The 141,134-nt window shown below is 33.2% G+C and overlaps 16 protein-coding genes and 2 pseudogenes across 25 annotated transcripts; 7 read left to right on the top strand and 11 right to left on the bottom strand.

The window, feature by feature from the left end:
• The first annotated feature begins 3,577 nt into the window (after positions 1–3,577).
• LOC102626593 (transcription factor MYB120) lies at positions 3,578–6,933 on the top strand. Its single transcript, XM_006475072.4, has 3 exons — positions 3,578–4,578; positions 4,769–5,864; positions 6,392–6,933. The coding sequence occupies exons 1-3, from the start codon at positions 4,234–4,236 to the stop codon at positions 6,643–6,645; spliced, it is 1,695 nt and encodes a 564-aa protein (XP_006475135.1). The 5' UTR covers positions 3,578–4,233; the 3' UTR covers positions 6,646–6,933.
• A 3,304-nt stretch (positions 6,934–10,237) lies between these two features.
• Positions 10,238–12,352, bottom strand: LOC102625155 (autophagy-related protein 8C-like). 4 transcript variants are annotated; one of them, XM_006474990.4, is made up of 6 exons: positions 12,319–12,352; positions 12,051–12,114; positions 11,157–11,212; positions 11,003–11,055; positions 10,613–10,731; positions 10,238–10,526 (listed from the first exon to the last, which is right to left on the bottom strand). In XM_006474990.4, the coding sequence occupies exons 2-6, from the start codon at positions 12,085–12,087 to the stop codon at positions 10,429–10,431; spliced, it is 363 nt and encodes a 120-aa protein (XP_006475053.1). In that variant the 5' UTR covers positions 12,088–12,114; positions 12,319–12,352; the 3' UTR covers positions 10,238–10,428. The 4 variants fall into 4 exon arrangements, with proteins under 4 accessions (XP_006475053.1, XP_006475054.1, XP_006475051.1 ...); XM_006474991.4 differs by having other exon boundaries at positions 12,051–12,117; positions 12,319–12,334; XM_006474988.4 differs by lacking the exon at positions 12,319–12,352 and adding an exon at positions 12,258–12,317.
• A 1,582-nt stretch (positions 12,353–13,934) lies between these two features.
• Positions 13,935–15,199, bottom strand: LOC102626191 (CASP-like protein 2D1). The gene is made up of 3 exons (XM_006474992.4): positions 14,653–15,199; positions 14,447–14,558; positions 13,935–14,346 (listed from the first exon to the last, which is right to left on the bottom strand). The coding sequence occupies exons 1-3, from the start codon at positions 14,844–14,846 to the stop codon at positions 14,080–14,082; spliced, it is 573 nt and encodes a 190-aa protein (XP_006475055.1). The 5' UTR covers positions 14,847–15,199; the 3' UTR covers positions 13,935–14,079.
• A 144-nt stretch (positions 15,200–15,343) lies between these two features.
• On the bottom strand, positions 15,344–20,975 carry LOC102626490 (probable beta-1,3-galactosyltransferase 2). 2 transcript variants are annotated; one of them, XM_006474994.4, is made up of 11 exons: positions 20,192–20,975; positions 19,133–19,229; positions 18,961–19,022; positions 18,667–18,878; positions 18,490–18,553; positions 17,837–17,909; positions 17,549–17,669; positions 17,124–17,211; positions 16,900–17,025; positions 16,694–16,803; positions 15,344–15,856 (listed from the first exon to the last, which is right to left on the bottom strand). In XM_006474994.4, the coding sequence occupies exons 1-11, from the start codon at positions 20,308–20,310 to the stop codon at positions 15,708–15,710; spliced, it is 1,221 nt and encodes a 406-aa protein (XP_006475057.1). In that variant the 5' UTR covers positions 20,311–20,975; the 3' UTR covers positions 15,344–15,707. The 2 variants fall into 2 exon arrangements, with proteins under 2 accessions (XP_006475057.1, XP_006475056.1); XM_006474993.4 differs by having other exon boundaries at positions 18,961–19,025; positions 20,192–20,971.
• A 17,694-nt stretch (positions 20,976–38,669) lies between these two features.
• On the top strand, positions 38,670–39,632 carry LOC102627355 (heterodimeric geranylgeranyl pyrophosphate synthase small subunit, chloroplastic). The gene has a single exon (XM_006474997.3). It carries the CDS (start codon positions 38,670–38,672, stop codon positions 39,630–39,632), a length of 963 nt encoding a protein of 320 aa, XP_006475060.1.
• Positions 39,633–48,428: 8,796 nt separating this feature from the next.
• LOC102627649 (zinc-regulated protein 8) lies at positions 48,429–49,787 on the bottom strand. Of its 2 annotated transcripts, none has more exons than XM_006474999.4 (2): positions 49,620–49,787; positions 48,429–49,269 (listed from the first exon to the last, which is right to left on the bottom strand). In XM_006474999.4, the coding sequence occupies exon 2, from the start codon at positions 49,254–49,256 to the stop codon at positions 48,651–48,653; it is 606 nt and encodes a 201-aa protein (XP_006475062.1). In that variant the 5' UTR covers positions 49,257–49,269; positions 49,620–49,787; the 3' UTR covers positions 48,429–48,650. The 2 variants fall into 2 exon arrangements, with proteins under 2 accessions (XP_006475062.1, XP_006475061.1); XM_006474998.4 differs by having other exon boundaries at positions 49,487–49,785.
• A 5,181-nt stretch (positions 49,788–54,968) lies between these two features.
• On the bottom strand, positions 54,969–56,729 carry LOC102628129 (ATP synthase gamma chain 1, chloroplastic). The gene is made up of 2 exons (XM_006475000.4): positions 56,466–56,729; positions 54,969–56,345 (listed from the first exon to the last, which is right to left on the bottom strand). The coding sequence occupies exon 2, from the start codon at positions 56,301–56,303 to the stop codon at positions 55,173–55,175; it is 1,131 nt and encodes a 376-aa protein (XP_006475063.1). The 5' UTR covers positions 56,304–56,345; positions 56,466–56,729; the 3' UTR covers positions 54,969–55,172.
• A 1,300-nt stretch (positions 56,730–58,029) lies between these two features.
• Positions 58,030–61,490, top strand: LOC102628422 (hypothetical protein). Of its 2 annotated transcripts, none has more exons than XM_015529122.3 (9): positions 58,030–58,345; positions 58,804–58,855; positions 59,013–59,065; positions 59,304–59,355; positions 59,826–59,891; positions 59,975–60,034; positions 60,593–60,635; positions 60,856–60,897; positions 61,047–61,490. In XM_015529122.3, exons 1-9 carry the CDS (start codon positions 58,337–58,339, stop codon positions 61,108–61,110), a joined length of 441 nt encoding a protein of 146 aa, XP_015384608.1. In that variant the 5' UTR covers positions 58,030–58,336; the 3' UTR covers positions 61,111–61,490. The 2 variants fall into 2 exon arrangements, with proteins under 2 accessions (XP_015384608.1, XP_006475064.1); XM_006475001.4 differs by having other exon boundaries at positions 58,031–58,345; positions 58,799–58,855.
• Positions 61,491–63,006: 1,516 nt separating this feature from the next.
• LOC102628904 (aconitate hydratase, cytoplasmic) lies at positions 63,007–69,538 on the top strand. The gene is made up of 20 exons (XM_006475002.4): positions 63,007–63,479; positions 63,968–64,072; positions 64,227–64,387; positions 64,477–64,569; positions 64,708–64,893; positions 65,159–65,320; positions 65,565–65,709; positions 65,812–65,954; positions 66,069–66,125; positions 66,217–66,296; positions 66,419–66,494; positions 66,827–67,012; positions 67,194–67,261; positions 67,347–67,465; positions 67,657–67,778; positions 67,985–68,083; positions 68,164–68,643; positions 68,716–68,814; positions 68,908–69,150; positions 69,232–69,538. The coding sequence occupies exons 1-20, from the start codon at positions 63,164–63,166 to the stop codon at positions 69,298–69,300; spliced, it is 3,009 nt and encodes a 1,002-aa protein (XP_006475065.1). The 5' UTR covers positions 63,007–63,163; the 3' UTR covers positions 69,301–69,538.
• Positions 69,539–69,817: 279 nt separating this feature from the next.
• On the bottom strand, positions 69,818–73,045 carry LOC102629170 (hypothetical protein). Its single transcript, XM_006475003.3, has 7 exons — positions 72,884–73,045; positions 72,704–72,778; positions 72,115–72,242; positions 71,700–71,869; positions 71,394–71,471; positions 70,612–70,756; positions 69,818–70,395 (listed from the first exon to the last, which is right to left on the bottom strand). Exons 1-7 carry the CDS (start codon positions 72,948–72,950, stop codon positions 69,982–69,984), a joined length of 1,077 nt encoding a protein of 358 aa, XP_006475066.1. The 5' UTR covers positions 72,951–73,045; the 3' UTR covers positions 69,818–69,981.
• A 1,039-nt stretch (positions 73,046–74,084) lies between these two features.
• LOC102629463 (hypothetical protein) lies at positions 74,085–77,725 on the top strand. Its single transcript, XM_006475004.3, has 13 exons — positions 74,085–74,339; positions 74,480–74,527; positions 74,661–74,786; positions 75,029–75,370; positions 75,551–75,647; positions 75,802–75,847; positions 75,949–76,042; positions 76,184–76,255; positions 76,377–76,435; positions 76,638–76,706; positions 76,793–76,844; positions 77,257–77,334; positions 77,409–77,725. The coding sequence occupies exons 1-13, from the start codon at positions 74,205–74,207 to the stop codon at positions 77,484–77,486; spliced, it is 1,296 nt and encodes a 431-aa protein (XP_006475067.1). The 5' UTR covers positions 74,085–74,204; the 3' UTR covers positions 77,487–77,725.
• A 378-nt stretch (positions 77,726–78,103) lies between these two features.
• LOC102629754 (protein translation factor SUI1 homolog 1) lies at positions 78,104–79,402 on the top strand. Of its 2 annotated transcripts, none has more exons than XM_006475005.4 (2): positions 78,104–78,270; positions 78,821–79,402. In XM_006475005.4, exon 2 carries the CDS (start codon positions 78,886–78,888, stop codon positions 79,222–79,224), a length of 339 nt encoding a protein of 112 aa, XP_006475068.1. In that variant the 5' UTR covers positions 78,104–78,270; positions 78,821–78,885; the 3' UTR covers positions 79,225–79,402. The 2 variants fall into 2 exon arrangements, with proteins under 2 accessions (XP_006475068.1, XP_006475069.1); XM_006475006.4 differs by having other exon boundaries at positions 78,110–78,270; positions 78,834–79,402.
• Positions 79,403–79,680: 278 nt separating this feature from the next.
• Positions 79,681–84,992, bottom strand: LOC107176513 (calcium-dependent protein kinase 2-like). The gene is made up of 8 exons (XM_052433188.1): positions 83,871–84,992; positions 82,074–82,217; positions 81,779–81,931; positions 81,330–81,445; positions 80,986–81,153; positions 80,776–80,903; positions 80,143–80,242; positions 79,681–80,065 (listed from the first exon to the last, which is right to left on the bottom strand). Exons 1-8 carry the CDS (start codon positions 84,574–84,576, stop codon positions 79,991–79,993), a joined length of 1,590 nt encoding a protein of 529 aa, XP_052289148.1. The 5' UTR covers positions 84,577–84,992; the 3' UTR covers positions 79,681–79,990.
• Positions 84,993–87,559: 2,567 nt separating this feature from the next.
• On the bottom strand, positions 87,560–92,073 carry LOC102626879 (calcium-dependent protein kinase 2-like; annotated as a pseudogene).
• Positions 92,074–98,791: 6,718 nt separating this feature from the next.
• LOC102630842 (protein ACCELERATED CELL DEATH 6) lies at positions 98,792–102,848 on the bottom strand. 3 transcript variants are annotated; one of them, XM_006475008.4, is made up of 4 exons: positions 101,664–102,848; positions 100,550–101,180; positions 99,906–100,444; positions 98,792–99,463 (listed from the first exon to the last, which is right to left on the bottom strand). In XM_006475008.4, exons 2-4 carry the CDS (start codon positions 101,160–101,162, stop codon positions 98,873–98,875), a joined length of 1,743 nt encoding a protein of 580 aa, XP_006475071.1. In that variant the 5' UTR covers positions 101,163–101,180; positions 101,664–102,848; the 3' UTR covers positions 98,792–98,872. The 3 variants fall into 3 exon arrangements, with proteins under 3 accessions (XP_006475071.1, XP_024953455.1, XP_006475072.1); XM_025097687.2 differs by having other exon boundaries at positions 100,550–101,172; positions 102,028–102,848; XM_006475009.4 differs by having other exon boundaries at positions 100,550–101,172; positions 101,664–102,847.
• Positions 102,849–104,877: 2,029 nt separating this feature from the next.
• LOC102630231 (calcium-dependent protein kinase 2-like) lies at positions 104,878–110,354 on the bottom strand (annotated as a pseudogene).
• Positions 110,355–120,720: 10,366 nt separating this feature from the next.
• Positions 120,721–122,322, top strand: LOC127899961 (zinc finger BED domain-containing protein RICESLEEPER 1-like). Its single transcript, XM_052434132.1, has 4 exons — positions 120,721–120,890; positions 121,002–121,066; positions 121,247–121,295; positions 121,395–122,322. The coding sequence occupies exons 1-4, from the start codon at positions 120,721–120,723 to the stop codon at positions 122,320–122,322; spliced, it is 1,212 nt and encodes a 403-aa protein (XP_052290092.1).
• Positions 122,323–135,632: 13,310 nt separating this feature from the next.
• Positions 135,633–138,634, bottom strand: LOC102627446 (protein ACCELERATED CELL DEATH 6-like). The gene is made up of 4 exons (XM_006475074.4): positions 138,493–138,634; positions 137,381–138,003; positions 136,737–137,275; positions 135,633–136,297 (listed from the first exon to the last, which is right to left on the bottom strand). The coding sequence occupies exons 2-4, from the start codon at positions 137,991–137,993 to the stop codon at positions 135,707–135,709; spliced, it is 1,743 nt and encodes a 580-aa protein (XP_006475137.2). The 5' UTR covers positions 137,994–138,003; positions 138,493–138,634; the 3' UTR covers positions 135,633–135,706.
• Between the last annotated feature and the right edge of the window lie 2,500 nt (positions 138,635–141,134).

The following is a 141,134-nucleotide window of genomic DNA, read 5'->3' as shown; positions in this document are numbered from 1 at the left end:
GTATGGGGTGGCACACTCCCGTTTTGTGTCCCTCTAGCTCTTTTCTTTTAGAGCCCTCTTTTTATCACAAAAAAAAGGTTTAAGCTTAAACAATTTTCTGGGCTTCATGGATTAAATTGGTTCAATCTCCAACTATAAATGTAAGTCCAATGTTAGCTAACCTAATTAATTTGTCTTTTTTTCTCTCCCCCCCCCCCCCCCCCCCAACAACAATTCATCTATTGGCTTTGTTATGTGGTTTATGTTCTGATGTTATACACATACATACATACATACATACATACATACATACATACATACATACATACATACATACATACATACATACATATATATATGTATATATACACATACATACATACATATATATATATACATAATTAACTTAAATAATTAATAATGGAGCGCGGCGTAGCGGAAGCAGAATTGATAGGGTAAGAAACATTATATGTCGTTCTAGTACTGGATCAAACCAATACGATTAGGTTACGCTCTAATCGAAGCGTGATTAGATTTCATTCTAACCCAAACGACTCAATGAGATTTTTCATAACGCATAAAGCGAGATTAGATGACGCTTTAATCCAAATGACTTTACAAGAGAGATTTTGATAAATAATCCCAAATAAAATTGTAAAAGAGGAGTTTTATTGAATATTTGAATTCGAAGTTATGAAAATAATTACAATACCTCCCTATTTATAATAGAGGAAACTCACTTTCCTAAATTAACTTAAAAATAGAAAACTAAATTACAATTATTATGGAAATAAAAGATTAGGACACATACCATAATTGACTCAAATTAAAATAGAAAGGCACAAAATAATAAAATTCTAAAATCTTAAAATTCTTAAAATAACTTCCTACATCAATTAAAACTAACTTGAGAGCAAATTTTAGGTGCGGTCCCCTCTTAGTTATACGTACAGTTTCACATATCGTTTCCTTTTGGTACTTTGCTTATAGGTTTTTCTAGGTCATGCAATAGAAGGGAGGCTTAGCTCCGGATCCCCTGCCTGCAGAAATGAATGTATCAGAAGGGGTTGGGTTCTATTTTCGAGCCGGGCGGGAGGTGAAGGCTATATATGTGTATATATTTGTTTCAAAATTATGTAAACAATAATATAGTATCCTCTCATAATAAGACCTGCTACAGAGAGCCAAAAGAGAAAAAATGGCTCTTGTGATCATTATACATATTCTCACTGTAATTTGTTTTCTTTTTAAATAATGCACGCATGTTTCCATATCTCTCCCCCTCCCACAAGCGGCTTTGCAGCTCACTTCTTTAGATAAATGTAACTTGAGGTTTTAATGCAGTCCAATGGTGGCAAAGCCGTGGGTGCTATGCTTAGTTGCTTACTCACCCACTGCCCTACCACACGGTAGAGCACCCATCAGCTGAGGTGATGAAACAGCCCTGCACAAATGTTTTACAGAAAACGATAGGACTTTTTCCCTTGTTGGAGTATCATGATGGTGGATTGAATTGATTGTGTGAATTAGGAGGAAAACTTACATAGGTAACTAGTCCCATCACCTTAGCAACCTCATCAGTTTCTCTTGTTGATTAGATGTACTATTTTAGGACATCTTGACGTCTCCCCCCCCCCCCCCCCCTTTTTTTTTTCTTTTTGGTATAATATAATATGTAGTACGAATTCTATTTTATTAGAGAGTTAATTAATTTAATAAAAAATGTAGAACAGAATAATCAAATTATTAACTTATTGAAAGAATTAATTTAATTTAAAATGTTGAAAAGATCAAATCAATTAATTCAGACTGCCATAATAATTAAATTTCTAACTTTTATATATTGAAACTTGGGGCTTCCGGCCATGGTGGACAAGAGTTTTGAGTTGTAAATTAAAGTCCGATTTGGTAATGCGGTTGGCTAATTATATGACAATAAGGTATTACCTAAAACTGTGGTTTGAAAATTAAATAATTAGGTTGATTTAATTTAACACTTATATACTGAAAAATATATAATATTTTTATTAATTTATTAAAATTTTATTTAAAACTTATATTTACGGCACTAGCTTTTAAACCATAACACCTCACAGAGTCGAAGAAATTTAATAGTATGGGAGAGAGTGCATGCTTATAGGTACCTGTTTACAGAGCGAACTGCAGACGACTGTCTCTGTATCTCGTCTCGACGGCTGCAAAGCGAGCGGCCAACTGAATTAATAGATGTGAATATGATAAATATAGTACAGATTCAGGAAAAAGAAGCTGAAAAAAATGGAGGATAAAAAATTTTAAGAACCGCTGTGCTAGTTGATACAAATCTAGCTAACATGATCCTAATATTAAATACAACAAGCAAAACATTCAATTTATGCATCCCTTCTGAATTTAAAAAAAGCAAAACAACTAGTATCAATAAATTAAAATTAACAAAAATGAAGAAATGCTGATTTTGACATCCACCAAAACAATCGAAATAAAAAGGAAATCATGAAGGTGGGAGAATGAATAACAATCGCAAATCCAGCCAACGGTTCTGGAACAAATCTAACAAATTTCTGTTTTTTTTTTTTTAATCAATTTTGTTTTCTCTTCTGTTCTTGTAAGTTGTAAATTTTATCACCTGTAAATAACAGTTGTGTTGCCTGACGAGGAGGCTTGAAATTCTGGCACAAAACAATAGTCTGTTTTTTTTTTTTCTTTTCTGATAAAAGATTTTTTGATCTATTTGAAAATTGTTAACGTCCGAATTTTATTGTTGTATGATGAATATTGTTACATGCCACGGGAACCAGAAACTTTACTGTGGGTTTATTTTGTCGTAAATAATAATTATTAGGGATCAAAGTATAAAATAGGCTAATTTGAAGGGTAGCTACATTTGTGAATGTCTGAATGATAACTAATTGGAGCCAAAATATAAAATAATAAAACTCAAAGGTTAAATTTCTAACAAAATGTATATTCATGTGACTTAAATTTTTAACAAAATGTATATACATGTGACTATGTACCTATTTTAAATGTGCCTTCTACACCTTTTTTTTTTCTTTTTTCATTTCTCCTTTTTTTAACTTAATGGTCAAAATGTTAAAAAATAACTCAAAATTTTAGATAGAATAGTCGTGGGAGTATTTTATATACAATAAAATAATACACTTAGACTTGACTATCTTATTTCGTAATTTTATAATACACTTAGACTTGACTTTCTTATTTCGCAATTTTATATTATCTTTTTAATTTATCTCCACGGTGTTTTTCTTCCCTTTTCCTTAACTTTTACCCCGCAGTCAAAGTGTTAAGAGAATAACCCAAAACTTTAGGGTGATGGCATATTGAATTTTTCATTTAAAGAAATAAACATAGTGGTACAACGAATGCATCAAGACTTTTTTCTATCCAAGTTTAACATTTTCTCTTTTCCGAATTTGGCTTCATCTTCACATCTTTCTACTTTCAACTTTTCACGCCCCACAGTCAAAATGTTAAAAATAAACCCAAGACTTTTGCTTTGAAAAGATTTAATTGTAAAAACACGTAGCAAAATAAAATCTAATAGAATACAGAAAAGCTAGCAGACGGAGACAGGGACAGGCCGCATAGTTTCAAATTTAATCTTGATTTCTGAAGTGGCAGTCAAGTCAAAGATTATTGAGTTGAAACGGCAAAGACTTTGCTAGCAAATGAGAGCAAAGCAAACAGCCCAAAAATTGCTGTAAAAGACAACGACTGGAGCCGGCTTCAAAGCTCCTCCATTCAAAGCTCTCTCCCTTCACAACAACTCCCTCTCTTCTAATTTGCACTCACTCCTCTCTTTCTTCTTTGTGGGTTCTTTCACAAACCCTCCGCGCCCCCCTAAACCCCATCTCCCTCTCTCTCTCTCTCTCTCTCCAAAACCAAAAAACAGAAAAACAGAAGAAACGAAAAAATTGCAAGGATTGAGGTGAAGAAATATCAGAAAAAAAAGATTCATGGCTTTGATGGTTTATGGTTACAAGAGTTCAGGACAAGACACAAGTGCTGAACAACACCTCAGTTTTAATCTCTTTCTTTGTCCTTTTGAACCAAGTTACTGGGCCCCCTCAATGCCTACTAAGTAATTTTATTAAAGCATGGATAGGGTCCCACCATAAATAATAAAATTAAGCTGCTTTGTTTTTTCAATAACATTAATTATCATATTGTACATACAAAATATATACGCGCGTACATTCGTAAAAGAACAATAAGGAGGAGCAAGGAGGAGGGATGCTGTTGGGGAACAGCAACGGAGAGCAACTGGAAAGCGGGGTTGGAGGGCTGAACGTCAGCGACGGAAGCGGAGGTGAAGGTGGGGTCCAGTTGAAGAAGGGGCCATGGACGGCGGCGGAGGATGCTATATTAACGGAGTACGTGAGGAAGCACGGAGAAGGAAACTGGAACGCCGTGCAGAGGAACACGGGGCTCGCTCGTTGCGGCAAAAGCTGTAGGCTCCGTTGGGCCAATCATTTGAGGCCTAACTTGAAGAAAGGCACCTTCTCGCCTGAGGAAGAGCGCCTCATCGTCGAGCTTCACGCTCAGCTTGGCAACAAATGGGCTCGCATGGCGGCTCAGGTACACAACACAAATATATCTTCATAATCACGCATCTCATACTATCTCATGTTTTGTTTTTACAAAGCAGATATGTTTTTTTTTTTTATCATTTTCGTTTTCTGACTTCCTTATTTTCAATTTGTACGGAAACAAACTTTTGTTGCCATTGTGCTCCTTTTCCTGTGTTTCTGGTTTCATATTCTGATAGTTACCGGGAAGAACAGACAATGAAATCAAGAATTACTGGAACACAAGAGTGAAGCGCCGTCACCGGCAGGGGCTGCCGCTGTATCCACCGGAGATTCAACCCCAACACCAACACCAACACCAACACCAAAACCATCAACAATCTTCACATTCTCATCATTCTTACCACTCTCAGCCATCAACTCCCACAACTCCAACTTCTTCATTCTCTTTCCCAATCGCCGCCACCACGCCCACTACCCCTACTGGAGGCCACCACCAACATCACTCCCTTCATCACCACTTTCCTCCGCCGTGCTACAGCCGGAGCCCCACCCCATCTTCTCTCCCGCCAACTCCGCCGCCTCTCTCCCCTGGCCTTCGGTCTCCTCACCAGCCAGCTTTCCCTACTCTCACTCTCTTTGACACCAACACCAACACCAACGCCAACAACAACAGCAATGCAGCAAATTCCAGTGTGATGAGTTCTAATAACATTTCCAACACGTTCAATATGCCTAGGACTCCTCCTCTGCTTCAAAACCCGCCCCGCTTCAAGCGTTTCCACTCTGATACTAGCATCAATACATTTGCGGCAAATCAGAATGACATTAATAATAACAATAATATCAACTCTAGTAGTAGTTTTCAAGGAAGCAACAACTTCTCAATGCCATTTTTGCCTTTCTTTCGAAGTCCGTCATCGCCTTCTCTGTTAACTTCTCCTACAAGTAATTGCAACACAAGTGCTTTCCCAAGTGCAACAACTAAGTTGTTGTCACATCCTTCTTTTTCATTCGGTAATCAAAACTCATCAGCTATTTATCGGAACCCTGATGAGAAAGAATGTATTTTGACAAGCACTGGTTCGGTTTTTAACTTGAAACCGGAGCTCCCTTCAAGCCAATCATTATCCCAAAATGTAAATGCAGAGATCCTAAGTTTTGAGAATGAGAAGTTGAGTGTGTCTACGAGTGGAAGTGGGTTGTTGGAGGACCTTTTAGAACAGACTCAGGCCGGTAACTATGGTGAGAGTTCAAGGAGGGTTAGTGAAGACAAGAGTGACTTATCAGGATTTAACCAATGGATTGATTCAAATTCTATGAATTTGTCTTCAGGTAATTAGCTCTTACTTTTTCTTTTTTTGCACGTGTTTTTAGTGTTATCAGATTTATTGATTTGCAGACACATCAATTTCCATTGATTTGCTTGCTTGCTTGAATTATAGGGCAGTCTAGCTAGCTTCAGTTTTCAGTGAATCACATCACATAAACAAATTGTGCTTGCAGTCCAGGTTCTGAAACATAAATTAATGTTTATTTGTGTTATAAGTTTAACTCTCTTATTTATGATCAAAATGTGGCTTTAATTTAATCATTAGAGATCCAATGCATTAACTCTCTCTTTACACTCCCTTATGTGATTCCAAGAAAATGACATGATTGTTTATTTGATTTCTAAAAGTATCATCAGACAAAACAAAAATGTTTTCTGAAACGGAGTCAACAACATTTTGCTTTCAGATTCAAGTACTTTCACACCTCAATATGTCATCATCAACACCATTATTAGATTAAATCTTAATGCACTTCCAGAGTTCCATTTTCGTATCATCACAATAGCCTATGTTTGATATCCATAATAGGATCGAAGCCAAAAGAAGAAACAGGAGGCCAAATCAATATGCACGAAGACATTTCAAAGCTGCTGAATGTTATTCCTTCAATGCAAGTCCCCGAATGGTATAACGACAGCGGAGAAGCCTCAAATTGCCAATCTTCAGTTGTAACGGATGATAATCTTGGCCTTGAACTGCAGCAATTAGCTTCAATTTTGCATGTCGATTCCACAACTGCTCCCGGTTCTTGTTCTTATGATAACTTGCCAGGAATTTGCTGATTATGCATGGTTTACACTAACCATTAACCAAGTATGAAGCCATTAATGGGGTTTACATATTTGGAATCTCTGTTAATTATGGGTCTGATGGGATTTGTCCTGCCCACCAATAATATATAATATGCAAATAATTGGTATTTTTTATTCAAGTTTGAGACCTTTATGGTATTATTTTCTCGTACCGAGAAAGAAGACTTGTCACCTAATGATATTGACTGAGTATGTTGTTTGTACATTTGAGTTTAATTCTTTACCGATTCTTTATTGCTGTTGTTGATCGAACTTTAATTATCTGCCTATATTTAGCAGTAGAACTTTAGTCATTAACATTATCAAAATGGCTATTATATCTTTTAATTACTCAAAAGTCCCCTATGTGGATCTTTGCTAATTTAGGATGCAGAATTGATCACTCCTCAAAGAAGAAAAAACCGCAATTTGCTGTTAAATCTTATTGTGCATGGCAACTGGGTTTAAAAATTTCTATTGACTTGGGTGTGGATATGCAAGCACAGGCTGGAATCAATCAAAAATTCCAAATAAAGCCCAGATATTTCTTTACATAACCATTTACTGTGAATATGACACATTAATATATCTATTTGGGCACTTCTTGAAGATTAATTTTCAGTAATTTTATGTTTATGGCACATTGGTTGCTTGTAGCACCATCTTTTATCAACTAAAAAGAGTATTTTTAGTCTCTTAAAATTCTTAACCTTAACTTCCCATGACTTGGCATTGAATTATCATGTGCTTAAGCTGCTTAATAAAAGCAGAGATGTGACAGAAGATAATCAATTTGGTGAACATACAAGTTGGAGAAAACCATTTCAATCCTAGTACAAGCTGAAGAAGACGAGAGATATGGCAATGATGGCTGACCTTTTCCAACTTTATTGACCAGAGACCAGCACATGAACTCTTGCTTTGCTTTGCTAGGACAGTGCAGATGAACTGCAGCCCATGTGAATTTAATCAAGGACAATGCCAGGACCACATGGCCGTTGATCTCAGACTTCTGATGCCATTGATTCCTTTATATTATCTCTTTGAATAATATCTCAAGGACTGTTTGCATGCCTGGTTTTGGCAGATACTTAAAATCTCCATGGAAATTTATTAACGGGTGCTTAGTTTACTACCTGTTGGCTTTTCTTATAGAAATTTTAGAAAGCTTGACTACAACGTTAGGCTTTTCATGCGCAAAATATTATACGAGTTGCGAAAAAATAAAAAAAGTGCACGAGTAAAGAAGCTTAAGCGTGTATCCATGCATAATGAATGCACTGGTTTCCTGCCCCTAAAATGTCTGCATTTGCACGTCCATCTTGAATTTCCTTGTTTGCTGTACAATTTATATTTGTTGAGTCTCCCTTTTCTATTTCTCAGATTAAGGGAAAGTAACGGCTTGTAGAAATGCTTTGCCTCTGAATGGCAAAAATGTTGTTCATATACCTTACATATTTGTTTAATTTCGGCAGATATTTGAACAAATTCTTCTATTTTCCCTCTCACGTCATCACCATCTTATTCACTCTCCACTTAGGTTTTTGGGAATCACCATTAATGCCATTGTTAATCTCTTAATCAACCAACAAAAATGAAAATTAAGCACAGGTGTGATAGCAATTTAGGGATAGCAATAGGCACTGCCCACAGCGGGTTTGCCAGTACCAAATTCATACCCACACAAAATTTAAATTACTAAATACATCCTCAACCTGCCGCGGATTTTAATTTTTTTAAGAAAACCCACCCACTGTAGGTTTTGACAATTATCAAACCCATAATGTTATCTTGCAGATTTTTTTGTAAGTTTCCACATTTAAAATTACAAATGTTCAATATATAAATTTATAATAATAACTTATAATTTCACATAACATACTTAATTCTGAATTTAACCAATGTAAATGAAAAATTAAAATTTCAACATCAATCCAACACAAATTCTCAATTTTAAGTATAAAATACGCAAATCCATAAAAGAAAAACCACAAACTAATATCTAAACATAACAATTATTATTTCATATTATCATTCAACACATGCTTTAAGATAAAATTTTCATTTCATTCACCACCATTAGCACCCATCCAGCACGATTCTTACAATAATTATTAAGATTAATATTGTCTAAAAAATAATATATTTTAGATACTAATATGAAGAATAAATTTATAATAATGAAATAATTTATACATTAAGTTAAAGAAAATTCAAACTGAATTACAATAAGTTTATTTTTAGATTTAAATATTTTTCTATTAAAATTAAATTAAAAAAACTGCAGGTTAGCATATATTAATGTAGGTATCCATCGAATATTTAACTAATATCAAACCCGCAACCTAGTGTGGGTTTCAATTTATAATATTAAATCCGTTCACAACCCACAAAATTACTCACAGCGAACGAATTCAGGCGGATTTGTGAGTTTACGGGTATCATTGCCATCTCTAGATAGCACACTGGAAATTTTGGCATATCCCCAAGTACAACGGCGGTTGTACAGTAGTCATTCTCAAATTTTAGAGACAATCTTAACGCCATCATCACTATTTAACTCTTTAATTTGTGTTAATAGAGTTATCTCTATTTTGAGGAAAACATAAATAAATAAAAAGTACCATTCTAGTTCCGTTGACAGTCTCTGTATTTATGTAGTGTTTACTTTCTGGAGTGGGAGTGTGAAGTGTGGATTTCTCCCACTCCAGTATTTACTTACCTTAAAAAAGAGGGGAGTGAGAGTGGGAATCCGTAGGTTCCACCCAATTTTGGAGTGGGAATCCACTCCCCCCTCTTCCCATTTTATTTTTATAAAAATAAATAAATAAATAAAATTTAATAAAATAAATAATATCATATTTATTAAAAATAATAATTATATCATATTTATTTTATTAAATTTAATAAAATAAAAATAAATAAATATTATATTTAAATTAATAATATTAAACATTAATTTTAATAAATATTAATTATTTATTCAATTAATAATAATAAATATTTTATTCCAAAAAAATATTAATTTTATACTATATTATCAATAATAATATTTCATTTGTGTTGTTATTATTAATAATTTTTATTCACATAATTTAAATTAAACTTAATAAAAAATTATGATTTACATAATTAAGAATATTAGTAATTATTATTAATTTATAAATATAATAAAATATTTATTTTATTTTCCAAATATATTTTTTATTAATTTTTTAATTACAAATTATAATTCTGTACATAAGCATAAAATTATAATTTAAAATAATTTACTCCCAACCCAAGACAAAGTAAACAAATAATTAAAATTCTGATTGACAATCCATACTTTCATTTAGTCTAAGTAAACACCCTACTCCCACTCCCACTCCACACTCCTAATTCAAGGATTCTCACTCCTCAGGATTCCTATTCCAATCAAAAAAGTAAACGCAGTGGTCATTTTACCACACGAGAGAATTTGTTTAAACATTATTTATATAAAATGAATCTCATTTGGGTTGCAATGAGCAGTTGTAAAGGGAACTTGTCTCCGGCATTTTAGTTAATCCAACAGTACCTGTATTAACTTGCTCATCCAATATGAAATCACGAATATTTACTGCAACAAATAAGATAAAGAGGAGTAACAATAGATCCAAACTTTAAGAAGGGGCTGAGTCCAGGAAGATCATGCTTTCCAAGTGCTCCCTCAGTTGAAAGCAAATAGCAAAGGATTTACATATTTCCATCAAGTCTTTTCAGAGTTAATCTACAGAAGTTCAGTTGATTCCCTTAGAAAGATGCCCCGAATGTGTTCTCCCCACTGTAAGTCATGTAAAGGAAGCCATCCTCATCTTTGTTTTCCTCATAAATTGCAGACATCATTGCAGCTGCAATAGCAGGAGTAAGTAAATAAAAGAGAGAAGCTAACACCGTGCAACTAGGATAGGAGATATTATTATGGATAAATCGTCACCAGTGGGTGGCAAAATGTTCTTGACAAATATGAATATGGCCTTCTCAGCACTGAGCTTTATCCTCTTCCGGACCACATAAACAAATTGTCCAACAGTCAGATCAGCAGGAACCAGGTATCTGCATTTATCATAACAAGAGAACTTGGAAGATTATTGCCCAATAGAATCAAGAGAAAAAGTACAAATACATACCCAATAAGCATCTCAGAGTGGCTAAATTCAAAATGAGCACACTACTATTCCAGCAATGACTTTTCCACTATCTTGTGCCCAAGGGCAGGAACAGTTTCATTCAAGATAGACTAGTAACAGCTATAGTATCACCTGTAAAACTTTTCAAGCAGAAAACCAATGATTTAATCAAAAGCTAAAATGGAGAAGCGACTAACTTTTTTTTGTCAATATCAGGTATGTCACTCCTTTCAGCCTTCTCCACAATCACCTACATAGCAAAAATCAAGCCACGAGATGTACTCAAAAACAAGCACTACAAGCAAGCCATCAAGAAAGAGATGAAAAATGAATTGAGTTACAAGTTCATACTGGTATTCTATCAGGATACTTCTCCCTGATACGGGCAGATTCAGCCTGCCTCCTTTCTGGCATGGCATAGAAGTACAATATTCAGAACAAGTTAAATAATAATAATAAGTATGCAGATCAAACTTTCCATATATTAACAACAACCACACAGTGTCAATGAAAGTTAAAACACTCAATAATGCATCCAAGAACAGCAGGAACGACATCCAAATATGCAGGAAAAAAGAACACTTCCAATCGTTAATCATTGTTTCTCATTTGGTACTAAAACAAAACTGCAAGAGAAGCCTCAGGAAATTGACTGAATTTGTCTTTGTTTATCATATTTTTAACACATAAGACAGTTCCAGGTTTCAGTCCAACACACATGAACCTATCGCACTCTCCAATTAACCAATTATTTTACAAGAAAATTTCACAAAGATGAGCAACTGACTAGGAAAGTAGTACATATCACTCCACAATCAATCTAAACAATTTACCCAATTCAGCAATAAGGAGATCCAAATAACAGAGTATCTGTATCAGAAATTCCTGAGTTCATTACCCCTTTCCCTAAAGTATATATATAGTTATATACTTGACATATCATGTTTCGAAATTTTCTTTTACCCAATAATTAAAACAAAAAACTTTTTTATTACATAAATAGAAACCAAATTGAAAACAGTTGCATAGAAAATTATCAAGCTTTCATGAAATGAAACATAGATGTTTAATCTCAAATTAGAACCCTAAGCTACAACAACCCAGATCACCAAATTTACAGATAACGATAAAAAGCCACAAATTTTGAAAAACTCTACATATCACACATCAAGCAAGATATCAGATCTCCAAAATTAAATAAAACATAAGAAATAAATTAACAAATCAGAGAAAAAGAGAGAGTACCGAGTGGGTGTTCAAGCTTGAAGGAGCTCTTGGCCATAGCTTCTCCTTGTTCTTTCTACTGCTTCTGCTGATCAAGAGTAGACAAATTATTGTTGTGGATTATTATTTTTCAAGAAACTTCCTTTTTATTTTGTTCTCTTGTACGCCATTAAAGAAATTGAAAAAAAAAAAATTATTCAAAGAGTGGGGTGAAAGAAAAAGATTTACCCAAGGGGAAAATGAATATGAATCGACGGATTAAAATAAATAAATAAATAAAAAGACTCACAGGAGGTAAGATCTTGATTGGATTATATATATTAATCAAATATGGGACGGTGTGAGAAATCAACCAGGATTCTGTTTTGCAAAATTTAACTTTTACATGGGAAAGGGAAACGATGTCGTTTATCAACGCTCGGATCAATAACGAAGGCCCAAACCTACCAATAAGGCCCAAATTTAATTTATGTGCATAAATAATTTCCATATTTGAATCAAATTATTTTTATAAATTAAACTTCCATTAGTTCATGTACTAGCTGTTTGTTGTTACAAAATAGTGTTTGAAAATACTTTTTGTAGTAAATGACTAAAATTAGCTAAGGCCGAGTGGTTAGAGCAGCTGCTCTCACACATGTGAGATTAGCTGCTCAACCCTTTAGGAAAGAATTAATGGGGATTTCAGTCTTTTCTAATTATTAAATAATTAAGTGGAGACAGTAATAGTCTCATTTGTAAAAATCAGTAGTAGTCTCATTTAATATAAGTGATAATGCTTAATAAGATTTATACTAATCTTAATAATAGTGTGTTTATAAATATCAGTAATAATTTCATTTAATATGAATTATCATCTAATTGTAATATCAGTGTAAAAAAAAAAGACTAAAATTATATATTTCTTTTGGATGTTTATTAATGCTTGATTGAATAAATAAGATTATTTTAGGAAAAGTTTTTTAAATTTTTAACTTAAAGACTACGTTTTCAAAAAAGATGTCAAATTAAAAGGATGCTGGCTGCAACACGAGAACTTCATAAAAGGTGCCTCATATTAATTCTAATAGAATTCATTGCATTACCATTAGTAAAATACATTTTGTTAAAGTTGATAATACTACCATTATAAAGTAAATGCATTTGGCCATTTGCTTCCTTTCTTATTCTTACTGTCATTATTATTACTATTATTTATCATTTTAATAATTTTTTAAAAAATGGGGGTAAAAGTGACAATTTCATGCTGATAAAAAAACGTGGTAAAAGTAAAAAGCAGTTGAGAAAGAAGTGCTTCTTTTGTGGTAGGTGAGATAGGTTCCACTTGGCTTCTCTAAGCAAAGCACTCTACCTCCACTTTCTTGACAAAGTGAATTTGTGTAGGTGCAAAGCATCTTCTTCTTCTTGTTGTTATTGTTGCTGCTGTTGTTATTATGATATATTATGAATTATTTTTGAATAAGATAAGAGCACTTTCTTCAATGAAGATGTTGAACTTTTCCAACAGGGGAAAAAAGAAAAGAAAAAAAAAAAGACCAAGGTGTTGAGAAATGTGAAAGGTCTGATAAAGCTACTCATGCTTGTATTCTACAGAGAGTTCAACCAATTTCCAAAAACCTTCATCCAATCCATTTTATTGTTTGCTTGCATAATTCATGTGATTGAAGTGATTTTGAATTTTTTTTTTTTGGATAAATGGTTTATTATAGCTTTATATGTCACTGAACCCATCTAATATTTTCAGATTTTAAGAAAAAAAAATATAGAAAGCTATTTCTCATGTTCACATGTTAAACTCTGTCTCTTGTGGTGACATGAGAATTCAGAACCATAGTGTTCGAAAGGGTGAAGAGGTGATTTCATTATAGAACTTTAATAATATTGTTCTGTTTGAATTAAGAAGAATTTTAGTAAATAATTCAATTATTTATATCTCTCTCTCTATATATATACATAACGTCAACAGAGGAAAAGCATACATGTATTTATTCTTTATTTGCAATCTCAACTATAAGAATTACTCAATCACTCAACTGTGAAGGAAAAGCCACTAGGTCCTTCCTTCTTCCTCCTCCTTGTTAGAAGAAACAGAAGGAGGATCAAACATGCTAAAGAACCTAAAAGCAGATATTACAGCTAAAATGATGAAGCAGCCAAGTGCCACGGCATGGAGAACAAAGGCAATCTTTATTCTACTGCAAAATTTCCCATAAGTGCTGCAGGTTTCACTCCATGTGACTTGTTGATCCCCATTGTAGGCTAAATACAGTATCTCCAACACTGCTGCCCCAGATGTCACCATTAAGTAAGCCACAATCTGCAGAAATAGAAAATTGTGAAGTCTCATGATTCAAAGTTGTGAGAGGACAGAGCAAGAAAAAGAAAATAGAAATGAAGAAATGGGAACTAATTAAAACCTGGTCAGATATAAAGAAAAGCCATGCTTTTGTGACCAGGAATCTGAGCCATGAGGAAACGGCAGCAATAAATGCATAACCCGCACATATACCACTGATGCAAACCATGTACCTGCAGAGGAAATACGGTTCTTACTTAAAATTCTTGCAACACAGGAAACGGAAACAAAGCTTGGCAGCAGAAAGATTGAAAGTATAGATCATACTTGAGTCCGGTGAGATTGCTGAACTTTAATTTCCCATAGTCACTATTATCTTCCTGGTTAGTCACAGTTAGCCATATGGCTGCAATACTGAGAGGAATGGCAGAAATTCTAAGGAAACAATCTACAAGCTTAAGCATCGGGAAGCGGTTAATGGAGCTGGATGAATTATCACTAACATTTCCTCTCATCTTCATACTTATTGCACTTCAAGAAGAGCTCAAATCTAACTAGAAGAGGAGGCAAATAAAGATGAAATGTTGTTGAGTTGGAGTGGGAATGCGGCGAAAAAGTTTATCTTCCTTTTTCAGGCTTTGAAAATGAATTTTTTTTTTTTTAAATTAGAGGAGCATGCTTAGTGGGATGGGTGAGAAGCAGTGGCTTTGCTTTGTTTCAATTATCTAATTGAAGTGGCATGATTGACTCCACATGGATCCAATGACTTCTCCTTTATCTTTTTCATGACCAGAGCCAGAGGCCAGAGACGATTCATTGGTCTCAATTCCTCTAGCTGTGAACTCAAACTCCCTACACTTGGCTTGAGAAATTTCGCTTTCGCCTTACCCCACGGTGATGAGACTTTGGAGCACATCTGAAAGATGGCCCACGACAAATCAAATGTATGCCTTCAGGACCAAGAAAATAAATGTTCATTACTATTCTATTTACAATCGCAAAAAGGGTACGTCTCTCATAAGCAATCTGAAAGCCACTGAATTTATATATGAACCATAAGGCAACAAAAGCTGCCCTAAATATCGGCACTTATTATGAAGTTACAAAAGGCACGGCACGGTTACAAAATGCCTCCACAGAGCATTTAAAGAATGGCTAAATTACACTCTTTCCTTTCTAAAAACTGCTTTCAGTCTCTCTCCTAATCTAAACTTGGGTAGAAAACCCAGCAAAACAGAATCAACCTCCTTTCGTGGAACATATTTGTCTCATTTTACGTTGACACTACATACAGTTCTCTACATCAAGATCGCAAAACAAACTTGAGCCATTTGCTTGCTTCCCTCCTGAGTTAGGAAGATTTCTTATTATCATCTTTTTATTCAGAAAGCTGCACTCCATAAAGCATTCTCACCTTCCCCACACCGCCGGTGAACCTCCTTCATCCTCTCAGCAGACCTGCAGATCCCACTGCAACTCCAATCAAATGAAGCAACACAGACATTGCCTGCCTGGGCTTTCCACTCACAATCTGTATGGTAAAGGAAACAGTCATGGTTAAGATTTTCAAATCAACATTCAGGCTTGCCGGTATTTACTCCTATCATCTAAATATTGTTATCTGTTTATGTAATGCTTAAAACAAACTCACATACATACAGATAGTTGTATGACTGAATGACAAACCACAACTAATACTGGAATATTTTTGGCAGAAAAAAGTTTCCATACTAGGATCCCATGAGCAAAATTAAAATTTTTGCTCAAAAGCTAAGGATTATTTTGGCCTAGGTAGACGAAAAAGCAGTCACTAATTCTCATTAGCAAAAACAGTAGGTGCAGCAAAGGAGTAGTTGAGAAATTTTTTTCCTTTTTTAATTTGTTTGTGGGTAGAGGGTTGCTTTATCCACCAACAACCACAATCTGACATAGGGTCCACTTAAGAGAGCAAGTAACCTTCCACCAGGTTGTCCATATTTGGAACTCTTGTCTTAATTTCTCTCCAAATGACAAAAAAGGCATTCTTTACAATGGTGGGTGGAGAGATTCTGGTGTTTCTATATATATTGCCTTTGCCTGGCAAATCAGAGGTTAATCAATCTTTGTCAGGCAAATGACGATTTTAATCAATTCTCAATGCAACAAAGCTAACAAGCCACTGCGAAACAAAAAGTTTGGTAACACCCCCTCTTCTAACCAAATATGGCAAGCTACCAATTGATTCACCTATTCAGCTTTTCCAACGTACACCCACTTAACTGACAAAAGTCCACTTCTTTCCCAAAATTAACGGAAATAAATGTCGTAGAAGCTCTTGGCAACTTCAGAAAAAAAGTTAAGACGAGTTCCATAAGCTTATAAAACTTACCAGGTGGGGTGCCACAACATAGTCTCCGGTCATCTATGTGTTCTGCATCCAATCCAATAAACCATGATCCCAACGAAACATCCTCGTTAGCAAACTTGTGCAGCACATGTCTATATAATAACCATTCCAAAAGAAAAACAAGTCAGGGCAAATGTACTGTAGACATATATGCAACCACCTATCCTATAGATGAACAGGGAACTTACTGGTTAATTGATATATACGAAGCCAAATCTTTAGATATAGCATATAGCTGGCCCGTGGCATGACGGAAATACTTATTTCCTTCTTCACCAAATTTCCAATATTCAGGTTCGTGGTACCTCACTCCCCTGTCCATGGAAAAAAGTAGAAAAAGCAGAGAGGTGAGGAACATAAAGATCAAATTTTACATTCTCCATATGTGAGTCAAACGAGTACTGGAACTTACTTTTGAGCCAGGACAGGACCAGATTTCATGCAGCCTATATACACCCTGGGTTTTGACCGATGCCTAGCCAATGTTGCTCCAAGTGTTGCTACAGTAACATTACAGAAGACCTCTGAGTAAGCAAACAAAGAAAAGAAAAGGAGGGGGGAAGGGGTTGGGGAATCCAGTTCCAATTATAGTAATTTGAAGAAACCATTTTGTGGTTATGTCTGTCCATAGGTCATGAAGGACCAGAATCATATCGCATAATACTCATGCTCAATTATGTTTTACTTCATAAGAGTCATGACCATGAAGGCCACATTTGCAAGCATAATAAAAGGAATGCAGAGTTCATAAAATTCTTCACTATTAAGGTTTTTCTTCTCCTAATGGAAGTACAGAAACAGAAAAAACGATTTTCTTGGACAACAATTGCTTCTTACCTATATTTACATGCACGTCATCATCAACTTTGACATAGAAATCTGCATCCCATAAAGCAACTGCAGTGGCAAAAAATATCTTTGTCTTCGCTGACAATTCAAGGTAGCCTTCAACATGCTCCTGCCAACAGGTTTATTTTTTTGTTAAATTTAACATGGTAGTTTAGTTTTTCCCTCATATACTAACTCACAATAACAATGTTTCAACTATCCATATCTGTGTATTTTGGTGACATATGAGATGATTATAAAAAGGAAAAGGGAAACAGGAAAAGACAGAAGTTCTACCAGCCTCAGAAAGTCACCATGTTTTTTGTCTTCTGCTTCAATGGCTCTATCAAGGATACCACCTGATGTAGCACTAATGATGAAACAACCAGTTGAAAAAATGAGTCAGATACTCAGATTCCATTCATCAAGATATTTGATTCACATATTGACAATGCTGATGAGTATTGTTATTAATTTAGACAAGTTACATCATTAAATAAATATGTCTACAAAAGCTTCAATACGTCATCTCTGATACTCTGTCCAGCGAAAATCAGCAATAATGAGCTTAATTATTAAAACCAGATTGGGGAAATAATCTCTCAGACGAACAATAGAGATAATTAACTATTACACAATATGGTTGATCTGAAAAATGTCCACACTGCAGGCTTGACAACAATTTGAAGTATTCATGGAAGGGTCAGAACTCAGAAAGGGAATGCGACCAGCAATTTCAAATCAAGCAAAAAGTTTCATGCAGATGCTCAGGACTTCTTTAATGTACAAGCTCATTTTGACTTTCAGAGGACTTACTTCAACATTCTAGGATGAAAAGAGGCTAGCACTTGCTTTCGCAACAATGATTTTCTTTATCATGCATGATGATATTCTCCTTTTTTGAAAATCACGCATTGATATAAATCAGTTCTAGTAAATGCCATACACACCTGTGACCTATTACAAAGCGCATGACAATGCCCTTCTCTTCCTCAAGCTTCTTTCTTTTATCACCTAATTTTCATACAAATAAATAAATATTAATTGATAAAAGCCAATATGATCAATCAAAAGCAATTACAAATTGATTAAAAAAATTTGAAAACTCAGGCAAATAATCTTCAAACCTTGAGGCATCCAAGTAGCACGAACAGAATCTCTTCGCTTTCGGCTGCTAAAAGCACTATTGATGCCCACAACCATTAAGTATTTTCTTTTTCCCTTTAGTTCGTTAATTTTTAAGTTGTCTGACAAGGGAGAACCATTAATAATAGACTCCTGTGTGGCTCTTGCAGCAGCCAATTCCATCTCCAAATTAGAGATTGTTTTATCCAGTGCTCTGCATTGTGCATAATTCAACAGATCAACCCACCACCACCTTCATTGCAAGCAAAATATATAAAACCCGCACAATAACTTACTGTATAGCATGATGAGTCTTTGAAACCTCTCCAAGAATTTCTGCTGGCTCACGCTTTACATTCTTCTAATGAAACAAATAACAGAAGGGGGAAAAAAACACCCAAGAGTCAACACTGTGACAACATTGAGGTGAAAGTGACAAACAGTTAAAGTGCTTCAGTGGATACTCACCATAACCGAATCACAACCCTCTGAAACTAGTTTCAGTTTTTCATCTTCAAACCCTGCTCCTCTTGATACATCTCTGACTTCGGGCACCGTCCACATTCTACATCCAACATATAGCAGTCAGTACAGCAGGGATATAGAGTAAAGGATATCGGCATTTGAGTCGATTTGCACTTCTAACAGTAGAAGTCAGCTCATATCAAATTCAACAATTGAACTAGGAAGCACACAAGAAGAAGTTGGAGCAAGTACAAGCAAGTTTAATTAGAACTGTAGAGGCAAATGCAGCCCATAATCCATGAATAAATTATTTGTTGATCATGACTAAAGATTCCAGTTAAATTTCATAAAACCTTAATATACAAGACTATGCTGCAATAGAAAGTGTTTCGAACCACCAAAACAAAGGGCTCAATCATCAGCAATGCTGGGGTCTTTACTGGGTTCATATCATAGCATCAAACAGATCCTGAATCCCAAGTCAAGGCGAAAATCTAATCAGCAGGTTAGTTGGATTAAAATTGAGCTGCGAAACCAGAAACAGAACATCCACAAAAGCACCTTCAAAAGCACCAGCAGATGAGCTTAGCATTGTGTTACCATCACTCTTAGACTCTTAAAAGCTTCACTCGACAAGTTCTATCATTTTTTTTGCTCACAAAAATAGAACTGTAGCAGCCGACTATGGAGTTAATATCTGTCAAAACTGGAATTGACTGTCATCTAAAACTTTGATATCTGAAATTAGGAACCAAAATTACAATTGAGAAATCAAATTCAAGTTCTGAGAAAATTTAAACCCACAACATAATTGCAGATCCCCTGTATTCAACATCCAAATTGGACAGCCAATCACGTACTTCGAAGAAAAATGAGTCATTTTCATAATATTTGCCACACTCATCATCGAAAATTTATCATGAAAAACAATCTTTTTCCAGAAAAAATAAAACCAAAATTTAAACAACATAACAAGCTAATGAAAACCAATCCAAAACAAATTGAATCAGAATTTACCAGAAAAGAAAGAACAAATAAGAGCAAAGAAACGAGAAAAATCACCTGTCAGAGAAGAGCATCCCTGCACAAAAACAACCAATACAAAGCAGAAGTGTCCACTTTTTGGACATAAAACTCTTATGAGAAGCTGACTCAATTCCTCCTCTACTCTTCCAAGTCATTTCGCTCAAAATTTTCTCTCTTCAAAAACCAATCAAACAGCTACAAACATCCAAACCAAACCAAAAGCTAAATCAAACAAATACCCATTTCAAATCTCAATTCAAACAACTCCGCAGACCCAATTTCAGATCCAAGGAAACCAAAAAAAAAAAAAAATCCTCAAAACTCTTAACAGAACTCAAAGCCTATACATTCATAAACAAACAAATGGTAAATTTGTTTGCTTTATTACTCTCTATCTCTCTTTCTACATTCACAAAAGACTTCAGAGGATAAAACAAAAAAGTCTATATCTTTGAGGTGGTTGTAACTTGTGTATCTGCAATGAAAATGTAGCTGTCTGTTAGTTTTTTGTTGCTGAAACTTGAAATGAAATGAAATGGAGAAGAAAGCTCAACCAATTCCGAAGACTGTTCAGTGTTTAATATAAATATACACCTATAAATTTTTTTGCTAAATTACCCAACCGACCTTTTATTCTTTTTATTTATTTTTTTATTAAATAACCTTTCTCAATCGAACTTAAAAATCTGTCCTAATTTTTTTTTAATTAGAAATTTTAGAAACAACCTTTCTTGTTGAACTTAAATTTGTCCTAGTTGTATTATATCCTAATTATCATTTCAGACTAGAACAAGCCATCTTTGCTTGGGTGTTTGTGACTTCACTTCAATAATTTGAATTATTTGATCACAGTCCGAAAGATGTTTTGTTGGTATCTTGGTATCAGTTGCGTGCACAAAATGATTATTCCATGTAATTTATGTAGAAACAATATATTAAACCCATTACTACGATCAAATTATTATGTATATATTATCCTTTTTTTTATTTTGCTGGCTATATAAGCTTATCTTTTCATTCACGTGTTACAAAATATGAACTTATATTTGGTTGTTCATAATTGCGTGACTAAATTATAAACTAGAAAATTATTTTAACTTCCAAAAATTAAAAATAGAGAATTAAAAAGATTTGTAAACGAACTCAAAGAGTTAATTTCATACAACAAACCTTTAAGCTTTAAGTTGTTTGACTTATGTGAGGTTTAAAATTTGGATTAAGGTCGAAACTACAGTGTTCTAAAATCAAAATCATTGTGCCTGGTGTTAATGAGGGCAATAATTACACATGAGCTAGCCTTTTAGAGCAAAAACTAGGAGGGTTTGTACTTACCAGTGAGAAAATAAATATAAAAAAATTTAGATTACAAAAGGGTTAATATATAATTAACTTAATTGAACTTTTTAAGAAATTTTTATGCTTATTGTCCCGTTTGGCCAAGACAAAATTCCAAACAAAAATACCCAAAGGAAGCTAAACTTAGAAACAAAAGACACGGCCACATGCCTAAGGCTGTCACCTCAACTAATGTTGGATTTTGAAAAGCTTTGTGGATCACCAAATTAGCTTTTGAATTTTTTGAATTTTCAATTTTGTGTGTGTGTGTACTTGAAAGGAGCTCAATCATTCTTCACCAAGTACCACCAAGTGAAACTGAGGTTCGCTGCTGATTGATAAAAAAGAATGTATGATACACATGGAGCACGTGCGGAGAACATGACTACTCTCAAATAATGGACTATAATGGAGTCTTCTACAGCTCGAAAAATTCAAAAGCTAGCTGAACAGATCATTATAATGTTCATGGGGCTGAAACATGCAATGCTCAATTTTGCAAAAAGTTGATTTATGCACCACATGCAACAGGGCCATGCAAAATTTTTTTGGTCAGGGAGGTGATGATGGCTGCAACCCCATTTATTTTTGTCACTCGATTATTTTTGAAGCTTCATCATGCATGTGAGTGAGGGAGACGTGGATATCATCATCATATTATTATCGTCAACATATGACTTGTGTCTATTTTTCTTCGTGAATGAATATTATTGCCGTGGTAGTTTTTTAATCTAAAATTTTAAAGTGCGAGAAAATTTTTTAAAAAATGTATAAATCGTATGTTTTTTTATGTTTTAAATCATAAATTTATTAAATCTCATTATTTTAAAAAAATTTCATATTTTTTTGTATTTAAAAATTTTACATTACAAAACTACTAATTATTCTAATAATAATGCTCAGTGCTTCTCAACTTAATTAATTGTTCGGTCATTCTCAACATTGATTCTTCTTTTATCAACTTAATTAATTGTTCGGTCAATCTCAACATTGATAAGTAGATAATTTATTAAATTCAACTAAAAAGTAAATTAATTACATTAATTGCATGTCGGCTTGCAATTTTTGTCCGTTATTATTAAAGCCTATATTATTAAATTGCTCTCCCATCTCCTTTTTTATTTTGCCAAATTGCCATCCACCGCTTTCAGAAACCAAAAGTGGCAACCGTCCCCATGATCTCACATTCTTTGCTTGATTTGTCAATCGATTGATCGTCACTTTGAGATCGAGTTGTTGTATCGGAACACTTGTAATAATAACATCATTTTTTAGTCAAAAAAAGGGGATAAATAGAGAGAGCCCGTTCTTATTTGGTGAAGTGCAAAAATTTTCATTGAAAAACTTTTAATGTATTTATATATATTCACAAGTTGTCTATTATGTGAACATGATTGCTTCTTTTTTTTTTTAATTTAGTGCTTAAGCTGTTATTAACCTAACTTCTTTCTCAGCATTTTAGGTAACATCATTAACTTTTTACTCCTTCAAATTAATTTTTACTTATTCTTTTTAAACTATATTTGATATATCTTTTCATATAAAATTTATTTAAATAGAGTATTTGTTAGTAAAGCTTTTACCTAAAAAAACTTTAGTTATTTAGTTATCAAGTTTTTATTAAAAATTATAAAATTACTTTAATAGATAATTTTTTAAAAGTTAAATTACAAAATAAATGAAATAAGATTGTTAGATAAGTAAAGGATAATCTAAACATTTTAACATTTAAAAAAAAATCAACCTCTACTCTTAAAAATCTAAAATTTGAGTTTTTACTAATAGAGTCAAACTAACTTATTTAATCTTCAAAATCTCTACTTAAAATTAAAAATAATAATAATAATTTATGCAATTAAATAAGCACTTATTACCATTAGATAAGTTATACCAAACATACATTTAATTAATATAGAAAATATAAATAAATTTCATTTTTTAAATATTAGTATTATTACTCTTTTTCAACCCATAATTGATCATGTTTGTTTCCTAATCCTCCTCCCTTTCAATGAATTTGAATCTTTCACACAACTAACACGGAGTGGGTAGTGGGGCTAGCATTAGCAAGATGCCAAGACAGCTGGTTTCACTTTCTTTGTTGTGGAAGTTATAGCAAATATGTACGTGTGGGGATCAAATTGATCATTGTATGATTACATATCGTTAATATATTATAGAAAATCGGTGGATGCGGGTGTGTGACACGAAATCAATGGTGTAATTAAAGTCTTCAGCATACTTTTTAAAAGGTAAACAAGTTCAGTTTATGGATTTTGGAACGAAAATATTATTATTTTATTTTATAGTATAATTACGAATTATTATATAAAATTCACAACACTTTAATTCTAAACTTCAATTCTAAATGAATCTCTAAACTTGTTTAACTTCAAATCTTGAATCCGTCGTTGAAATTAAATGATGTTTTCATAATAAGAAACGAGGCACTTCATTCTAAAAGGCTACGATGATACATTAATTAATATTTTTTTATGTGGAATAAATTATAGGAGTTGACATACACAAATAAATGAGAATATTAAAAGAACCAGAATATAGAGAAGAGAAGTCACACGGTGCACATGTAATCACCTTACATTTATATCAGTATGATCTTGTAACGTATAAGTGATTAATTAATTTGTTTACTTCTTCAATTCTATATTTTGACTTTTCCATATTCATATTTTGATCTTATCTTAGCTTGGGCCGGATGCCCGGATCCTATAATATTAAGGGTCATAGGAGTGACAAAACGAATAAACAAATATTCGGTTCGATTCATTTAATTGGTTTAATTACGATTCGTTTAATTGGTTTAGTAGAATTAATAAACAAATCGAATCCAAATTCGTTTATTATTCGTTTATCTTATTACGAATCCACAACGAATCGAGTCGAATTAAGATTCGTTTACAGTTCGTTTAGAAAAATATAATTAATAAACCAAATTAAGCAAAATAAAAAAATAAAAAAGCCACAAATTTAACATCTTACAACAAAATACAAATAACCCAAACCATATTCTAGGATTAAATATTCAGTCATCCAAATATTAAATTGTAATCCTTAATAATACAAATAACCTTCAAATTAAAAAATTTTCAAATAAATTTAAGGAAAAAAAGTAATTTAATTAAACGAATCGACTTATATTCGATTCGTTTATTACTCATTTATTAAACGAATCTTAAACGAATAAACGAATCAATATCTTCAAAACCGGATTCGATTCGTTTAATTACTTTTTTGTTTAATTAGCGAATCGAATCGAATTCATCTATTTATTGAATAAACAAATCTTGTCCCATATTGCCACCCCTATTAAGGGCCAATTTGATAATGTTATGGCTTTTAAACGAATCAATATTTTCAAACCCAAATCCAGTTAATTCACATCAAATCAAATTGAATAAACAAATATTGTCCCATATTGCCACCCCTATTAAGGGCCAATTTGATAATGTTATGGCTTTTAAAAGGATTATTGTTAGTTGTGCTGTAAAAATACATATGTGAAAAGAATATGTTTAACATTTAATAAACAGTCATTGTTTTTAGTAAATTTTATTGTTAAACTGTTGTAAGAATACAAACGACTGAATTAGACATAATGTTAAATAATTTATTTAAACATTTATAAACATGTAAATAAAAATATTTTTCATTATGTACATATAATAATTGATAACTAAAATAAATATTTTATATTGATAGTTATATTTTTTTATTTTTTTATTTTGTTATCTCAATATAATTGGTAATAACAATAGTCTCTCTAAATTTAATGATTTTATTTCCTAATCACTAAGGATAATTTTGGACGTTTATAATGTATATGAAGATATACATGGAATTGTATTATATGTAAAATTGATTATCAAAATTAGATTTTGAAAAGCTACTCTGTACTTGCTTTTCAAAATCTATTGTAGAATGGGTGATTTAACCAAGAGTAAGTTCTAATATTCATGTTGTATCGCAAAGAATTAATAACAGAATATGTGGAAACGTACTTGAATCCATAGTGCTTAATGTTAACATATATGTTTCCATAATATTGATTTTGATGATAACAAACAAGATTAAGAATGATTAATCTTTTAAGCTCAAATTATTTTTTATACATTTTAAATAAATCATTATTTTTACATTATAAAGGTTTTATATTTAATGGAAAAATGATTTTATGAAATTGATTGTTTTTATTCTTTTTAAATAAATCATTATTTTCACATTATAAATGTTTCATATTTAATGGAAAAATGATTTTATGAAATTGGTTGTTTTTCAAAGTTTATGGTGTAATTGAAAGAATTTTGAAAATTTTGAAATAAACAAGTATTGCTTGAATTTTTGGTCAAGGACTTATTTGAAAAGTGTCATAGCATTTTTGGCTATATTATAATTTCAAAAAGTTTTGGGATTAACAAAGCATTACTTAGAAATTCTGAAATTAGACCTATTTGTAAAGTTTTATAACGTTTTGGGCCATACTATAGTTTTATAAAGTTTTGGGGTCAAATTGAAAATTTAGGAAAATTTTCACTGTAGCAGGTTACTGTAGCATCCGGCTTACCGGATATAAAAACCGGAAAACCGAATATTGGGCATAATGTATCCAGAACGAAAACGGCATACCAGATTTCGTAACCGGCAAGCCAATTAGTCAAAATTCAAATTTTTACCTTAACGGTAACATAAATCCGGCTTACCGGATTCCATAAACGGCAAACCGGATTCGCCCAGAATGTGCATAATGGCTAGTAACGGCTAGTTTTTGAGTTCAAACTATATAAACTGAAAATCAATTCATTTTTGGAATCCAAGCAAGCAAGAACAAGTGCACACAACATATATTGAGTTTCAACTTCGTGAATCATCATTCATTAAATCATCTTTGTTCTTCAATTTGTATATCCACTCTTAAAGAGAGATTGATTGTTGTATTTTTCATTTCTCATCAAATTGTGAGAGTACAAGTGTGAGAAACACTTGGAGTGAAGAGATTGGAGAGATAATCTCTTGTTGTAAAGGTTTATTACCACCTTGAAGTCAATTGTAAACGTTTGAAGCCTTGGAAAGGCTTGGATAGTGAAATCCTCAAGCCCGGTGTGCTTGGAGGTGTGGACGTAGGCGGGGATTGCCGAACCACGTAAAAATCCTTGAGTTTACTTTCTCTTTCCTTACTCATTTATTATTGTGCTTTTATTGAATTTATTGTTTTCGAATTTATTAAGGCATTAGATTGGATTTGTGTGTGGTTTGCTTAGCTTAATTTTTAAAATCTCAATTCACCCCCTCTTGGATTGCCTAGTTAGTATTTCACTTAATTACTCTATAGAGTTGTGTGGTTGACTTCCAAATCAACGCGTTCTCTTAAAGAATCATTTAATTTTCTGTGTTCTCTCTATAATGATGAGATGTTAGAAATAATTAAAAGAGGCGCGTGATCTGAGAATCATGACTACTTATATAAACAATTTTTTTTGTTATTTGTAGGTATTCGTCTTTCAGTCTATCATAGAAATAAAAATTACCTTTAAATCTCTTGTTATTAAAGAAGTCATATAAAGAAGCAAACCACAAGCTTATGACAGAATGAAGAAAGCAAAAAGAAACTTGTTGAAGGTATTACGCCTTGCATCATATCATGATCTTATGCTCCTCCATCTATTTTCATTGTGAGTGTAGTAGTGACAATTGCCCACTGCTTCCTTAATTTAAATCTCTTTGCATCGAACACTATTCTTTTATCGACTTAAATATTCATTCGAAACATTATCGATAAAGAGAAATTTATTAAATTCAACCAAACAAAAGAAAAAAATTATTTACATTGCGTGTCGGTTCGCGATTTTCGTCCCTTATGTTAAAGCCTGCCAATTTCTCTTCCTTCTTCTTTTGACTTTGCCAATAGCAGAAACTGTCCCATGCATGATTTCACTTTCTTTGCTTACTTTTATCAAACAACTAATTGTCATTTTGAGATCGAATTGCTCGCCGAGACACATGTATACATCATTTCTGAGCCAAAAAAGGCATATACTATATACATTCACAAGTAGGCTACTATATATATCAACATTATTGCCTTAAATTTTTTGCTTATTCTTTTAACATATATTGAAATATAATTAATGAGATTAATTTCTTAGGTTAATTTCCTCTTCCTCCCTTTCAAATTTCAATTTGAACCTTTCTCACAACTCGCATGCAGTAAGGTTCGAAAGACAGCTGGTAAATGCATGTGATGATCAAATTGATCGATGTGAGTGTGCGACGTGAAATCAAGGGAGAAATTTATTATTATTATTATTATTATTATTATTATTATTATTTATCTATGTTATGATAACAACTAATAAATAGTTGGCTCGTTCCGACATCACACTTCATTGAATTGTATTTGATTTGATGTTTAATCTCACTTAGAGTCTATTTATTTATAATTATTGTGCTTCATCTTATTTTTAACATATAAACACTTTTAGTTTAATTATGGATTTTCGAACACCGATCCATTCTTTTTGTTTAATAAAATCAATCATTCCATTTTATAAAAATTATGAATTAAAAGCTACGGACACTTTAATTCTAAACGAATTTTTAACCTTGTTTAACGTGAAATCTTGAATCCGTGGTTGTGAATAATTTAGAAGAGTTGACATACACAGATATGTAGATGAGAATATAAGAAAGAACGAAGAAAGAAGGGAAATCACACGGTGCACGTGGATTCAATTTACCTACCATGATATTATGATCTTGTTACGTGCATGTGATTTGTTTACTTTCGCAATTTCGTGTTTTGACTTCTCCATGTTCAGATTTGATTTCATCTCTCTGCTGGGACTGTTTTTGAACAGTTGAAGTAATAATAACAATAATGGCAGCTTCACAATATATTTTTTTCTCCCCCCGGAAAAAGAAGGTTTCGATGGAATGAAAAATTTTAATAATTAAACACTAATTTTTGCCTTTTATTATTACTTAAATTCGAGTGATTGTATGTTGAAATCACATTAACGAGCGATTGAGTTGCTTCAGATAATTAGCGTGCTTTTAAAGATAACTACCGATATATAGAAGATTTTATGTTATTTAATTTACAATTTTATTTTTGGCCCAGAGTGACAATCAAATATTCATACTATATTATGAAAATGTCAGTATCTCACTTATAGTTCTAAGGAGTACTGAGAATGTATCGTTTTTTTGACTTTTTATAAATTATAGATTTTCCTAAATATTATTTTAGTTACCTGTTCAAAAATTCTTTTACTATAATATAATTTTTTTCCCCTTACTCTTTCATCGTCACTATAATTCCAGAAAAATAATCAAGCACATTTCTTTTTTTCTTTTTTTTTTATTTTCATAATACTGTTTTAAAAACAAATTATCAAACACATTTTCAAATCCGTCAAAAATTAATCATTTCTATATTATAAAGCAAATACAAAAATATAACTCGAAAACACTACCAAACGTAGATTTTTCGGTATTCAATTAGATATCGTATCTTTTGGGACAATAAATTTGTCAACCTTGTTAAAGCTAATGTCACGCTTCTCTAAATGGATTGGACAATCTAATTCTGCAAAGAGTTGTTCATGTATTTAAAAGCTCCACTAATAAAATTAATACGATTGATTTACGTAGGCGGCTGTTTGATTTGTAACAAAAGGACACTTCTTTCTTTATTCTTGAAAGCAAGACATACGAAAGTACAGGATATGAAACTTGTAGATAATACTTAAATGAATCTGATTGCAGCAAAAAGTGTAATGTATAGTAGGGAGAAGAGATGAAGCTTCATTACCTTTAACATCAATACGTCTTTCCAATCTATTATCAGACAATGATAAAATTATTAATGATAGAAATTAAAGCAATTGGAGATGATAAGATGCTGTCGTTGAAGAATGTTTCGGTTAATCAAAGAAGCTTCAAGTTGGTGAACCTTGAAAGCTTCTAACAATTAAAATAAATCAAGATTAAAGCTTCTAACAATAGTCCGTTGATGATAATTATCTCATCATCATTATCATTAATTACCCAGTCTACAAGTGTTTTGGAGAATTGAAGAAATTTTTAAGTTGTAAGAGAGCTGATCTCTCTTGCTCCAAACATCCCTCACAGCTCCAAAACCTTTCCAATATTAACATACATATACATATATTTGTATAACATCATTACCATTTTGGAATCACCCATTGTTAATACTTAATTGATCATTTCCACGCTAATTCTCTATAAAACTTACAGACCTAACTCAACCTAAAAACTAACACAAGAATTGAAGATTGTCCAAGTTTTATATTCTTAATATAAATTCAATACTCAATAGATATGAGATATTTTTCTTAACACTCACTCTCTAGCTACATCTACAACCAACAAGAGTATGGATATATAGTGTCCGTTTGGAATTGAGGTTGAATAATTATAATTTAAAAGTTATAACACTAAATTGTTCGGTAAACAATAACTGTTGTAACTGAAAGCTTGTCCATTCCTATATATTTTGTCATATTGCTATAATTTTCCACAATAAAATCTGTCGATGCCAAATGAAAAAAAGAACAAAATAAAAAAGGATAAAGGGTTCTGTTTCTTTCGTTTAACGGGGCAGATATTTTATTGGCTACTAATTAGGATGTCGTTTACATTACAAAAATAAGGAAGGGGTCATTAAATTTCTTGGAAGCAAATCAAAACTTCTATTCGAAAGCAGCGTATGGAATCATTTTAATTATCATAATAATAAAAATGGTTTAAGTTGGTTCTAGTTGGTGTCGACTATGACTAGGTTGAAAAGTCGAGTTTAAAAAATAGTACTATGGCATCAATTTTACGAAAGAAAATAACGCGGTTTGGTGACATTTTGGCCTACCCTAATCAATCATATTATTCTCAGTACAAAATTTTCAATTCCTCGGAAGTCACTGAGAAATTTCTTGATCGTTGGTGATCAAATTAATATATGCAGCAGCAAACCATAGGAAAAATTGCACGTCCACCATTGGTCCTTTTTTATTTTATTTTATTAACTTTATTAATATAATAAAATGAAAAAATAAAATATAAAAAAAAAAATGAGGAAGAAGAGAAATAAAGGTCAGCATGCATGTTGACTGAAAATGGAAGAAGTTGCTTCCAGAACAATAGAGCAACTTGGAAAGAGAGGTGGGTAAAGGTTTTTCTTTACCAATATTTTTTTGCGGATAAAGATTATACACAACAACTTAATTATTGTCTTCATGTCTTAGGTCCTATTTAGTATTAAGATATTATCACTTTTAAACAATAGTTGCCGCGAAAAAAGAAAATTATAAGTATGAAATGAAAGTTAATAATGTATAGTAAATATAATTTTTAAATAATAAATATATTAAAATTTTTCATCATAAAACCATTGAATCAAATGAAATCAGCTGAATTTTTAAACCCTTATAATTAAGGTTTAACAAATACTTTAGTAATGTAACTTTACCCAATCTCAATACTAAACATCACCTCAATAACCAAGGTAACTAAAACACTATTAGTTTTTGTTTTACAATTAGTTCTGTACGTACGCGTTCTCTCTCCTTAATTCCTTTACCTTTTCTTCATATATAGTTCCTTCCTTTGTCTTCTGAACATCGAAGCAATGGCAAAAGCCCTGGCCAACTTCAATCTACATTGCTTTCTACGCGAAATCACAACTGTCCATCACTGATCCATGATATTCATGACCATGTGCTATCGATTATTTTGGACGTCTATATATGAGGATGTTGAGGCCCATCTCAGACAGGCCTTCGTTTAAACAGAGCCAGTTGAATTTTACAAGCCCATGTGCCATTTGGTTTCGTCGCCCTCGTTAACAAGACCCGGGCTCTTTTCATCGCCGCCTTCGAGTTCGTCGGAGGCCTCCGGGAACAAGTCATAGCTGCTGCTGCTGCTTCTTTGCAAAGCATGCAGCTTCATTCATTCGTGAAGATCTTCCATTATCAGATAGGCCCAGTCTTATTCCCAAACCCAAGCCCATGATGGGTTCATGCTTTCAGCCCAAATGTATTAGATACTCATTGGGGACGGAATGATCGCATTTGGGCTCGAATTCCTAGCAAACTACGACAACCTGACCCAAAGATTACTTGGACCTGATTTTTCAAGAATAAACGAGGTGAGTTACACGTGCGGTGCCGCATGTGGAGTAATATTAGGAGAAAGATTTGTGCGAGACTATCTAACCATCTCAGCGCAATGAATTTCACCGTGTCCAAAGATTTTTCAAGAATAAACGACAACCTGACCCAAAGATTTTTAAAGTGCGTTTGTGATTGGGTTGGGCTGCTGTAACTTAAAATATACAATACTAAAGTATTTAATAAATACTAACTGCTGTAACTTAAAATGTATAGTACTAAAGTATTTAGTAAATACTAACTGCTGTAACTTAAGAGTTATGTTGATATAATTTTTCACTTGTATAATAAAAAATTTATTATATTTTTAATAATTTTATCAAAACTATTATTTAAAATTTATATTTACTATATATTATTAACTTTTATTTTATAGTTATAATTTTTTTTTTCTACAATAACTGTAACATTAAAGTTACAGCACCTAAATCCTAAATGCACTCTTAATATGCTGAGGTGGTGAGAGAGTCTCATACAAATATCTCTCAATATTAGAAGGTGGGAAGTAAGGTGGAGATAAGAGTTATCGAGAAGGCATGGGTTTTTGACTTTTAACGTGGGGTCGATGGAAGAAATGGCACTAAGAAGTGAAGACCGAAGAGCTTCGATGAAAAAGGATTCGAAGTAATTTCTAGTGTTTTTTTATATAATGATAATTTTCAGTAACGGGCGAGGGCTAGCTTTCAACGTGAATCATTAGGGAAGAAAAATAGAACACGCAGAGACCCACTGCGTGTTTCGCATGTGCGATTGGGTGTTGCGGATAATGAGTGGAAAATAATGTTTGCTGTGTTTGAGAAAAAGGGAATGATGAGACAACTGACTCAAGTCACTCATGACTGGGATCTTATTTCAAAAACGCATGCAGCATGTTCTTAATTAGGTTAGGTTGGGTCCACCTACAATACAACTATTGTTTCATACCCATTTTTTTTTTTAATCTTTTGGTGATCCACAGATCCAACCCAAAAGTTGCAAAGGCAGTTACAACGGCTTGGATGTTATCATTTGGTTATTAACAATGTGGTTCCTTATGTTTACTAAAAGAAGAAGAAAAAATTAAATTTCAAAATTTTGACACATTGGTCCGTTAAATATTTTATCATCAAAGGTAATTTAGTAAATGAACATATTTATGTATTAAAAATATGGATGGATTATTTTTAACTTGGTAAAATACTCTCCACTTCCATTTACTTAAAATACCAATTATATTTTAATAGTACTATTTTGTATTTAGTGTAACACAAAATTGGATAAGGTTTTATATAAATTTTGACAATATTAAAATGAAAAATAAATAAATATTAAATAAATGCTTGGATATGTCATTTAAATTCATTATAGAGTTTATAAATAATATTTTCAAAATAATAAATTTCTATATGTAAATTTGAGATTATGTGAAATTACTTATACTTTATCCCACGTATAAAGCCGATCAATTATTTATTTAATATGAAAACAAAAAAAATTATATAATATTTATTATATTACTTAAATTTAAAATTATAAAGAATGAAACTTAAATTTAAAATTGATTGAGAAGGAGACAGAGAGAATAAATTTTTTAGAATTTTAAAATTATTATATTTTAATTGAGTTTATTACCTAAAATTATTAAACTTATAGTTTTTATTATTTACAGAAAACAATAGGGATTGTTGAAGAAAGTGCCAAATAAATTTTTTAGAATTTTGAAATTATTATATTTTAATAGGGGCTTATTGTATAAAATTTTTAAAACTTATAGTTTTTATTATTTATAAAAAAACTATAAGGACTGCTGAAGAAAATATTAAAATGGTGTTTGGTGCAACAGGGGTTTAGATAGTTTTGCCCTCTTAATCATGATGTCGGCGCGGTGGCCGGTGAGTTAAAAAGACGGAGAATGAACATCAAACATGGACTTGAAGACTTCAAAATTTCCGAGAAGATTTATGATTTGAATGTGATATATAAACATTTTTTGTAATTAAAAGAAAGTTGTTGCAGTAGCACCGCCCATTTGCATAAAACAAAGCAACTGTATTTGAAATTTTCAAATGTGCAGTAAATTAATATGGTTGCGACTAAGGAAAATTATTATCTTGTCAACGTATATATTATTAAAAAAATGAATAATTTATTAATTTATTGGTACATAAAAATTTATTGATTTAAAAAAGGGTTTTATATTTTAATTACTTGTGTTGTCTTGATGTGTGCTATTCATTTGATCATACGTTAGTAGTTATTTTTTTAATTATAAAATAATAGATATTTATTTGATAAAATTATTTTACTTATATTTTTTAAGAAAATGTTGACATTTTAGTCATTGTACACAGACACTATATATCTGGGATCAGTTTTATCAAATATGTATATTAAATTTATTGAAAAATAATTATTTCGTAATCTAAATGTACCGAACATGTTATAAAATTATTTAGAAAACTGATTATTATGAAATCTAATTCAGAAGTGATTAATTGAGAATCTAGGCAATTCCAAACATACTGTTAACATTCTTGCAATAAGAATGCCTTTTTTTTTTGTGAAAAATATGATGGTGAAGTGGGAATTGAATATTTTTAGGTAAGTAAATATTAATTAGGGAAAATATCCACCGTCCACCTACTTTTTCTAACTTTTTCAAAAATACACAATTTTTTTTTTTTTGCTGGAATCCACCTAAAGTTACATTTTATTTCACTTTTCCACTTCCGTTTGGAATCCGTTAAGAAAACTAACGGAAACTTAAAAAATGACAATTTTACCCCCCAAAACGAAAATTATAATTTCACCCTAAAAAATGCCAAAAATGATCAAATTAAATCTACTTATTTTCCCCATCGGTCAATAAAGAAATTAATTCCATAACCATCAAATGCAAGATTTTTTTTTAAATATGTCTGTAATTAGAATGCTAAATTATAACAGTAGTATTAAAAATAGTCCAATCTCGCAAACCATCAATTGAATTTAAGATAAGTAGAGTTTTATTATTCATTGAGTTATAATCTCTAGTAGTTAAGATTTTTTTGTACTTCATTAACATACCAATAATGATATTCATCATTAAATCTGATTATTTTTGGTATTTTTTAGGGTGAAATTGTAATTTTTGTTTTGGGAATAAAATGGTTATTTTTTTTTTATCTAGATGAGTGTTAGATACGTACCTGCATGGCTGCTAGTCACGGGGGACGCATTTTAAAAACAGGGGTTGAGCTGTATAAAATGCCAAAGTATAAAATCAAAATCGGTAGTGATTAGGTATTTGATAATGCATGCATCCGTGTACGCGTATTTCTTTCATTTAATCATAAGTGATAGATTTACAGCTTCATCAATTATATATTGACACAAGTGCAAGCTTGAATGATCGAGCAGCCATTACTAATATTCAAAAGGAAATTAGTTTGATTTGGTTTAATTAAGCACGTTCGCCATGCATCAACCTTATCCATTAATTCGATGAAGAACATTTCTAACGTTACCTCTCATCTTCCTCGACAAAAAATAATGCAGCGACGTATGTTACTGTTTGATATGAACTTAATATTTTGTGAAATAAATTATTTGGATACATGTACTCCTTAAATGAGAGACATTTAATTTAGTCAAGTTCTTTCTTCCTCTTCACTCACTATGATAGTATGATTAATTCCTTCAATTCCAGCTCTTATAAGATAATGATCGGATAAGTAAAGATAATTTATTCTTATCCTACTCTCAATCACTCCATAATTACAATTCTTAGATATTTTCATTAATTTCTAATGATTATTTATAAGTAGGGTTCCTCTATGATGCTGTAATTTTTTTACAGCATTAATAATATTTTTAATTGTGCACCATTGGATTTAATCAATGGTACACAATATTTGTAGGCAAAAATAAAAATAAAAAATAATGGTAAACGGTTAACAAACGTGTAAGGGGTGGAGAAGTTTGTAAAATAACTATGACCACCCTTAGAGTTTGAAACAATTTCACTTAAATAGCATATTTTATTTAAAATTATTTTTCAATCCTCCTTTAAATTTGAAATGTGATAATCTTTTTTAAATAAATCTTCCAAAATCTATTTCTATTAAGTATAAAATATAATGGTAGATTATTTAACACAAATCAAATAAATAAGTTGCAATTACAAAATTTATATATGATATAACACTAATAAATAACACAACTAAGTACATATACTTAAGTAAATGTCATAGTTACATCAATAAACTCATTGTTGAGATTGCTTGCAACATAAAAATTACTTGATCACACATGTTTTAATAAAATTTAATATCGTATATTAAAATACTCATTATTTTATATAATACTGAGGGTCATTATATAATTGATCATGAAGTATGTATTATTTTTAATACCCATTTAACATACTTATTTTCTTAACTTTATATTTATCTTATAGTTAATATCCTTACATGGTAGGAGTTTTAAGTTTTATAAGCTTATATATTTTTATTTTATTTTCAAATATTACTTTGTTAATTTCATAAAAGTTAAATTGAATATATATTCCTAATGAGCTTTAGTTTATGAATCGTGAAAGATTATTTTATTGATATCCTTTTATTGTAATTATAAAATTTTATGTTATGACGAGTCATTACTTTTGTTATGATAGTTAATAGTGATAATAAATAAAATATTGCCTTCAATAATATTTACGTGGGAACAAAAGTGAAAGAAAATCATTTATATTTTTAGATTTTTATTGACATGGTAGGAAATTATCTCAGCCTTATAAAATTTAACTTTCACAAGCTTGTTTTCATTTTATTTTCAAATGTCACTTTGTTAATTTCATAAAAGTTAAATCTAACACATATTCCTAATTAACTTTAGTTTATAAATCATGAAAGATTATTTTATTGTTATTCTTTGATAGTAATTATAAAATTTATATGCTACGAAGAGTCATTACTTTTATTATGATAATTAATAGTGACAATAAATAAATATTACATCAAATAATATTTAATGGACAAAATGAGGAAAAAAATCATTGTATGTTTTTATATTTCCATTATAAAGATATGGTTTGTGATACTTTAACTTAAAATTTTGGTACAATATTTGAGCCACTAATATCTCATAGTCTAATGGTTGATATTGAAAGTCAAAGCACCATTTCATAATGTTATATCCTCCACCATTGAATTGCATGAAATAAATAGTTTAATTTTTTGATAAAAATTTAAATCAAAATATTTCTCACTCTATAGTTATATAGACATATATATTTTTCAATAATAATTGGTGAATAAAATATTTCTCATTTGTTGTGACTCATATAGTATTATTAATAAAACACATATAAAATCGTTTATTGCAATGCTTTCTATTATCATTATTGTTTACGTATTAGTGGTTTGTAATTAAATTCATACAATACAAATTATTACAAGACTTTGTGTTAAATAGCCTACTTGATATTATATTTTATACTTAATGGTAACTGATTTTGGAAGATTTATTTAAAAGAAATTATCATATTACAAATTTAAAGGAGGACTGAAAAGTAATTTTAAATAAAATATACTATTTAAGTGAAATTGTTTCAAACTCTAAGGGTGGTCACAATTATTTTATAAAAATTATCTATCCACTTGAACGGTTACCATTATTTTTAAATTATTTTTTTAGTACAAATATTGTATACCATTGATTAGATCTAATGGTTCAGAATTAATACATTATTGATGCTGTAAAAAAATTTACAGCATCGTAGAGGAACCCAAGTGTAACATGATTGATATACGCTGTTGTCTTCTTCCGTTAAAGACAAAATTTAACTAGTAAGATGATAGTTTCAATTCATCCCTCTTAGAATTTGTTTTCAATCGCTTGAACCTTTGATAAATTTTATTACTTTAGTACCTGTTATAATACAATTAAAAAATTTTATCAACTGAACTAATGAGTCTAATAATGAGATACAATTATTATCGTACCTTAAATATATATGATTAGTATGATATGTTATGTTACAATACTGCACGTCGATAATTGAGGTCGTCGAAATAACATAGATACTATGAGGAAAATACTACCACATAATCTTCCTCTATATATGTGTGTGTGTAATAAATAGATAAATAAATTTATAAATTAAATTTTTTTTTTCCTTGGCATGTGGGTTGATTCCGATTACTTACACCAAATAATTGGGAAGTGAAGTAATTTGTGCTCATCGAAGATTCCGTAAGAAAACCCCCAACAAGATGGGGCCCGGGCCTCCTTATCCCATCGAAATGCGCGTTAAATTATAAAATGGGAAACACGTGACGTGAAATGCAAATTGAGATGAAGATGCCAATTCTAATTTGGAAATTCACTAGATTCTCTATTAGCCATTAAAAATAAATAAAAAAGAGTAATAATATGCTTGTATATATATTTTTTAATGTAATTGATGCTACATACGATGTGAAATTATTAAAAATTATAACTTATCAAGTGATTACTTATATCTCATTATTTTATTGTTCAGTTAGTGATTTGTATGAAACATTTGATCACTTATCTTAATTAATTGTTATTCTATTATTTATAAACTTCCCATCAAAATTTTAATAATAACTTTCTATCAATTTTTTTTTTCCTTTTTTGGGGCAGGCAACATAACCATCACTTATACAGCTTAAAAGTTTAAATTAATGTGCGTTTAATTCAAGACTACGGAAATACATCTCGTGAACCACAAATCAAAGTGATTGGATATTAATGATGTTTGCATATTGACGAGGTTCGCACATGGTACTATAATGATGATCTAAAGCTTTATGCAACGTGAACCACGTGTTTCACATAGAAATATCTTTATTCTCTTATATATACAATCAAAATATACCCAGAAGCTTTAACACTCATAATTTTTCTCCACCCAATCCTTTCTCTCCTTCACTCACCTTTCTTCGTATATAGTTAATTTCTTCCTTTCTATTTGTCTTTTGAAGTCTGCACCAATGGCTAAAGCCCTCTCTGTTTTAAACCTACCGGCTCATGTTGCCCCTAGGCGAAATCACAGCCGTCCATCATTGTCCTACAGACCTATGATGGTCACCATGGCCATGTCCACACCCAACAAGAATAAATCATATTGGACGTCTGTACATGAGGATATTGGGGCCCACCTCCGGCAGGCCGTCGTCGTAAAGGAGCCGGTAGAAGTTTACGAGCCCATGCGCCATTTTGTCTTCGCCGCCCCAGTCAACATGGCGCCCGCGCTGTGTGTGGCAGCCTGTGAGCTCGTCGGGGGCCACCGCGAACAAGCCATTGTTGCTGCTGCTGCTTTGCACGTCATGCATGCAGCTTCTTTCATTCATGAAAATCTTCCACTATCAGATAGGACTAGTCTTATCCCCAAATCCAAGCCCACGATGTATCACGCTTTCAAACCAAATACGGAGCTTCTCGTGGCTGATGCAATGCTTCCGTTTGGGCTGGAGTTGTTGGCCAGCTCCGACAACCCGGCCGGAAACAACTCGGGTCGGATTTTACGTGTGATGGTTGAGATGACACGCGCCATGGGATCACAAGGTGTTGTGGAGGGGCAGTACAATGAGCTACAATGTAGTCAATGTGATGATGATGATCGGAAATTGAATGGTATTACAGATGTGGAAATGACCTATGAAACATACAAGAAAAAGGAAGGTCGGTTGCACGCGTGTGGTGCGGCGTGTGGAGCAATATTAGGAGGTGGGAGTGAGAAGGAGATCGAGTTATTGAGAAGGTATGGTTTTTACGTGGGGATGATACAAGGAATAGTGTCGCGGAGATTGGGACCAACGGAGGAAATAGAAGAGCTCAAAAAGTTGGCCTTCAAGCTCAGGGAAGTGAACAGCTTTAATGATGAAAATGCTGAAGTAATTTTTAGTCTTGTTGATGATAATATCACTCATGTGCTGGGATTTAATTTAGGTTAACTCACTCTAGTCGTGTTAGTATTACTTGTTTCAATCGTTTTTTCCCCCCCCTCCCTTTATCTACGTTATCAATTAAATTTATATTAAGGCACGTTTGTGGTACAACATTTTCTAAGAGTCTTGAATAAAACAGTTCTTTTATCTAACATAATTATATATTGGACTTATTTGGGATTGAGATTGAGCAGTTTTAACATAAAAGTTACAGCTTAAGTGTTTAGTAAACACTAACTGTTGTAATTTGAAAGATGTGTTGATATAATTTTTTACTTGGATGATGAAAAATTTATTATATATTTAATAATTTTTTTCAAAATTATTATTTAAAAATTATATTTACTACATATTATTAACTTTTTTTTATAATTATAGTTTTTTTTCCGCAGCAGCCGTAGATTAAAAGTTACATAGCCTCAATCCCAAGTGAAATCATTATGAATTAGGTGTTAGTTGGATAACTTTTAGATTAAGTTATGTTCACTCTAAATATTGGAAGAAACTCCTCATTTGCAAATATTAGAGATGCATAACCCTCACGTTCTCATGCTAGGGTAAGACAAAGAATAACACACTGCATGACGTGATTTATGTTGTTTTAAAGTTTACGAATAAAATCATGTCCAGAATATTATTTATGACAATGAATCTGTTTTCTTTTAAGAATTATAATAAGCGAATTCTGCCAGCCACCAAATAATCCATGAGAGCTGGGGCAATCTTAAGGTTAAATCACCAAAAAATATGGCATAAACATAAAGAACACAGCAGCAAGTATAGGCAAGATGATATACAACCACCACAAAATGAATGGGTGAATCGATCTCTCAACTCTCAGTGGCTTTCAATGTTAAATGAGAGATAAAAATTGAACACATATATAACACGGTGTCAACGCCTGTCACACTGAGTGTCATTGCCTTAACTTATGTAAAGAAGTTTGTAAATAAATAAATATATAAATGTATGTTACAACCATTTACATGAACAGTGAGTGGTGTGGGGTTTACTCACTGTTCATGTTAGTGAAGTAACATACATTTAATGTATGTTAAGAATTACCTCTATATTTATCCATATATATATGGAGCTCGTAATATACTGTTACTGTATGTGGATGTACGTTACGTTAATTGTAACATTGCAGTGGCCATATATATATATATATATATATATATATATAAAGCAAGGTGCAGAAGTGAAGCTGTCAATGATTTAACGACTTTGTTGTCTTTGAAAGCTACTACTACTTTCGCGTGTCAAGTCATATTTGTCTGTAACACGCATCTTCTTGGATCTTGTTCATATCATAATTGGTCCAATAAATTTTTCCTACGACTTGGAAAAGCATGGCTCATCGTCCGGTCAATGTGGCAATGGTACCCACTCATTTGCATAAAAAAAACAAAACAGTTATATTTAATCGTAGACTTATCTTTGAACATTAAAATAAGGATCCCCTTATTAAATAAGAAGGACTATATATATATATAATTATTTTTAAGTGCGGATATCTATATTTTTTTTAATAGGAATATACTAACTCTTTTAAACCTTACGGTTTTAAAATGTGTTCGCATAAAAAAAAAATGAGGGTGCCGCACTAGAGAATGACTTATATATATGTGTGTGTAAAAGAAATTATAGAAATATTAATATATATTTTTATTTAGTTATGTATTTTTAATATTAGGAAGAATAAATGAAAAGTGATGAATAACAAGAAGTCAAGGACCCCATTGTAGGGGTTTAGCAATTAACTAGAAGAAATTAAAAAAACACATTATTGCTGGTGAACGAGGCAAATTAATTGGTGATCCTTATTTTGTTATAGAAGAGTTTGTTGTTGCAGTTGTTGTACGTGGTTATTGTTATTATTATTAGAAGGGTTTTTAGTAGAAATAATATAAATTTATTTATTCCCTATATAATAATGAGGTATATTTAGAAGAGCGGCTTAGTAGAAGTTTAGTGAGTGGAGTGTAATTAGTATCGCTTTCTTTTTTGAAGGCTAGGCCAGGCCCAACTCGGCCCTCATTTAGTGTTTTAACTATATTTAAGTGCATTATTGTTAGAACTTCTTAAAATAGAGAAGAGAACGACTTAAATTGAATTATTAATAAAAATAATAACAGTAATGATACACATGGATTATTTTGAGGTCAAAGGCAAACACGTAAGTCGCTAGATATGAGAAAGACTAAAGGAAGCAAAAGGAAACTTGCTCTGTGGCATGTACGCCTTTTCAATTTTGACTTTGCCATGAAAATGGGATCCGAAGAAAAAAAAAAATCAGGTCGCGACGTCTTCCTCACTTCTCACATAATTACAAAGTGGTTTATTCTTTTTTTGATGGAACTGAGTTTTCGATACCCCCCCGGCCCAAGCCCGAAACACATTACCTAATAAGCCCAAATTTGACATATTACCATTTGTTTTTATGTGATAATTTAGCGCTTGTTCCTTGTATATGGTTTGTATTATAACAAGGTTTAGGGATCCAAAATCAAGAGTTTTTTTTTTTTTTTTGCCCCCCTAATTATTTACATGCACTCAGTTTAAACGGTGTATCTTGAACATTTTAATCCAAAAAATAATTGAGTCTTCTATCAAATATTTGAAAAAAAAAAAGAAATAAAAACGTTTATTACGCGTGGAGAGAAATAATTTTCTACTCTCATGGTGTGAATATGCATACAATTTTGAAAAGAAGTTTTCAGAATTTCCTATCAAAAGCAGTTTTCAAGCATTCTTATAATTGTTGTAGAGATGAAATTGACATTTATGCATTGAGAATAGTAGAGTAGGAAGTGTCCCACCCACATTGTCTTCAATATGGGCCTGTCATCATAATTCATAATTTCCCATGGAATGGTTTTTTTTTTTAATACTTTTTCGAATGTAATAATCACATATATATCCGATGTGAAATTGTTTATTCTTCCTTTAATTTTTATTGTTTGCGTTGTACTAATCCGGGCTTTCACCTTAGACATTATTCTAAATACTTTATTTAAACCTAGTGTAGTCTTATACTTGTATGTGAAGCCATATTATTAATCATTTTTTAACCCTTTTAAAGCACTTTACTAATTAAAAGAAAAAAGAAAAAAAGGGGCTATTGGTTAGGTATCTTTTCCCCTCCGCACATGGGGTGGAGAGTTCACAAATAAAATAATTGCTTTCAAAACAAAAATTAGGGAAGTCACTAGGCTAAAGTCTAGTAGTTAGAACCCAAGCCTCACAATTGTGAGATCTCGACTTCGAGCCCTATAACGTATTGTGGGGGTTAATTTCCTTTCTCAATTTGAGTGAAGGTAGTCTTCTCTCTTTCGAAATGTGAGTGGAGTGAACGTCTCTCGAATATTAGAAAGGGTTAAAATATGGGTTGTACTATATAAGATTTGTAAATTAATCTCAATAATTGTCTGATTGTAAATATTAATATACTAATCTCATTAAATATGAGTTGTAATCCGAGCATTAGTCTCGTGTAATTTAAAAAAAAATTAGGGATAAATTATTATATTATGTCCCCCACAAATATAATAGGGTAAAAATGCTCATAATATAAATTTGATCCGGCCCAATAATATTTTGATTAAAAAAAATAGTGTGTGTAACACATAGTATAAATATTCAATCAAAGCTTAACATATAACTAAAATTTACTAAAACCTAGGATAAGAAATAAAGAAAATACTCCCATAATCATTAGAGAGATTTGAAACATAGACAATAAAATTAAGGAAAGTAAATGTTGATTAATCAACCTCTGAACTATTGACAAAAAGATGTAGGGGTTGTTTTTTTTTTTTTTTTTGAAATCTGAATTTTAATTATTTTCAAGCATTTACAGTTTTAATTTATTTGTTTTCGGTCACTTATGATTATATGATGTTTAGATCTAAATAGAAAATATTAAATATCTAACTTTTATCTAAATAGTAAAACATCTTAATAGAACTTTAATATTCTCTCTCATTAATACCCTATTAAATAAATTTATTTCCTATTATATAAATATTCTTTTTATTATTTTTTTATTTATCCTTGTTTTTTTATTATATGCGTATATTCAACTATTAATTTTTCTTTTTTGTGAATGAGAATTTTAAACATAATAGAACTTTTGATGAGTGTGTTTTATAATAAGTTAATCTCTTTATATTTATATTTACTATTTTTATAATAAATTTTAAATTTTAATTAATACATTAATTTTAATTCAAATCATTAAACTACTCTTGATTGATTGATGTAATTAATAAGAAAAAAATCAATATAATAATCTAAAAATAGCATTATAAGTATCATATATTAATGTAAAAAAAATATGTGTTAGATATATATTTTATTTTTCATGCTTTGTTAAGCTAAACATTATCAAAAAATTTTATTTATAACTTGAGTATTGTTATATATTTATGAAGTTATACATGTGAACATATTATATTTCAGATATTTTCTTATTGAAAAACAAACAACTTAACATTTATATTCAAATATTGGATTCACCTACGGTACCACAGTGGTACTGTATCACTGCTTTTGTCGTTTGTCCCAGCAATGCTGTAAATTTTCATAGAACCCCTTTTACTCATTTTTATTCACAAATAGGGTAATTTTTAAAAACCTCCCATGAGGTTTGGGTTTGTTGCAAGTAGATGGCGAGAATTTGTTTATTTGTAAAAAACCCCCTACCGTCAGTTAACTTTAACATTGACCGTTAGTTAACTATGCAAAGATAATATTACCCTTAACAATAATTTGTAGATGGAAATAACTAAAAAAAAATTAAAATTATTGGCTATTTTATCCTCTTTAAATTATTAATATTTTCTTAAAGTTCCTACAAGAAATATAAAATTAAAAATTTTAAAAATCCTCTTTAAATTATTGATATTTTCTTAAAGTTTCTACAAAAAAGATAAAATTAAAAACTTGAAAATGAAATAGTTATCATCTTTACCTATGATATTGTAAATCTTTGGAATTGACAAGGATAAAATTGTCAAAAAATAGGGTTTGTGCTTTTCGCGCCAACAATTTTAATTTTTTTTTAGTTATTTCCGTCTACAAATTGTTGTTAAGGGTAATATTGTCTTTGTACAGTCAACTAACGGTCAATGTTAAAGGTAACTGACGGTAGGAGATTTTTTACAAATAAATAAATTCTCGCCATCTACTTGCAACAAGCCCAAACCTCAGGGGAGGTTTTTAAAAATTACCCTTCACAAATATTAAGTTAATACTTCAAAGGCCGATCAACGCCAAATCGGCTCCCCCGGTGGCTATGGTTGGTCTGAAAAGACAGAGGGAATTGTGGGGAACAAAACCCAAGTGGTGGCGTCACCGGAAATTGGTGAAATCACGGCAAATTGAAGCGGCGATTCTGCGACTTTTCACGGTTTCAATCGGCAGCTTTCCAAATGCTTTCCGGTGACAAGAATGGCATGGAGATGACCAGCGTCACACGAGCTTCCGATAGGGACCAACATTGGCCTGTGTAGTGGTCGGAAACGGAAACGGAATCCGAGTCGGGTTAGAGGGTTCGGGTCGACCTAGTTATTTTTGCGACAAGGACGACATGGAGATGACCGGCGTCGCACGATCTTCCGATCGATACCAACCTTGGACGGTGAAGTGGCCGGAAACAGAAATGAAATTCGGGTTGGGTTCGCGGGTGTTGTGACAGAGATGGGGTATTGTGATACATGTGCAATATACAATAAAAATATGTAAATAGGAAATAGTATAAGGTGCTAACTAAAATGTTCATTTGGTTGCAGTAGAAATTAATTTAATATTTGTAAAGCAAAGTTTAAATAAAAATAAGTGAAAGGGGTGATTTGAAAATGTACAACAGTGTTGGCACAAAAGACAAAAGCAGTGGTACCATAAGTGAATCCTTAAATATAAAAAAAAAAATCATTTAGATATATGTACTTATGCCTATTTAGATTTTAGTTAAGTTCGGATGCATTTAGAATTTTAGATTTAGGGGGAAAAAAAATACTATCACAATGAGTTGGTATTTAAAAAAAAAAAATTGCTATCATAATGATAAAAACTTAATTATCATGTTATTTCATCACTTTTTTCTAATGGGACGGCACATTATTTTTCAATCAAATCTACTCTTAACTATAGTGTACTAGTATCTCAAATGTTTTCGTCCAAAAGTAATTGAATCTTCCATCAAATATTTGAAAAAATAAAAACATTTATTATGCATGGAGAGAGACAATTTTCTGCTCATACAGTGTGTATGTGAATACAATTTTGAAAAGAACTTTTCAGAATTTCCTATCAAATATCAAAAGCACTTTTCAAGCATTCTTATCATTGTCGTAGAAATGAAATTGCCATTTATGTGTCCAGCATAGTAGAGTAGGAAAGGGAAATTTACAAAAATGACCATAAAATTTTTACGTTTTTCAACTTTAACCCCCCAAAGTTTTTTCTATTATAACTAGCCAAACACTCTATTTTTGAACTAGATTACCCTTATCACTTTCATTAAATTTACAAAGGCATGCGACTTTTTCAATTCCAGTACAACTAAATACGGATCTTTCTCAACAACTTAATAAACATTCATCATTCTCAACAAACTTCATCACTCTCAATAATCAATTGCATAATTGAAGATATAATCATCAATGGGAGAGCTTCTTAAAATTAGTTTATTCTCTTACACAATGTAAACCTTTAATCTATTGATTTTATCAACTAAGTTCAAAATTAAAGTGGATTTTGTTGTAAATATTGTTATTTTTCATTTATAAAACAATGTGATTTGTTAAAGTACTTAGTTTGAATTGAGAAACGAAGAAAAATCATTGAAAATACAAAAAAATCAGGTAAAAAATTAAGTTCAGAATAAGTGAGACAAACAAGTGGGACATGTGCATGTCTCACATAAATGCAGTAGGAAATGTCCCACCACTTTGTCTTCAATATGGACTTGTCATCATAATTCATAATTTCGCATGGAATGCATTTTTTTTTTGTTTATACTTTTTCGAGTGTAATAATCACAACATATCCAAGTTAGTAAATAGGTGTGCATCTTATTAGACCTTAGAGCGTGAAATTGTTTATTCTTCTTTTGGTTTTTTAGAAAATTCATAGTGAATGGAACCGTAGTTTTATTGTTTGCGTTGTAACTGCTAATCAAGAGCTACATCTCAGACATTACTCTAAATATTATATTTAAACCTGGAATAGCCTTATATTTGTACGCATCTGATGTGATGATATATTATTATTCATTTTTTAACCTTTCTAATGCACTTTACTATTTCTTTTTTAAAAAAAAAAAATGCTAGTGGCTAGGTGTCTTTCCCCCCTTACATGGGATGAAGAGTTGACAATTAAGATGCGTTTACATTTGGATTGGAGTGAGAATCATGAGGAGTGGGAATCTTGAGATTATGAGTGTGGAGTGAGAGTAGGAGTAAATTATTTACTTACACTGGAATGAGAGCATGAAATTGGGAGTAAATGATTTTAAATTATAATTTTATCCTTATTTAAAGAATTATAGTTTTTAATTACAAAATTAATAAAAAAATAGATTTGAAAAATAAAATATTTATTTTATTATATTTGTAAATTAATAATAATTATTAATATTCTTAATTATGTAAATAATTTTTTTATTAATTTTAATTTTAATTATATAAATAAAAAATTATTATTAAGAGCAACACAAATGAAACATTATTATTAATAATATAATACAAAATTAATATTTTCTTAGAATAAAATATTGATTATTATTAATTACTAATATTAAAAAAAATAATATTATTATTTTTAAATAAATATAATAATATTATATTTTCAAATAAAAAGAGTATATAGTAGTATTATTAATTCTCTATGAGTATAATAATATTATTTTTAAGTAATTTTAACTTAGAATCAATATAAATTATTATTTTTAATAAGTATAATTTATAAAATAATAAAATATTATTATTTAAATAATTATGATATTATTTTATTTTATTAAATGTAAGGATAAAAATAGAAGAGGAGGGGGGAGTGGATTCCCACTCACACCTCCCCCTATGGGAGTGGGAATCTCAGTTATCCTACTCCCCACTCCAAAAAATAATGGGTCCCACAGAGTGAGATTTTTACTCTTCCCTTAAAATGAGTAAGTAAACACTGGAGTAGAAGAAATTCAGACTTCTCACTCCCACTCCAGCAAATAAACACTACCTAAAATAATTGTCTTTCAATACAAAAATTAGATTAGAGATATATTATTATATTATGTGACCCGCAAATACAATAGGGTAAACAGGCGCATCATATAAATTTGATCCGGCCCTATACTATTTTGATTAAAAAAGGAGTGTGTGAGAGTGGCTAAAATCCAGGATAAGAAATAAAAGGAATTTGAGACCTCCTTAAATGAAGGAAAATAAATGCCGATCAATCAAATTTGTGAATTGTTGAACAGAAGATGTACTGAGCTGGGGTTTAAAAGTTAATTTCATCACATTTTTCTTGTGGGACGGCACGTTATTTTTCACTTGTGATAAAGACCATTCAGATGCTTTGAATTTGTTCAAGTAAAGCGAAGAAATTCTCTGGTTCGGTATGGGAAACATTTGGGTGATTTGTTAATTAGTAGGTCATGTGACGCATGTTAAACACTGTGATTATGATGGATGTGTGTACTGTGTACAACAACTAAAGGAGTGATGGAGAAATGGGACAAGATTTTAGCCTCAATTTAAATTTGATAAAACTTCATCAATTATTGAGCCAGTCACAGCGTAAAAATTAGGCTAACACAGAAACGCCCATTAACATACTAATTTTTTTTTACACAGGAATGGATGTGCCCCCAAATCTTATACACTAGGTAGCTAGGCAAATTTCAAAGGCTATGAAAGCAACCATAATCAAAACCCAATAATCTAATAATCTATCCACCAAATACGTAATTAATACCATAAATTATGAGAAAGCAATAGGTCCAATCAAATTAAGCACATATTATTCAAGAAATCCAGTCTTTGTTAACACAGCATTCCTCACTTTGCTCAAATCTCTCCCTTTGAGTGTTCTCCCAACTCCTTCGAAAACTGAGAATGAAGAAATCTGACTCTTTGCTAGCCTCTCAGCAATGAACTCATGTGGAGGAACCTTACAATCATACTCATCGTCATCGTCGTCGTCGTCGTCGTCATAACCATCATTATCACCATTATCAACAACCCCATGATCTTGATCATCATCAGAGTCATCATAATAGTTATTCTTGTGAGCTTTATTCTTTGACTTTTTGTGACTAATCTTTGACCAGTCAGGAATTTTGACTGGCGCTGATTGCTGCTGCTGCTGCTGCTTCAATCCATTGGTGGTGTTATTATTATTATTATTGCTGCTGCTGCTGCTGCTGCTTGTTCTTGTAATCATTCTTGCAGCTGAAGGCATATAGAGGTTTCTTTGAACTTGAGAAGGAGATTGGTCGGCTTTTGAATAAGTTGAATCTTTTCTTTCTTTGAGAACTGCCCAAACATCTGCTTCTTCAAAATCCCCATCTCTCAATGATCTCCACAGAGCACTGTTCTGCTTACGGTAACCATTTCTACTCTCCATTGATTATCAATTCCTACACATCCAACATTTAACAGCATCTCAAAACAAAAGCAAAATAATAAAAACAAATTCCTACACATCCAACATTCAACAGCATCTCAAAACAAAAGCAAAATAATAAAAAAAAATTCGAGTTCTCAAATGGGCACTCTTTAAATACTGCAAAAAGAACAGAGAGAAAGAAAGATTTTTGGTAATTTCTCAAGTGGGTAACCTGCTAAAGAATCTACCTTTGCTTGGATTGAAACAAGTCCAAAGTTTACAGAAACTTTTGATTAGATTCTAATTAAGAGGAATCTGCAGCATGTGAGAGGAAATTCAGTCAAAATCAAACAAAAAAGAATCATTGACAAACTTTCTTGCCTGAAACTGTTTGAGAGAAATGTAATGAGAAGGGGGTGCTTGCTGGAGCCCAGAGCTCATATGAATATTATACACGCTATGAGAGAAGAATAAAATGAGAGAAACATGACAGATTTCACTTTTGTCTTCAGAGGAAAATGTTCCTTTTAATTAATATAAAATGTTGGTCCCAGAAAGTCTGATACTCTGGTTTTTAAATACAGGAGGAAAAAAATTTAAAAAGTTAAAAGAAAAAAAAATTATTTTGTAAATTTTACAGTTGTTCCCTTGTAGACCTGTGTGTGTATATATATATACACATATTAGATCTGCTTTAAGATAGCGTACGCTTTTTATAATTATATGATTAAAATTATAACATATTTTTTAATTATTTATCACTTTACATATATAGTTGTGATTTGTATTCTATTTTAAAACTATTTTAAGAAAGCAATTGTTATATAATAATAATAATAATATGAGTTTCATAGAAACTTAGTTCATTGATCCACTTTAACAATACTTTATGATTTTTGTTTAATGGAAGGTTGATATAGCAGATAATATCAAACTAATTTCATAATAAATGGCAAAACATGTGGAATTTAATTGGAAAAAAAAATATTGGAATAATCTATCTAAGATTTGTATGTCCTTTTGTGTTGGCTCATTGGGCATGCTTTTATTACGTTGTCTGTAATTTACCTTTGTTTCGGCCAGCTTGTGGCAGCCATTCCATTCGCATGCACGTGCAGCTCAGATGCATTGTACATTGTATACTTAAGGTCATCGTTTCAACATCCTGTCGTAATAAAAATTAAGAGAGCACGACTGGCAGTATTAATTAGTCGTCCAAACAATTCTAAATAAAATATTATTTTGTTTATTTTCATATTCTTTCTCTAAATTAAGAAGAAAATTATTTTTAAGTGTGAAAAGTACTCGTAGTAGTTTTCTTTTACTCCAAAGAGGATCATCCTATGGATTATTTATTATATTTGTTCACTCATATTAAATCACCATTAGTCCATTATAGATGCGTAATACAACTGTCATGTCCAATAATTTTCATTTTTTTTAAAAAAAAAAATTAGAGTTTAAACTTCGTTCACAAGACTATGAAAAACTTTGTTTTTGTTTTTGAACATATAATTTAAAGTCTTAGATAAGATAATATATATTACAAAAACTTTCAACACTTTTGTTCTCCCTTTTTTTTTGTAATTTTGGTGCTTACTTTTAGTATATGATATTAGTGCCTTCAGACGTTAAAGATGGCTGCTGGTGTAAAGCACCTATAAAGCCAAAACATTAGTGAGTAATTTCAGAGAAATGGTTCATGGTTTGATAATGATTCTGATTCATGACCTTATAGTCTGCAAATTTGGACTTGCCGCCACTTGATTTTTTTGGAATTAATATGGGATTTTGAATTCAATATGATAGGGGGAAAAAAAAGATGCATTATTTCCCTTAGAATATTATCTCTAAGCCTATTAAAAAGGTACTAAAGTAATGATAATTACACATTTTGACTTAAAAAAATACTTGAGGTGACCTGTCTACCCATCTTCATGTTATCGTCACAGGCCACAGATGTCGAAATGTGAGGTGTAAAATGGACTGAGTGGGCATAGCACAAGAGCATGAATAGAGTCGTGCTGGGCTAACGTTTTGGGCAGTTAAGAATAAATTTATTAAAAGTGATTTTAAAAATAGAAAAATCCAGCAAACACTGTTAGTAGCAGTTTACGAATCTTCTAAATTGAATAATTTTTTTGGAAATTTTGTTAAATAAAAACATTTGTAGCATTGTAAAATAAAATTTTGAATGCATCTCGTTTTAGTCCAACATTCAATGATATTTGTAATAGGGGAAACTTGTGGTGCAACTGTGGTACCGTACCACAGTTGCATCCAGCCGTTAAATATCAGTAAACTCTATCAATCTAAGTGTATTTAACAACTGAATGTAACTATAATATAATATTATAATTACACCGTAGCCTGATCCTTGTAACGGACCATAAAAAAGGCGGAGATAAATAAAGATGAAAAGGGTTTCTAAAGTCAAATGAGGCAGACCAGTGCATGTAAAATATTCGAAGAGAAATCTTATAAAACTGTAACAAAAAAAAAAGGGTAAAAGATAAAAAAAGAAAAAGTAACTCAATGAGTTTATCAGTAAAGTCCAAAATAAAGTGGGGGTGAATGTTCCGCGAAATTGACCCCACTGAAAAGGAAAGATTTTAAATTCTGGAAGCTATCATCATTTTACATCAATTGGGATTTTGGTAGCCGTCATTCAACGTATTTGGCTATTATGTATACACCAAACGCCATTCTGATGTAAAAGACAAATTTTCTGGATTTTAATTATTTTAGATTTTATTAATTGGTTTTGGCTTTTTTTGCATTGAAATTCCCTTGCATTATTTATTCATTCATTTATTTTTCGCACGTGCGATTTGAAGTAAAGGGTATGAACACCGCCAGGATAATGTATGTGTCTTTGAATGATTGATGAAATATTGTGAAGAAACAAAAAAAAAAGAAGTGAAATTGACTAGTATATACTGAGACTGAAAGATGGTGTAACAAGAAATGTGAAAAGTCAAATAAGTGTGAGAATATGATAGCAGGAGATTGTGGGAGTATGATTATAGTATAACATAGCTACAAGAGAGGATAATAGCATGAGAGCTTAATAAGTTAAATAAATATAATTGCAAAAAATACAATTATATGAGAGCATGATAGCATAAAAGCATGTGAGCATGAGAATATGATAGCATGAGGGCATGATAGCACGAGACTAAACAAGTCAAATGAGCGTGAATGTAGAAGAGCACAACTGCAGGAGAGCATGATAATACGACAGCACAACTGTGGAAGATATGTTTAATTGAATAAGTCCGGCTGCTAATCCAGGAGCTAGGGTCCAATAGTTGGAAGCCTCATATAAGTTCAGTAGAAGTTTCATTCACGGTTATTAAAATGGAAGAATTCAAGAAGCTCCATAAGCCCATTGTGAGTTTAGAAAGGAGATAAATGTTGACATCAAATAAAATTAAAGAATGAAATAAATGTTGACATCATATCAAACTCTAATTAATTGATCAAAATTATCAAAATAAAGAGTGATCGAGGATTCAGATTATTTAAATTATATTATAAATAGAGAACTCTTAGTACATACGAAAGAGGGAGTAAATAGATAAAAAAAAAAAAAAAACTCCATTGTAATCCTTATTTAATAATAAAATTGTTCTTTCTATACATGCGGATGTAGGCTAGTGCTGAAATACTAAAATTAATTCTTTGTATATCAATTTTTATATTATCTCACTCATTTATTTCTCTAATTAACAAAAAATTTACGTCAACAAAAAGGTGTTGGTACATTTTGTATCAAAATATAACGAAATAATAATGAAAATTGTAAAAAAGATAATGCTCGCATATTCGTTGTAATGTCAATGGCTTTAAAACAAGAAAAAGAATCTTTAGTTAAATATTCATGGATATGATGGCTAGATTCATTTTACGGACGTGATTGAGCGGCGGCCGGAAAGTTTCGTGGGTCCTCTCACTGTACAGCCGGCAAAAGTGACCCATGATGTGATGGTGATATATCCACCATTTTCGTCTGTTAATTGCTTCAAGTCTGATGTATTTTTCCACAAACAACAATAATAATAATAATAATAAGTCTAATGTAATAAAAATGGTTTAAGTAGTTTAAGTACCGTGGTTAAAATAATAATAATAATAAAAGTCAATAGAATTTCGCCATCTATAATTGATGCTGGTAGCATAATCGAACCTAGTAAATAATGTACAAACTTGCTTGTTATTATGAATTAGTTTAACTTATAAAATCTCATGAAATAATACACTGTGTCTTGGCCTATGTCCACTGTATATGCTTTATAGAAGTGATGATGATGGTGATACACTGATATGCGTTCTCAGTAACTTATAGTTTGTTTAATTGGTAAAATCTCTAAAATTATACTAATGTCTCAACATATAACACTGGTTCTAGTTCAGAACAAAATGTGTAGCCCTATCTTGCTAGTCGAAGCCATTGAATTCTTGTGAGTCTTGTTCCCAAGTCTAGTACTTCAAAATTCAGAAACCCTATCCTGCTCAATTCAACTCATCTACTATTTTCACGTGGAGAAAAACTCACCTGTTGTGTAAGTAGATATGGCAACAATTTGGCACCCACAACCGCCAAGTGTACAATAATAATTACCATGCTTACCCAAATATGCATAATCATGATTATTAGGACATTTATAGGCCAACAACAGCCTGATCCCCTTTATGGCTGCCAAAATGAAAATTAGATGTACATGATTTTCAATCATTCAATGATGGAGGAAAGAGCCAATTATTGCAGCAACTGCATAGATAAATAAGCAATCCATGATAAAATTGTTATCACTACCACTATTGAAGGGAGAAGCTGAAAAGGTTTGTTCTATTTTCTCAGAACACTGTCAAGAAGGGAAATTTGCATTAGTATATGTTGTAGTATGTCTAATGCTAGGATCGGGTGCTTGCTAGTTGCTACTGGACCAGAAGCTTAAGTTGATGGTGACGTGCACAGAGTTTCCTTTCCAGACTCCAAATAGTCCACCCTACCAGCCGGTGGCCAATATTACCTGCTGCAAATGAGCCACCGAGACTTGAACTTGGAAGTTGAACCTAAGTTGACAGCCACGGTAAACCGTACTTCCTTTCAGCAACTGTAACATCTAATTATTGAAATGAAAGCCATGCTTGATGGCACCTACACGTTCTATGCATTTAGCTCCTGATTCTGGTATGACACGGACCTTGCTTCTTGTCCTAATACATATTTGAACACTTGATGCCAAGAAAATGGCATTTGGTGTCCGAGTCATTTGCTTAAGATTCCTTAGCAAAACAACGGCAGAATTCAATTTGGCTCTTGATGGAAATGGGACATCTGCTAGGAAACGTAAAGCATCTTCCTTCCTTCTCAGAAAACAGACAATGCAGGGTCCGCAACTTGACATATTTCATTTTCAGGCTTTGGTCTACTTCAAATCTTCTCTCCTTAGACTATTCATGCAATGTATTATCTATCAGGCTGTAGCTAGATGCAGTCTGTAACAAAATTAGCCGTTGTGTGTACCAGACAAAGTTCGAACTAAGGCGATTCATCCAATTGAAGAACATCCCACATAGTTCGGCAATTGACACAATCAAGGCAATGATTAAGCCATATAATGTGCAGGAAGGATACATGACCGTGAAAACTTGGAACTCTAAGCCTAATCCTGCCAATGGACGTGAACAAATTAGAATAAACTGTGATAAGTGACACCGTAATGCCAGAAAAAACAATGTTATTTCTTTTCGTTGGACATTCTAGTTTACCATATGAAATACTCAAGTCATCAATACAAATTATAAACCAGCGTTCAATGATGAATATACTAACTAGCATATGATGTGAACTGCAATATTCTCAACCCCCCCAAACAAAAAAAAGGGATATAGAAAAATCAAGTCAAGGAAAAACAAAGGGTCAAATTAATCAAACTGTGTAAGTGCCTCGGCTCCAGCAACAATCTCCAATAGTTCACCAGTGATTTTAGCCTGGCGTTCTTGGTTATAAGCAACTGAAAGATTTTTCTTCAACTCATCAGCATTATCCGTAGCAGTACTCATGGCACTCATCCTCGCTGCAACCTCACTAGCGAATGACTCCTGCAATGCCCTCAAAATCTGACTATTCATATAGAGTGGCATCATCGCATCAAGAATCTGAGCCGGATCTTGCTCAAACAGCATAAGAGGCGATAATTCCCCTTTATTGAATGTCACGCTATCTCTCTCGACAATCATCTTCCCTTCATTAGTTGTCAACCTAAACAACTCATCCTCCACAGCATCAACACACATCCCATTCTCATTACAAATCACACCTTTCATTGACAGGGGTAGCAAAGTATGAATTACAGGATCAGATTTCACCAATGAAACAAACTTGGTATACACTAACTCAACCTTATCAACTTCCTCACTAACAAAAAGCGAAAAGACATTATCAGCAATCGTTTGTGCTTCTTTTACCGTATAAAAGCCTTCTCCCTCAATACATCTAATAACTGAAACATTACTCCTATGCCTAAAATAAGCATTACCCTTTTTCCCTACACTAATAACAACACAATCAAGTCCCATATCTTTCAATTCCACCATCCGGTTCTCCGCCTTTTTAATCACAGCCTTGTTAAAACCACCACACAGTCCTCTATCACCAGTAATTATAACAATAGCAACTTTCTTCACGGGCCTGATATTTGTCAAAGGAACATCAATATCATCTAATTGAAGTTGTTCATTTATAACATAAAGAAACTCTACAAGCTTTTCAACAAAAGGCCTACTACTAATAACAGCTTCCTGAGCCTTCCTTACTCTAGCAGCAGCCACAAGCTTCATCGCTTCAGTAATCTTTTGAGTGTTTTTCACTGTGTTGAGTCGCTCTTTAAGTTCACGAAGACCACAGCGTATTGGTGTAAATACTGAAGATTTCGAAGGGTATTTTCGGGAAGAAAAATTGCACAAATAATCAACTGAGTTTTGGTTTAAGTGAAGTAAATGTGAAGAAAGATTAGATTTTGAAGATACCCATGTCGTTAGATATGAACAAGACATGATTCAGTTGCTCCCTTTTGCTTTCTATTACTGTGTTGGATTCTGCAGAGATTAGTGTTTTATTTTTTAATCGCTGCAAAAACCTTTTTGTTGAAGAGAGAAAACGCAGGTTTACGAGAGTTATTGGAGCTTTAAAGATTATGCATTAATATAAACTCTTACCTTAATAAGACTGTGGTAGGAAGATTGTAACTGCTGAGGAGTTGTGTTTGGTTACCGAGAAACTTGATGGGAAAGTGAAAGGAATTCAGCTAGAAGGAAGTTGACAGTTCAGACATGAGATGTTGAAGATGAAAGTGTTTTTGGTAATTCCGATAAAATCAAAGCATATGTTTGGATGATCGCCAACCCGTATTCTAGCGGTGGTGTAGTATTGTATTTCACTCTCCAACGAAAGTAGAGAAAGGATTTCATTTCACGCATAACTAATAGCTAATATCATGTACATGACAACATGTCTTGATTATAATTAATTGAAATTAAAAAAATAATCCAGTAAACGGTCATAAAATTTAATTATTGATATTATATAATTTTTAATAACAGTTTCGTTATAAGAATTCTTTTTATGAAATTCTCTACTTAAATAAATAATATTCACACCCTTCTTAACCACACTATTTAGAAGAATAAAACATCCTTTTCAAATACATTAAATTCTTAGTAATTTATACATCTTATTGGATAGAATGTGCTTGTAATATCAAGATGGTCATTTATATGTACACACAGAAACGAATGATGAATAAAGTAAATTGTGGACAATTGACATATAAACAATGACTCTTTTGATTACATTTATGTAACGTGGTCATACATTTGGTAAATTACTATTAAATCGACTAACAAATAATAGATAAAAGGACTATAACTGGCTAAAATTGACTAAAGTAAGAGTGCATATTCCTCATACTAGTAATAGTCGACAAAACTTTATCATAGATTTATTAATTAAGTTAGGACAAAATTTAGAAGCTAATTTTAGATGAAATTAGCAAATTAATTTAAGGAGTAGGACAAATCTTCAAAATTATTAATATTAGCACATTAAGAAAAAATCTAGATTATATGAAAGAGCTACTAATAATTATAGTCATAAATAAAAAAAAGTCTGCCTTTGTAACTACTCATCTAAAATATATTTAATATAGAATTAAAGTCCTTAAACCAAGTTCCTTGTTAATGACTATTAATAAGTCCTTTTTATTGATTAATCAATTTATAAGTCAAAGCATTCATATTTGTACATGTTAATAGGCAAGGGTGCTGGCTAATATTTTTAATGTAGGATCTTACCTTATATTGTAAATTTTTTAAAGAAAAACACTAATTTTTCAAAGTCCAACATTTATAAATGATGAATCCACCATCCTTATACAGTTTAATTGATACATTTCAATTGATTTTATTAATCATATTAATAAGTTATAAATAAATAATATAGGACTCTTACCTATATATTGTAAATTTTTTTAAAGAAAAACACTCACTTTTCAAAGACCGACATTTATAAATGATGAATCTACGATCCTTATGCAATTTAATTGATACATTTCAATTGATTTTATTAATTATGTTAATAAGTTATAAATAAATAATGAACCGCGTCATGCTATTTAATTGTTTCGAATTATTTAATAAATATGTTGAATAAATTGATTAAAGAAAAAAATTAGATAAATTGATAATATACTTGCCCATTCTATTGACGTCTAATTAGACCATTCTAGTTACATGCGGAATAGGCCGAACTGAACCGGAATTGAATTCCGTTCCGGTCCGCAGATGAATCCAAGCAAACCGATGCGCTCACAACCCGCAAACAACTGAAACGAGTGAAAGAACAAACCAAATTTTGATTCATTTCCATAAGTTTTTTTTTTAATTTTTAATACATTAATATTGTAATTTGTGGGTTAAAAAAAAAGAAATGTCAAGGCTGTTAGCTAGAATTGCTGGGTTCTTCAGCAGCCGTACTCAAGTTGGTGTGGACAAAGCGGGAAACCGATACTTCACCAGAACTGAAGAGCTTGATGGCAGAAGTAAGCGAGACCCCCGCCTTTTTTTTTTTAACATTTTCTTGTTGATTAATGATTTGGGGTTTTTTTTTTTCGTGTATCGTGTTTTTGTATTATTTCTGAAATTGAATTGTGATACTTGATTGTATTTGGCAACTGGGTTGTAGTTGTTCTTGTATTACTGATAAATTGTATGAAGCATAAGAAACAACTGTTATAGAGTTCTGAATTTTAAAGTCATATGGGACCAAAGAGAATTTACATGCAGCTATTTGCTTACATGAGCAAAATTTCTGCCTTTTCTTTAACCATTGAATGCCAAGTAAACGATTTGAAAGTGTAATTGTGATGGGATATATTCATTTATGGGGAAACATTACATGCGAAATGGTGTACTTTCGTTATATGATTATCATTGTCTTGATTACTTTATATCTTATATCAGTGATTTTGTTAATAGATTTCTTAATGTGCTAGTGAAGGAGAAAAGATGGGTAGTATTCAAAGGAGAGCAAGATCCAACCTCAGTTCCAGGTAAGTGTTTCCAATTCATTGAGTGACATAAATTAAAATGGTATCTTTTTGTTTTAATTTTAGTTGGTTGTTTCATCAAGCAGACTTCATTTTGATCTTTTGCTCTGTGTATATTTTGTTTCTTACACACATTGGTTTGAAATGTTGATTATTGTAGTTGAATGGATATGTTGGCTGAATGGTCAGAGAAAAATTGCTCCAACTCCAGAGGTGAACTAGCACTGAATTTTCTTATGTTTACCTGTCATCTTTCCTTTATATGATCCATTTAGAAGAAAAATAATGATTGCATAATAAGTTGTGTTAGTCTGGTTATCTAACACATGTTTTCTCAATGGCCATATTTTGTTTAAAGAGAGATCTTGGTTGCGATTACTGGTATTTTATTAAGCTATTCTAGTAGAATAACTTCTAATGTTCCTTGAAATTATTGTTTAAATCTCTTCAGGAAATTGCTGAGCTGGAAGCAAGGCGTGAACGTGTTAAACTCAATGTAGCTCGTATGTGTTATTTGTATAATCACTTTGACATTTTTGTTTTAATGCTTCTGCTATTGGCTGGCTAATGATGCTAAAAATCTTATGATTCATGATGCCTTCCAAATTCATAGAGCTTTCTCTGAACGAACTGATCCGGAACTGTTGACTTGCACAGGAAGAATATGAACTTATATTCTAGAAATATGTCTGATGCAAGCCCTTTTTTCCCCTGTAATTGTTTTTGTTATCCTTTTCCTACATTATTAACTGATATGTCTTTCCAGATGGTTTTAACTATACATATTAATGAAAGTTTTGGAATACCTTTCAATCATTCAAGATAGTATTTTTTCATAAAAGGAGCACATGGTTTATGAATATCCCATTTGTTTCTTTTCCTTCATTGTGAATTGGCCTTGCTTATCTGTGGGGTTTGTGTGGCTTGGCATATTTTAAGAATACATAACAAACATTCTTTCTGTTTTGCATAGTTCTTAAGAAAGAAGAAAAGGAAAAGAGAGCCAAAGAAGGCACTATTCCTAAACGCACAAGCTCCGGTAAGTTGCTTTACTGAAATTTATTCTTGTTAACTAAACTTCTCCGCTCTGCCATATTCATGATAATAGTTACTCTGTTACAGGCATAGTTGGAGGTCCAGACTTGAAGAGTTTCCTTCGGCAATTTCCATCTGGTTCAGAAGGTACTTTATTCTTTCATTTTTGTTGCTGTCCAGGATTCTGTGTTAAGGCTACTGAAATTCATCATTTGATTGAAAGGAGTTCCTGAACAATCAATCAGTTGTCAAGTGGCCTGTTATTATTCTTGGCGCTCCAAGAAAACATCAGAGCCGAATTCTAGTATATATTTTCCACCTTTAATATTTAGATAAAGGGTTCATGTAGCAAAACTTTCTGATATTGGTTCAAGCATAGTGGAGGTGTGACAGAGGTAAGTGGCAATTTAAGAAATTAAACTTAATAATACATACGATGTACCATGAACTATGCCCCTTTTCCCACAACGATAATTTTGATCAGTACAAAAGCTCAAAGTAAATCCTGAATATTTTGAAGTGCAATGAATGCTAGACTTTAGATGACCTTACTGGTCTATGTAATTTATTGGTTTTTGGCTCAAATCTCCATCTAATATGCAAGGCAGGAAACTAAACTGGGCACATGTTAATTCTTCTTTCTTGTTCTTGGTTTGGCCTTTGGTACTGAAACTGTTTTTATCTTCTCTTGGTTGTTTCTTATAGGTGACAAACGTCAAGAACCTACTGGTGCAAAAGATGGTGAAAGGTGGGTCAGTTAAAATATTTATTTATATTGTGCAAATTTACTTAGATAGATTTACCATAACTGAGGTTTGTAGCATTTGCGAGAGTGGTTTGTTTAAGGTGTTGTAAGAAATCTGGCATTTTGTTCTCTGTCGATATTTTCTTTCTGCTGTCTAGTAGGGGATGCCCTTTGCCCTCTCGACACCTCATATTAGCTCTAACATCATGTAATATATCTGCAGGACCAAGGAAACAGAGACAGAGGAAGCAAAACCAGTGCCAGAGTGAGTTTGATGACCTCTTGATTTTATCTTTTATTTTCTCACAGAACCAAAAAATATACCAAATGTTTTTAAGTCATTTCCACAATTTACCATGAATTCACTACACTAGCTTGGCAAAGCAATATCTTAAATTTAGACCTTACTTTCAGGTATTCGGAGCCAACAGGATCTGGCAAATCCTTCAGGCCAGGGACGTGGCAACCACCAACATGATAACTGTGACACCGCAACAGACTCCACTGATACCATCCTGTCGCCCTCACCATGAAGCTTCGGGCTCAATTAACACCTTAACCGGATTCAGCTTTTCTGATGAAATGCATCATTGTCCAATGAAGTTTAATAGTTTATGGTGCAACCCTCTTGAGAGTCACATTCTTTATCGCGCAAATGTTGTTTCTGTTCCGAAACTGTCTTCAGAAAATTTTTTAGGGGGCTGACATTTCTCTTGAATGTATAATTTGATGGAGATAACAACCTTAAGATTTTGCATGTTATGATGTTACTGGGGTTGCGAAAAGGAGGATGTTGAGATTTTGGCTTTTGGCTTTTGGCTTTCGTCATGATTAATAACTAATAAATTGTTGTCTAAAGTCTCTCTCCAAAGGGCCCTTGGCCTTTGCCTTTCCTTTTCCCTTTCTTTTAACTGCAATATTATTTGAAGGTTCCACACAATGGCTGAAGTGAAGAGACGGGATAAAAAGGTTGAGCTACACTCTTCATGTCAAGTTTCCTGTGAGTGTGATCGAAATGAAGCACTGCACGGTGTGCAGCACGCTCGATGTTTGAGAGTATGACTGGTCCCGCCCACATAGGAACTGGAGCATGCTAGAAAGAATCCAGATAAAAGCAGCCACCTGTCAAGAAGAACAATGCAGCCACTTGGCATAATTCGGCCAATTCCGAGTATTACATGAATCACATTTCTAGATGCCGCGTGCCGCGTGTAGTACCTTGTCACCTTCACAGCTTCACTCTCATTTTGATCTCACCTTGTCCTTTAATTAGATTTTGAAAGAATATAAATATTCCTTTATCCCTCAATGAACTTTTTTCTTTTTTTTTTTTTAAATGGAGTTACGCCCTCTCACAACAACAGTATCACTGGTGGGACCGAGTACTGTTGTTGTGAAAGACGCAAGTTACGTTAAACGTAACTTAACGCCAACTTTTTTTAAATATCAATCCACACATCCGCTCGAACTTAAGAGTCTAAGAGATTAATTTTAATAAAGAGTAGAGTTATACATCTCAAATTTTATATTATAAAAAATTATCTTATTTGATATATCATTCATCAATTAGTTGATGAAATATATAATTAATTCACTTAAATTTTGTAAAGAATTATTAATCACTCAATAAATAACACATCATTTAAAATGAAATTTGAGATAAAAAATTTAAAATATCTATTATTATTCTTCTATAAAGCCACTCTTATATTATTGCAATTTACCTTTACATAATTTGATAGTAATTTTTGTCGTTTCTAGTTCTATGGGCATTGATGGGCTTTCTTGTTCTAAGCCTAAGAATGGAGATGAAAATAAAAATTTTAAAGAATAGAAAAAGAATAGTGTTCTTGATACCCTTTTTCATTGTATTGGCATCCTCAATCCAAATTAAATAACAAATACAACCCCTTTTAGATGAATTTTATGAGTTTTAATTAGTATAACTGATAAAACCTCATAGGATTGTAAAAGAAATTTAAGTTTCTAAAACACTCATATAAATAAGAAGACAATAATAGAATTGTTAGAGTGTAATGAAAAAAAAATATTTCATGTCCAATTTCTTTTTATATCCCATAAAAAAAGATCATAATAATAAAAGGAATCCTTTAATATAGTTCATGATTCTTGTGACCACCACGCGCCTAAGGGAGATGTATGTATTATTATTATGATCACACACGCACACAAACGCATCAACCATCTCTGCATAAAAACTCAAAATTGATCATGCATTAAAAAACAGAAAAGTCAAAGGTCAAAACCAAATCATGCGTCATCCTTGCCGTCCATTTTTCATTTTGAAAATCCATCCAACGGGTCACGCAAATCCCCAGCCTCGCTGCACCATAAATATAAACCAATCTCGACTGCAACCGAAACTCTCTTAAGGCATCACTCACTTACAGAAGCTGCCACCCTCTCTTCCCATCTTTCTAGCAGCTTCGGCTCTCATTCTGTTAGGGTTTCAAATTCATTTTAATTTAGGTTAATTTGATTTAATCTAAATTTCCAGAAACGACGTCGTAATGTATATTCCGAGTTCTTCAGCGTCTCGCGCACGCTTCGCCTCCTCAACTCTTTCGAAATTCTCTTCGTCGTTTTCATTTTTGCCTGCTTTATCTAAAACGACGCCATCTGCTTACAGTTCCTCTCAGTCGTGCGTTTCCTTTGTTAACCAGAAGTACCGTTCTCTGAGTTTCTCGTCGGCGCTCCGAACTGTACGGTGCTCGGCGCCGCGGTGGAGCCACGGCGTCAACTGGCGTTCACCAGTCAGTCTCCGCGCTCAATCTAGGATTGCCGCTCCGGTTCTAGAGCGGTTCCAGCGAAAGATCGCCTCTATGGGTGCGTGTGTGTGATTGCAAGAATTTTTTTCCATTAGTTTCTGTGAACATGTGATCGATTTTGTGTAAGAATTTTTTTGCTTTAGTAATGACTGATGTGTTAGTTCGCCTTTCTGCTTTTTTTTTTCTTTTAAGAAATTGGGTTTTAACGATGGTTGGAGTGTTTCTGATTTAGCTGACAAGAAATGGCGGGAAATGGACTTGAATTCTTTTCCGATTTGGGGAGTTTGTGGGTGAACATGTGCAAGTTGGGCTTTTTTTCTTTTTTTAAATTTTGGCTAGTGATTTGAGCATTTTATTTGGTTGATGAAAAATGGTGGAAAAGGCAAATGCATCCATGAATTTTTCAATATTGTGGTTGAATTTGAATGAAGATGGAAATGGAACCTCGGATGGTGTGCTCTATTAAAATGTAAATAATCCATGAGACATGAATTTCATTATCAGTTTGATGTTGAGTAACTTGTTTATTCTTTTAATTGATTTCAGCTCCTGAAAATGCTTTCAAGGGAATTCTCACCAGTCTTCCCAAGCCTGGTGGTGGAGAGTTTGGAAAATTCTTCAGCTTACCAGCTTTGAATGATCCGAGAATTGGTACGACATTTAGATATTATATTCGCATTAGTGCTGCATGTTTAATGATTTTCATTATTTTATCAGATAAAGCATTTGTCAATTGCGTTTAAACTACTGTACACCCATTCACATTGTTTTGATTTGTGTTGTTTGCTGTTATTGTATTCTGCAGACAGACTGCCTTACTCTATAAGGATCCTTTTGGAATCTGCAATTCGTAATTGTGACAATTTCCAAGTTACGAAGGATGATGTAGAGAAGATTATTGATTGGGAAAATACTTCACCCAAGCAAGTTGAAATTCCCTTCAAGCCTGCTCGTGTTCTCTTACAGGTTCATAGAATGAGTGTAATGATTGTTTTCAATTTAATCCTGGAAAATCAATTCCAGTAAACAAGCTTTTTTTGTCCTCCGTGAACCAGGATTTTACTGGAGTGCCGGCTGTAGTTGACTTGGCTTGCATGAGAGATGCCATGAAGAATCTCAACAGTGATCCCAAGAAGATAAATCCATTGGTCTGTGATAAAATTAAGCATGAAATTTAGGGTTACTTTGGTCAACTATTCTTTGCATTAGACCATACCTGGCATGTGCTATATCTCTCTTTTACAAATGTTATATCATGTCTCCTAACTTAATGCATCTGTAATCAGGTTCCTGTTGACCTTGTCGTAGATCATTCAGTTCAGGTTGATGTGGCACGATCTGAAAATGCAGTACAGGCCAATATGGAATTTGAATTTCAGAGGAACCAAGAGAGGTTTGCTTTTCTTAAGTGGGGGTCATCTGCTTTTCATAACATGCTTGTTGTTCCTCCTGGTTCAGGAATTGTCCATCAGGTAAAGAAGTTTTATATGAATTAGATGTTTTTATGAAGAAATTTTAAAGGCTAATGTGCTTATCAAGAGCTGTATATCTTGTTGCATGTGCACTACTCATTTGAGGTGAGGGTCTTTGTCTTGTATGGTTGAGTTCATATAGCTTGTGAACTGCATACTAGAGTGTATATTTTGTTGCCAAACTTTTTCATATGTATTAATTTATATGTTGTTGGTTATAATTGATTGATTTGACATTTGAGTTTATCTCCCAATGAATTTGTAGGTTAACTTGGAATACCTTGGACGGGTTGTCTTTAATACTGATGGCATCCTCTACCCTGATAGTGTGGTGGGTACTGATTCTCACACAACCATGATTGATGGGTTAGGAGTAGCTGGTTGGGGAGTTGGAGGAATTGAGGCTGAGGCAGCAATGCTTGGTCAGGTATACTGATTTTTTTTCCCTCCCTCGGATAGAAGGTATTGTGATTATTGAAAGTTCATGATCTACTTTTTTCTTTTTAGTTTGGAAACTGATTTAGTGGTACTAATATTTGTAGTAAATGGTATTCAGTTCAAGAACACCCACGTGGATGCATCTTTATTTGTTTCTTTAGTTCACAGAGGCTTTCCCACTTCACTTAACATTGTGCTATATTTCTCTAATGGTGTACTTACAAAATATACAGCCCATGAGCATGGTTTTGCCTGGTGTTGTTGGGTTCAAGTTGACTGGCAAGTTGCGAGATGGGGTTACAGCTACTGATTTGGTTTTGACTGTCACGCAAATGTTGAGGAAGCATGGTGTTGTTGGCAAGTTTGTAGAGTTCTATGGTAAGTATATTAATTGAGTAACTGCAGAAATAGAATTTTCTCGAGTACTAGAAATCTATTTCAATTTTATGTACAACTCTTGACACATTTTTATGTGTACAGGGGAAGGCATGGGTCAACTACCATTGGCTGACAGAGCCACTATTGCAAATATGTCTCCTGAGTATGGAGCAACCATGGGCTTCTTTCCTGTGGACCATGTTACATTGCAGTATCTTAAGTTAACTGGAAGGAGTGACGAGACGGTGAGTTATTTCCTTTTTATTTCTTTTTATATCTTTCTGTGAGCAGGTGCTAAGGTTATCTATACTACTATTATTGTACGTGAAATAGCATAACTAGTAATTCTTATGCTTTAGGTCTCTATGATAGAAGAGTATTTGCGTGCAAACAAAATGTTTGTTGACTACAACGAGGTAAAGGCTTTTCCATTCTTGTCATTCATATAACTGCTAGTTGAAAATAGACATCTCGGATCTGATTCAAAGGTGTAACTTCATGATACAGCCTGAACAAGAAAGATCATACTCATCATATCTGCAGTTGGATCTAGCAGATGTTGAACCCTGTATTTCAGGACCAAAAAGGTATGTTTTATGTTTACAGTTCAGGAATCATAGTGACTAGTTTTGCAAACCTTGTCTGAATAATCAATAATATCTTTTTCTGTATCTTTAGTCAATCGCTCAATATTTGTGTTTCATTACAGGCCTCATGATCGAGTTCCTCTGAAAGACATGAAGGCTGACTGGCATGCATGTCTTGAAAATCAAGTTGGATTCAAGGTGAGTTACTAACAGCCTTTTGTAATGAACTGATTACCATTCTGTTTCTTAGTTTATATGCTTGTTTATTCTAAAAATTCATAGATGTACAAGTGTCATTTTAAGAAAACGATAAGTACAAAAAATAATAGAATCATTTGCTATGAATAGGCTTTCTACTCATTCATTATTCACAAGCCTACTTTTAGATCAGACATCTTAACAGTCACTAATATAATCAAGTTTTCCTGCGTAGATGTATCGATTTGTAGTTTGATTTTGATGTCAGCTTGTTAAACTGAGCAATAGTTTATTTGTTTCCAGTTGTATGACTATTCTTTCTTCTATTGCAGGGTTTTGCTGTACCCAAGCAAGAGCAGGATAAAGTGGCAAAATTTTCATTCCATGGACAGCCTGCTGAACTTAAACATGGTAGTGTTGTCATTGCAGCCATCACCAGCTGTACAAACACATCAAACCCTAGTGTCATGCTTGGGGCTGGTCTTGTGGCTAAAAAGGCTTGTGAACTAGGTTTGGAGGTTAGTTTCGCTGCTTCTGCAAATGGTCTTTTTCATTCAGCTTTGTTACTTCTGAGATGAGTATTGCGTACAATTGATATCTGACATGCAAATGGATTTAGAGCCCGTTTGATTGTCTTTGACCACTGTATCGTGTATGCATATGGATTTCTAATATGTTCTTGACATTATAATATGCCAGGTTAAGCCATGGGTCAAAACAAGCCTTGCACCAGGCTCTGGTGTTGTTACAAAGTATCTGCAACAGAGGTATGTCATCAATGATCAGTTTGCTTTTCCATGTGGTTGTATATTTACAAAATTAAGTTACATGGTCCTGTTTCAATGTCTGTAGTGGCCTGCAAAAGTACTTGAACCAACAAGGTTTTCACATTGTTGGCTATGGCTGCACTACTTGTATTGGAAACTCTGGAGATCTTGATGAATCAGTTGCTACTGCAATTACAGAAAATGGTAACTGTTAATTATCTTTGGTACCTTTTAGAATCAGTTTAGACTGCATTACAAACTTTAGCATAAGTTTTAATCTGGTTACACATTAACTCTCAAACCATTTACATCATAATTTTTGTGGCAGTTTGTGATCCATCATTCTCTGTTTTGAAGCTAATTCCCACTCAACATTTTACTGGTTTTCTCTGCAGACATTGTTGCAGCTGCTGTGCTTTCCGGTAATCGGAACTTTGAAGGTCGTGTACATCCTTTGACAAGAGCTAACTATCTTGCATCTCCTCCATTAGTTGTTGCTTATGCCCTTGCTGGCACAGTAAGTATATAACTTCTAGTCAAATATTCTTATAGAATTGTTGCTATCCTTATGATCTGAAGCTAATTTGCAGACATGGAACATTATTATAATTTACAACTAGGAGTTGAAACTTTCTTTCATAAGCCTTTATGCTAGTTACATGACATGCTTTTGAATCAACCAATGTCCATAATCCGTTAATTTTTTATTTTTAAAATTTTTAGGTTGACATAGACTTTGAAAAGGAGCCAATTGGAACTGGGAAAGATGGAAAGGGTGTTTACTTTAAGGATATATGGCCCAGTAATGAAGAAATTGCAGAGGTAAGTTATATTGTGCTTGGAGAAAGTATATTAGTTTTGTCTTTTATTATTTAGCCTCAACGTGGAGTGTCTCGCTGTAGGTTGTTCAATCTAGCGTCTTACCTGACATGTTCAAGAGTACTTATGAGGCTATCACAAAGGGCAACCCTATGTGGAATCAGCTGTCTGTTCCCACTTCCACGCTTTACTCTTGGGATCCAAACTCAACCTACATTCACGAGCCTCCATATTTCAAGAACATGACTATGGAGCCACCAGGTCCCCATGGAGTGAAGGATGCCTATTGCTTGCTCAATTTTGGTGACAGTATTACTACCGATCATATCTCTCCGGCAGGAAGTATCCACAAGGACAGCCCTGCTGCAAAATATCTGCTTGAGCGTGGGGTGGATCGCAAGGACTTCAATTCTTATGGTAGTCGTAGGGGTAATGATGAAGTGATGGCAAGGGGTACCTTTGCCAATATTCGCATTGTTAACAAGCTCTTGAATGGAGAAGTTGGCCCAAAAACAGTTCATATTCCAACAGGAGAGAAGCTTTATGTTTTTGATGCAGCAATGGTGAGCAACATGAAACTAATGCTGGAGTAGTAGCTGTTGACGATTTACTAATGAATTTCATGGTACTTGCAGAGGTACAAGGCTGCTGGCCATGAGACCATTGTCCTAGCTGGAGCAGAGTATGGAAGTGGCAGTTCTCGTGATTGGGCTGCTAAGGGTCCAATGCTTCTGGTGAGTTCGCTTACCCTTGCCATTGGCATTTTTCCGTTCTTGGAACCTGTTCTTTGTTGCTTATTTCCTTAAAAAATCTCCAAACATTGTCAGGGTGTGAAAGCGGTGATTGCCAAGAGCTTTGAGAGAATTCATCGTAGTAATCTTGTTGGTATGGGCATCATTCCTCTTTGCTTCAAGCCTGGGGAGGATGCAGACACACTGGGGTTAGCTGGTCATGAGCGCTACACAATCAACTTACCAAATAAAGTCAGTGAGATAAGGCCTGGCCAAGACATTACTGTCACAACCGACACTGGGAAATCCTTCACATGTACAGTACGCTTTGATACGGAGGTACTGTTGCAGTCTCCTTACCAGTCTCTTATTCATTTTGTTTCAATGTTTCAACCTAAAAATCTAAAATTCACTCTGCAGGTGGAACTGGCATATTTCGACCATGGGGGCATTCTTCCATATGTTATCCGGAATCTGATTAAACAGTAAATAACTGAGCTCTTGATTCAGGGCCATGGGGCATGAGGCATGAGGATTCATAAAAAGATCAGAAAGGAAATATATTTTTTGTTTCGTCAACTTCTTCCAATAGGATTAGCGTTTCATTCTTTCACTTTTCTGTAGTTTTCACTTCATTTTTCTTTTGGCCAAAGTTGTTTATTTAAATTAAAAAAAAAAAGAGGCTGGAGATATTTGCAACTTTAAATGGCAAGTTGAATTAATCATATCTCATCAGATGTGTGTGAATATGTTTCGTGGGTATATCCGTGTCGTTTATCTGCTTGCTAAGGAAACTTAAAATAACTGGAGTATGATGAGAAGCTACTAATTATTATTTGACCGTAAATGAACGAACCACAACCAACCCCAAATACCGATCTATAAATTTATTAAGGAAATCAATCCCAAATTCAGTATACAATTATCAAAATGTTGTTCTTATTTGATTTTCGATGCTGTGGCCACGTATTTTTTTTTTCTATAAACTATATAACACCAGGTGAAATTTCTTCAGAACAATCAGATGACAACCTTGTGCCATAGAACGCTAAAAAACTTCACAGATCTATTATTTACATTTAACACAAAAAAGGATTAAAGAACAAAATAAAACAATGAAAACTGGTTAATGATTACTAGGAGTACAACCATATTAAAGAAATCCGAACACTATTTCCGACTACTGAGAGATTTGGTTGCTTTCGAAGCCAGAGCTATTGCCTTCGCGCTTGTACTTGTCTCCATCCACTCCCTCTCTGCACGTCGCTGGTGTTGCCTTGCATTTTTTGCTCGTTTTGGTGCCAATCGTGTGTCCCTTTCCACAAAGGCAAGTCTAAATTTTTCAGCCATAGATAACTCGTTGGGACTCAAAAGGGATGTAGATATGCCCATTGATGCAAACCGAGGCACTGCCCATGCGCTGGGATCGATATCATTGACAAATGGATCGTCCAATGTAATATCTGGAAATGCTTCCCTTGGAACTTCAAACCCTCTAAATCCAAAAGGTGATGGCTTAGGATTTACTATGATACGCGGGCATTCAGTGGACATCATCTCTATCGAATCTTTGTCAATATTTGGCTGCAAACAGAGATATAAGTGGGTGCGCTTCAGGAAAGAAAACCTTATAAGCAGGAGCCAAACTCCTCTATTTGAACAAGAACATCAAGCAAGTTAATATAGCTCTTCTACACCATAAATGGTAGGAGACTAATATCAATATTACAAGCTACAGAAGCTTAGACCACAAAAATTTAATAATTGATAACATCTACAACTAAAGATAAAACCCCGTACCCACACAAACCAGCGCAAAGACTGTGCACCGTGACCAATATCGGTATTTACAAGTTCCTCCCAGGAATCTCCCTCCACATCATTCAGCTTTGGTTTCAAAATACCCAAGCATCTTCGTGCAGCATGATTGCTCCGTGGTGACCCTCTGCAACATTAAGTTTGGTTCATAGTCTGTTGTGATGTGTGTATCACTAGTCAAAACCCCCAAAACCCTGAGCTAACTAGATGACCCATGAAAGGATCAGCATGACAACACGTGGAGTAGACAGTTCTATGCTACAATAAATTAATTTGCAATTTCTTTGTAAAACAAACAGCCATTTTCATTAAGTATTGAACAATTTGACCAAGTTAGAAATCATATAATTGCATGCAAAACAAACTACAGCAACTGAGTCTGATAATCATATGCTTTAATATATCATACTTAGTTGACTTTCCTTATAAAGTTCTTATGCACCACTCTCTTTCCTGTATACAAAAGTACACCGGAATTTTCACAATACAAATACAAAGAGAGATTAACACTGAAAACCGCATACGTATATGTAAAGGATTAATATATATAATGGACCTCCATTATCACTCTTCCAGTTTCCTCACTAAAGAAGGGACAAGGAATGAAGCATAAGGGTCTTTTATCTTCTATTTTTTTATTGTTTCAAATTTGATAAAACATAGAATGGCTGCTTATCCAGAAGCTTGCAAGTAGACATAGTATTTGGGCATGAATTCATGATTGGAATACAAAATGCTAGTAATGTTTTGGGAAGAGAATGTACCCGCATCTCAATGTCTCTAATGAATGGCAGTGAAGAAGAAATTCAGAGACACCAGCAGCAGTAATTCTGTCGCAGCAACTGCATTGAAACAATATCAATATAAGTGAATTGTCCCAATACAAAAACAGAAGTTTGGCAGCACAATTATACAACTAGTTAACTTTTCATTGGTCAGAAACAATTATGAAATGGATTAAGAATACAACACCTAGAAAAAAAATAATTAAATAAATCATTCATTAGACCTTGTGAAACTAAAATGTACCAATGGAATAGACTACCAAGCTTATAACCAAAATTCAGTACCTTATATCCACTGCTTTTAGAGATTTGCACATTTGAGCCACTTTAACTAAACCAAAATCAGAAACATCTGAACCAGAAATGTCAAGAATTTCCCAGGAGCTATCAGCTAAAGACATGATAACATCATCAGCTAGTAACTTTCTTCTCCGGGCAATTGATGCTATTGCTATCTGTCACTCAATGATATTCAAACATTAGGCAATACAAATAAATTGTCTCAAATAAAAGTGTAGATGCAAAACTTCCAATGGAGCAACAATTAAAACACTCTAATAATATAACTGCCTCATACGTTGCATAAAACTCAGATTAGTCTATAGCACTTTATGTTGTACCAATCAAAGTCCTCAATCTCTCTTCAAGTTACTGGAAAACAAAGTAAAAGAGAAAAAGAAAAAGAAAATCATTAGACAACCTTAATATCCACAGGAAAGTTGATTGCAATCTCATCCAAATCACCAATGATGTCCTCCAAATGCTTCCCAACAATTCCAAGACACAAGCTGACTAAGCTTGGAGGCTTTGACTTCTCATGAGGTAGTCCTGTTATCAGAAAACCTTAATAAATAAGCTCACAAAGTTACAACTCCACCAACATCTTACAACTAACGGTATTTTTAACCACATCACCCAATTAAAGTATTGGTCCTTCCGAAGTTCTATACTTCTATCACAGAAGCTAAGAACTTCAATTAAGCTCAATGTCATTGTTTCTAACAACAATCAAAACGTCAAGAGATACATGCCATAATCTTCCTTCCTCAAAGTCATTTTTCACTACTTTTTCAACAACCAAACAGAAATTATCTGGCACTAACATGCCAAAATTAATATGTAAGCTATCTAAAATCAACTTGATACCCAAAATTAAATTCGCAGACCCATTATCGTATAAATAGTTAATAGATACATTTAATCGTAATTAATAGATAAATAAACAAATAAATTAAATCTGTAACCTTCAAAAAAGTTTCACATAGAAAGGGGGGGAGAGAGAGACTTACTTGAATTGAATTGGAGGTTCTTCAAAAAAGCTGTTACGTTCTTAGTAGCCTCGTTTCTTTCCGTCAAATTTTGAACTTCAACAACAGAAAAAGTATTCCCAAAAGAAATTATTTTGTGAATTTTGAGCCTGCAATTCGAAAGCTAAATGTGTAAATTCATTAATTTAGAGAGAGACTTACCAGGATATAAATCGAGTTTCTTCAACGAAGTAGTTTTGTTCTTTGTAGCAGCTTCGTTTCTTTCCATCAAATTACTTCACAGAGAGGTGATATTTTTTTCCCCCTACAGAATTTTCCGCTGCAAATGCAACTCGAAACCAGGAAACTGGCAATTTAATGAGTTCAAGGATTTATATGCGTTGAAAATTTTTATCGAATTTACTAAATACTCCTTCAGACAATTTCTTCCCTTCAGTTTAAATGCATTAACACATTTGTTCCACAATTTTATATTTCTCGCAAGTTAATCCCTCTCTTCGTCTTCAATTGGTTTGGGTTTTGGGTTGGATTGGATCGGGTTAATGAAAATGTAACCCAATCTAATCTACTATTAATTGGGTTGGGTTGTGTTGGATTGGATTGATTGGATTAATAAAAATTAAATATTAAAAAAATTTTCAAATATAAAAAAGATAAAATAAAATTATTTAGTACTTAAAAAATCATTTTAAATAGGAAAAAAACAAGTTAATTCTCCATTATGACACTAAATGTTGTTTATTATATCCAACATCTATTATCAAATAAAATAACAAAAATAAAAATTGTATAAAAAGTTATATGATGTTAAGTTTAAAAATTTATCAACTTACTTTTTTAGAAAATAAATTGGATTTAATTACTAAATAGTCTGAATTCTGAATTAAAAGAATTCAATCAATATTAGGTTCAATAAAAAAAATATCTTTTATGAAATAATAATAATTGAGTTGACAATTGTCATTAATTTTACTATGACTCTTTTTGTTTTTGGGTCATATGGGTTTATGTTAACAAACCTCCAACTCAATCATTAACTGGTTGAAAAATATTAACTCAATCAACCTCTTATTTAAGTTGTGTTATATTTGATTAAGCTAATTGAGTTGGATTAAGTTAGCCTAAATTAGATTGGGTTGATCGGGTTAGGTCCGCTTAGCCCGCCTCGAGGTCAGGCCATTCATATTCAATTTTCAAGTCATGAACCACAGACCTTGCTGTTCGTTGACGGTTGTAGGTGGACTAATTTGAGACGAATGATGAACCATCTATGGTTAGTATACAACTTTTTACAAACTATAGGGATTAAATAAGAATAAACCGTACCTCAAAAATATTGGGGTATTTTAGTAAAGTTACAACCACCCAACATTTTTCCTCCCAACTGGAGTTGTATTGAAATTCAAGTTTCAATTATCAAAGGCCGGCCATTTCTTTTCAGTTCACTTCACAAATTCCCTTCACATCACAGCAACACTATCATTCATCAACCACCCAACCACAAAAACGCCACCGCTTTTAGATGGTGAAGGGTCTACAGGGTGGAGATCAGAACCTGCCGGCAGACGTGAGCCAAGTGATTGATCTGCTGGAGCGCCACTGCTTGGCTCCCGATGGTTCTCTCGTTTCAAAATCAGCCCACTACGATCTCCAGCTCGTACATTCGCTCTCCCTTAACATTTCCATTAATTGTACTGCTGAATTTCACTTTTCATTTGCTGCAATTGCTGAATTTTAATTGGCTAACTTAAAATGTAGGTAAAATTGTAATTTTATTTTTATTTGTTTTTGTCTCAGGCAAGAGAGGAAATGTCAAGAGAGAGGCTGCGCTATTTGGAAGCCATGGTGATTTTTTTTTCATTTTGTCATGAATTAATGTTGCTTGATATTATGATTTGCTTAAAACTTTAACTGTATTCTTTCATTTATTTAATTACATAACACACTGTTATGTATATTTATAATGGATTTAATGTAGGCTATATACTGTGAAGCGATTGCTATGGTGGAAGGTTATCAGCAAGCTGTTTCGGTTGCTAATCTTGGAGGGATTCGTGATGTTCAAGGACTATCCTCGCAACTTGGTTTAAAGAGCTCTCCTCAGGTTCTAATTTCTAATATGATACGATGGATTTTGGATTAATTTTAGTGTAGGCTTTTGACATAATCTATATTTTATGTTATAAGATTTGTATTTTCAAAAGGGTGTGTTTATTGTTTGGTGATAATCGTATACCATGCTTGTTGATCACCAATGAGAGAAACTGATTTTTGCTTGGGAATGAAATGCAGATTTTGTTGATTTAGTTACTAAGCTAACTGAACTGTGAACTTACTTGCTATTAGGTATATGAGACTCTAGAGCACCGATTGGTTGTTGCAGAAGCAGCTCAAAGGTTGAGGCTTCCGCTTATATCAAAAGATGGTGAAATTCTTGAGGATGAAATTGAGAAATGGAGTACAATGTCACGTAGTTCACTTGATAGTACAAGTACCAGTGCTACAATCAGCTCCAGCTCTAACTCGATGAATTATACCAATACTTCCATGAACAGCATCTCTGGTGGGAACAATGCCCTTATTGCTGGTGATGCCGAAGCTGGAGTTGGTGGTGTTCCTAATCGCTTTCTTGGAATTACACCTGCTTATTTATGGCAAACCCAGCTCCAACAAACTCCATTATCCATGGTACGATAATCCCATGCTTTAACTGAATATAAGGCTTTCTTAATTTGTTCCCTTCGGTTTCTGTTTATCTAAGGTTCCTGTTGTTATACAAAGCTTTAGATTAAGTACGTCCTCTCTTATATTATGTGATCCATTTTAACTTCCATCTGAACCTTTGATGCCATGTCTTTGATGATGCAGGATACTGCAGAATACCAGATCTCTGTTTCTCGAGAGATTGAGGCTCGACTAAAAGCTAAATGTGATAAGCTAGCTGATGCCTTCATTGATGACATTGGTAGTCTCATGCACCCTATCCCCTACGATTTTTTTCAGTTCTATTTATGTGACTTATTGTTTCAATGATCTGTGGCAAAGTTTATGATCAAACCAGCTGCTATATACCCAATGACTCGTATATGTGATTAATATTAGCTTCCTTTCCATTTCAGATTCAGCTTCTGGTAATCACATGTCAACAGCTCGTCTTCCAGAAAGGTTTGAGTTACTCTCCTTAAATCATTCATATTTTTGTTTACCGGAAATTTACTATCTCATTAATGTGGGATATTCAATTTAGTTGCAATTCATTTTATCAGGGTCAAGATGATAATTGAAGAGATTGAAAGGGAAGAAGCGGCTTTGCGGGAGGACCTGTACGCTGCAGATAGAAAATTTGCAGAATATTACAATGTAGGTGAAGCGAAACTTATACATCTTATTTATGCTATTTATTTCATCAAAAGTGTGCCTCGTAGTATGTGAGATCATGCCTTGGAGTGGAGGCATGGGTTTCTGTGGTGGTTTTTAACATGCAAAATTTCATTTTGGAAGGTCTTAGAGCAAATACTGGGAGTGCTCATTAAACTTGTCAAAGATTTGAAGTTGCAACATCAACATAAATATGTAAGCATTCTACATAGCAAAATATGCATGCATTAACTCTTTGTTACTTTTTAGTACTTTTTTTCGTTCTGCTTCTTGCTTCCTCGAGTAACTCTAAATTTACTGTCTAAATGGTGAATAGGATGAACTTCAAAAAACTTGGCTGTGTAAAAGGTGTGAGACCATGAGTGCAAAACTGAGGTTAGTTGCACTGGTTACCGACTTTGGATTGTTTCTTATGGCATAGGAGCTGCATAGCCTTTCAAAATTATGATTTTTTGTTTTGTTGATTGGGATATACAATCAAAATTTGTCATATGCTGCTGAATGAAATGGGTTTGATTCAGCATTAGTTTGCTAATCTTTTTGTTAGTAGTTTGTAAATGTTCATTCACCTTCGTAGGGTCTTGGAGCATGTGTTGCTGCTTGGAACTTATACCCAGGAATCAATACCAGCCCTGCATAAGATAAGGTAATTAACAATAACATTGTTTCAATGTATCTTTGGATTTTGGTTTTGTTTTAGGATTTTTATCAGCTTTTTACTTTTGTTGTCAGGAAATATCTTGTCGAGGCCACAGAAGAAGCTTCAGTTGCATACAATAAAGCGGTTTGTTCTGCTTCTTGTTTTCAATGTGTTAATAAATTGCATTGTATTGTAGTTTGTTCATCTTCATGCTTACTCTCCTAAGACCGCGGAAAAACTTTTCCTGGACATGCAGTTACAAGATATATTTGAGAAATTGTCGCTAAATCCTGTCTGATAATTATATGTTATTTTGCAATTGTAATTGGTCTTCTGTTAAGAGAGGGTATATCCATTCTTTACCATTTGCCGATAAAATAGAGGATGCAGAAAAATAGTGTAAATTTTTTGTAATTACTCGTGCTCCAAAAAGCAAGTAATAGAGCATATGTTTGCAAAACCATTACTGGGTGAAGATATTTTTGTTATTCATTCTGTCTTTAGATTCTCTATCTCATGAATTTTGCTATCAATCTGCAATTCAACTTCATACCAGGTCACGCGCCTTCGTGAGTATCAAGGTGTCGATCCACGCTTCGATAACATTGCAAGGCAGTATCACGACATTGTAAAGGTAACATCAGCTTGCAAATGTTCACTTTTTATATTAGTTTCCTCTGTCAACTCACATTAAACATTTCCTTACAGAAACTGGAAAATATGCAATGGACAATCCACCAAGTCGAAATGGACCTCAAACGATTACCAGATCACCCAAGCTCATAAATTCTTCCTTTTTTTTTTTTTTTGGCTCGTATAATGTTGTTTTGTTGTTTTATTCCAATGTAATCACCAGCTTGATGCCTGGTTTTGTTCCCTAGTTTTCAGTGGTTGCTAGTTGTTACTTGTTACAGTCAGTTTTATTAAGCAACTTGGGTCAGGTGCATGAAAATTTGCCCAACTTGTCCACTTGCTCTGCCAAGTTGTATTTGCAGCAGATATAAAAGAATACAACATTTGCATGCTCTTTTGCTTAATTAAATTCTAAAATTACATTAAAATTTAAAAGGAAAAGAAATAATTTGCATACTCTTTTTCTTTTAATTAAATTCTAAAATTACACTAACAAAAGCCACACGCAGTTGATTATTTGATGCCGATAGTATTTGGACCAGTCATTTCCACTTCTAGATTCTTCGTCTATCATAATTACCGACGCGTAGCGTCTAGCGGGGCCCACGGACACATCCTTGGAACCGAATGGATTTTCTTGTGGCCCAAGAAACTCCAGGCTGGGAATGTTTTTGATGGCGCGCGCGGATGCGTTTGCAATACGCGTGAGATTACAACAAGCGTAATCCCGAATAAATAAACAAATAAATAAATCCACGTTGGACAAGTCATATCCATCCACATGGCGGAGGCTTCATCACCAACCGTCGCCGACCCTTCTCTTGAGCCTTGCTATTGTCCGTCTATATAAAGGCTTCAACTTCCTCTTCTAGTTTCTCATAATACAAACAAACAATTAGCTCTCGAAGTCTCTTTACTTCTCACACTTTCATTTCAGGTCTGTCTCTTAATCTGTTCTTTTTGTTTTTAATATGTATTTATTTTGCAAATACAATTAAATTAATCTGTTCAATGGATATCAATTTTATTTCTTTGATTGAATTGTTAATCCTTCGTCATTTGCTTAATGGGTTTTGAGAGCTTCTCGTTACTGTTTCTGGGTTTGATCACAAAGTGTAGCGATCTTTTCTTGAGGAAAAAATTTTCTTAGTGTTTAGCTATCAGTTTGCTTTTGGAAAATTGTAAGACATGGATTTGGTTATTGTAGTGTGTTTTAATTTCTTGAACATACTTCTCCTTATGATGTATGTGATAATCATGTTAATCGATGTGTATCAATATAGCGTGTTTGATAATATGCAATTTTATCATGCATGTGTTTTAATTGGTAAATGATTTTGATAATATGCAATTTTATTATGCATGTGTTTTAATTGCTAGATGATTTGTAACATTTGTTTTTTAAAATTCTAATGATTTTATTGTTTCTTATGATGGCTTTTGCGTGACTAATTATCTACCATGGTGGCTTTGATTTGATGTTGCAGTACTTTTGCACAGGAAACTTCTAAGCTGACCTTCGAAGGTTTTAGGTCTTCTATAAGCAAAGTACATGGTTGACATAGACAGCCAGATTCCAACTTCCTATGATCCCTTTGCTGATATAAAGGACTCCCTTGCCCCAGGTGACAAAGGGTACGTGCATCTCCGCGTACAGCAGAGGAATGGAAAGAAGTGCTTAACAACTGTTCAAGGACTTAAAGAGGATTTTGGCTACCAGAAGATCCTCAAGGACCTCAAAAAGGAGTTCTGTTGTAACGGGAATGTTGTCAATGACAAAGTTCTCGGGAAGGTGATTCAGCTTCAAGGTGATCATCGGAAGAATGTTATGATCTTTCTCGTTAAGAGTAAGATTGTGGACAAGGATCGTATCAAGATTCATGGTTTCTAAGCAAATGTGGTGATTAATACATATGGTTATGGTATAATATATGTGGTCTTATGTGATCTGCAGAGCATATCTGTAGTCTGTTCTTGTTGAGGTTTTCTGTATTTCTCTGGACTTGGATTTAAGATTTTCTGTTCTCAAGTTATGGATAATGATAATAAAAGTTATGGATATTTTTATACGGATGGTTCTGTTTCGTTTCTCTTCTATATGTTTGCGTTATTTTTGTGCTTGATGATGGTGGTGTGTAGCTTTGGTTGACGCCCAACACATGGCTGTTTGCTTACTGAATCTGAACCAAATTTTCGGTATGGCTGTTGATGGTTTGAAGAGTTTTTAGTGGTGATGCTATTGAACTCCTCATCGGATAAAGAAGCTTCGACCACGCGGATATCTACGTTTTTAAATGGATTGATAAAATACAACACTAACATTCTTTGCAAATTTAACCAAGATACGTAACGATAACTAAACTTTATTGCTCAGTCAGTAGTGCTCATAAACAGCATATTTCCATTAACTTTCTCTTCAAACATTGGGATGCTTCAAGAAAGTTCACTTAAAAAACAGTGGAAAAAGAGAAGAAAGAAGGATCGTTACTAGTCACTCATAAGCTTGCACTTGGTAAAAGGAAAATCTAAGGTCTAATACATCAAACTGGCAAATATCCATGGTATTCTGACAGCAAAAGGAACAGCTGTAAGTCTATACTCCTGTGATCTTTTTTACAAGGAGATTAGACCCCATAGCAAGAATACTGCATATAGATCTAAAAGAGCTTGGCTTGTGGTTGGGTTCCGCTTCTCATCATTGCACAGAATTCATCATAGTTGATTCTTCCATCCTGAGAACAAATGTAGGTGTGAGAACTGATGTAATAATACTGGAAACAAAATTTATGCTTCACAAGGTACGACTTACATTGTCTGTATCAACTTCAGATATTATTTCCTTGATGGTGTCGTCATCACCCATTCCGTAGTCTTTCATGGCTATTTCTAATTCATCTATTGTGATAAATCTGTACAAGCATTGAAGAGAAAATGAAAATAGTTCAGTAACTTTGAACCTTTGATCCCTGTCGAACTCCATTCAACTTCAACAAATCAAGGGCCACTCCATGGGATTCCATGTGCTGCAAATATGTCTCATCTCATAGCATATAATGTGGCAAGTATCCGTCCTACAGCTAATCTCATAGCATATGGTTGTATGTTTTATACTATTTCTCCCAAAAAAAAAAACCGTATATGCTGCTTCGCACATGCTTCTACAAGCTCGGGAAATGCTTATATCCTTCATAATGAAATGCATGCATGTCAACCTCTGGTAGTGGACCTCCAAATTTTGAAAGTTAGTGTTATGAACAGATTGCTTATTGATATATGCATCACTAACTTCAAGGAGTGAAGCATATAACATCAAAACAAAATATGGTCCTACATATTTTATAGGAATTAGCATATATCAATGATACTGATCCTGGTTCTATAGGAATTAGCATCCCATGAAAACTGTTAAAATTGTTTTCAGAGCTTAGAACCAAAAACTTACCCACTATTATCCTTATCAAAATGTTGAAAGGCTTTGTAAAGATGGTCATCTCTTTCTAGCTTGTGTCTGTGCATTGTAGCAGTGATAAATTCAATGTAGTCAATAGTCCCATTTCCATCCACATCAGCCTGAATTGTAGACCAAGGGGGTTAGTTGAGCATAATGCAAATAACAATGATCGAAAACATTCAGAGAACATTAAGTACTTACAGCTTCCATGAGCTGCTGAACTTCAGCTTCAGTAAGTTTTGATCCAAGTCGAGCTAATCCTGCCTTCAGTTCTTCGTAGGTTATCGTACCACTGTTGTCAGTATCTATGTTGGTAAACATTTGCTTAAGTCCTTGGATTTCTTCAGTTGAAAGATTTTCGGCAATGACCTACAGTTAAATTCGTCATTTACCCAGTTTATCATAATGCAATCACTTACACTGCCTATAGAATATAAGAAAATGCTAACTTATACACTGAGGAGAAGTACGAATGAAAGTATTCAATCCAATGCTGCCTTGCAGTTCACATGCTGATACATTAACATATATTTTATTAGACTTACCTTCAGTGCAAGTTTCTTTAGTTTGTTCATTGCCCTGAATTGTTTCATCCTAGAAAGGACTGCACTATCAATTGGCTTGTCTGATGCTTCTCCGCCTTCTTTAATCCATGGGTGCTCTACAAAAAGGCATTGGTTTTTCAACTTATTCAGAGAAGAGATAAATACCGAAGAGCAAAATGTCATCAAGGGCGTAAAATTAACATGGACCATGCCCAGCATGGCCGATTATCATATAGATGATCAGCGATTCAATTTGAACTTTAAATTATCACAGCTTAATTAGTCCAGCACTTGAAAGACTAGTAACATTAAAAACATGGACAGAACCATTAAGGAGAAAAACGATTTTTTATTGCCTCAACAGATTAGCGAAGATACTAAAAGAGTAAAAGGTCTCTCAAAAAAGGGCTAACAAAGTGGAATGAGTAACTAGATTGGTAGATACATACCAAGAACTTGAGCGGAAGTAATACGCTTTTTTGGGTCCTGTGTCAGCATCCTACGCACCAAGTCCTTGGCACTGCTTGATATAGTAGGCCATGGTGCACTTTCAAAGTCAATATCTCCTTGTAATATGGCGTCAAATATCCCCTTCTCCGTTTCTGCAACCCACATCTTACTTGTTCAGTAACTATCTCTGGACTAACTATACTTAATTTCAATAAAGAGGTAGAGGTAGAGCCATGCAACGCAACTGAATGAAAGTGAAAAGAAACTAATAGGTTTCCAAGAGAATTCTTTTACCTGCCCAGAACGGAGGTACACCACTAAGTAAAATATACAATATAACTCCAGCACTCCAAATGTCTATCTCTTTCCCATATCTTCGCCGTAACACTTCAGGGGCAACATAGTAAGCACTGCCAACTATATCCCGATATACCTTTCCTAGAAAATGGTCCGTGGAATAATCAGATAGGAATGTTAACAGCTAGATTAAATGCTGCAGAAAATGCTACAAGCATAAGCAACTGAGTGTATATGCAAATTTGAAGTTTTATAAACTGTTTGAAAATCCAGTTTCTTCATCAAGCAACGGACAATTATAACGAAGATATGCAAAATCAATAGATTGCATTCCTGACTGAGGTAACTTCAAGACAAAACGTTTTAACAATAATTCATAAAGCTGTTACCTCTGTTTCTTATCAGAAAACAAAAGAAAAATTCAGACTCATAGACTTGTTTATATTTTGATGTTTCATAGCATATTTGACTCATCCATGCTGTAAATCAACAAACTTACAACAATAGAACTTTCTAGTTTTGGAACCTGTCCAAGGTAGGTTGGAATCAATTTTTCAGCAATTCCACAAAAATGAACCAAGGATCAGCAAAACAAATGTTCAAATCAAAGAAAACCTGTATAATACTCCAAAATTTGACTTAGGGATGGCAAAAATCCCCATGGGGACGGGTACCCTCGAGGATTTTCCCCATTCGGGGAGGGTATGGGGATAATTTCATACCCAATTTCTTATTCGGGGAAGGGGACGGCGAAATTTTTTTACCCAATTTCTTATTCGGGAAGGGGACGGGGATGAGGTGGAATCCCCATCCCCTACCCATTTCCCCATTTTAATTTTTATTTTTTAAAATTACTAGTAAATAAATAATAAAATTTGAATTATAAAATTATAAGTATTGGTAAAAATAAAAAATATCAAAATATTTATATTATTAAACTTTTAGGCCTAATTAACTAATTAAAGTCCTAAATTTTTATTTATAACATTAAAAAGACTAGACAGATTCTATGAGCCCAAAACTTTTATTTTAATTTTAATATTCATTAAATATTTTAAACTTAAATTTAATTTTTATTTATCTTAAATCTAATTTTTATTTATCTTAAATCTATTTTTTATTTATTTTTAAATGTTATAATTGCCCACAGCAAATCACAATTTTAATATCTAATCTAATCTAATATTTGCTCTTGATTTGCTTCGACTTAACTATTGTGCTGTAAAGGGAATAGTCCACATTTATAAAGTGCCCACGCCACTATTGAAAAGTTAATTTTAAATCTAAATTTAATTTTATTTGTAACAATTTTGTATTAGGCTATTAATTTGTTCATGATAGTTTGTATTTCTTGCATGTTGCGTTACTTACTAATTTAATGTATGTGACTTTTGTAATGGATATTAATGTAAGATATATTTCGAATTTTACTTTTATTTAAATTTTTTATTTTAATATGATTAACTCAAAATCGAAAACAAAAAAATGTATTAATTATTCGAGGATCGGGGACCCTCGGGGATCCCCTGTTATTATTCGGGGCGGGAATGAAGATTCTCTTAAATAATTTTGACGGGGATGGGGAGAGGACGAGGACATACGCAAAATATAGGGGATGAGTACGGGGAGATTGGTCCCCTTCGCTCCCCTCCCCCATTGCCATCCCTAATTTGACTCAACAATGAAGGATCATCTGCTATATAACAATCTAAATTTTTCTTCAAGCAACAACTTTTTAAAACACATATTAAAAGTAACAATGCGAAAGAACCAATAAAGAGTTAAGAAACTTACCCTCTTCAATGAACACTGACAACCCAAAATCAGTTGCCTTCAAAAGAGCATTCTCATCCTTGCTAGACAACAAGAAATTCTCAGGCTTAAGATCCCTATGCATCACACCCATAAAATGGCAAATATGCACAACATTCACAATAGACCTGCAAATCGAAGCCGCGGCTCTCTCGCTATAATGTCCCTTAGCAATAATCCTATCAAAAAGCTCACCACCAGCACACAATTCCATAACCACATGCACAGATTGCTTATCCTCATAAGCACCCTTAAACTCAACAATGTTAGGCTGCCCACTCAAATGCTGCATTATCTGAATCTCTCTTTTGATATCATCTTTATCATTCTTTGTCACAAGTTTCCTCTTAGAAATTGACTTGCAAGCGAACTGCCTGCCGGTTGAATTCTCAGTACATAAATAAGTAACACCAAATTGACCCCTTCCCAATTCTTTACCAAAAGAGTAATGTAACTTAACATCTTCATAAGGTTTACCGAGAATTGTATTTGTATCTGGCCTGGGAACTGCTTGTTTTAGGCCAGAAACAGGAGCAGCTGCTGGTGTTGGCCCCGGTTTCTCAGGCCGGTGATGGGCTTGTTGCTGTGCTGGTGCTGGGGCTTTAGCAACTGTATTCGGTGATGATCTGTAGCCATGGGCATAATGCCGCGGCTTTGGGTCTTTACTTTTTGTTAAACAACCACCCATTCGAGCAAGACTTAACGAATTGGATCAAAAATACTGAATTGCCTAAAAGGTTAAATTTTTTAAAATGGAGAAGCAAAAGAAGGAACCCAGATGAGATAAAGGGAGCGTTAAGATAAGATGAGATATTGATTAAAAGGTAGTGACTTTTATGAAACCCACATAAGGATCTTGAGAGAATATGCAGGGGATGTGATGGGTAGAAAAGTAGATCAGAGTTAATGGCTTTTGAAGATCAGAGTTATTCAAGGACCGATGACAAAAGAAATAGGGTTAACAAGAAAAAGGAAGAAGCTTTGGTCAACTATTGAAACTTGAATAAAAGTTGAATATTTCTGAGAGAAAAAGCAGAGATAGCGAAACTGCAAAGAATCTTCTGACGCTAAGAGACAGCAGGCAGCAGCTTCACAAAAATGAAATGAATTCTCAATTACTCAATTAGATATATATATATATATATATTTTTTTTCCATTTAAGGTATTAATATTTTAGGGATAATTTTGTCCTGCACCCAACTGTTTCAACATTTTTCACCACACACCCATATGTTTCGAAAATATTCACTCCACACCCAATTCCGTTAATTTGACCGTTTATTCTAACGGTCAAAGGGCAAATTTGGAAATTCATATCCTAAATATTATTTGATGATGATAAATTAAATTTATTTGATAATTTAATTGATGAAATTATTATTAATTACCTTTAAATAAATTTTTTTAATGTAAACATTAATTATTAAATTAATATTTTATCTCATTTTATTTTTCTCTAATTCAAGATAAGGGGTATTTTGGACATTTACTTAAATTTCAAATAGCTCCGTTAAACATAACGGTCAAATTAACGGAATTGGGTGTGGAGTGAGTATTTTCGAAACATATGGGTGTGTGGCGAAAAATGTTGAAACAGTTGGGGGCAGGATAAAATTAACCCAATATTTTAAGATCTTTTCAATAGGAAATGTACAAGTTTGGTAAACGTGAAATACAATGACTTTTATCTTCAACTATATATATATATAAAAAAAAATAGTTTTATTTTATATTTACTTTGTTGAGCTTTTTTTTTGGAAATATAAAAAGTAATGGAAAGAATAAAATTTTATAACTTACTATTTTGTGACTGTGTCTATGGTACCTTAAAAAGTACATAGTCGAACACTGGGAAATAGCCATAATTTATTGATTTTTATTAATTTTATGATCACTTAATAGTATTCATATCTCTTATTTTGTAAATAATTTCGGAATTAAATGCACGTTCTTGAATTTAAACTTTTAATCTCCTGTTTGTAAGGTATCATTAAATGTTTAAAATTAAAATTATGTATAATGATAATCATCTATATGAAACTTCTAATTTTGTCCACGTTCAAAAAAGTATAGGTTTAAAAACTAAATCTAGACTTTATTCACCCTTTGCTCTTTAAAGTATATATTAGACCCTTTAGAATCAATAATTTCAATCTAGAACTCTCTTTATACAAAAATATTATTTTACCATTTTCCATTGCGTTATGTACAGCAGCACCCACATTTCCAATCAGGCAACCCTTTTCGACACGTGTACGCGTAATCCACCGAAACCAGTACAGAGAGTCGGGCATTCTGACTTCTGAGCCACACGATCGTCTAAGATACTCCAATAGTGGGTCGCTGGGACACGTGTCGACATGGCGTTTGAAGAGAGGTGGAGTCAGGCTTTATGGAACCGTGATGTGATAATAATGACTTTTGTCTGTCAAGCTGCATAAAATCAACACGTTTTTAATTGATTTTGGGCGACACAGAACAGAAGAAAGTGTGCAACACACGGTTTTGTTTCTGTTTTTGAAATGGAAAAGTTAATCGTTTAAGCAATAAGGAAAGCAAAAGCATACTTTGTGCAGATTGGCCGGCTGTTTGTTTTCCTTTTTTTCCAACTTCTTGCAGAAAGAAAACAAAAGCATATTTGTTAAAGCCATGTCATTTTCTGGAAGCAAAACTGAAACTAATTTTGCAAGCATTGGCAACCTTTCTGGCATCTGCCTTTATCCCAATTTAAAGTGGCAATGCCAGGATATGAGCCATTTTTGTGGTCTACTTTTTGTTATTGAGTTGAAGAATGTACTACTGAAAAAAAAAATAAAAAGGATCCCCTTAAAAAATGTTATATTTAATGTAACCCTGTGAAGTCATCTGATTCCAATGTTATGTTATTTATATTTTGCACTTAAAAATATTGGAAGTCAGAAGAACAGATAATTAGATATAACAAAACTTAAATTAAAAAAAAAAGTAAAAAGTAAAAGTTTGATTTGATTGCTTTGTTGTTTTGTAGAATTGACATTGGACTCTTATCTTAGCATATGTAATTTGCTTGTTAATATTGGTTTAATTAATGAGCAGTTAGGATTTGATGTCACTATTAGGCACCATTTAGTTCCTAAAGATGAAAGAGCTTATTTATTATTTTCTGACCAAATTTTTTATTGTGACTTAAAGTCATGATCATGTTCATGCGTATGAATGCAACTGCTGTAGACTTTATACTTATAAATGGGTTATAAAAATTAATATCGAGATAATAAATACAGTATTCATGTTCTATGATGATGGCCATATCAACTGTGACCCGCTAACAAATTGAAGTGACATCCATTAATTATCAGTTTGCAATATGAATTAAGGGAAAAAAAAATCACCCCAGGCTGCCTTGGAAGTTTGTGTAAGTGATCATTGTTCTATTATTTAATTTTGCTTGCCACTCACCAACAACCCACCACTCAATTGTTTAACAAGACAGAAATAATGAGCATCATTTGTTGTGTGCTATTGTGTGATTTTTTATTTGCTTTGTTTAACAAGATATGATTGTTTTGATTGTTTTGATTGTTCCTAATTCTAATCGATGATTATTTCTTCACTATATCTTTTTTTTTAAAAAAAAAAACAAAAACAAAAACTATATGATTTTGTAAGTCACAAAAACATGCAAATATATCTATTGCTGAGAAAATGTTTTGCCTTTTCCAATAAAAATATGACTCAAATTTCTGTAAGAAGTTCCTCGAAGATGGGTTCCTGTTTTCATCGTTGCACAAAATTCTTCATAGCTAATCCGACCATCCTGCAAACAAAAATTAAGAAGTGATCAGCTTATAATAATAATATTCGATGCCGATAAGGCAAATAAATTAATAATATTATTGTCAAAAGTTTGAAAAAAAAAAAAAACTTACTTTATCTCTATCAACTTCGAACATTATTTCTTTAATCGTGGCATCATCACCCATGTTATATTCTTTAAATGCTGCCTCCAGTTCGTCTGCTGTGATGTATCTGCACAGGCATTCGGAAAAACAACTTGTGTAAATTGAACTTGCCAAAGGGTTGTGCGTTTTTTTTTTTTTTTTTTTGCCCCAACTCTTATTTAATTTATATAGAACGAGAAATTAACATACTGATCATTATTCTTATCAAAATATTGGAAGGCTTTGTGAAGATGTTGAAATCTTTCAAGCTTGTGTCTTTGCATTGTACAAGTGATAAATTCAATGTAGTCCCATTTCCATCTATATCAGCCTGCAGACATGCAAACAGACCATATCAGCTCATGATGCAAATAGATAGTTAATTAATCAATTAATGGGATACAAGTTTCAGAGCTCCTGAATTGCTTACAGCTTGCATGTACTGCTTGACATCAACTTCAGTAAGCGTGGATCCAAGCTTAGATAAGCCTGCTTTAAATTCATCGTAGGTAAGTGTGCCACTGTCATTAGTGTCCATTTGTTTAAACGTTTCCTTGTGCTTCTGTATTTCTTCAGCAGGAAGATTTTCCACAATCACCTATATATATATATATTGTATATGATACATTCAGCAGTTTACCAGTAGGCACAGAGTCAAATGCTAATTCATTGTACCTACTTTTGATAAAGTGGTTTTCTAGTAGTCTTCTTTAGCTGGTCATGACTCACGAGTGCTTAAATTCTAGGGAGATAAGGAGTTAAAATTTGACTTGAACTTATAGTTTATAAAAAAAATAATATTTACGTTCCTAATATTTAATTTTAATGTTCTTAATGTTTGAAGTTTACTGTTGAAGGACAAAATGTGACTTTTTGTTATAATATTTTACGAAGTAATTAAAAATATTGTTGACGAGAGCTATAAATGAAAAAATTCAATCAGACGTGTGGTTCATGATCCACACCATCTTACAAATTTTGTATCATTTAAAACGTACCTTTAGGGCAAGTTTCTTTAGTTTGCTCATTGCTCTAAATTGCTTCACCCTCGAAATAATGGCAGTGTCAATTGGCCTGTCCCATGCTTCTCCATTTTCATAATTAAGCCAAGGGTGCTCTGCATATATATCATACCATATTTTTTTCAGTAGTATTAGTGTGTATATAGTCATTCTCTAGTGCATCCAAACTCCTTTTTTTTTTTTTTCATACGGACACACGTTTAAATCATGTGCTTTAAGAGGATTAGTTTTTAATACTGTTAAATTGCATAGCTTTATAGTTCATTAAAAAAGTGTGTCCACATTAAAAAAAATGACTATATATATATATATATATATATATATATATATAAGGGATAAACTAATAATAATATATAACTTGAGGATCAATATAATACTTAATTAATTTATACTTAGAATTTGAGCGACAGTAATCTGGTTGTTTGGATCCCGAATCAGCATCCTGCGAATCAAGTCCTTCGCACTGCTTGATATAGTTGGCCATGGATCACTTTTGAAGTCAATTTCTCTACTCATTATCGCCGTTAAAGTTCCATACAACGACTCTGTACAGAACATATATATAGCACTTGTGAGTGATACTATTCTGACACTTGCTAATTGCTGTACTTTTAATTAATCTATCTATATATATATATATAAAGCTGAGACTTGAAGATGTGATGTAACACCACCATTTCTCATATTTGTATATTCTCTATTATCTAATAAATAGAGAAATTTTCTTTTAAATTTGGCTTTTCATCTTCTCATAATTAATTTGATTGTTATTACACAATAACAATTATGTAAAAATTTTAATGAAGCATATTCTTTGTAATGAACATCCAATGGGGAGTGTTATGAATTTATTAAAATAAATGTAGATGTTCATAACATATATCTCTTAGTCTTCCCACTATCTCCCATTAGCAACCTTTAGTTTTCCTATAACTCCCACTATCTCACAAGGAATTATGATCCATAATTTTTAATTAATTTCATGGAGTGATTATATAACTATAAAATGAGAGCTCATCTTTTTATTTTATACACACACAATTGGAATGAATAAAATCACTCTATAATATATTCTCTTATTTTATTCTTTATCTTGCGTTGCTTCTTTATTTGTATTGCTGGCTAATAGTTTTTTTTTTGTTTTTTATAAGGCTGCCTCATCTTTAAAAAAAATTAATTCATATTTTTTATCAGTTTCATCAAGTGTAAAGTAAGAAAAAATGATAATACTAAATTCTTTTTTCAAAGCTGCATGAAACGCGGTTCTATTTTCTAGTTAATAATTAAGTTAAGGGTTGATTTTAGATTATTCTAGATAAATGAAAATCTTTAAAATGAGAAATTTTAGAATACATCAGAGGTACCATATGAGCCATATAACAAGCAAATGATGTTATGACATGTGTGCATTTATTTTGAAAACTCATCATGTAAGTGGTGGTTATATTAAATTTAATTACACATGTCATGCATGCATCAATTGATTATAATACATTAAAGATATTCTAAAATTTCTCCTTCAAAATATCCTAAATTATTATAAATTTCAACTTACCTCTATGTTTGTTAAGAAGACCAAAAAAAAAAAAGTTTCACAAACAGGCCCCTATTTTTTTCCCTTATTTTTGAACAAAAAGAAGAATATGTTTTTAAAAAAAAAGAATATGTTCAGGGTTTTTAATAATTTGAGAATATTCTAAAGATTGTTATTTCAGAGAGATAACATGAAATTAACTTTTACCTAAAAAAGTAGTAAGCATACAGGCAATTAATGGTTTCATCACCTGCCCAGAATGGTTGTGCACCAGACAATAAATTGTACAATATGAGTCCAGCGCTCCAGATGTCTATTTCCTTGCCATATTTGCATGGACCTAATAATTCAGGAGCCATATATAAAGGAGTCCCAACCACTTCCTCATATACCTTCCCTGCAAAAATGTTCCAGTTAACCTAAAAATATTTAAAATAATATAAGACGAGGATGTAAATGAAAAAAAAAACAGTAAAAATGGTAAAATTAATTACCTCCTAAATGGCTAGCTAATTATCTTTTTGATTGGCTAATTTTAATTTAAAAGTCAAAAGGACTAAAGTCACAATTCCAAAGGATGAGAAAGTTAAGGGCTGTTTGGTGTCGTTTTTGATTCAACATTTTGGTTGGAGAAACATAAAATAATTAAACGCGTTACGTGGGCCTTTATAGATTAATCAAACTGTACAATTTAAACCTTATTATGTGTTTTATCTTTTAATAAATTTTCAGAAAAGTTGCGTAATATATTCTCAATAATTTCTTTAACAAACACTATTGAGAAAATAAAAATAAGCTACAAAACACCTTTTTATATTCAACAAGAAACTAATAATAACTTGGAAATTATAAAATAAATACAAAAATACGACCATTTATAAACAATATACTCGAGCAAAGCAGCTTTACCTTCTTCAAAGAAAAATGCCAAGCCAAAATCAGTGGCCTTGAGAGTAGCGTTCTCGTCGTCGGTAGTGAAGATGAAATTCTCAGGTTTAAGATCCCTGTGCATAATGCCGTTGGAGTGGCAAGCATGCAGGGCATTCACAACGCTCCTGAATACGGAAGCTGCAGCCCTCTCAGTATAACGCTCCCTGTCCGAAATCCGGTCGACGAGTGTGCCGCCATCACAGTGCTCCATAACAATATGCATAAACCGTTCATCCTCATAAACACTCTTCAGTTGGACTATATTAGGCTGCCCGGCCCCTCAGACGTTGCATTATCTCTACCTCTCTTTTCAAGTAACCCTCATCCGATTTGCTGGTCTTAGAGATAGACTTGCAAGCAAATTGCAAACCGGTTGAATTCTCAGTACAAAGATAGATTCTACCAGATTCACCTCTACACAGTTCTTCGGCAATAGTGAAATGTAACTTAATATCCTCGTAGGCTTTACCAAGAATTGTATCATCATCATCATCATCATCATCATATACATGTACATGTAGTTGAGGGGTTTGCTGTTGCTGTTGGGCTGCTGAGTCTGAGTCTTGGCTTTTGCTTAAACAGCAACCCATCACAAGGATTTTTCAATTATAGGCAGTGAAAGATGAGACCCTCAGATTATAAGGATTTTCAAAGAATATGCACTAGCAAAATTTGGAATCAATAATTGTGAGAGCCCCCCAAAAAAAAAATATTGGTCAACGCTTGAATTATGTTGAGAACCTCGGAATATGAAATGGGGGAGGGGAGAGAGACTGAATAGAACCTTGTAAGTTGATGAAAATAATTTTTATATATATTTCATTTCTAATCCTTTGTTAAATTGAAGATTACGGAGTAATTTATTCAAAGGGGACCGAACTTAAAATGGATTGAAGATTATTGGATTTGTGGACTTAAGATAAATTCTGATTAAATTTATTAGCCCAATTTATCTATTTAAAGAATAAAAGCAGAATAAAATGGCTTGTTTTGAAGCCTCTGTGATGAGCAGAGCAAAGCAATTGAATTTTGCTCCTAATTCAATTTTATGTAATTAAATTTTTATATTAGGGCTAAGGATAATACTCTGTAAGTGAAATAAATTATCTTTTATTCAATTAGTTTTGTACACGTATGCTTTAATTTTTCTGGTTCTTATTCAACATGTTTAGTTGGATATTATTATATCTTTTTACTAACATTGTTATTTACTATTGATTGTTAAGATTAATATTTGACTAAATATATACTTGAGATTACAAAATTAGTATGTATTGTTGTTGATTCTCTATCTTTATAAAATTGCTTACCCAAAATGTTTAGGAATACTTTCTTAGATATCACACTATTAAGCAGACGAAAACCTACACAAGATTAATTTTAATGGGGCATAATCGTTATATCTATGAGTAGACGTATATAAATTGATTTTGAGCTGTCACTCTAAAATTAAAAATTGATTGGTAATAGATAATTGTTAAGCTGAATAATGGTGGATTCTGAAATCTTGATAACTCTGTTCTCTTAAATTTTTGTGTACTCATCTTTAATTTACTTTCGTCTTTAGTTTAAATTTCTTGAAATGAGATATTTTCTTTTCAACTAGAATAGAGTTATAAGTAGCATAGATTAGATTTAGCTATCCTAAAATTAGCAGTCCCTATAGGTTTGACTTTGTTATTCTTAATTTATACTTTAATATACTTGTGCGCTTGTTAATACAATAAAATTTGCACAACAAGTTTTTTACACAATTACTGGGGACTATTGAAAAGTTTGTTTAATTTGGGTTGATTTAATTTTTATTCTTATTATAGTCTAGGTTATAAAAAGAAAAAAAAATTTATCTTTTAAATTTTCTATTTGCATGCCTTACTTTGGTTTATTTATATATGAAGGGTTGGATACTATTTGGTTTGATTTGATTCTGATCCAAAAGTGAAACAGAACTGATTAGTTCTTAAAAACTAGAAACGAATGTGAACCTAATTTTCTAACCGTACCAAATTGTTTCATTTTAGTTTGGATCAGTTTATAGTATTTGATTTAAGAAATTTAGTTTTTCTGCTATAAGTTTTAGACTTTTCACCTAAGGATGATCTTTAAAAAAAAATAAAAATTCAATTAGAACCACTAACAATTCATGTTTATACTACTACAACAACAACAACAATAATAAATAATTTTGTAATAATTAAGTATTATTGTGTGTATGTGTATATATATTAATTTTTTTATTTTATGAAGTCATTGATTCCAAATTTTGATGTTTTTGTAGAAAATCAATTTTTGGAGATGTTTATGAACTCTAATTAATCTTATTAAATTTTTTATTGAATGCCAACATGTTCACAGTGGCTTTGTATAATATTTATGATTTTTTTGACATAGTTATAACTTGTTAAAAATCAGCCCTGCAAGATGTTCTAGTGTAGTTTAGTGAATTGATGTGCTTAAGTAAGAGTAAATGGTTTTAAGGTTTTTGGATTTCTTATCAAGGTCAAAATTGAATAAAATATTAATAAGAATCTTATCTTGATAATTATAAGTCAAAAGTGAGCTCGTGTGATTGGGGTTATTATTACTTGCTTCGAATCGAGATAAGTGAATTCATGCATAATGTTTATGATAAGTATATATATGTAAATATTTGTGAAAAGAATAATGGATTTCAGGTGGATTGGCATTTTATTATATTGAAGTAATTTTAACCTTATAGTTTATGATAAAAAGTTATATTTTGACTAAAAACTTACTTAAAATGTTTTCTTAAATTTGTTTTAAAAATTACTTTAAAAACTTGTCTTTTCATAAATTGTTCTCCTTAGAAATATTTGTAAAGCTTTGCTAATTCAACGTCTTATAAGAGTGTTTTATTGAAATATTACTGAATGATTGATATTGAAACACTAAAAACTATATTTAACGTTTTGACTCTTTATCCGTAGTTACCTATTGAGAATTATTGCGGGGTAACGTACCCTGATTGAACTACTGACTAGGTCACTAGGGTTAAAGTGACTTATTGAACTATTGACAGGGTCACCGCGGTTATGAACTACTGACAGGGTCACCGCGGTTAAAGTGACTTACTGAACTATTGGCCGGCTCATCGGGAATACATGTGACACTATATGGCCGGAGCAATTGAACAAATGAAAATGTTTTATTGATAAATGATTTCTTAGATGATTATTTATTGAAAATAATTATTTACGTTATGACTTAATTAATTATGGGTTTTACCTCTGCATATGTATTAGATTATAAAATGATTATTAGTTTTTATTTTATGGTACTTTAAATTGATTGTCATGTACATTATCGTTATTAATAACCTTATGCATGAGTTTGCTTACCAAGCTAATGGCTAACCCCTTGTCTCTAACATTTTACAGATTGATTTTAGAGATTTGAGTCTTTTGGTCTAAAGAAGAGGATTTATTAGCAAAAAAGCTTTGGCATTTTCTAGATGAATAAATTGTTGCTACTTTAGTTATTATTTAGACCTGAATTTTTAGTTTGGAGGATTACTATTATATTTATAATTTTAGAGATTATATTTCGACTATGGCTAGTATTAATGTTCTTTTGGGAATTGCAATAAGATTAATATTATGAGATTTTATTTCAAATTTCTCTTGCGATTCTTGAGTGAATTTGGGGTGTTACAATTGGTATTAGTTCTTCATCAACCTCATATGGCTCATAAACTTCTCGTCCTAATCATGCTGCTTTTAATTGCTACAATGGGATGAATGATGCTCCAAAATTCAATCCACATTCTACTTCTCAGATTGTTCCTTCTCTAGAAGTAGTAGAGGATACATATTGGTATATAGATACTAGAGCTTCAAGTCATATCACAAATGACTCAGGTAAGCTCTTTGATTTAAAACTTTATCTTGGATCATAATCACTGCTTGTTGGAAATGGAAATACATTGCAAATTAAACATGTTAGATTTGTATTGCTTGCTACAATGACACATAACTCATTACTTCTCAATCACGTCCTCTATGTTCTAGACATTACCAAAAAATTATTAAGTATCTCACAAATCTTAACTGATAATGATGTTGTTGTTGAATTTGTTGAAATTTTCTATTTTATTGAGGCCAGGAAAAGAGGAATCCTTTTGCATAGAGGGGTAGCTAAAGAGGGCTTGTATCAGATTCAAGAAATTTCTTCTTCTCTTCAAGTGTCAAGTGAATGCTCTTCAGTTTTGTGTTGTCGAGATCTTTACAATAAGCCTATATCCATCTTTGTTACTTTTTCTAATTCTAATGTGTTTAATTCATTTGCATTTACTGGTATTAATAAGCCATGTAATCAAACTGCTCTATTAGTGTATGTATTCCCTTTTGATATCAATCTACTTCATCAGAGATTTGGTCATCAAGCTCCACACACTTAAAACTGTTATAAAGACTTGTAATGTATTTGCCGGAATTAATAAAACTACGGATCTTAGCTTTTGTAATGACTTGTCAATATGGCAAGAATCATCTTAAACATTTTGATTATGTTATTACAAAAACAACAACACCATTACAATTATTTTATGTTAATCTTTGGGGGGCTTCCACACATTACCTCTACTCAAGGTTACAACTATAATTTGTCAATCTTAGATGATTATAGCAGGTTCATATGGATTTTTCCACCGACCACTAAATATATTATTTACAAGTCTTCACTACCTTTAAAACTTTAAGTAAAAAACATATTGGGGGTTGAATGCAGATCTTTTTCTTCCCTATTAGCTACTTCTGGTATTCATTTCAGGCATCCTTATCCTCATATCCATTATCAAAATAAAAAAAAATTAAGAGAAAATGTAGGCATATAGTTGACATTTGGCTGACCTTATTAGCTCAATTCAATTTGCCTCTTAGCTTTCTGGTGGAATGCATTTCCCACCGTTGTTTTTCTTATAAATAGATTGCCTATTCCTGTTTTGAAAAATATTTCATTTTATTTCATACTTTTTCTTTAAAAGCGAGACTACTCTATTCTTAAAGTCTTTGGTTGTGCCTGTTACCCTTATCTCAGGCCTTATAACAAACAAAAACTTGAATTCAGGACATGTAGATGTATTTTTATAGGTTACAACCCACATCATAAAATTTATCAATGTTTGCATTCTTCTGGGAGAGTCTATATTTCTAATCATGTCATTCTTGATGAAAAATCCTTTCCTTATAAGTTAGGTGTTGATTTCTCCTTTGTCTCTGATTTTCTTTTTGTCAAGTTCTGACAATAAAGTGTCAAGTTCTGCAATACAAGTCTTTCAAACAAACCCTGTAGAAACTGATTCCCAAGGTCCTTCTCAATAATCATCACTGTAAATATTCTCTTCTCCACCACCTTCTTATCCTCATATATCTGACTCATACTATAACTCATTAAATTCACTAATCACTAGTACATCTTCACATTATGATCCTCCTATATCTCACTCAAATTATAATTCACCACATTCACTAATCATTAGTATATTTTCACATTCATTTCCTGAACACCATTTACCTCATTTTCAGCCTCTTAGTCATCATATGATTACTAGGCTGACATTTTCAAACTTAAGACCTATCTTACCGCCCTCTTAGCTTAACTAACCAAACTAGCCTCAGTAACTCAAGTATTAGAAGATCCAAAATGGTTTAATACTATGTAAGAAGAGTTCAATGCTTTTCAGAACAATCATACTTGGATTCTAGTGCAACCAACAACATCAGTCAAGATAGTAGGCAACAAATGGGTTTTCATAATTAAATATAACTCAGATGGCTCAATTTCAAGGTACAAAGCTAGATTTGTTGCAAAAGGTTTTCATTAAGCTTATGGTGTAAATAACATTGAAACCTTAACCCTGTTATTAAGGCTTCTACAGTGAGCATAATTCTGAGTTCAATAGTGATGAGCAAATGGGTTATTAGACAAGTTGATATTAATAATGTTTTTCTCAATGGCATTATTGTTGAAGATGTGTACATGGCACAACCAAAGGGTTTTGTTGATCTTTCTAAACCTCATCATGAATATAAGCTACAAAAGGTATTGTATGGTCTCAAATTGGCACCTAGAGCCTAGTGTGATATGTTCAATGCAATGGCAACTCAATAGAACTTTAAGCATTCAAAGTCAGATTCTTCTTTGTTTTATAGATGGGATGGTGGTCATATTTTTCTGGTATTAGCCTATGTTGATGACATTATTATTACAAGATCTAATCCTCAAAGTGTCTTGAAAGTGGTATCTGTTATGCAAGACACATTCGCTTGTAAAGACTTAGGAGAGCTTTATTATTTCCTTGGCATATAAGTTAACAAAACCAAGGAAGGAGTTCACTTGTCACAAAGTAAATACTAGCCGACTTGCTGGTCAAACATGATATGAACACATGCAGTCCAGCACTAAATCCAATGGTTACATCTCATTCTTTTACTAGAGACTCAAGAATTGTTATCTCAAATGCCTCTCAGTATAGAAGTACTACAGGGGCATCGCAACGTGTAAAATTGACAAGACTTGAAACAACATTTTAGTGAACAAGTTAAGTCAATTTCTTTCAGCCCCAACAGATGAGCATTGGCAGGCATGCAAATGACTACTTAGGAACTTGAAAGGAACAATTCATTATGAGCTTTAGTTCTATTCTAATGGCAGTCAGCAAATTAATCACTTTAGTGATTTAGTTTGCGTATGTGATAGAGATGATAGGAAGTCTATAGTTGGATATGTTATTTATTTTGGATCAAATTTGCTCTTTGGTCTTCAAAGAAACAATATGTAGAGTACATAGTCAGAATATAGAGCCTTGGCATTGGCAACAGCTGAAGTTCTGTGGATTAAAGCTTTGCTCAGTGAATTAATGCTTAAGACTGATCATACACCAATTATGTGGTGATATAATCAAGGAGCAATTGCTTTGGCTACAAATCCAATGTATCATACCAAAACCAAACACATTGAACTAGATATACATTTAATTCATGAAAAAGTTCAAGTTAATCAAAACATAGTCTGTTTTGTTCCTAGTGCTGATCAAACTGCTGATATACATGCTAAAGCTTGACTTATGGACAGTTTTCATTATCTCAGAACCAAGCTGAACATTCGTCCTGGACAATTCATTCAGCTTGAGAGGGGATGTTAGCATGTGTGAAACAGAGAAAGCAGAGCACCACGAACTCACTGAGTAGACAAATAGTTGAATAAATCTTAGCTGCAGACATGTCAAAATTAGTTATACATGTCAGCTGCAATTGTGACAAACTATTTACCGTGTAGAATAGTCTAGTACCTTCTATGATCAATTTGTTAGATTCATTAGTGTTACTATATAAGCTAGGTTATAGTCATTCTCATTAGTTTCTGATCTATAACAGATTTGAGCATTGTTTCCATAACTTCTCTTCAAACTTTCCTTTAGTTTCTAGAACTTTCTTGCTTGCCCAACACTCATTTTACTTTCTCTAAAAGTGGACAAGTGATGGAAGCAGATGCGTTTATGAGGATTAACAAGATAATAATGAGCATCAAGTTTACACACTATTGCAACACGCACGCTTTTACAAAGCATCTCTTACGAAGCGTACAACGAGCGCAAAAGGATTGACTTCAGTTTGATCAAATACAATCATAAAGAAAGGAGCAGAGACATAAAAAATGAAGGGCAATAGGCAACCAATCACACAAACCGCAATGGTGATGGCCAAACTGTTAGACAACACGGCATACAAACCCGTCACAAATGCTAGTGTCATTGATACGAGTGCAATCCAAGTAAAGCCAATGGCCAAAGGAAGTGTGTCCATAAGTGATTCAGTTTTGCTTCTCCAAAACGACCAAAATATAATGGCGGCTGCAGCCATGGCTGAAGTCATGGCTATGGTATCTGTGATCACAAATGCCTGGAAACTTGCTCTATGAAGCAGAGTTGCCGTGCCCTCGTCGGGACCATCACTTTTGACGCCCCCTGGAATTGTGAAGGCTGCTGTGAATGTGAATGTGGCTATCAATGTTGCCATCACCGAGAGTGTTTGAGCCATTTCTTTGCCTTTTTCACCTTCTTCTTTAGAAACCTGCCTTTTCTGTTGGAGTTCTTCCGCAGACAGAGCTCGTTTTGCGTAGGCCGTCTTCAGCGCTTTTAATGTCAAGTGCTGAGTAGAGCAGAGCAAGTAAATATATATACAGTTGTTTAAAAGGAACACCAAGTAACCCCACAATTGAAAAATTTAGAGAAATTACGATATATCTTCTAAAACCAAAATAAAAATGCCCAAACTTGCCCAAAGAAGAATAGACGGTTAGGCTAAAAAGAAGGATCCCTTAGTAGGATGGACAATCTACAAGACATCAAAATCCTTGATATAAATCACTAAATAGTTGTACTAACTCTTATGTGTTTTGGGCTTTGTCCTCGGCTGAACTCAAATATGGAATTCTAATTAAATAATTAATTATTTGTCTATGTTTTTGTTTGGTTGGTAAATAATTCAATTTTAAAAGAAATGTTTTATCAAGGATTCTTCAAGAAATTATGCAAGCTTCTCGATTTGTACATGTTAGCCTTAACAAGAGTACGAAAGAAAGTGAATGTACCTTTTGGATCTCCTTTCCATTGGCTCTAGTTATCTCAGCAATTTCTAGAGCAGTATTGCTTCTGGCGCTGTGGTTTTTTGCCCTGATGTTCACACTCTTATGTCTGGAGAGAGTGAAAACCACATCGCTATGCAAGCCCATTGCAGCCAGATGCAACGGCGTATTTCCATTTCTATCAACTAAGTTAATCAAATTCTCCATTTCAGGGGACCTGAGAATGAATGACACGATATTCCAATTTCCATGTTTAGCAGCAACATGGAGGATGCTGCGATCACTGTTGTTGCGGATCTCAATAGCATCAGGGTATTTGTTGATAAGCAGTTTCAAAACCTTTAGTTTGCCATTCTCTGCGGCCAAGTGAAGAGGTGTCTCACCATTGCAGTCCCGTTTATATGCAAGCCGTTTGCTTTCTTCTAACAAGCGTTGTGCCATTTTAACATTACCCGAGGCAGCTGCATAATGAAGAGGATTCCTCTGGTGCCAGTCTAACCGATCGATGAGTTCTTTGTTTGTTCCCAGTATCTTGACCATGATATCTATAAATTGCAGGAATTGCATGCCTTCAGAAAAATCTCAAACGATATATACTGAAGACATTCGTTTAAAGAAATGAAAAATTAATTAATCACGGGCCGGCTCACCATAGTTTTGCCTCATGACAACAAAATGGATAAGTGTCAGTTCATCTGGCAATCTAGTGGTGTTAAGAGACTCTGGACTTTTATCGATGATGAAACAAGCAATATCATTTAACCTTGCATCAATGGCGATTGAGAGTGGGGTCTGGTAAGCTTTATTAATATAGCTACTTGGAACACTATCCTTTTCAACCAGAATCCGAATCACGCGCTTGTGTTGGTTTGTTACAGCATTATGCAGAGGTGTGTTACCTTCGATATCTGTCATCCGAAAAAGGCTTTCAAGTACCGGAGCCGGACCCACTTGATTTACCGCAGGCAAATATTTCATGATTTCACTGACGATAGCTCGGTCACCAATCCTGGCAGCAATATGCAGCGCAGTCTCATCCATCAAGTTTTTCTGACGGAGAAGTGAGTAATGGAGTCTCAAGGCAATAAAATCCTGTTGCCTCAGAATCTCCCGTATCACTTGTTGGTTTCTGAATCTGACAGCCATATGCAGGACTGCATTTCCTCCGGGACTTGAGGTACTGAAAATATCCTGACGAAGTGCGAGTTGCTTGATTTTATATTCATCCCCATGTCTCAGTACCTCGAGCAGTTCTTGATCCATTATCGATTATCTGTTCAGCTATGACAACGATTATTGATGCAGCGTTACATAGAGAAGCAACAAAGAATTAAGCAAGCTGCTGTCAGGAAAAATATGCTTCTAACAAAGCTGAATACACTGAATTTCTCAACCAACTTAATCATATTGAAAATAAGATTTAAATTGGGTGTGAAAAAATAGCTTACTAGACTTTAAAAGACTTTTTTTTTTTTTATGGTTATTTCAAAACATTACGTTTACATTGTTCTAGATCTTGAAAGATTCAAGCTGAAGTTTAACCCAAATTTAAATTAACTGAGTATGAAAATTATTAAAAGCTTCAAGGGGTTTGTGAAAAAGGGAGAGGAAAGAGTAAGTGAGAGAGACAAAAGGTTATGGACTATTGTTAATCTGAAGTTTAATTCAAATCGGTGTACGAAACTGTGAAGTTAAAAGATTAACAATAAAATAAAATTAAAGAAAAAAAATCGAAAATCGAAATTAAGTTAAATGAAAACATACCTTCCAGAGTCTTGAACCACACACACACAACAAAAGCAAGAATCTCAGGGCACAGTAGCAGTGCACAGCGCGTAGACCAGAGGAGAGGAGACTAGACTAAATCGGTTTGGCCGAAAGAGAGGGATTTAAAACCTTCATTTTACTGGATAAAAATTAATTCCAATGAAGGATGGAGAGATTTATTACTATATTATGGGAAATTTTACTCCCACAATCACATGGAGAGATACCAGCTATTTATTAATTTGACTGTTAATTTTCAATTAAACTAACAAAAAATCTCTGTGACATTAATTTTTTTTTTTGTTAACCTTTTTTAAGTGCAATTTGTTTACACAAATTATAGGATAAAATATCACCTCACCTTTTTTTTTTTAATCTTTAAATGATGGAAAATGAGATTCTTACTACCGCACCGTTTTGTGCTACCTATAAAAAAGGTTACTGTGGCTTGCACACGCGCACACAGCTCCCACAGCAAACGAGCAAAACCCACACGACAGTCACACCAAAACGCAGCCGTTTCTCAAGCATCCTCACTCTGCTCTGTGCTCTCTCCGTCAACTTTCTCCCTCTATCTCGCCGTGGGTGTCTCCACACCTGGTCGTTGGATCTGTCTCTCTGTCTCTACCCGTCGATTGCAGTTGCAGCTTCGCGTTCTCCCTCTCACTCACAGCGCCACCAATCTCACCTCACTCAGGCCACAACTCTCACCACCAATCGATTCACCCTCACCACGCTCCGTTCTTATCATCGGCTCTCTCTCTTCCCCGTGGATTGTGTCTTTCTCCTTCACGCTGCCGCACTCCCTTGGATGTCTCAAAATTTTGACTTGCCGCTTCACTCGCCATCGGCTGCCGTAATTGATTTCTGGAGGTAATTTGCTTCATTAATTTCAAATTTGGTTCTCTAGGATTATGAAAAATAATCGTTTGTTTCCCCTTTTTTTTTATATGACATGAAAGATAAACAAATAATTAACAACAGACAGAGGAAGAAGGAAAGAAAGGCAGTGGAGTGGAGAGATTAAAAATCATTGAAGGAAAGAAACATTATTAAAGACAGGAGAGAGAGGGAGATAAAAAATATTAAAAAAATTAACGATCCATCTCCTTTAATCGTCACCCTTCAATTTTTTAATCTCTTCAATGTTTTTTTTTTTTTTTATATAAAGACGTGGTTGTTCTAATATTCATATAACATCAATCAACACAGTATGAACAACTGAAAATGTTGTCATAATCTATATCTCAATGGCAACAAAATTTAAAAATTGATTTTTTTTTATTGATTTTAAAATAAATTATTTCGTTAAACTAAAAAGTGTTACATAAAAGATCAGATATTAAATCAATAAAGTGTTGGCTCCATTGCTAGTGGAGCCAATCTTAGTGGCTTGACTGAGTTTGCTCTTCAGTTTGAGTCGTAGAAAAGTCGCATTTGTTGGGAGAACTTATGTCTCCTGGTTCGAGCGGGGACTTTTAATCTGAATTGTGGTACGGGCTTAAAGATACCTCCCACAATTAGGACCTTCCCTAGGATAACTCGTGATTAAGACAAAAAAAAAAGATCATATTAAAACATTATGGGTGAAATTGTTGGATAAGTATCATCCCATAATCTAAGCATACCGAACTTTAAACAAAATATTTTGATACGTATCTATTTTTGTTAATGTATAGTCAGTCAAAATCAATTTATTTGTAATATTTTTATTTATTAACTATCAATTATAGAAGAAAATTCTGATCCAAAATTATCTTGATTTAATTAACCAATCAGAAGTAACTAGATTACTTCGTTTTAATAGGACTTTTTCATAACAAATCTATTATTTGTTATAGGTGGGATTAACTCACAATCCGCATTTTCAGTTGATGTCGTGGGTTATGTCATTTAGTCCCATAAGCATGTTATTTAATAACAACTTCGATATAAAAAAATTTAGAACCTAAATTAAAATTTCGTTGTTTAAGAAGATTTGTTATATTAGAAAAACTCTTCTCAAAAGAGAAACTTAAAAAAGAGAGAGAGAGAGAGAGAGAGAAAGCCACTTCTATCAAATTAAAATAATATCATTATGCTTATTTGTTTTTTTTTTTTTTTTTTTTGAGACTGATTAATCATCAGATTACTGCATTACACATATATTTATAATGAATTCTATGAAGTACATATATTTATAATGAATTCTATGAAGTACATGTCCAATACAAATAACCCCTCACAGGAGAGGATGTCCATACTCCACTTGCATTTCGCAAGGGAGAAGGATATAAAGAACATTTAGCCCCCACAATGCTTTTGTGGGGGCTAGAACCGCTGCCCTCACAATGCTTGTGAGGGCAGCAGCCCACCACTTCGGCCAAGGCCGAAGTGGCTATGCTTATTTGTTATGCTTATTTAATTGATAGATTTCGTGATCATGTATATGATATTAATTGATTTCATTATTAATTACTTACATTTGATTTTTATAATCCAATCAATAAATGATCCATATAAAATGTCACATCAGTAAGTATTCTAATTAAATATTTTATTTATGTAAACATAACATTACTAAAAAAATCATTGGTTAAGAAAGCTTACTCTATTATGTCTGATCATCTTGTACACAAATAAAATTAGCATTTAGCCATTTTAGCTCTGAAATTCAATTCAGCAATTTTATTCTGTTGAGCGAAGTAATAAAAAATACAAATCAAGCACCGGCCATAATGTATATATAAGAAGATAATCCAAGACTTGCTTGGCTGTAAAGAGCAAAAGGCCTAGGGCTAATTTACAATCTAACATGCTTCAAATCTGTTTGAAAGGGGAAAAAGCCTGTGGGGTTGAGGGTGCCAACCCAATCTATAATGATTTCGTTGTGCTGTGCTGATTATATAATGTACCCTTATTTTTTCTTAACTTTTGCAGTTATACCATTACAATAATCTTGGAGACATTTTGAAAAAATATATATATATATTGGTCAAACTAACCTCATAAGTAAAATAAAAATTAATCTAAATCTTTTGTTATTAATTTACTTTTCAATAATGTCTCAAAGATTGTTGCAAGAACATCATTATTATAAAGTCAACAAAAAGTAAGGATATAAGTACAACATATTTAATATCAGATTATCTGAAGATATTTTTTAAAATATAAAAATTAAATTAATACTTAAACTAAAATATAAGAATTAAATTATCATTTACTAAAAAAAAATTAAATATTTTATAGAATAAAACTCACTTATAAGATTTTTTATTTCAAAAAATTCACGTAACTTTCAATATTTACTCAGCGGGAAATTTTTGGCCCTTTCCCTTCAACATATAACTCAGATTTCCGAGAGTAGGTGCTCGCAGTTGGCTTCCGCCTTTCACGAAGGCACAAAATTGATCAAAGCTGATCCTTCCGTCCTTAAAACAAAAATTAAAGATGTGAGAATCGCGATCAAAACAATAATGCAGACAAATGAAATGCTATCCTTAATTAGTCTGTAACTGAATTTATGCAGCATCTTATGTGTCATTCATTGTTTGAGTTTATACAAATAAAATCAATTACTGACATACTGACATGCACATGCAAATAAATGATTGAGAATACATCGGTTATCATACAAATTGAGTATATCAACTGAGTAAACATAATATTATTGTCAAACATGTTGTCAAAAAATTAAAAATCAACTTACTTTATGATCTCTACCAACTTCAGAGATTATCTCCTTAATTGTAGCATCATCACCCATATTATTTTCTTTAAAAGCTGTTTCCAGTTCATTCACAGTGATAAATCTACACATCCCAAAAAGAACTTCAGTGTCCTTTCCATAATAATAATAATAATAATAATAATAATCATAACAACAATAAAAATGAAATAGAAAAAACTTCATTTGTTAAAAAGCGATTGTTATTATGGGAAAAAAAACACCGAAGGTATGAAATAATAAATAAATAAATTGATAGTATATAGTAAATATAACTTTTAAATAATAATTTTAATAAAAATAATAAAGATATTATAGATTTTTCATCATACAAGTGTGCGATTAAATCAACTTAACTTTCAAAACCCAAATAATTTCTTTTAGCCCTCTATCTTCTTAGGATTCAAACTCTGTAACCAACCAACTATAACTGCTTAAAAACCACTCGACAAACGATTGGAGGCGGCCATATATAGATTTTAAAAGTCCAAAGAATGATGCAGTAATTTATTGGAACAAGAAACTTACTGATCACTATTCTTATCAAGATATTGAAAGGCTTTCTCAAGAAGTTCAGGAGTTTCTAGCTTGTATATATCCGTCATGAGATTTACAAATTCAATGAAATCAATATTCCCATTTCCATCTATATCACCCTGGAGAAATGCAGTGCCAACAGTATATATCAGCCGAGTATATATAATATCCGAATAGACAGACACTAAAATAAATTCAGAGTTCATGAATTCCTTACAGCTTCCATATATTGGTTGACTTCAGATTCTTCAAGCGCTGATCCGAGTTTAGCTAATCCTGCCTTCAACTCACTGAGAGTAAGGGTGCCACTGTTGTCAGTGTCCATCTCTCTAAATTTTTCCATTAGCTTTTGCTTTTCTTCTGTTGGAAGATTTTCCACAATGACCTGAAAATCCACTCAGCTTTATCAGTAGAGGAAGCACAATTAAACGCATAAATTTATTGGCTTGCACATATATAGCTTACAGAATATAATAACAAGTACTTTGCAACAAAAACATTGTTGGTGAGGAAGTGCAGATGCAGAAATTCAATCAAGCATTTAACTAACGATTGTCACTGTTGTATCCAATTCTCATACTTGAGTCCTAATCTGAGCTAGCTCCTAAATGGGAAGAATCTTTTTAATTACATGCGTATGTATATAATTATTAGTTAGCTAGGTGTGGTCAATGTCATCTTTTTTTTTATCAATTGAATTTTGATCCGGTGTACGTGATATCGCGTGTGACAAACTATCATTAAAAGTTTTGTGGTTTGCATGTGCGGCATTGCTGAAGTTATTTTCTGAATGTGCTGAAGTTATAATTAATTACCTGTAGAACGAGTTTCTTTAGCATGTTCATTGCTCTAAATTGCTTGGTATTCCTGAAAAAAATTAACAGCGGTGTCAATTAGCTAGCTTTGTCTGCACAAATTGAACATATATATATATATATATATATACACACACACACACGCTGCTGCTACTACTACTACTGGTACCATCATAATTTGGACTAAATAAATTTTAGCTCATAATCAAAACAACATAGATGAGAAAAACTAATAACTATAGGAACCAGTCTTTGTGTTTTCTTACGAGAAATTGAGCTGAAGTAAATAATGTGCTTTTGTATAGCTGATATTTCTTCAAGACTATAAGAAAAATTATATATGCAGTATGTACATATTATTTTATAAAGTCAGAAAAGTATTTACCCTAATCCAAATTTTTTGGCCTTGTCAGTGTAAATGTGCGACACATTTCTTATAGTTTGGGGGCTTTCCACCATTGCACGAAATTCATCGTAGCTGATCATACCATCCTTAAAACACAAATTGAAGACGTGACCCGTGAGAGCTTCCACATATTAATATATAATTCAGAGAAATTAATACTGTAGTCTGAAAATCAAAATTAAAATCAACTTACTTTATTACTATCAATGTCAGACAACAATTCCTTAATTTTAGCATCATCGCCCATGTTATTTTCTTTAAAAGCTGTAACCAGTTCATCTAATGTGATATATCTGCACATTCAGAAAATAACTTCAGCATCCTTTTCCAATAATAATTAAAAGAAAAGCATAACAATATCTGGTCTTTCTGAGGCTATAGATATTAAAATTGCCAAATGGTCATCATTTTTTTTTTTAAATTTTTTGACATTAATTTAATTTAGAGTCAGAAACTTACCCACTATTATCCTTATCAAAATATTGAAAGGCTTTGCTAAGATACTCAGATCTTTCTAGCTTTTGCCTTTGAATCGTAGCAGCTGTAAACTCAGTGTAGTCAATAGCCCCATTTCCATCCATATCAGCCTGCAAAAAAGTGTATATATATATATATATATATATATGGCAAACAATATCACTTGAGTGTAATGATGCCAATCGATAGACGGTATATAGAATAAACTCAAGAGTTGATGAATTCTTTACAGCTTCCATTAACTGCTTGACATCAAATTCTGTAAGCATCGATCCAACTTTAGTTAATCCTGCCCTCAGTTCATCGTAACTAAGAGTGCCATTTTTGTCAGTGTCCATCTCTATGAACTTTTCCTTTAGCGCTTGTGTTTCTTCGCCAGGAAGATATTCCACAATGACCTAATAAAGAACCACTCAGTTCATCAGAAGGGATGCACAATCAAATTTACAATTAATTCATTGGACCTGCACATATAGTTTATGAGATACTATGATCAAAACTCAAGAATAAATTAATCATTGTTGATATCAATAACAAATAATAGATTTTCATACGTGAGTTCGAATCCGGTACTAATATGGGCTTACCTAAATTTTGAGGAGCTATATATATTGTTAGTTAGACTAATTAAATTAGATTACCTTTACTGTGAGTTTCTTTAGTTTGCTCATTCGCCTAAACTGCTTCATCCTTAAAATAACAGAAGTGTCGTCTGATGCTTCTCCACCTTCTATAAGCCAAGGATGCTCTGCATATCATGCATTTAATTCTCAGTGGTATCGATAATATTGGTGTGATTAATTGGACCCAGTAAATTTTGAACTTATATACAGACTATAAAACTAAACAGATAACAAGCCTCAGGATTCTCTGGTGCTGTCCACCTAGAATTTGAGCAGCAGTAATCCGCCTTTTTGGATCCTTTGTCAGCATCCTGCGTACCAAGCCCTTGGCAGTGCTGGAAATACTTGGCCATGGATCAGTTTCAAAGTCAATTTCTCCTTGCAATATAGCGTCGTAAGTGCCCTTCTTCGTTTCTGCAGGGTACATATATACATCATCGCAAATACTGAGTGACTATATTTACACTTGCTGTACTTAGTTATTTAAGGTAATGGAAATAAACATGTACAGGGTACGGTTGTTGAAGTGAAAAGAGATCATGCATGTAGCTAGGCTGCAAATCAAACGAATATTTTCACCTGCCCAAAATGGAGGTACACCAGATAGTAAAATATACAGGATAACGCCTGCGCTCCAAATGTCTATCTCCTTCCCGTATCTGCGCCGTAATACCTCAGGAGCAATATAAAAACCGCTCCCTACAATATCTCTATATAACTTTCCTGGAAGTGTACCATTAGATCATCAGTCAAGAATTAAAATTAATGTTATATCTTAGATAAGATCAGAATTTATCTATATAATTTAGTTTGATGCGAGGTAATACAATTCACTGCCAGCCCGAGACACTGCGGATGTAGCTTAGGATCTAGAATGGGTTGGCAATTAAGTTGATTAATTTGAAAACTTTTTCTTTTGATTTATTTATTTATAAATTGACAAGAATAATAACACTGCTTTTATGTCTGCTTTTTTTGGTGATTGATTTGGCTTATGGTTAAGGGTGGTGGAAATTGTTGGGTCAATTGTCGTAAGAAATTTTGTAATATCAACTTTAGATGCACTCATGGTTCCAGCCATAAGTTCCACCACCCTTTTCTATTTTAATATAATTTTCCTTGCTTCGTCAAGGCTTTTCACAAAATAAAATGATTTGATATTTAATCCATCTTAAAAAATAAAATGTATCTTAAGATTACGGTGTTAGTTGATTTTATTTTTTTATTATTAATATGATAATATTGCGTCAGATTTCATATTAATAAAACGATTTCTTTTTTTTAAAAAACAAATATTCTCACCATCTAAGCTTAACTCTTGAAAACAGTTAAAAAAAGGGGTTCAGGAAAGGAAACGATCAATTTGCATATTAGAAAAAATTGTAGCTAATTAATTAATCAAGGACGAGAAATTACCCTCTTCAAAGAGAAGTGCGGACCCAAAATCGGTGACCTTCAAAAGAGCATTGTCATCCCTGCTGATGAAGCAGAAATTCTCAGGTTTGAGATCCCTGTGCATAACGCCCATGGAGTGGCAGACATTCACAGCATTCACAATAGCCCTGAGTACAGGGGCTGCATCTCTCTCACTATAATAACCCTTGGCAATAATCCTATCAAACAGATCACCACCTTGACATAATTCCATAACCACATGCACAGCAGTCTCATCCTCATGAGCACTCTTTAACTCGACAATGTTAGGCTGCCCACTCAAGAGCCGCCTTATCTGAATCTCTCTTCTGATCATCATATCATTTTCTGCATATTTCATCTTTGGCTTCTTAGCCATAGACTTGCAAGCATATGGCATGTTGGTTGAATTCTCGGTACATAAATAAGTCACACCAAATCGACCCTACCCAACATTCTGCCAAAAGAGTAATGTAACATAACATCTTCATAAGGTTTACCAAGAATTGGATAACGTTGGCGTTGGCTTTTGCTTACACAACACCCCATTGATTCTGCTAGAGACTGCTCGAGTACTGATCTTTAGAAATTAAAACTAAACTAGAAACCCAGTAGAGGATTAAGGTAAGTGAAGGAATAAAACAGGGATAGTGATATTCTAAGAGTATAGTAGGACCTGAGATGACAATCCTACGCGGTTTTGGCTTTAAAATGTAGTTTACTAGAAAGAAATTAAAGTCACCAAAAATAAAGTCATCGGCAAAACGGGTAGTGTGAACTTACGACTTGTCGTGTCTATCAAGTAAACTTCTATATGATATATGTAATTATCTGAAATTAGTCAATGATAACGAAAGAAAAAAAAATCAAATTATCAAACTTTATCAAATGAACCCGTCCAAAGGAAGACGAAGAAGAAGAAGAAAGCTAGGTTACCATTTAGTATCATATATTAATTTTAAAAAAAATACATATGTTAGATATATATTTTATTTTATTTTATTTTTCATACTTTATTAAGGCATACATTATCAATTTTTTTTTACGAATCAAATAATTTTTTTATAACTTATTATTTATTTAATTAATAAAATATAAGTATTGTCAATGTTTATGAGATTATATATGTCAAAATATTATATTTTAAATTATTTATTTTTAAAAAACAAACAACTTAACGTATATATTAAAAAAAAATGTCATATATATATATACATATATATACATACAATTTCAGTCAAATGTAGACTTAGACAAAAAAAAATGTTATATTAGTTACAGGACAAAGAGAAAGTAACCAGAATCTTGTCCTGAACTCCTTTTCAATTGGATAAATAAACATCGGCCAATAATATTATTTTTGTAATATTGTATAGAATCAAATCAGTCCATTAATATATTCCAAAACTAAAACGTAAAGTATATAATTAAAGTCCGCCATGTTTAACATAAGAAATTGTTTCTAGAATCGCTAGGAAAATTCAAATCGTTCAATTTAAAGTGAGGAAAGGGGAGACGGACGAACCAAAGAGTTATTGTCAGTGCCCATAAACCCACATAAGACCCCAAAAAAAAATGAAAAAAAAACAAATTTATTGAAATGAAGCTGTCAAAAGATGTATATTTTATATATCTTTCACTGTTAAATATATATAATTCCAGTATGTATCTATGAATCATGATTGCGGGAATATGTACAAATTTAATGTGGTACAGCTGGGTCATTGGTGATATGGACCTGTACCATATATTTTTTTTAATCTTTTCAAATAATGTATTTAAAAATACAACTCTTCATTTATGGGTGAAAGTTGGTGGTATGTTCAGTAAAAATGTAAAATGATTATCAGGAGTTAAATTTAAAATTTTATGAGTTTATGAATTTATAGAGATTATTTTAATAAATTTAAAAAGAATTAAATTAAATATAGTAAAATTATTCATATAGGTTATTTATTGGTCATGAGCAGAATATCTCTCGAGACGGAAAGTCATATATAGTTAAGGGAAATTATCAGGTATATACTTTTAAATGACACCCGTATCAAACGTGTGTGAACACTTTTTAAGTGTATCACTAGTATACCCTAAGTTGACAAAACACTTTTGCCGTCCACCAATCCGTTAACTTCTGTTTGCAAGCGCTGACATCATAAAGGTAATCTAGTCTTTTAAGATTGACGAAATTTTGATTAAAAAAACGACATGTCATCCCATTTACCTAGTAAAAAATGACATGTCATATAATATAAATTGATAAAAATGACATGTCATATAATATAAATTGATAAAAATGACATGTCATCCTATTTATCGGATAATTATTAATAATTGCTAAAAAAAATTTTTACAACCGAATCTACTCCTAAAAAATTTAACCTAAATTTTTGAAAATCTACTCCTCCAAGCTCCAACTGAAAATTTTTATGGTATAATATGTATAATTGTAAATAATATGTTGTTAATAAATTTTTATGGTATAATATGAATATTTTTTATGGATAATTGTTAATAATATATACCATTAATAATTCATTTTTTTAATAAAAAATGTATTGTTAATAACAAAATATAAAAAAATTATGTATTGAAAATTTACGTTAATTTTTGGGGTAAATTTATCTTTTTACCTCATTTTGAGTTTCAAGGGTAAAATAGTCAATTTACCACAATTCTGTTAACTTTCTAATGGAAGTTAACGAATTGGTGTACGGAATAAGTGTTTTGTCAACTTAGAGTATACGAGTGATACACTTAAAAAGTATTCACACACGTTTAATACGGGTGTCATTTAAGGGTATATGACTGATAATTTTCTTATAATTAAAAAGGAGTTATAGAATTCATAGTCAACAATTTTCAAATATCATGTTCACATTCATTTTCTTTTCTTTTTTTTTTTGTGGGAAAAAATGTCATGTTAACCGTGGATGTAAATTTGTGTAAATTTTTGTTATGCAATTGATATCGTGCTAAATTATAAATTTATTATATATATTTGTATTAGAATTGTGTCTATAAATAACTAGAAAAACACACGTATTAAGTAACACGACAACCTTATTTTGAATAAAATATACATATTTAACAAAAGATAAGTCTCAAAATGCAATTAATTAAAATGTTATGTAGAATGTGTTAGCTTGGTAAACGCGTGTCCTTACAAGCATCGTGTTCACAACTTGGTAAACGTGTGTACTACAAGCATCGTGTTCACAACTAACATTTTTTGTCTCATTTTCTATTTCTTTACTGATTTTTTTTCATGTTTTGATTTTTTAAAAAATAAATCTAATTAAAAAAAAAACTTAATTCACGATGTTGAGTATGATTCAATATTCTGAAGCGGGGATGTATTTGACAAGTTAGTAAACTTTCGGGTCTCACTTCGTAAATTCTGATCAGGGTGCCATTTCCTTCTCCAATTTTAGCGGGGAAATGCTGCAAAAAGATGCTGACGTGGCTAACAGATTTGGTTGACTATGTTTGACCAAACTGGGTTTATAAGCTGTACAAGATCTCATTTGAATACTTGAGGACTAATTAAGTAGTGAATTTAGGCTTGTTTTGAAGCTTGTGACATTCTCTGTAAATTCGAGTTAAAAAATTTCACCAGCATCCGAACAACTTTCTCATGTTTGTTTCTTACAGCATCATGCATAGGAGTGTTGCCTTCATTGTCTGTCATCATTAAAAGGCTCTCGGTTTTGATTCTGTTCCATTTACAATGGCCGGCACATAATACAAGATTGTACTAACGATAGCAGGGTCACCAAACCTCGCAGTTATATGCAATGGAGTCTCACCCTTCTAGTTGCTATTATGGACAAGTGAATCATGTTGCCTGAGAATCTTCGGTCTCACTTTATGGTTTCGAAATCTGATAGCCATATGAAGCACTATGTTGGCTTGGGGACTCATTGTGCTGAAAATATTTTGCATTCAACCTGCAAGTAGCCTGATTTGATGCTCATCCCCACGTCTTAATACATTGAGTAATTCTTGGTTGATGGTTGGTAATTCTATATCCATGGTCAATCCTTAGTAATCTGTACCAAATTCAGCCGCCATAAAACTCCTCAGTATCATATTAAGTACTCAATCAAATAACTTAAATTAAAAAAGCACTTAAACTTCAACAAACCATAACCAGACATTATGTAATTAACATTAGAGTTTTATTTTGGTCAGATTGAGCCAACTCTATATTGACTTAAGTGAATGAGATCAAATTATATGATAGAAGTTTGTTATTACAAATTAAAACTAAAAACAGAACCATCAATGATCAATGATTATGAACTAAACCTCCCTCAATTTTGTAGCAAAAATATTGATATCTTATTTGTATTTTGGCCCCTGTTAAACGTCAGTAACCACAAAATGACCCCTCCACGTCATACAAAGTTATCCTCTAAAGTAGTCTTTATTATACTGTAACCTCTATTACTTATTAGTTATAGCAAAATAACCCTCAAATCAAAGATTTTGATTTGGTCACTGGTTGCAGACGGTCAAGAGACAATACATAGAAACATTGGAGAACTTTCCTCATGGATAACAACCATTTATTATTTCCAAACAACTGAGTTAACAAAGCTTATTAGAAGATTGAAGATGATACCAAGTTCAAACTTTTGCTTAAAAATGCAAACTAACTGAGGAAAAAAAAAAGGTAAAATGAAAACATACCTTTGAAAGAAAAATAGGGCGAAGAAGAAGAGCAGGCGGAGTCGGGTTGGCCTCTGCCCGGAGAATCTCAAATTTTTTCTTGAATATAAAGGAAATGAATTGATTGAGTTGACTCACATTGCCGCGTTCAAACTTCAACCCCACCCGCTCGATGAATGAGCCAGTTACATGCCCAGTTGTCTTGTCTTGGCCTCCGCCTCACTAAAGAAAAAAAAAGTCTAAAAATAATATTAATAATTTAAAATGGGGTAATGATATTTCTCCCATTGCTTTCTGTAAAACCACCCCATGAATTAGCCCATCCGATTAAAAATAAATAAATTAAAATGAATATATTTTGTAAATCTATCCTATAAATACCAAAAATGCCCTTATCTATTTAATATTTATAATATTTTCTTTTCTTTTCTTTTTTCTAGATTTTTGTTTGTTTTAACTTAAAAAAATAATTGTTGACAGCTCATAAGCCAACATGTTATCGAAGCCTTCACTTGGTAATTCCTTTGATATCACAAGCCCCTTGCATGTCAAGCATTTAACAATCCATGAAAATTCTAAGTTGACTTTTCATTTTGTATTTCCACTCCCAAACATACTCAAATTCAAGTCCAACTTACTAATTTAAAAATGAAAATCAAATCAAATCAACACCAAAGCAATGAAAAGAAATACTTTTGAATTATAACTCTAGCAAAATAATTACAAAATATTAAAAATATTTTCTAAGAAGTCTAAATATTCAAGAATCTATTTATTAAATATTGTAGTGTCATATGATAATTTATTGGCTACTCAAATCTATCGTATCTTGAGTGGCAACATTAGGCACTAACTCTCTAAAAGCCATTATATCAGTCGTATATAGAGTTGTCCAACCTACGGCACATTGATGATGATATTTAAACCATTTAGTTGCTATTGGTGGTATTGGTGAACCTGGTTGCATAAAAACTTGCATAAAGTTTAAATCATTGTTAACATAATTACATAATCAATCAATAGATTAAAATTATTATTGTACATTTCTTAAATATTTTGTTCATATCTCAATGAAACAGCAACCATAAATATATCCAATTGCTATAATTTTATGAGATGAGCGTGGCCCTGGAATAGATCTCGATGGAAGGAATGTAAGACATTGTTGTATAGATATCAGTAACACTATAACATTATATTTGGAACCAATAAAATACCTAGTGTTAGGCATGATCATCCAATGATCATATCTCGGGTTGGGCCCAAAAAATGAAAGTGAATGCAAGAGCTCTTGATATCTACCAGCATAGCCTAACAAAAGAGTGTACTCATTATAATGACATTGTAATTCATCTACTAAGTCTCTTCTTACCTGAGCCTAATTGTCCTCACTAATGCCCATCAAATTAGCCATAGCTCGAAAGCCACAATTACCATTGGTAGCAACATCTTTCTTAGCTCGTATATAAGGTATTATTCCATAAGGAAACAAATTAATGAAAGGAATAGGTTTCAATTGTTGTGATTGACAAACCTTTTCCTTTTGTGGTTTTTTCAATTACAATGAAAGTGTACTAGAAGACATAGCATGTATAGATTTTCCATTTTCATTAAATAAGACATACTCAAATTTAGATGGATTTCTATGAGTAGATGTATCTACTTTTAAAGAAGAGCAACCATGTGTTTTACCCTTAACCTCTGGCTTAAGAAAAAAAGTCGATGCTGGATTTGTGAGCTCCTTTAACTTTCTTAATAATTGAATCTTAGCTAGATCATCACTATCATTGAAAAGCCTTATAATCATCTCTATCATTGAAAAGCCTTATAATCATCTCTATCTTTGGTATGCAACACAATGTTTTTTATTCATCTTGATTAACTTGTAGTAGGTCTACTTTCTTCCAATGAGAATGAAAAGAAGACAAAGGAATAAGTCGACCTTCACGTTTGTACTATGAAATCTTGTATGCACATGGAAGTCCGTGAGTTTATTGTATTATACATCCACAAGCAAAAGCATCTGCACCGGCAGAATCAACTTGTTTAGACTCATCAAGTATCATAGTGAGTGCATTCATTCGACAAATCCTCTCAACTCTTTGAAAATTGATGGTTTAAAATCATGTTGTACCATAGTTAAACTCCTCTCCAGTGAAGTCTTAATCTTAAAGCATGGATTTTTGTCCATGATAACTGTTGATATATTTTACTTTAATTGCTATGGTGTTAATGTGCAAGTGTATACAACAAGTAATAAAATTATGAGTATTCAAGATCGTCTCCACAGGGATTGATGTTATCAGACTTGCTACAATCATTTCAACAGTGCAATCTCTGCTCTAAGGTCAATCAATGCAACCAACATAACTAAATACTTAAGGAAAATAAAATCATAATAATAAAAAATTTGCAATGAATAAAATTTGCACGTTAAACACAAAGGTTAAATAAATAGGAATGAAGTAGTTGAATGATTAAACTCTCTTAATAGTGTTGATTGTTTTATTCATATTAGGTTCAATTGCTACAGCACTGGGCAGAAACCATCTTTATCCTCAGCGGTAGCATGTTGGATGTCTTATATCTTTATGCAACCTAACAATGATCAGTTGTTATGTCAACATAAGATATAACATTACACGTTTATGTTCTCTTTACCCTTCAAGGTGAATCTCCATATCTAGTTAATCACTAATCTTAGATTAAGCACGACCCTTTTTGGATTCAAGTTAAACTCAATGCAGAAAACTCAATTTAAGACCAAGTATTGCTCTAATATATTCCACTGAGATATGCCCTTTTGCGGCTCTTTCTTAACTTGTATAATTAAATGGGTGGTCAACCGAAATAATGAATGTAAATAAATGTTATTAAAGCAAAATGTTATAGCAAACATGCAGTAACACCTATATTCAGTCAATCAACCATCAAGATAGTTTAACACTCAACCACAAATAAATTTAGTTCATAATTTGTGAAAGGAAAATAAACAACCAAGTTCTAGCCATCGAACACATCTTCATGATTAATGAGTAACAAGAAAACAAGAAAAGAATGAGAAAGTGAATTCCAATTGATTCTGCAAATTTCTTCTACTAGTGCAGCCTTGAATTCTGATTGGTAATTCTGCTTCTTTTTTGTTTCTTTTCTGTTTTTGATCTTGATTGACGGCCTCTTCTTTCTTTTCTTTTCATTTATGCCTCCTTTTATAATCACAAATTAGGGTAACTGGAAACTTTAGGGCGCGCATCTTCACATTAGGAAACTGCAGATCACAATATTCTGAATATCTTGTCTAGATTTTTCTCTGTCAATGCCCGAGGATTGCTACAGTAATGGTTGCTACAACAATGGCCACAACATCTTCACTATTCCCGACTTGCTCTAATTCTTCTATAGCCATGCTTCATTTGTCCTCTTTATAAGTCCATTGCAACAACATTTTTTCCATAAATTTCAAGTTTACATTGACCTTCAGTTAAAGATATGTTTTAGGTATACAATTATTCAAAAATCACATAAACTTTATTAAACTTAAACTAAAATGAATGTAATGCAAACTATTATTACAGTGCACTAAAACACATCAATTACTTTCTAAGCAGTCTTGATTTAAGCTTAAAAATGCCATGATAACTCTCATTTCATAGAATTATTAATGACTCAAAAGTGCTTTGGGATGTCCTTAACTACTTCTTCAATTAAGAATGTGACGACTTGACCCTTTAACAAGTTCAATAAAAAAAAATTATTTGAATAACAACTTTTTTTTTAGATTGCAAAAATAATAATAAAATATAAGACTGTTGTCTTCATTAAGTCTCATGCATAAAACTTTATAGTTTGTTAAACTACACATCTTTATCTTTCTATCTGTATGTTTATCATTAAAAAAACTCATTGTATATAAATTTTTTTGATTTTTCAAATGTACATTAGTGCTAGAAAATTCTGATTTTCGGCAGTAGTTCCCACTTCTATAATTTATTTTCTAACTCAACCGAATTTTGAAAATTTTGGGAATTTTATATTGTACGTATATATGTCTAGTTTCTGTATATTTAAATTCGTAATTTTTGACTTTATTTAAAAATCATAGAGTTAGGCTGTCGTAATCCTAAAAATTGCCTTCTAGAATTGCTAGGATTGACATTGAAGTAAGTTTGGGTTACTTTTTCATTAGTAACTGCCTTATAAATTTTAATTTTAATTATTTATTGTTTCCTCTAATCGTCAAAACTTGAATCACTATTTTTAAACATGTATAACGAAAGTTATTAAATTTTGAATCAACAATTCTCTGTTTTTTTTATCATCACTAGACAATTTTGGTGTTTTTGCGGAAAATCAATTTCAAATATGTTTATGAACTCTAATTAATCTTATTAATTTATTTTATTGAATGTCAACATGTTCAAGTAGCTTTGTATAACATTTATGATTTTTTCCGACATAGTTATAACTAGGGGTGGGCATTTTACCCGACCCAACCCGAAAAATTTCGGGTTCGGGTCAGATCGGGTCGGGATTGAAACCCGATCGGGTTGTGATCGGTTCGGGTCAAACCCGACCAGATTCGAATACCCGATCGGGTTGCAAAAAAAAAAAAACAAAACCTAAACCTAACACTGCCCAGCACACACACACACACACACGCTGCATAGCAGCACACACACACGTTGCACACAATCACTCAACAATTCACAAATTCACAAACCTGACACACACACACGCTGTCAGCCACACACCACCATCACAAGTTCACAACTTCACAAATCACAAGTTCATTGTCAAACTCAAACACAAACAAGGCAGCCGCAAGTCCGCAACCAGCCACCACAAGACTCACACACACCAGTCCTGCAGTCCATGATCTGTTGCTGCCAACTGCTGAAACCACGATCTATTGTTGCCAAGTGAAGCTGCGACCAACTGCTGCCAAGTTAAACCCATCCAACCGTGAGCCGTCCGTATCTCCCAAGTGAAGCCGCGACCTGCTGCCAGTGAAATCGCGTCCAGCCGTGAGCCGTGGCCACCGATCTGCTGCTTGAAGGCCGAATCCTCACAACCTGTCCCGACTTTCTCCCTACCCGAACCGGATTTTGAAGCTTTCCAGTTTCAACTTTCAAGCTTCAAAAGTTTCAAGTTTCCTATTTCCTAAGTCGTAACTTTCATGGTATATAACTATATATATACTATATAATTAATTAATTATATGTGCTTAATTGTTAATTGTTTATTATGTAATTCAGTAATTGGTTATTATTTAATTGTTGTAATTATGTATTTATAAAGATTATTAATAAAATCAAAGAAATTTTGTTAATTATTGAGCTCTTCAGAATTTTTTTTTCATATATAAAAAGGAATTGTTGATTGGTGGGTTTTGTTTTTATTTCATTGATTGTTATCGTTTGCTCTGTTTAGCGAATAAACCATATTGGCTGTCAAGCATAAAGGACATATGAAAATGGTGTTAGCTAGCGAATAACAAATTTTTTGTTAATTATTAATAATTGAAATAATATTAATTGATAATTGTTAATAATTGATTTTTTATGAATAAATTAGCACATTATGTAGATTAAATATTAAAATTAAGTATTATGTTGTATATATTTTATAATTATAATGTATTATGTGATTAAGTTTCAACCCTAAAAAAATTAATAAGTTCAATTAATATTTTATTGTATGTTAAATTGTTAATCATCCGTTAAGTCGTTAAGTACAAATAACTACTAACTTGGGCTTGAAATTAAAGGGTTTATAATAAGAATTAAGACATAGATAGACAAATATTATCATATTATTATGGGGAATGAGTAATTAGATATTATAAATAAATAAATTAATTAATCATGAATTTCTTACTTTTTGTTTATGGAGCATGAAAAACTTGAATTGAAATTACTAATTTTTGTTTATGGATTATGTTAATAATATTTATGTGTTTTGATTTTTGAATTAATGATTATTAATTATTATATTGAATATTCAGATGCTTGGACACTCAAGATCAAATTCGATGAGTGACGATGAAGAACAAAGTGTACAAATGGAAGGAACCCATAAAGGAAAGGAAAAGGCGAAGCGGAAAAGATCGCCAATGAAGAAAAGATCGGAAGTATGGAATCATTTCACTTTACTCGAAGATAATCCAAACAAATGTAGGTGCAACTATTGTGGTAAGTAATATCAATGTCATTCAAGGCTTGATGGGATTACAAATATGACAAGGCATATAAAGACATGCGAATCATACAAGACATTTCATGCGCAACAAAATGGAAGTCAACAAAATTTGACAGCTGAGGGCGGTGAAGAAAATGCAAGTAATTTAGTTTTGGGTAAAGGATGGAGTCAAGACGCGTGTTGAAGGGCATTAACTAAAATGATTATTATGGGTGAGTTGCCGCTCAGTTTTGTAGACAACAAAGGATTTAGGCATTTCTGCAGTGTAGCTATCCCGCAGTTCATTATGCCATCTCGAAGAACTATTGGTAGAGATGTTATGGAGTTATTTTTGGAGGAAAATGCAATGTTGAAGAGTTTGATTTGCAACAACAAGCAGTATGTGTCTCTTACAACTGATTTATGAATTTCCATTCAAAACATGAGCTACATGGTGATTACAGCTCATTTTATTGATAGTGATTGGTGTTTGAATATGAGGATTATTAGTTTTAGCGCAATCGAAGATCATAAAGGGAAGTCGATTGGCAAAAAGATTGTAGCTTGCTTACATGGTTAGGGGATAAAGAGGTTGTTTTCAATAACTATTGATAATGCCACTGCAAATGATATGGTTGTTGGTTATGTCACTATGCAGTTACTTACTTGGAGGAATGATGATGCACTTGTGTTGGCGGGACAATATATGCATGTGCGTTGTTGTACACATATTTTGAATTTGATTGTTGTTTCAGGATTGGGAGAGTTGCATGCTAGTGTTACTGCTATTCAGAATGCTGTGAAGTACGTGAGATCCTCCAGCATGAGGTTGCGGATATTTAAACAATGTGCTGAGCAGGTGAATTGTCCAAAATGAATTGTTGTTTTGGATTGTCCTACCAGGTGGAATTCCACTTATTTGATGTTGATGACTACGCTGAAATTTCAAGCGGCATTTGATAGAATGGCAGAAGTGGATAAACCTTATGAGGCATACTTTGCTGAGAAAGAAAATAATGTCAAAAGGGTTGGCCCACCTGGACCGGAGGATTGGGAGAGTGTTGAACGAATTGTGAAGTTTTTGAAGGTATTTTATGATGCCACATTGTTGTTTTCTGCCTCTTTGAGTGCGACTTCTAATCTTTATTCTGATACTATTGGCTTAATTGAGAGTTCATTGACTGCATTGCAAGAAAGTATAGATCTTTGGGTGTCCTCTATGACTTATAGTATGAGGAAAAAATTTGATAAGTATTGGGAGTCCACAGGAAAGATAAACAAAATGTTGATTGTTCCATCTATTCTTTATCCACGAGCGAAAATGGATTTTGCTACACATATTTTTGAGATCATTTTTGGCAATGATAGCTTGATGGTGGAACAAATGACCAAAGCAGTGAAGGACTTGTTGAATGAGTTTTATGATGCATATAGTGCATTCTCCGCTAGTTCCATACCATCGATGTATAGTGAGAGTGGTCTTAGTGGCAATTATGGAGGTACAAGTTCTTCTCAACGTTTTACAACTGAGGCTAATTTTGTGGATGTTGCTGGTGGTGAATGTGATGACCCTTTTCGAGTTGTTCGCCCTTTCCTTGGATATGCTAGGAAGGTTTCTGTTCAGAATGAGAGTAGAAGAGTAGTATCTCAGGTGGAAAGGTACTTGAAGAACCCAGTTGAAGATCCCAGCAATCTTAAACTTAATGTTTTGCTTTGGTGGAGGGTGAATGGATTGAGGTATCCAATTCTAGAGAAAATTACAAGAGATGTCCTCGCTGTTCCTGTTTCCACAATGGCATCTGAGTCTGCCTTTAGCACCGGGTATGGTTGAGGCATTGATATGCATTGAAAATTGGCTGCAGTCTAAACTTTTTGCCAATCCCGTCTACAACCTCCAAGAAGATATTAAGGAGCAAATGTTTCATATGGAATTACAAGAAGGTAATGTTTTTAATTTTTTTATCATACATTCTATACATAAATTATTTAAAATGCATTATAACTTTATATAGAACATCTACATGCAGTCATGTATTTGAGTTACTATTTTTATTTTTTTTTGGATTTTATAGAGCTTATAAGATCGCAAGCTTCGACAGTAGAAGCGGTGAACGCCGACATTGGTGTTATAGATATTTGAAAGGTAACTTTTAATATACATTATTATTCATAATTTGATATTATAGTACTATTAGTATTTGGTTGTAATTTAAACTATAATTATAGTTGTTATAGTTTTAAATTTTAAGTCTAATTTGTAATTGTTTTAGTTAGACAAGTTAAAGTTGATAGAATGTTATTATTGTCTAGTATTATTATTAACTTGATTTGGTGATGAATGCCATAAAATAAATAAATAAATAAATAAATATATATATATGTATAGTCCTAAAATTTGCAGTGTGTGTGTATTGAAAAATTTGGTAAACATATATATTTATTTGTAATTATAAATTTATAATGATATAATAGAAATTAGAAATATTGTAACACCCCTTTAGCTTAATTAAAGATATGAATTAGATTTATTTATTTGTGTTTGTGTTTGTGTTTGATGTGTAACCTTATGAATTTGGTTTATTTGCTAAATTTTTTATATGAATTGAGTTTGTTCATTTGCAATGTGGCTTAAAGAAAATATTTATTGTACATTTTTTCAATCTTTCTCTAGGCAATTGGCACTTGAACTTGGAGTTAAAAAATTTGAATTTAGAACTTGTCAAAGTGCTTGCATGGAGCCATGAAGCAACCAAGGTGGAGGAACCAAGAAAGCCTATTTAGTTTTAATGTTTGAACATTGAACTTTGAACTTTGTGATTTGTGTTTCTAAACAATTTAATTATGTTTAAAGTTTTTGATTTTGTGAGTTTGTGTTTCAAACTTTCAAAGACATTATTTGGAAATTGTGTTTTGGACTTTGTAAGTTTGTATTAATTTTAAGTTTTATTAAGTTTGGACTTTGTTGGTTGAGCAAATAATAGTCCTAAAATCCTACCCTCCAAGCCAATAGGTAAATAATCATATTCTAGCATTTTAACTTTATTCATTTGATTTAATAGCATTTTCTTTTCTTTTTTTTTTCAGTTGAAAATTAGTAAAAATGACTACAATTAAGAAAAATGTCTTAAAACTATCATAAAAACTACAAAAATAGGAAAAAAAGAGCTCAAAATTGCATTAATTGAATTTGACCCGACCCGACCCGATTTCACCCGATCCGAACTGACCCGATTTGACCTGAACTGACCCGAACTCAATCCGACCCGTTTTAAATCCAACCCGAACTTAACCTGAATTATTGACCCGACCTGATCCGACCCGAATATAATTCGGGTCGGGTCAATAGTTCGGGTTAAGTTCGGATTGATTCTTGACTAACCCGAACAACTCGAAACCCGATCGGGTTAACCCAAACCCGACCCGAACCCGGTTTTGCCCACCCCTAGTTATAACTTGTTAGAAATCAACTCCTGCAAGATGGTCTAGTCTAGTTTAGTGAATTAATGTGCTTAAGTAAGAGTAAATGGTTTAAGGTTTTTGGGTTTTCTTATCAAGGTCAAAATTGAGTAAAATACTAACAAGAATCTTATCTTGATAATTATAGGATAAGAGTGAGCTCGTATGATTGGGGTTATTATTGTTTGCTTTGAATCGAGATAAGTGAATTCATGCATAATGTTTATTATAAGTATATAGGTAAATATATATGTAAAGAATAATGGATTTCTTGTGTATTGGCATTTTATTATATCAAAGTAAATTTACCGTTATAGTTTATGAGAATAAGTTTTATTTTGACTAAAAACTTACTTAAAATGTTTTCTTAAATTTGTTTTAAAAACTACTTTAAAATACTTGTCTTTTCATAAATTGATCTTAGAAGAGCAATTATTGAAACACTGAAAATTGTGTTTAAGGTTTTGCCTCATTGTCTGTCGTTACCGTTACTAATATTGCTGAACAACTAGCTACATTGTGTTCATTTATTAACGATTATTGCACGGTAACATACCTTGATTGAACTATTGACCGAGTCACTGGGGTTAAAGTGACTTACTAAACTACTGATCGGGTCACCGGGGTTAAAGTGATTTACTGTGTTGAGGTCATCGGGAATACAAGTGACACTTTATGGCATGAGCAATTGAACAGATGAAAAAGTTTTATTGATAAATGATTTCTTTGATGATTATTTATTGAAAATGATTATTGTTGTGCAAATTTTATTGAACTCACAAGCGCACGAATCTATTATAGTATAGATCAATAGTGACGAGTGTCGATCCCACGAGAATGTGGATTTTAATTATATGTAGAATTAATTTTTCTAAATGGGTGGTTGGAATTATGATAAAGATGATTTAGAATATCCTAAAATTTAAATTGAAATGACATAATTAAATTAAAGTGGAAACTATAATAATTGAAGCGCTTGGGTATCTGGATCCGCATCAACATGCACCATGGGCTAAATATTCCGTATTAGTGCCAATTAAATCATGAGGGGGAAATTCACACCTCATGAACCACACTCTAATCAATATGGTGCTAAGGGCTTATTGTGCCAAATAATAATAACCTTGTACTAGGGAGCCGGTGAAACCAGAGCGGTATCTAGACAAGATTATTATTATTTGTCGACGAAAAGTCAAAACATCCACAAAAATTAGAGGGGAAGAGAAAATAAATTTACCAAATAAAGCCCATGACACATGTTGAGACTTCACCTTCAACCCAAGCTTGAAAGAAAATTAGCTACTCATAATTAAATTAAGGGCAAAATGGAAATTTATTAAAATACGTAGAAAATATAAGATGGAGAAGGAATTACAGAAAATGAATCCCAAAAATGGATTCAGAGATACCAAATTAGGGCGGGAAGGCCCCCTTTTTATAGATACATTGGGTAAATCATGGCCATCAGATTAAAAACAGTTTGGACGCTTAGGATTGCGTCACGTCATCCGTCAACAGTACGCGGTTTGAATAGTGACACGGTTTGACCACGCGGTTTGAATAGTCAATCGGCTTGAACAGTGACGCGATTTGGTTTAAAATAATCCTGTGTATATGCATGTACCGTACGCGCGATTTTTGGTCCACTAATATGCGGCCACGTCACCGATCAACAGTGCATAAGAATTTTCTCCAATGGAATCGTGACACCTCATCAGTCAATGTCACATCATCGGTCAATGCCACATCATCATTCCGTCTATGTGAACAGTGTCGTAAACAGTAACATGGACAATATCGTACATGTGAATAGTGTCGTACATGTGAACTGTGCTATTTTTCCTTTTATACTCCTCCTAAGGTTTTCGACTGTCCTGAGTTCAAAAGTGATGTCCGTTTTGCCATCTGATCTCTCGTTCATTCTAAAATGACCATGACACCCCTAAAATGCATAAAATACTTAATTAAAATAAAATACACATAATTAAATTACAAGAGGCTAAAATACATAAAAGTAGAAGTGTTAGGAAAACTTGAAGTGTAAAATGACGATTTTCTCCTTTATAAATATACATTTTCTAACACTCAACAATTATTACGTTATGATTGAACTGATTATGAGTTTTACTGTACATGTGTATTAGATTATAAAATGATTATTGATTTTTAACTTATGGTACTTGAAAATGATTATCATGTACATTATTGTTATTAGTAATCTTATGCATGAGTTTGCTTACCAAGCTGACAGCTAACCCCTCTTCTCTAATATTTTGCGGATTGATTTTAGAGATGTGGGCCTTTTTTGTCTAGAGAAGAGAATTTGTTAGCTGAAAAGCTTTGGCATTTTCTAATGAATAAATCGTTGCGACTCTGGTTATTATTTAGACCTGAATTTTTAGTTTGGGGGATTACTGTTATATTTATTATTTTAGAGACTATGTTTCAACTACGGCTAATATTAATTTTCTTTTCAGAATTGCAATAAGATTAACGCTATGAGGTTTCATTCCAAATTTCTCTTGCGATTATTGAGTGAATTTGGGGTGTTATAATTGGTATTAGTTATTCATCAACCTCATATGGCTTATACACTTCTTATCCCAATCATCATATTGCTTTTAATTGCTACAATGGATGAATCATGCTCCAAAATTCAACCCACCTTTTACTTCTCAAGTTGTTCTTTCTCTAGAAGCAAGAGAGGATCCATTTGGTATATAGATGCTAAAGCTTCAGGTCATATCACAAATGACTCAGGTAAGCTCTTTGATCTAAAACCTTATCTTGGATCATAATGACTGCTTGTTGGAAATGGAAATGCATTGCAAATTAAACATGTTGGATCTGTATTGCTTGCTACATTAATACATGACTCATTACTTCTCAACCATGTCCTCTATAGTCTAGACATTACTAAAAAATTATTAAAAATCTCATAATTCTTAACTGATAATGATGTTATTGTTGAATTTGTTGAAATTTTCTATTTTATTAATGGCAGGAAAATATGAATCCTTTTGCATGGAGGGTTAGCAAAAGAGGGCTTGTATCATATTCAAGAAATTTCTTCTTCTCTTCAAGTGTCAAGTGAAGGCTCTTTAATTCAGTGCTGTCAAGATCTTTACAATAAACTTGCATCCATCTTTGCTACTTTTTATAATTCTAATGTGTTTAGTTCAGTTGCATTTATTGGTATTAATAAGTCATGTAATCAAGTTGTCTTATCAGTGTCTATATTCCTTTTTTATATTAATCTACTTCATTAGAGATTTGATCATCCAGCTCCACACACACTAAAAATTGTTATAAAGACTTGTAATGTATTTGCTAGTATTAATAAAACCGTGGATCTTAGCTTTTGTAATGCTTGTCAATATGGCAAGAATCGTCTTAAACATGTTGATTCTGTTGTTACTAAAACAACAACACCATTACGATTATTTTATGCTAATCTTTGGGGGCTTTCACACATTATTTCTACTCAAGGTTACAATTATAATGTATCAATCTTAGATGATTATAACAGGTTCACATAGATTTTTCCACTGACAACTAATCTGATTCTTTACAAGTTTTTACTACCTCTAAAACCTTAAGTAAAAAGCATCTTGATAAAATGTTAAAAGCAGTTCAAATACATTATGAGGTGAATGCAGATCTTTTTCTTCCCTGTTAACTACTTCTGATATTCACTTCAAGCATCCTTATCCTCATATCTATAATAAAAAAATAGAGAGAAAACATACGCATATAGTTGATATTAGGCTGACCTTGTTAGCTCAATCCAATTCGCCTCTTAGCTTCTAGTGGAATGCATTTCACACTACTATTTTTCTTATAAATAGATTGCCTACTCCTATTTTGAATAACATTTCACTTTATTTCAAACTTTCTAAAAAAAAAATGAGACTACTCTATTCTTAGAGTATTTCGTTGTGCCTGTTACCCTTATCTCAACCCCTATAGCAAACAAAAACTTGAATTTAGGACATAAAGATGTATTTTTAATAGGTTACAATCCACATCATAAAGGTTATCAATGTTTGCATTCTTCTGGAGAGTCTACATTTCGAATCATGTCACTTTTGATGAAAAATCCTTTCCCTATAAGTTAGGTGTTGATTTCTCCTCTATCTTTGATTCATGTTTGTCAAGTTCTGACAATAAAATGTCAAATTCTGCGATACAAGTCCTTCAAACACCCCATGTACCACAATAATCATCATAGTAAATATTCTCTTCTCTACCACCTTATAATCCTCTTATATTGGACTCAAACTATAACTCATCAAATTCACTAATCACCAATACAACTTCACATTCTTATTCTCTTATATCTCACTCAAATTATAACTCACCAAATTCACTAATCATCAGTATATTTTCACATTCATTTCTTGATCATCATTTACCTCATTTTCAGTTTCCTGGTCATCTTATAATTACTAAGTTTAAGGCTGGCATTTTCAAACCTAAAACCTATCTTACTGCCCTTTTAGCTTAACCAACCGAACCAACCTTAATAACTCAAGTGTTATAAGATCCAAAATGGTTTAATGCTATGCAAGAAGAGTTTAATGCTCTTTAGAACAATCATACTTAGATTATAGTGCAGCCAATAACATCATTCAAGATGGTGGGTTTTCAGAATTAATAAACTCAGATGGCTTAATTTCAAGGTACAAAACTAGATTTGTTGCAAAAGGTTTTTATCAAGCTTATAGTGTAAATTACACTGAAACCTTTAGCCCTGTTATTAAGGCTTCTATAGTGAGAATAATTCTGAGTTCAACAGTGATGAGCAAATGGGTTATTAGAAAATTTGATGTTAATAATGTCTTTCTCAATGACATCCTTGTTGAAGTTGTGTACATGGCACAACCAGAGGGTTTTGTTGACCTTTCTAAACCTCATCATATATGTAAGCTACAAAAGGTATTGCATGGTCTCAAATAGGCACCTAGAGGCTGTTTTGATAAATTCAAGAGTGCAATGACAACTCAATATGGAACTTTAAGCATTCAAAGCTGGATTCTTCTTTATTTTTTAGATGGGATACTAGTCACATTTTGCTGGTATTAGCCTATGTTGATGACATTTTATTATCACTGGATCTAATCCTCAAAGTGTATTAAAATGATATTTGCTATACAAGACACATTTGCTCGTGAAGACTTAGGAGAGCTTTCATTATTTCCTTGGCATAGAAGTTAACAAACTTAGGAGAGCTTTCATTATTTCCTTGGCATAGAAGTTAACAAAAGCAAGGAAAGCTCACTTGTCACAAAGTAAATACATAGCCGACTTGCTGGTTAAACATGGTATGAACACATGCAGTCCAAAACCAACTCCAATGGTTACATCTCATTCTCTTACTAAAAACCGAGGAACTATTATCTCAAATGCCTCTTAGTATAGAAGTACTATAGGGGCATTGCAACATGTAACATTGACAAGACCTGAAACAATAATTCAGTGAACAAGTCAATTCAATTTCTTTTAGCCCAACAGATGAGCATTTACAGGCATGCAAAAGACTACTTATGTACTTGAAGGGGACAATTCATTATGGGCTTTAGTTCTCTTCTAATGGCAGTTAGCATATTAATCACTTTACAGATTCAGATTGGGAATGTGACAAAGATGATAGGAAGTTCTGTGGATTAAAGCTTTTCTCATTGAATTAAAGCTCAAAATTGATCATACACCAATTATGTGGTGTGAAAATCAAGGAGCAATTTTTTTGGCTACAAATCGAGTGTATCATGCCAAAACCAAACACATTGAGCTGGATATACATTTAATTCATAAAAAAGTTCGAGCTAATCAAAACATAGTCTATTTTGTTCCTAGTGCTGATCAGACTGCCAACATACTTACTAAAGCTTTGACTTATGGACAGTTTCATTATCTCATAACCAAGCTGAACATTCGTCCTGAATAGTTCAGCTTGAGGAGGGATGTTAGCATGTGTGAAACAGAGAAAGCAGAGCACCACAAGCTCACTCAGTAGTCAAATAGTTGAATAAATCTTAGCTGCAGACATGTCAAAATTAGTTATACATGTCAGCTGCAATTGTGACAAACTCTTTACTGTGTAGAATAGTCTAGTACCTTCTATGATCAATTTGTTAGATTCATTAAAGTTACTATATAAGCTAGGTTGTAGTCATTCTCATTAGTTTCTGATCTATAACAGATTTGAGCATTGTTTCCAAAACTTCTCTTCAAACTTTCCTTTAGTTTCTAGAACTTTCTGTTGAAAGTCATGGCTGGCGCCGGCCATCTAGATGGCCGGTGCCAACCATTCAACATTCAACACGGCCCGCCATTATTGGTGGTGCCGTGTTGAATAACTCCATTAAAAAAAAAAAGAGCCAAAATTTTGGCTATATAAAGAGGGCTTCCCACCCTCATTTTTCATCAAATCTTGAGAGAGCAATTTAGGGAGTTGAGAGAGAGTTTAAGAGCTTGCATTTATAAGCCTCTTATTTTAGTGATTTGAGAGTTTGGGTGTATTGGGGTTTTGGGTAGTGAGCTAAAATACTACAATACTTATAACTCCTTTTCACTAGTAAAATATTTTCTTCTGTCTTTGCCCGTGGACCTAGACTAAAAGCCGAACCACGTAATTTCTGGTGTCCTCTATTGTGCTTGTTCTTTATTTTTCTTCTAATTTTATTTTAGCTGCGTGTCTGCTTCACCCACCAATTTCCTAACAGTGGTATCAGAGCTATTGGTTGTATTTTTTTGGAGTCAGGAACTGTTCACGTAAGGGATACTATTCACGTATACGGCACTGTATACGTATACGATACTATTCACGTATACGATACTGTTCACGTATACGATTTTGTTCACGTATACGGTACTATTCACGTATACGGCACTATTCACGTGAAACGGTGGAAGCGATCCAAGAATTTTGCGGTGTAAAGCAGGGAATAGTGGTGTGAGTAAAGCAACTGTGTGATTTTGTACATGTCTAGGAAAGTTCTGTCACAAAGGCGATAAAAGCTTAAGGAGTCTGGGTTTTAAGTGGGACCATTGTGACCCCTCCAGTCTTTCCTGAGAACTTTCCTGGTATGCATTCTCACACATACTCACAACTATTCAAGGTGGTACACTAGCTTGTGTGTAGTATTTATCAACAAAATGGCAGCAAAGTATGAAATTGAGAAGTTTAACGGAAATAATTTTTCGTTGTGGAAAATGAAGATGAAAGCTGTATTGAGGAAAAATAATTGCTTGGTAGCAATTGGAGAAAGGCCCATGGAGATAACTGATGACAGGTGGAACGAGGTAGACGGCAATGCCATTTCTGATCTACACTTGGCACTTGCAGATGGAGTATTATCCAGTGTGGCAGAGAAAAATACAGCGAAGGAAATATGTGATACTCTCACAAAATTGTACGAGGCCAAGTCACTACACAATAAAATCTTCTTGAAGAGAAAACTCTATACTCTTCGAATGGCAAAATCTACAATGGTGACCGACCACATCAACACCTTGAAGACTCTATTTTCACAACTCACAATGTTGGGTCATAATATAGAGGAAAATGAACGTGCAAAACTTCTACTTCAAAGTCTACCAGATTCGTATGATCAACTCATCATCAACCTAACGAACAACAATCCAGTGGACAGTCTAGTTTTCGACGAAGTTGCAGCCTCCTTATTAAATGATGAGAGCAAGCGGAAAAATAAGGAAAACAGACAAGCAAGTTCGCAGCAAGCGGAGACGCTATCGGTGACGAGAGGGAGATCAACAGAACGTGGCCCCAGTGGGAGTCAAAGTCATGGTAGATCAAAATCCAGAAGTAAGAAGAATGTTAAATGCTACAACTGTGGCAAGAAAGGGCATGTCAATAAAGAGTGTTGGAGTAACCAGAAGAGAAAAGAGGGCAAAGAACCTGAGTCATCAAATGCTCAGGGGTGTGTAGCAAGTACCTCGGATGATGGCGAAATTCTCTACAGTGAGGCAACAACTGTTTCAGAAGGCAGAAAATGACTTTCTGATGTCTGGCTTATAGACTCAGGAGCTACCTGGCACATGACCTCTAGGAGAGAATGGTTCCACACATATGAACCTATCTCAGGAGGATCTGTATATATGGGTAACGATCATGCCTTGGAGATCGCTGGTATTGGTACTATCAAAATAAAAATGTTTGATGGTACAATTCGCACAATTGGGGAGGTACGACATGTCAACGGCCTGAAGAAAAATCTATTGTCTTTGGGACAAATAGACAATCATGGGTGCAAAACTCATGTGGAGAATGGAATTATGAAGATCGTTAAAGCCGCGCTTGTATTGATGAAGGCAGAAAAGATCGGTGCTAATCTATTCATGCTTAAAGGAGAAACACTACAGGAGGCTAATGCGTGTGTCGCATCAAATGGAGAAAAGTCAACGATGATGTGGCATCTCAAACTTGGTCACATGTCAGAACAAGGCTTGAAGATTCTCTCTGAACGAAAATTACTTCCGGGGCTCAAATCGGTAAGTTTACCATTTTGCGAGCATTGTGTTACAAGTAAGCAGTATAGATTAAAGTTCAGTAGATCTATTGCTAGAAGTAAATGCATTCTAGACTTGATTCATTCTGATGTTTGGGAATCACCGGATATATCCATGGGAGGTGCAAAGTACATGGTGACTTTCATTGATGATTATTCCAGAAGATGTTGGGTGTATCCAATTAGGAAAAAGTCAGATGTATTTCTAGTGTTTAAAGAATACAAAATGCGGGTGGAACTTGAATCTAGTAAAAAGATCAAGTGCTTGAGGACAGATAATGGTGGAGAGTATACAGACGGCGAGTTTCTTGCTTTCTGTAAGCAAGAAGGTATTCAGAGGCAGTTCACGGTAGCATACACTCCTCAACAAAACGGAGTGGCAGAGCGGATGAACAGAACTCTTACAGAAAGAATAAGAGCTATGTTGAGGACTGCTGGTCTACCCAATTCATTCTGGGCAGAAGCAGCCAAAACTGCCTGTTATATAGTAAATCGGTCGCCATCTACAGCTATTGGGTTGAAGACGACGATGGAGATGTGGACTGGAAAGCCAGCTGATTATTCCTACCTACATGCATTTGGATGTCCTGTGTACGTGATGTACAATGCCCAAGAAAGAACAAAGCTGGATGCAAAATCTGTAAGATGTATTTTCTTGGGGTATGCTGATGGAGTAAAAGGGTATCGTCTGTGGGACCCCACTGCCCACAAGATCGTCATCAGCAGAGATGTTATCTTTGTAGAAGATCAACTGCAAAGAAAAGATGGAGATGATGGCACTGTAAAAGAAAAGTCAGAGACTGTACCAGTATATGTTGAAAATAATCTAGAAGATTCAGATTCTTCGGAAGCAGCACCAGAGCACGAAGAACAAGAACTAGTCGAGTTTGAGGTTCCAGAAGTTCGTCGGTCAACTCGTGAGAGACGACCGTCGGCGTGGCACTCGGAGTATGTCACAGAGATCAAAGTTGCATACTGTCTTCTAATAGAGGATGGAGAGCCTTCAACTTTCCATGAAGCTTTAAACAGCTCAGATGTTGCTTTGTGGATAACAGCAATGCAGGAAGCAATTGAAGCTCTACACAAGAACAAGACATGGGAACTTGTACCAGTACCACGTGGAAGAAAAGCCATTGGAAACAAATGGGTCTACAAGATCAAACGTGATGGCAATGAACAAGTGGAGCGGTATCGTGCGAGATTGGTGGTGAAAGGATATGCTCAGAAAGAAGGTATTGACTTCAACGAGATATTTTCTCCGGTGGTTCGACTCACAACAGTCAGAGTAGTCTTGGCGATGTGTGCTACATTTGACTTACATCTTGAGCAGTTAGATGTGAAAACTGCATTTCTTCATGGAGAACTTGAAGAAGAAATATATATGCTCCAACCAGAAGGTTTTGCAGAAAAAGAAAAGGAGAACTTGGTTTGCAGGTTGAACAAATCTCTATACGGTCTCAAACAGGCGCCGAGGTGTTGGTATAAGAGATTTGATTCCTTCATCATGAGCCTTGGATACAACAGACTCAGTTCAGATCATTGTACATATTACAAGAGGTTTGAAGATAATGATTTCATCATTTTGCTGTTGTATGTGGATGACATGTTGGTAGCAGGTCCCAACAAAGATTGAATCCAAGAATTGAAGGCACAGTTGGCTAGAGAGTTTGAAATGAAGGACTTGGGACCAGCAAACAAGATTCTAGGGATGCAAATTCACCGAGACAGAAATAACAAGAAGATTTGGCTTTCGCAGAAGAATTATTTGAAGAAAATCTTGCGGCGCTTCAACATGCAAGATTGTAAGTCAATTTCTACCCCACTTCCTGTTAATTTCAAATTATCCTCAAGTATGTGTCCTAGCAATGAAGCAGAGAGGAAGGAGATGTCTCGAGTACCGTATGCATCAGCAGTGGGAAGTTTAATGTTCGCTATGATATGTACAAGACCGGACATTGCACAAGCAGTGGGAGCAGTCAGTCGATACATGGCGAATCCTGGTGGAGAGCATTGGATAGCTGTGAAGAGGATTCTGAGATACATCAGAGGAACCTCAGATGTTGCATTATGTTATGGAGGATCAGAATTTACTGTCAGGGGCTATGTGGATTCAGATTTTGCAGGAGACCTTGATAAAAGGAAATCCACTACTGGTTATGTGTTTGCATTTACAGGAGCAGCTGTAAGCTGGGTTTCGAAACTGCAGACCGTTGTGGCTTTATCTACAACAGAAGCAGAATATATGGCAGCTACACAAGCTTGCAAGGAAGCTATTTGGATACAAAGGTTATTGGAGGAGCTCGGGCACAAACAACAGAAAATTCCTGTGCTTTGTGACAGTCAGAGTGCCTTGCACATTGCAAGGAATCCAGTCTTTCATTCCAGAACAAAGCACATAGGAGTTCAGTATCACTTCGTTCGAGAAGTAGTGGAAGACGGAAGTGTGGATTTACAGAAAATCCATACGAAGGAGAACCTAGCAGATGTTTTGACCAAGCCAGTAAATGCTGACACGTTTATCTGGAGTAGATTCTCTTGTGGCCTAGCAGAAACGTAGGCAACATGATTATGGCGAAGCAGAAAGGATGGTGTGGAGATTGATTGCTTTTCACTCTAATCTCCAAGTGGGAGAATGTTGAAAGTCATGGCTGGCGCCGGCCATCTAGATGGCCGGTGCCAACCATTCAACATTCAACACGGCCCGCCATTATTGGTGGTGCCGTGTTGAATGACTCCATAAAAAAAAAAAAAAAGAGCCAAAATTTTGGCTATATAAAGAGGGCTTCCCACCCTCATTTTTCATCCATCTTGATAGAGCAATTTAGGGAGTTGAGAGAGAGTTTAAGAGCTTGCATTTATAAGCTCTTATTTTAGTGATTTGAGAGTTTGGGTGTATTGGGGTTTTGGGTAGTGAGCTAAAATACTACAATACTTATAACTCCTTTTCACTAGTAAAATATTTCCTTCTGTCTTTGCCCGTGGACGTAGGCTAAAAGCCGAACCACGTAATTTCTGGTGTCCTCTATTGTGCTTGTTCTTTATTTTTCTTCTAATTTTATTTTAGCTGCGTGTCTGCTTCACCCACCAATTTCCTAACACTTTCTTGCTTGCCAAACACTCATTTTTCTTTCTCCAAAAGTGAACAAGTGATGGAAGTAGATGAGTTTATGAGGATTAACAAGATAATAATGAGCATCAAGTTTACACACTATTGTAAGACGCACGCTTTTACAAAGCATCTCTTACGAAACGTACAACGAGCGCAAAAGGATTGACGTCAGTTTGATCAAATACAATCATAAAGAAAGGAGCAGAGACATAAAAAATGAAGGGCAATAGGCAACCAATCACACAAACCGCAATGGTGATGGCCAAACTGTTAGACAACACGGCATACAAACCCGTCACAAATGCTAGTGTCATCGATACGAGTGCAATCCAAGTGAAGCCAATGGCCAAAGGAAGTGTGTCCATAAGTGATTCAGTTTTGCTTCTCCAAAACGACCAAAATATAATGGCGGCTGCAGCCATGGCTGAAGTCATGGCTATGGTATCTGTGATCACAAATGCCTGGAAACTTGCTCTGTGAAGCAGAGTTGCCGTGCCCTCGTCGGGACCATCACTTTTGACGCCCCCTGGAATTGTGAAGGCTGCTGTGAATGTGAATGTGGCTATCAGTGTCGCCATCACCGAGAGTGTTTGAGCCATTTCTTTGCCTTTTTCACCTTCTTCTTTAGAAACCTGCCTTTTCTGTTGGAGTTCTTCCGCAGACAGAGCTCGTTTTGCGTAGGCCGTCTTCAGCGCTTTTAATGTCAAGTGCTGAGTAGAGCAGAGCACGTAAATATATATACAGTTGTTTAAACGAACACAAGTAACCCCACAATTGAAAAATTTAGAGAAATTACGACATATCTTCTAAAACCAAAATAAAAATGCCCAGACTTGCACAAAGAAGAATAGACGGTTAGGCTAAAGAGAGGGATCCCTTAGAAGGATGGACAATCTAGAACACATCAAAATCCTTGATATAAATCTCTAAATAGTTGTACTAACTCTATGTGTTTTAGGCTTTGTCCTCGGCCGAGCACAAATATGGAATTCTAATTAAATAATTAATTATTTGTCAATGCTTTTGTTTGGTTGCTAAATAATTCAATTTTAAAATAAATGTTTTATCAAGGATTCTTCAAGAAATTATGCAAGCTTGTCGATTTGTGCATGTTCGCCTTAACAAGAGTACGAAAGAAAGTGAATGTACCTTTTGGATCTCCTTTCCATCGGCTCTAGTTATCTCAGCAATTTCTAGAGCAATATTGTTTCTGGCGCTGCGGTTTTTTGCCCTGATGTTTACACTCTTATGTCTGGAGAGAGTGAAAACCACATCGCTATGCAAGCCCATTGCAGCCAGATGCAACGGCGTATTTCCATTTCTATCAACTAAGTTAATCAAATTTTCCATTTCAGGGGACTTGAGAATAAATGACACGATATTCCAATTTCCATGTTTAGCAGCAACATGGAGGATGCTGCGATCACTGTTGTCGCGGATCTCAATAGCATCTGGGTATTTGTTGATAAGCAGTTTCAAGACCTTTAGTTTGCCATTCTCTGCGGCCAAGTGAAGAGGCGTCTCACCATTGCAGTCCCGTTTATATGCAAGCTGTTTGCTTTCTTCTAACAAGCGTTGTGCCATTTTAACATTACCCGAGGCCGCTGCATAATGAAGAGGATTCCTCTGGTGCCAGTCTAACCGATCGATGAGTTCTTTGTTTGTTCCCAGTATCTTGACCATGATATCTATAAATTGCAGGAATTGCATGCCTTCAGAAAAATCTCAAACTATATATACTGAAGACATTCGTTTAAAGAAATGAAAAATTAATTAATCACGGGCCGGCTCACCATAGTTTTGCCTCATGACAACAAAATGAAGAAGTGTCAGTTCATCTGGCAATCTAGTGGTGTTGAGAGACTCGGGACTTTTATCGATGATGAAACATGCACTATCATTTAACCTTGCATCAATGGCGATTGAGAGTGGGGTCTGGTAAGCTTTATTAATATAGCTACTCGGAACACTATCCTTTTCAACCAGAATCCGAATCACACGCTTGTGTTGGTTTGTTACAGCGTTATGCAGAGGTGTGTTACCTTCGATATCTCTCATCCGAAAAAGGCTTTCAAGTACCGGAAGGGGACCCGCTTGATTCACCGCAGGCACATATTTCACGATTTCACTAACGATAGCGCGGTCACCAATCCTGGCAGCAATATGCAGCGGAGTCTCATCCATCAGGTTTTTCTGACGGAGAAGTGAGTAATGGAGTCTCAAGGCAATAAAATTCTGTTGCCTCAGAATCTCCCGTATCACTTGTTGGTTTCTGAATCTGACAGCCATATGCAGGACTGTGTTTCCTCCGGGACTTGAGGTACTGAAAATATTCTGACGAAGTGCGAGTTGCTTGATTTTATTTTCATCCCCATTTCTCAGTACCTCGAGTAGTTCTTGATCCATTATCGATTCTCTGTACGTACGAATTCAGCTATGACAACGATTATTGATGTAGCATTACATAGAGAAGCAACAAAGAATTAAGGAAGCCGTTTTCGGGAAAAATATCCTTCTATCAAAGCTGATTACACTGAGTTTCTCAACCAACTTAATCATATTGAAAATAAGATTTAAATTAGGTGTGAAAAAATAGGTTACTAGACTTTAAAAGATTTTTTTTTGTTATTTCAAAACATTACGTTTACATTGTTCTAGATTTTGAAAGATTCAAGTTCAAGTCTAACTTGAATTTAAATTACCTGAGTGTGAAAATTGTTAAAAGCTTCAAGGAGTTTGTGAAAAAGGGAGAGGAAAGAGTAAGTGAGAGAGACAAAAAGGATAAGATAAGAGAGGGGATGGAGAAGGAAGCTTCGGGATTGGATGGACTATTGTTGATCTAAAGTTTAATCAAAATCGGTGTACGAAATTTTGAAGTTAAAAATTAAGTTAAATGAAAACATACCTTCCAGAGTCTTGAACCACACAACAAAAGCAAGAATCTCAGGGCAAAGTAGCAGTGCACAGCGCGTAGACCAGAGGAGAGGAGACTAGACGAAATCGGTTTGGCCGAAAGAGAGGACTTTAAAACCTTCTTTTTACTGAAAAAAAAATGACTTATACGAGAATAAATATTCCTATATGATTAATTGGTACTACATGTCATTGATGCAGTTCATATGATTAATTGGTACTACATGTCATTGATGTAGTTCATCTGAAGTCCATCTTAAAAATTTATTAAGGAAGGAGATATTTATTATTATATTATGAGAAATTTTACTCCCGCAGTCACATGGAGAAATGCTAGCTATTTATTAATTTGATTGTTAATTTTTAATTAAACAAACAAACTATCCCCATGAATTTTTTTTTTTTTTTTTTTTGGGAACTTTTTTCAAGTGGAATTTGTTTACACAAATTATAGGATAAAATATCACTCGCTTTTTTTTAATCTTTAAATGATACATTTCAATAAAAAAATGACTTTGACCAAAATATCGCTGTGCGTAGGATAAAATCGAACCCAACGCCCATCGCACTCCAAGTCTTTATTTAGTATATCCATGACGAAAAGTTGGTGAAAAAAGAACAATACTCTTAAGATACCCAAGAATTTTCCCTTCTTTAAATCAACCATTATACCAATACGTTGGTGTCTCAGTTGACGTTAATGATATTTTATTAAGTAGGTGTGTTAATATTGGTTATGCCCTAATGGTTTTGGCGCATTGATCAAGTCCACAATCCCCCAATAAAACAACACGATAGCTATCATAGCATAGTTAGGTAAAAGGGCAATATGATTATTTGAGTGGGAACCACTTCAAAATAAAAATAAACCTGAATTAAAAATAATGTTTTATTTTCTTTTAATGTATTGGATCGATCATTAGGTTAAAATTTATTTGAAGATACTTAAGTTTAAAACTATTATGCCAATGGGCTATAGGCCCATTGGCACGCCCATGCCCTCGAGCTTTAACAACCTTAAGGGCAAGGGTTCAAGTCCAAACTCAAGGTCAGTACGGAACTTGTATCTTTGTATAATAGGAGTTAATTGGCTCCCCACATTAGAATATGATTGATTTCTCTCTAATATTAATAGTGAGGGTAAATCTCTCTCCAATTTAGTGAGAATTGATATTCGGGTTGTGTTGTAATAGAATTACTCAAGACAAGTCCCAACAGATTTTTTATTGTCAATATCATGATTGTAATATATCAATGTATCAAAAAAAAACTATTATTAAAATTTTTTAATTTTAAATACCAATAAATTAGCGTGCATCTTATACTATGATAATAAATTATTTTCTTCAATTCTCTCTTACTTTTCCCTCCTCTCTCTCTCTTCTCAATGTTACCGTGCTTTAGAAGTTAGGCCACAGGGGAATCGAACAAATGACAATTGATAAAATCACTGCCGACCTCATTCTCTGAAAAAAAAAAAAAAAGGAGAAATTTGTTTGTGCGCATGAATAGAGTAAATATATTTTTCTAGAAAAGGAGAGAATAGATGGAAGAAGAAAAATAATCGTTTTTTTTCTTTTTTTTAATATGACATGAAAGATAAACAAATAATTAACAACAGATAGAGAAAGAAGGAGAGAAAGGCAGTGGAGAGCATTAAAAAAACATTGAAGGAAAGAAATATTATTAAAGACAGGAGAGAGAGGGATAAAAAAATATTAATAAAATTAACGATCCATCTCATTTAATCATCACCCTTCAGTTTTTTTTAATCTCTTCAATGTTTTTTAATCTAATGATTGCAAAATTAATTTAAAATTTCGTTCTTTGATCCTGCTTCGTATGGAGATAATTTGTATAGTATTATTTTATATTCCATCTGAACAAACATAAGTATTACCCTACTAAAACATTATATAGTAATTATTTAAGGACGTGGTTGTTTTGATATTCATATAACATTAATCAATACGGTATGAACAATTAAAAATGTCGTCATAATCTATATCTCAATGCCAACAAGATTTAAAAATTGAATTTTTTGATTTATTTTAAAACAAATTATTTCGGTAGACAAAAAAATGTTACATAAATGATCAAATATTAAAATATTATGAGTGAAATTTTTGAATAAGTATCATCGAACTTTTAAAAAATCTTTTAATACATGTCAATTTTTGTTAGCATATAGTCAAAATCTATTTATTATGCGATCGTCTTTACTCATAGGGAGAAAATTCTAATCCAAAATTGTCCGTCTACAATTACCCAATCAGAAGTAGGGTCCGACTACGGTGCAACGGTGGTACGGTACGATCGTTGCATCTAACCGTTGGATTCACTTGAATGGACGGATCCATTGGAATCCAACGGTTGGATGCAATGGTGGCACGATACCACCGTTGCAACATAGTTTTCTCCTCAGAACTAAGACTACTTCATTTTAACAGGGGTTTAACGGTATCCTTTCAACCACTGGCATCTGGCAACATGCAGGTGTCAAGGAATAGTATATTCATTATATGCTCTCTTATGAAGAAATTATCGGGTATGAGTTATTAACAGCTCAGAATATCAAACAAAATGAAAACGCAGAAATGATGTAACTATCATCCTATGTAATAGTTTTGTCGC

Source organism: Citrus sinensis, chromosome 9 (genome assembly GCF_022201045.2).
Source record: "Citrus sinensis cultivar Valencia sweet orange chromosome 9, DVS_A1.0, whole genome shotgun sequence".
Classification (NCBI taxonomy): domain Eukaryota; kingdom Viridiplantae; phylum Streptophyta; class Magnoliopsida; order Sapindales; family Rutaceae; genus Citrus; species Citrus sinensis.
Note: the sequence above shows the minus strand (reverse complement) of the source record. Positions and strands in the feature narration are given on the sequence as shown.

What these genes read in the sequence shown, in the direction of transcription:
- LOC102626593 (XM_006475072.4), top strand. Translation starts at nt 4,234, where the DNA reads ATGCTGTTGGGGAACAGCAACGGAGAGCAACTGGAAAGCGGGGTTGGA. An exon ending in GGGCTCGCATGGCGGCTCAG is followed by an intron (nt 4,579 to 4,768) that starts GTACACAACACA and finishes ATATTCTGATAG; the next exon opens with TTACCGGGAAGAACAGACAA. An exon ending in TTCTATGAATTTGTCTTCAG is followed by an intron (nt 5,865 to 6,391) that starts GTAATTAGCTCT and finishes TATCCATAATAG; the next exon opens with GATCGAAGCCAAAAGAAGAA.
- LOC102625155 (XM_006474990.4), bottom strand. Translation starts at nt 12,087, where the DNA reads ATGGCCAAGAGCTCCTTCAAGCTTGAACACCCACTCG. An exon ending in AGTATCCTGATAGAATACCA is followed by an intron (nt 11,056 to 11,156) that starts GTATGAACTTGT and finishes TTTGCTATGTAG; the next exon opens with GTGATTGTGGAGAAGGCTGA. An exon ending in CCTGATATTGACAAAAAAAA is followed by an intron (nt 10,732 to 11,002) that starts GTTAGTCGCTTC and finishes TGATAAATGCAG; the next exon opens with ATACCTGGTTCCTGCTGATC.
- LOC102626191 (XM_006474992.4), bottom strand. Translation starts at nt 14,846, where the DNA reads ATGAAGATGAGAGGAAATGTTAGTGATAATTCATCCAGCTCCATTAAC. An exon ending in AGCAATCTCACCGGACTCAA is followed by an intron (nt 14,559 to 14,652) that starts GTATGATCTATA and finishes TTTCCTCTGCAG; the next exon opens with GTACATGGTTTGCATCAGTG. An exon ending in TTTTCTTTATATCTGACCAG is followed by an intron (nt 14,347 to 14,446) that starts GTTTTAATTAGT and finishes CTATTTCTGCAG; the next exon opens with ATTGTGGCTTACTTAATGGT.
- LOC102626490 (XM_006474993.4), bottom strand. Translation starts at nt 20,310, where the DNA reads ATGACTTGGAAGAGTAGAGGAGGAATTGAGTCAGCTTCTCATAAGAGT. An exon ending in GGGATGCTCTTCTCTGACAG is followed by an intron (nt 19,230 to 20,191) that starts GTGATTTTTCTC and finishes TGTTGGATGTAG; the next exon opens with AATGTGGACGGTGCCCGAAG. An exon ending in GGTCCTGTCCTGGCTCAAAA is followed by an intron (nt 17,026 to 17,123) that starts GTAAGTTCCAGT and finishes TTCCATGGACAG; the next exon opens with GGGAGTGAGGTACCACGAAC.
- LOC102627355 (XM_006474997.3), top strand. Translation starts at nt 38,670, where the DNA reads ATGGCTAAAGCCCTCTCTGTTTTAAACCTACCGGCTCATGTTGCCCCT.
- LOC102627649 (XM_006474999.4), bottom strand. Translation starts at nt 49,256, where the DNA reads ATGGAGAGTAGAAATGGTTACCGTAAGCAGAACAGTGCTCTGTGGAGA.
- LOC102628129 (XM_006475000.4), bottom strand. Translation starts at nt 56,303, where the DNA reads ATGTCTTGTTCATATCTAACGACATGGGTATCTTCAAAATCTAATCTT.
- LOC102628422 (XM_006475001.4), top strand. Translation starts at nt 58,234, where the DNA reads ATGTCAAGGCTGTTAGCTAGAATTGCTGGGTTCTTCAGCAGCCGTACT. An exon ending in GGTGCAAAAGATGGTGAAAG is followed by an intron (nt 60,636 to 60,855) that starts GTGGGTCAGTTA and finishes ATATATCTGCAG; the next exon opens with GACCAAGGAAACAGAGACAG. An exon ending in GAAGCAAAACCAGTGCCAGA is followed by an intron (nt 60,898 to 61,046) that starts GTGAGTTTGATG and finishes CCTTACTTTCAG; the next exon opens with GTATTCGGAGCCAACAGGAT.
- LOC102628904 (XM_006475002.4), top strand. Translation starts at nt 63,164, where the DNA reads ATGTATATTCCGAGTTCTTCAGCGTCTCGCGCACGCTTCGCCTCCTCA. An exon ending in TGTATTTCAGGACCAAAAAG is followed by an intron (nt 66,297 to 66,418) that starts GTATGTTTTATG and finishes GTTTCATTACAG; the next exon opens with GCCTCATGATCGAGTTCCTC. An exon ending in TACTGCAATTACAGAAAATG is followed by an intron (nt 67,466 to 67,656) that starts GTAACTGTTAAT and finishes TTTTCTCTGCAG; the next exon opens with ACATTGTTGCAGCTGCTGTG.
- LOC102629170 (XM_006475003.3), bottom strand. Translation starts at nt 72,950, where the DNA reads ATGGAAAGAAACGAAGCTGCTACAAAGAACAAAACTACTTCGTTGAAG. An exon ending in ACTTTCCTGTGGATATTAAG is followed by an intron (nt 71,870 to 72,114) that starts GTTGTCTAATGA and finishes ATTGAGTGACAG; the next exon opens with ATAGCAATAGCATCAATTGC. An exon ending in CTTTGCGCTGGTTTGTGTGG is followed by an intron (nt 70,396 to 70,611) that starts GTACGGGGTTTT and finishes CTCTGTTTGCAG; the next exon opens with CCAAATATTGACAAAGATTC.
- LOC102629463 (XM_006475004.3), top strand. Translation starts at nt 74,205, where the DNA reads ATGGTGAAGGGTCTACAGGGTGGAGATCAGAACCTGCCGGCAGACGTG. An exon ending in CCCACTACGATCTCCAGCTC is followed by an intron (nt 74,340 to 74,479) that starts GTACATTCGCTC and finishes TTTTTGTCTCAG; the next exon opens with GCAAGAGAGGAAATGTCAAG. An exon ending in ACCATGAGTGCAAAACTGAG is followed by an intron (nt 76,436 to 76,637) that starts GTTAGTTGCACT and finishes TCACCTTCGTAG; the next exon opens with GGTCTTGGAGCATGTGTTGC.
- LOC102629754 (XM_006475005.4), top strand. Translation starts at nt 78,886, where the DNA reads ATGGTTGACATAGACAGCCAGATTCCAACTTCCTATGATCCCTTTGCT.
- LOC107176513 (XM_052433188.1), bottom strand. Translation starts at nt 84,576, where the DNA reads ATGGGTGGTTGTTTAACAAAAAGTAAAGACCCAAAGCCGCGGCATTAT. An exon ending in TACTTCCGCTCAAGTTCTTG is followed by an intron (nt 81,446 to 81,778) that starts GTATGTATCTAC and finishes GCCTTTTTGTAG; the next exon opens with AGCACCCATGGATTAAAGAA. An exon ending in TAAAGAAACTTGCACTGAAG is followed by an intron (nt 81,154 to 81,329) that starts GTAAGTCTAATA and finishes ATTTAACTGTAG; the next exon opens with GTCATTGCCGAAAATCTTTC.
- LOC102630842 (XM_006475008.4), bottom strand. Translation starts at nt 101,162, where the DNA reads ATGGATCAAGAACTGCTCGAGGTACTGAGACATGGGGATGAATATAAA. An exon ending in TGTCATGAGGCAAAACTATG is followed by an intron (nt 100,445 to 100,549) that starts GTGAGCCGGCCC and finishes TGCAATTTATAG; the next exon opens with ATATCATGGTCAAGATACTG. An exon ending in ATGGAAAGGAGATCCAAAAG is followed by an intron (nt 99,464 to 99,905) that starts GTACATTCACTT and finishes TGCTCTACTCAG; the next exon opens with CACTTGACATTAAAAGCGCT.
- LOC127899961 (XM_052434132.1), top strand. Translation starts at nt 120,721, where the DNA reads ATGGGTGAGTTGCCGCTCAGTTTTGTAGACAACAAAGGATTTAGGCAT. An exon ending in TTGATTTGCAACAACAAGCA is followed by an intron (nt 120,891 to 121,001) that starts GTATGTGTCTCT and finishes GAGGATTATTAG; the next exon opens with TTTTAGCGCAATCGAAGATC. An exon ending in GCTATTCAGAATGCTGTGAA is followed by an intron (nt 121,296 to 121,394) that starts GTACGTGAGATC and finishes TTGTCCTACCAG; the next exon opens with GTGGAATTCCACTTATTTGA.
- LOC102627446 (XM_006475074.4), bottom strand. Translation starts at nt 137,993, where the DNA reads ATGGATCAAGAACTACTCGAGGTACTGAGAAATGGGGATGAAAATAAA. An exon ending in TGTCATGAGGCAAAACTATG is followed by an intron (nt 137,276 to 137,380) that starts GTGAGCCGGCCC and finishes TGCAATTTATAG; the next exon opens with ATATCATGGTCAAGATACTG. An exon ending in ATGGAAAGGAGATCCAAAAG is followed by an intron (nt 136,298 to 136,736) that starts GTACATTCACTT and finishes TGCTCTACTCAG; the next exon opens with CACTTGACATTAAAAGCGCT.